General features: G+C 42.5%; 1 protein-coding gene and 2 long non-coding RNA genes across 4 annotated transcripts; 2 read left to right on the top strand and 1 right to left on the bottom strand.

Moving 5' to 3' along the window:
• Window positions 1–46,879: 46,879 nt before the first annotated feature.
• LOC133251410 (uncharacterized) lies at window positions 46,880–47,706 on the top strand. Its single transcript, XR_009737601.1, has 2 exons — window positions 46,880–47,190; window positions 47,321–47,706. It is a non-coding gene; the product is annotated as an uncharacterized LOC133251410 (long non-coding RNA).
• A 24,304-nt stretch (window positions 47,707–72,010) lies between these two features.
• LOC133251409 (uncharacterized) lies at window positions 72,011–77,703 on the top strand. Its single transcript, XR_009737600.1, has 2 exons — window positions 72,011–73,261; window positions 77,287–77,703. It is a non-coding gene; the product is annotated as an uncharacterized LOC133251409 (long non-coding RNA).
• Window positions 77,704–80,459: 2,756 nt separating this feature from the next.
• NDFIP1 (Nedd4 family interacting protein 1) lies at window positions 80,460–131,612 on the bottom strand. Of its 2 annotated transcripts, none has more exons than XM_061423814.1 (8): window positions 130,989–131,612; window positions 103,619–103,706; window positions 97,630–97,760; window positions 93,757–93,844; window positions 92,683–92,807; window positions 90,410–90,476; window positions 87,204–87,309; window positions 80,460–81,506 (listed from the first exon to the last, which is right to left on the bottom strand). In XM_061423814.1, the coding sequence occupies exons 1-7, from the start codon at window positions 131,049–131,051 to the stop codon at window positions 87,206–87,208; spliced, it is 666 nt and encodes a 221-aa protein (XP_061279798.1). In that variant the 5' UTR covers window positions 131,052–131,612; the 3' UTR covers window positions 80,460–81,506; window positions 87,204–87,205. The 2 variants fall into 2 exon arrangements, with proteins under 2 accessions (XP_061279798.1, XP_061279799.1); XM_061423815.1 differs by lacking the exon at window positions 130,989–131,612 and adding an exon at window positions 113,503–113,541.
• Between the last annotated feature and the right edge of the window lie 295 nt (window positions 131,613–131,907).

The following is a 131,907-nucleotide window of genomic DNA, read 5'->3' as shown; positions in this document are numbered from 1 at the left end:
TTAAATGAGTACACAAGGGTAGGGCCCTACTCTGACAGAATTAGTGTCCTTATTAGAAGACAAAGGGATATCAGAGCTTGCTCTCTCTCTCTGCATGTACAGAGAAGAGACCATATGAGCATATAGTATCTAGGAATAAATCTAGAAAAGATACATAAATCTTTTGCAGAAAATGATCAAACTTTAAATGTTATTTTAAAAGACCTACAGAGATGGAGAGAAATACGATGTTTTTAGATAAGAAAACTTTAAATCATAGTCCTATTAATTCTAGCCAAACTCATCTTTAGCTTTAATGTAATGCCTACAAAAAAAGTCCCACAGGTATTTTCCAAGGACTTGAAAGCTGTTTCAAAAATGTATATGGTAGAACAACTATTTAAGCTGTCCAAGAAAGTTAAGACTTCTGAACGAGTTCGGCAGGGGCACTCAACCAAATACCGTAACTTACTGTTAAAGCTGAATTAATAAAGACAGTGTTTATTGGAACAAGGACAGAAGATGGACCAATGGAACATAATAGAGAACCTCGAACCATATTCATGTATATGTGGAAGTCTGACTTATGACCAAGTGGACATTTCAGATAGTGATTAAAGCCTGAACTATTAAAGAAATGGTGTTGAGACAATCGGTAAATTAAACAGAAATAGGTGAAAATGCATACGTGTCTCACATCTTACATCGAAAAACTAAAAGGCCCATTTGTTAAATATGAAATATACAAGTATAAAATCTTTATAAGGTCACTAAAAATATTTTTATATCCTCAAGGATATAATCAAGAAGAAAAAGCCTAAATGATAAAGGAAACAACTGACAAATTCAATGACATTTTTAAAAGAAAGTACAAAAAGACTACTTTGTGAAAAAAGATTGGGACATATTTCACTAACAAAGGATTAATACAGAGACTATATAAAGTACTTTTATAAAAAATAAAATGGTAAAATAAATTACAAACATAAGCAAAAGTCTTAAGAAAGCATTTCACAGAAGAAGAAACACAAATGGCCCATCATATGAAAAGATGCTCAATCTCATTAGTTCTCAGAGAAATGCACACTGAAACTGTGATGAGCTACCCTTTCACATCTAGGCTTCCGTACCTATTCCTTCTCACCTTCCAGATGCATCATAACTAGAAAATCAGCCAAGGGGCTTCTCTGGTGGTTTAGTGGCTAAGACTCTGCACTCTCAATAAGGAGACCCAGGTTTGATCCTGAGTCAGGGAACCAGATTCCACATGCCATCACCAAGAGTTTGCATGCCACAGCTGAAAATCCACACGCCGCAATGAAGATCAAAGACACAGCACGTTGCAAAGACTCAGTACAGCCAAACAAATAAATATTTTCTCTTAAAAAAAAAAAAAAACAGAAAGAAAGTCTGCCAACCCAGGACTTGGAGATGTGAAGCAACAGGAAGTGCTACTGGTGGTACCATAAATTGGTACAACCACTTTGAAAAAAGCTTGCCCTTACCTAATAAAGACGAGTATGCTCACTTTCTATCATGCAGCAATTCCACCCCTGTGCTACGCACCCCAGATAAACTCCTACCCAAGAGTTCCAGGCAACATGCACAACAGATGTTCACTGCAAGGTTGTTTAGCAGAGACAAGACCCAAGGGAGGAAAAGAGGCTCCTGGGGTTCAAAACCTAAGATGGCATTCACTCCAAAGGCTGTTGCAGGTCAATGCCTCTGATAACTACACTCTTGGTGTCTGCAGTGGGTTGAATGGTAGCCCCCCAAAAGGGGGACTGAAACCTCTGAATGTGGCCATATTTGGGAAAAAGGGTCTTTGAAGATGTAATTAAGTTAAAGATCTAGAAAGAAGATCATTTTGGATAATCTGAGTGGGCCCTTACTCAGAGACAAATGTCCATTTATATAAATTTCAAAAACAGGCAAAGGAAATAATGTATTGTTTAGGTTTTCATGTGCAGGTAGTAAAGCTATAAAAAATAGCAAGTGACCAACACAAAATGGTGATTACGATTATTTCTGAGAGGGAAGAGAGACTAAGGGCTTGTAAGGTTGTGGGGTTTAAGCTGGATACTAGATACAATGGTATTTCTTATTACATGTCCCTTTTATGGACTTTTTAATATCTTTGATTTTCAGTAAAAATGAACTAACAAAGAAAGTACAGGTTTATGGACATGAACCTTTTCGGTATGCTGAATGTCTCTCCTTAGATGAAAGATGCCACAGGACAGGGACTAATCAGGTCATAAGTCATTCAGTCAGTCACCCAACACAGGCGCCAAGCTCCAAGAGAGGCTGATACTGTGCTAGCCTCTTAGCTGCAAAGTGAAGGCACAGGTTAGCAGGTAGAAGTCTTAGGAGCTGAGAGAAGAGACAACACACACTGACTTATCTGCAAAATTAATTTGCAAACTGAAATTGTTTAAGGGTTGCGACTTACAGTGTTTTCTGTTACCCCAAATTCTGAAAGCTTTCAGTGTTTGATAAAGGAATAAATCTGCTGGTTGGATAAATTCCATCCACTTAAAAATGGAAGACTGAACACATGCACTTAATTAACATCCCAAAGCTCACTAACAAAAGATGAAGGAACTTTTTTTTTTTTTTTTTTAAAGAAAGATATAAACCCAGAAGGACAACATGAATAGAAGAGACAGCAGCAGAAAAAGCAAAACAAAGCAAAAACCCAGCAACAAGAAAAAGAAAGCTGGAAAGCAGATGGATGAGTGGTCTTCCATTTGGCAGGACCACAAAGCCGGCTCCTAAGCCAGAGCAGGGCAGGCTGAGAGGTCACATGATTTGCACACAGATCCCTGCAAGGGATTCAGGGTTGAGAACACCAAGTATCCATAGAAGTGGGAGCAAAGGTGGAGCCTGGACTGTGTAAGTTGAAGCCAGACTCCTGTCCCCATTCCGTGCAGTCCAGGTTTGCCTCTTCCCCAGGCTGGTGGACTGGGGAGGTTTACTCCCTGAAGACTGATTCACGGAGGGTCTCTTTCCTGAGGGCAGCAGCTCAGTCAACAACAGTGGGATGAAACGTGAATGTTTGCCTATGGTGCATGGAGATATGCCTGCCCTCTGCTCCCATGGGTTCCTGCATAGGTAAGGCAGAAGGTTGGCAGCCAGGGGAGCTAAGAGTGGTGATCAGTACCTTAAATAACTCAGTATGTGCCAGTCTTCATCACTGTGCCGTCACTGAGTCTCTCTGTAATGTCACTGTGTCTCTCTCCCCTAGTCCCACAGTGCAGTGGCGGGACTGGAACCCAGCACCCACCCAAGTTTTCTAAATCCACGTTCTTTCACATTTTTCTGCTGGTTCCCCCAACTCAGATAGATACTCCCCTCTGACCCCACAGCCCCACCCCACTGTTCCCAACTCCAATATACTGGTGAAAAAACTTAGCTGGCATCCTGTCAGACACGTCGAGGGCCTGGCTACCCTTCCCTGCCCTTAGTAAGATCAGCCCTCACAGCCCCACACCCATGGTTCTCTGTCCACAGTGGACTCCTCAGGATTTTCTGAGAGTCTGGAGGAGATCTGCAGAGTCCCCAAGGGTCCGGGGCCCTGTAATGAGAGATGACAACAGAGGCAGAATCTGGCCCTCCAGGGGGCCTACTTGAGAGCTTCCTGGTCAGACTCACAGACTGTGGGTGAATGGGTGTCTTTCCCCGCCTACCCCTGCAAGTGAGAGAGGGGCTAAATAAGTGCTTAGAGACCATCACATGCAGGGAAAGAGGAGAAGCAGCAGCTTCTGCGTCTTCCAAACCTGTCTCCGTGCTGATGCCGCCCCATTGCTGCCTAAACTGGCCAAGATAAATGGTAAATCATGTCTGTCTAAGAGCCTTCTGAGACAGGTGGCAACAAAACCGTTTCCACACACAAAACACAGCGGCTCCTAGACTATGTGGAGGCCACAGATCAAGAGTACAGCCTTGAATGGGAAGCCCTAGATGTGAAGCACCCAGGCACAGCTCACCTGTCTCAAAGGGCTGGGACTGTTTGGCTTCATCTCTCTGTTCATAGATCTGCCTGAGTGGTCTGCTCCAGGGAAGAGATCCCATAACAAGTCAGGAGAAAGAGCAGAAACACTCACAAGAAATCCAAGAGGAATTCTGAAAAGATCCTCCACACCCACTCCCTCCCTGCTCCAACCCCAATTGTCATCCGCTCAAGCCACAAAGCCTTCCATCCCTGGGGAGCCCCCAGTGCCATTCTTGCCTGCGGGTACCACACAGTCAGGACAAGAAAGCATTCCTTTTGGTGGGGTGAGGAGGAAGCGGGCCCAGCCCTGCCAGGCAGGAGGGGAAGAAGGATTCCATTCCCATTGTTCTCACTCAGACCGCCCAACAATGGGAGAAGGAGCAGGAGGAAGGAGGTGCCCTGGGAGTCTGTCTGACCTGCCAGAGCAGCAATAACAGGGCATTCCAACCTCACGGCTGTCGTCGGCTCCCTCCTCCCTCCCCTAGGTTCTCCCACACCACCTCTTTTTCCTCCTCTCCCCACCCCACCCCCCAAAGTGCCTACTATCTACAGGACGCTCAGGGCAGGGGCCCGGCCCTGGTGCCTGTCACCTGTTGCCAGCCCCTGCTTGCCTGGTAAGCTCTCTCTGCAACATTCCTTCTCAAAGACCTGCAGCCTCAACCCACAGAGCTAAAATCCAAACCTCTCCCTAGTCTGTAGACCTCACACCATAATCCCAGGGCCACAACCACGTGGGGTAGAGACTGCTGATCAAAATCAGTTCCTTGCATTGTAGTCATCACTTTTTAATGAATACGTGCCAGGTACTGGGGACACACAGTGAAACAAAGATTCCCGTCCTTATTACGCTTATGCCCTTGTCTTCTGCTCTCACCTGTGTGCCAGGTCTATGTGACAAAAAAATACTTCCTTGGCAATCTGGCCAGGATGTGGCAGTGTGGTGCAGTGGTTAAGGGTAGGGTTTTTGAAGCAAACTAGACCTGAGTTCAAGGCCTGTTGCTACCCATGTGCAAACTGTATAACCCTAAGAGAATTTTCCTTAGCCTTCTACGTCTCAATTTCCTCATTTGGAAAGTAGAGTTTTAGTATGAAGATAAGCATTATTGTTGAAAATAACATTTAGTTATCACAGAGGTTGTTGTGAGGCTCAAATGAGAAGACACATATCAAAGGCTTGGCCCAGTGTGGGGCATGTAATAAATAAATGATCAGTTTAACATCAGGTGATCTCATGGGATCCTTGCTCCATGGGGAAGCTGTGCTGGGGAAGGACTCTTTACTCTGGTTTCCTATGTACTTGCTAAAGGTCCACTTGCCCTGACTGCTCCCTTTTCTGCAGCATCTTATTGTGAGCCAGCCCCCCCTCCCCAGATATTCACTGGGCTGTTTATTTTCCATTTGTCCATATGCTCACCGCAAACACCAAGGAGCCTCTGGGTGAGGCTTACACTGAGGAGCTATAATCGCTACTTTGCAGCCAATGCATGGAGCCAGGAGATAGGATCCAAGTGCAAACAAATTCACCATATGGTTCAGATTTCTGAGGTCCTTGAGAAGCACACCCAGGAAGGTTTTTAATTATGTCATTGGGCCACTGGAGAGAAATGAGCACCCTCTGAGAAGATCTTTTCTGAGCTACCAAACCGGAAGATGACTTAGTCTCATCAGCTATCTCCTTCCATGTTGGAACAAAAAGGCAGGTCCCATCCTCCCGAGGACATTCCTTCCCAACTGGGTGAACACAGGGAGGTTTGAAATCATTCACTGAACACAGCAGGGGCAGGACCAGAGTAGGGACCGGTGACCATACTGTCACAAATAAATCTTGCCCACAAATGATATCCACCTCTTCATATTTGTAATTGGGGAGGGAAAACCATTCTCCTGTTTCTTTGCATGCATGCTCAGTCGTGTCTAACTCCAGCAACTCCATGGACTATGGCCCGCCAGTCTCCTCTGTCCACAGAGTTTTCCAGGCAAGAATACTAGAGTGGGTTGCCATTTCCTTCTCCAGGGGATCTTCCTGATCCAGTAATCAAACCTGCATCTCCAGCATTTCCTGTATTGGCAGGTGGGTTCTTTACCACTGAGCCACCTGGGAAGGCCAAACCATTCTCCAGGAAGATATAAAACAAGATCCTGGAACTTCCCTGATGGTCCAGTGATTAAGAATCTGCCTTGCAATGCAGGGTCTGTGGGTTGGATTTGGTCGAGGAACTAAGATCCCACATGCCTCAGGATAACTAAGCCCAGTGCTACAACTACTGAGCCCCTGTGCCACAATCAGAGAGAAGCCTACATGCTGCAATAAAAATCCTACATGCTGCAACTAAGACCTGATGCAGCCAAATAAATAAATATTTAAAAATAAAACAAGGCCCTGAGCTCATAAACCCCAACTTCTTCATTTGGGGGCAATTTACACAGATATTGAAAGATTCGAGGACACATCTGAGGAAAGCGTGATATAACCCTATTGTCTTAGACAAATGTGCTTTCTGAGTCCTTCTCACTATAAACTTGATTTAATGGAGCCTCACACTGCACACAGCCTTCTGCTAAGTGTTACCACATTTGCTTGCCTGTTATCAGTGGGTCTCAGACACCTAAGTAGATTCCACTGAGCTCCTCGGCTTCTAGACACACAGGTACAAGAGGAAGTGTGCACAACCAACAAGTCCTTCTTGATCTGAAGATTTGGGGTGAGCCAAGGGAAATAACACTGGGAGATAATGAAGGACAGTGAAGCCAGATGTCGCAGAGAGTCAGACATAACTGAGCAACTGAACAACAACAAAGGGATCCCAGGATCCACGTGGGATTTCTCAGTGTGTGAGGGGGTGGAGGCGAGCTAGGGGTAAAGGCTTGTCCTTTTGTGTACACTAGTCCATTGGAATAGGGAACTGGTGTCAGCTTAGAAAACCCTAAGGCGACAGGCCTGAAATGAAGACATAAGTGACAGGAGGAACAGGACTCACTGTTTACTAAGTGTGACATCCCTCAGGGCCTGCCTGGCAGAATGGATAACAAATAGAAGACCTTGTATCTGTCAGAGTTCTGGTAGGAAATAAGGGGTCCACTCCAACTGGATGAATGAGAAGTTTCATAAAATTTACAAATTTCATAAAATTTACAAACCTGAAGGAAAGAAACAAGGGACAGTGCAGTGCTCTGAGGTGAGCCACAGTGGGTGAGCCTGAGGGGCCAGAAGAGGGGAGTGTCCACCAAGGCAATCCAGTTCATCCTTTCCCCTCCTTCTAGCCTCTAGCTGGTGCTTCTCCTTGGCTGAACCCACTCAGAAATCACAAACCAGGGGGAAATGAGCCCAAGGTGCAGTCCAGCCCAGTCCACACACACACACGCCCCACCTGGGTCACACAGCAAGTGGAGAAGGGAGACTCTGGCTTTGGAGGGCAAGCAGACATCCAGCCCAGCCCTCAGTATGGATTTGCTGGTTGACCGAGTAACCAGCCTCTGACCAAGGATGAAGCTACAAAGGAAAGAGGCCTCTTGGTGCTCTTTTGTGTATCACTGTGTGGGGATAAAGTCAACGCACTGAGCACTTACCAAGCATGGTATGAAGGGCATTACATAAATGGTCTTACTCAGTCTTTACAACAGCCTCAGGAGGGGGTGTTGCTATGAGCCCCATTTTACAGAGAAGAAAACTGAGTTTCAAAAGGGTTATGTAATTGGCTCGAGACCCACACTTATTAAATGGATTCAAATTACATCTTATTCCTTTATTTTTATTTCTCCACTTTTCATTATGAACATTTTTAAATATAGAGGAAAAAAAGAAAGAATAAAACAGTGAACATCCTTATATCAACTGCCCAGATTCAACAACTGTAAGTACTTTGCCATATTTGCTTTATCTATACATATAAATATGTAGACTTTTACTTAGGAAAAATATAAAATAATTTGCAAATATTTCTTCACACATCTTCAAAAATATTGACATTCTCTTCCTACTCACTCTACTACTGTCACACCAAAGAATATTAACACCAATTTTCTAATAACAAACAAACCAGTTGGGAGTCAAACTTTTCTGGTATTCCCTAAAACATCTTTTAACTTATTTGACTCAGGAGCCAATTAAAGGTCATACACTGCATGCAGTTGTTATGTATTTTTGTTTTCTTTTGTTTTGGTTTAACATATTTTAAGACCCTTTTAATCTAGAACGGTCCTCCCAACTATCAGCTTTGTGATGAGTCCAGGCCTGCTGTCTTATGGAATACTCTGTACTCTTGATTTGTCTGATTGTTTCCCCATGGTGTTATTTAACTTGTTTCTGTATTCCTTTTATTTCTGTAAACTGAAGTGGAGGCTGGATTAGATTCGAGCTAAACATTTTGAGTAAGAATATTTTACAAGTGATGCTGGTCCCTTCTACTGCATCTCCTTAGGGGGCCAAGACTCTCAGAGCCTGCACTTTGACCTGCCAATCAATTTCTCAGCCAGATGGGGGTTGCGGGGGTGGGGAGGTGGGGGGGGGGTGCTGGAGAAAGCTTGCTGACCATTAGAAAAATCCAGCCCAAGGAATTCCTTACTGATGGCTGTCAGTGGGTTGGAAAAATGGAAAAATCCATGAGAAAGAATAGGATAAGAGAGAGAAGGGACAGACGGCCCTGCCTTCAGGGAGCCTTTGGTCTTCTCTAAGCAGCTGTGTAATAGCTCTAGGACTCGAACGAAAAGGACAGATTGCCACACACACAGATGTGTGCCTCATTCACAGGTGAGCTGCCCCCACTCCCAGCATGACCCAATCACAACCAAGGGTGTCTGCCTTTTTGTTCCATATATTTATTTACGTATTGTTTTCTGCTTTTACATCCACAATCAAATCTGAAATATGAGGTAACTCTTCAAGGATTCAGCAAAATTATCATTAACTCCTTAGATCTACATAGATTAAAAATTAAAGAAAAGAGTGATTTGGTAAAACTGTTCAGAATCCTCACTTGGTTGCCACTCTTCATTTTTTTCAAAAGTATTAATTCCTTGTTGTTGTTGTTTTTAATTGAAGTTGATTTACAATGTTGTAAAATATCTATGTTATATATTGTGGTTATGTAATTGTTAATCTCAAACTCCTGATTTATCCCTCCTCCCCTTCCCTTTCTCCTTTGGTAACCATAGGTTTTTCAATGTCTGCGAGGCTGTTTTTGTTTTCTAAACAAGTTCATTTGCGTTATTTTGTAAGATTCCACATATAAGTGATATCATATGATATTTATCTTTCTTTGTCTGACTTACTTCACTGAGTATGATAATCTCTAGGGAAAGAGGAGAGTGAAAAAACTGGCTCACGACTCAACATTAAAAAAACTAAGATCATGGCATTCTGTCCCATCACTTCATAGCAAACAGAAGGGGAAAAGCGGAAGCAGTGACAGATTTTACTTTCTTGGGTTCCAAAATCACTGTGGATGGTGACTTCAGGTATGAAATTCAAAGATGTTTGTTCCTTGGAAGGAAAGTTATGACAAACCTAGACAGCATATTAAAAAGCAGAAGACATTACTTTGCCGACAAAGGTCCATCTAGTCAAAGCTATGGCTTTTCCAGTAGTCACGTAGGGATGTGAGAGTTGGACCATAAAGAAGGCTGAGCACTGAAGAACTGATGTTTTTGAACTATGGTGCTGGAGAAGACTCTTCAGAGTCCCTTGGACGGCAAGGAGATGTAACCAGTCAATCCTAAAGGAAATCAACCCTGAATATTCATTGAAAGGACTGTTGCTGAAGCTGAAGCTCCAATATTTGGTCACCTGATGCCAAAAGCTGACTCACTGAAAAAGACTCTGATGCTGGGAAAGACTGAAGGCCAAAGGAGAAGGGGGCAGAGACGATAAGATGGTTAGATAGCATCACTTAATAGACACGAATTTGAGCAGATTCCAGGAGACAGTGAAAGACAGAGGAGCCTGGCATGCTGTAGTCCATGGGGTTGCAAAAAGATGGACATAAATTAGTGACTGAACAACAACAAAATATTCCATTGTATATACATGTACCACATCTTCTTTATCCATTCCTCTGTTGATGGACACTCAGGTCACTGACATGTCTTGGCTATTGTAAATAGTACTGTTATGAATATTGAGATGCATGTATCTTTTTGAATTAGAATTTTTGTTTTTTCCATATATATGCTCAGAGCAGGATTGTTGGATCATAAAGTAACTGTGTTTTTAGTTTTTGTTTTTTTTTTAGGAGCCTCCATATTGTTCTCCACAGTGGCTGCACCAATTTACATCCCCACCAAGAGCGTAGGAGGATTCCCTTTTCTCCACACTATTTTCAGTATTTACTATTTGCAGACTGAATATTTGTTATTTCTTATGTGGTCCCTTTTGCCAGTCAAGTTATGTGGGGTTTTGTACTGTTTTATTTTGGTTCAGGAGTGTTCGGTTACAAGCAATAAAAATCCACTTCAGGTAATTTACCCTGGAGAGAAAATGGCAACCCACACCAGTATTCTTGCCTGAGAAATCCCATGGACAGAGGATCCTGGCAGGTTATATATAGTTCACGGGGTCGCACAGAGCAGGATACAGTTTAGCAACTAAACAACAACAACAGTTAACTTAAGTAAAAAATGTTATACCACGAGTAAATGGGTATCTTTAAAAACAGACAGACTCACAGGAATCCCAAACCAAGAGCTGTCCTACTCCTCTCAAACTACACCCAGATGAATACTCAGACGTGCTCTGGGGGTTCTGGCCAGCACACAGTCCTGCATGGGTCCTAAAAACTTAGGACTTTCTCCTTTGGCCATTAGATTAAGATCCACCCTGGTCCCAATGGATTTCTGCCTCCCAGGAATTCAGCATTATAACTGAGAGGTAGGTTAGTTTCTGCTGGTTGCTGAAATTGAGGACTTGTCAATTCAGTAAAGCTGAGAAAGCCAGCATGTGGAGAGGGAACAGAGGCTGACAAAGAGAGGCCAGAGTTGTGTCTCAGGGTCCCTGAGAAAGGAGAGAGGCATCCCCCAGGCTTCTCCACCAGACAGCTCAGTTCCTTTTACACTCATGAATCATGAAGTCGCTCAGTCGTGTCCAATTCTTTGCGATCCCATGGACTGTAGCCTATCAGGCTCCTTTTGGCTTAAGCCAATTTGTAATGAGTCTGTGTAACCTGCCAGTAAATCAATATGACCAAGCAGCAGCATACCGGGGGAGGGTAGAGGAGCAGGCTGCCCCATGGGAAGGAATAGTTTTAACATTGGCATTGTTTAGAACTGCTGGTGAATGGTGAGTAGTCCTTTGCTTCCACTTCCTTCTTGACTTTTCATCCTCTTCAGACAATGTGCCCCTTCAGTGCCTGCGCCAGCCGCTGCTCCCAACCACCCTACTCTTCAGACACCACAGAGACTCAGTCAGTGAGAATCAGATTGGAAGGGGTTTGGAAATGTTTCTTAAAGACTATGTTCCCCTTGTTTTCCCAACCCTGATACAAATGTCCTCCTGCAAGGAGTCCCCGTAAGAATTCACAAGGGGCATGAAGTTTTCCCTCTTGCCAGCCTGTAGGGAAGCAGGGGACAAGTTCAGCCTGTGGGAAACTCAGCCCTAGATGTCGGTGGGTCTGAGCCTGAGTCTTCGGCCCATCCCCAGCTCCAGCTAAGCACCTCCCCGGAGGCCACATTAGTACCTAATATGGATTTCCACATGCCAGGAAGATGCCTGGTGTCATCCTCCTCCTCTTTCTGTGGACACTCCCTCTTCTGTTTACCCAGTGAGATCCAGCTCTTAAGAGGAAGTGAGGGTCAAAGATGGGAGCCCAGAAGGCTTCCTGGTAAAGAAGGTAAACTTGTACATAAGACCTCAAGACCCAACCCAACTATTACTACATCCTCCAGAAACATCCCAAGAATGCCTGTCTCCTCCCAGGCCTGTGTGAGCTTCCCCCTGCAAGGCCGAGATCAATGTTATCTCAGGGAAGCCGCACTGCCCAGTGGTTAAGAATGTGGTCTCTGTAACCCAATGAATTCCAGCTTTACTGTTTCATTGTAGACAGGTTAAGTGATCTTACTGAGCCTCATTTTTTTTCTTTAACTTTTAATTTTGTATTGGGGTATAGACACTTAACAAACAATATTGTGATAGTTTCAGGTGAACAGTGAAGGGACTCAGCTATACATATACATGTATCCATTCTCCTCCAAACTCCCCTCCCATCCAGGTTGCCACATAACATGGAGCAGAGCTCCATGTGCTATACAGTAGGTCCTCGTCAGCTATCCACTTTAAATATAGCATGTCCATATCAAACTCCCTAACTATCCCTTCTCCCCATCCTTCCCCCTGGCAACCAGAAGCTCCTTCTCAGTCTGTGAGTCTGTTTCTGTTTTGTAAGTCCATTTGAATACTTTCTTTTTAGACTCCACATGTAAGGGAGGTCATACGATATTTCTCCTTCTCTGACTCACTTCACTCAGTATGACAATCTCTAGGTCCACCCATGTTGCCACAAATGGCATTATTTCATTATTTTTAATGGCCAAGTAATATTCCATTGTGTACATACAGCACATCTTTCTTTATCCATTCCTTTGTCGATGGACATTTAGGTTGCTTTCATCTCTTGGCTACTGTAAACAGTGCTGCAATGAACACTGGGGTGCATGAATCCTCTCAGATCATATTTTTCTCCAGATATATGCCCACGAGTGGAATTGCAGGGTCATACAGTAGCTCTATTTTTAGTTTTTGAAGGAACATCCTTACGGTTCTCCATGGTAGTTATACCAGTTTACATTCTCGCCAACAGTATAGAAGGTTTCCCTTCTCTCCACACCCTCTCCAGCATTTATTGTTTGTGGATTTCTTTTTTTATAATAGCCATTCTGAGCCTGAATTTTTTAAAAACAAGTTTAAGTTCAGTTCAGTTCAGTCACTCAGTTGTGTCCTACTCTTTGCGACCCCATGAACCGCAGCACGCCAGGCCTCCCTGTCCATCACCAACTCCCGGAGTTTACCCAAACTCATATCCATTGAGTCAGTGATGCCATCCAACCATCTCATCCTCTGTCGTCCCCTTCTCCTCCTGCCTTCAATCCCAGCATCAGGGTCTTTTCCAATGAGTCAGCTCTTCGCATCAGGTGGCCAAAGTATTGGAGTTTCAGCTTCAACATCAGTCCTTGATCTCTCCTTTAGGATGGGCTGGTTGGATCTCCTTGCAGTCCAAGGGACTCTCAAGAGTCTTCTCCAACACCATAGTTCAAAAGCATCAATTCTTTGGCACTCAGCTTTCTTTATAGTCCAACTCTCACATCTATACATGACTACTGGAAAAACCATAGCCTTGACTAGATGGACCTTTGTTGAAAAAGTAATGTCTCTGCTTTTGAATATGCTATCTAGGTTGGTCATAACTTTCCTTCCAAGGAGTAAGCGCCTTTTAATTTCATGGCTGCAGTCACCATCTGCAGTGATCTTGGAGCCCAGAAAAATAAAGTCTCTCACTGTTTCCACTGTTTCCCCATCTATTTGCCATGAAGTGATGGGACTGGATGCCATGATCTTCGTTTTCTGAATGTTGAGCTTTAAGCCAACTTTTTCACTCTCCTCTTTCACTTTCATCAAGAGGCTCTTTAGTTCTTCTTCACTTTCTGCCATAAGGGTGGTGTCATCTGCATATCTGAGGTTATTGATATTTCTCCCGCCAATCTTGATTCCAGCTTGTGCTTCATCCAGCCCAGTGTTTCTCATGATATACTTACTCTGCATGTAAGTTAAATAAGCAGGGTGACAATATACACCCTTGATGTACTCCTTTTCCTATTTGGAACCAGTGTGTTGTTCCATGAACTGTTCTAACTGTTGCTTCCTGACCTGCATACAGGTTTCTCAAGAGGCAGATGAGGTGATCTGGTATTCCCATCTCTTTCAGAATTTTCAGGAGTTTATTGTGATCCACATAGTCAAAGGCTTTGGCATAGTCAATAAAGCAGAACAAATTTAGTGAAATATAATTTACACATAAAATTCATCATTTAATGATTGTACAATTTAATAATTTTTAGAAAATTTACTGTTATGCAACCATCACCATAATTGAGTTTTAGGATATTTCTGTGACCTCATAAGGTCCCTTGTGCCCTATTACAGTTAATCCTTATTTCAACCCTCAGCCACAGGCAACCATCAATCTACAAAAAAGATTTGCCTTTTTTTGTACTTTTTATATAAATGAAATCATATGTGTGCCTTGTTGTGTCTGGTTTCTTTCACTGAGAATAATTTTTTGAGGTTTATCTATATTATAACCTGTATCAGTACTTCATTCCTTTTTGTTGCCAAACAATATTCTACTGTATATATATATGTGTGTGTGTGTGTGTGTGTGTTATACATTCATCCGGCTTCCAAGGTGGCACTAATGGTAAAGAACCTGATGGCCAATGCCAATGCAGGAGATGTAAGAGACACAGGTTCAATCCCTGGGTTGGAAAGATCCTCTGGAGAAGGAAATGGCAACCCACTCCAGTATTCTTGCCTGGAAAATCCCATGGACAGAGGAACATGGTGGACCACAGTCCATAGGGTCAAAAAGAGTTGGATACGATTGAAGCAACTTAGCAGGCAAGGATGTATACATTCATCAACTGATAGGTATTTGAGTTTTACTGAGAGATATTTCCAGTTTGTTGCTATTATAAATAGTGCTGCTATGAAATGTTTCCATCTAATTTTTGTGTAGATATCTGGTCTCAATTTTCTTGGGTATATACCTAGGCATGATATTGCTAGGTTGTATGGTATATCGATATCTAACTCTTCAAGAATCTGCCACACAAATTTCCAAAGTGGTTCAGGCTTGATTTTATTATTGGAAACTCAGTATACTGAGTTTCTACCTTGTCTGGGTGCAGTGAGTCAATGAACGAATGAGTCAACGTATGTAAGCACTTAGCCTGGGGCTGGAGAGCAGTAAGTGCTCAGGAAATGCTGGTATAATTAGCTCCTGATTACTTGACTAGTTCTCCCTTTAAGGCAGGGAATGTGTCTGATTTGAGTCTTTATCCTCAGACCTAGCAGAGTGTCTGCTGTCCCCGAGGCATGAAGTGTCATGGGGATCCAGAGGGAGGGTCCCTCTGAGCGTGTGTGACAGGACTTACTGGAGGCAGCAGCCGCTGAGTTGAACCTTGAAGCCTGCCTTCTGCAGGCACAGGCTTGATCCCTAAAGAGAAACTCTTCACATCTCAGGGAAAGCATCTAAAACACCTCACCTTGGACTGAATCCTGGGGCCCTGTTTTCCTTCTGGCTCAGAAGAAGAATGGTGGGGGTACTTTCTTCCTCCTTTCTCCACTGTCCAGCAAAGATGGGAGGACTTCCAAGGGTATGCAGCCTGACAACTCTCTCCAGCATCAAATCTTTTTCTCCATCCTCTGCCCTTGACCACTGAGAGTAGGAGCAGGCTCTGGGGTCCCCTTTCAGAGGGCTGGGCCTCACAGACCTTGGAATTCAATGCTCCCTCCCTCCTTAGAATACCCTTCTGGCAGCTTCCCACCCATCCTTAAAACCCCAGGTCCCAGCCTCTGTACCACTCATTGCCTTCTGGTGAACTCCCCCACACCCACTCTGTTCCCCAGGTTCTCATGCCAGGCCTGTGTGCATGAGAGAGAGCTGGTATATGTGTGTGTGTCGGGGCGGAGTCGGGGAGCAGGGCGGTGGTGGCCAGTAAGCCAGGAGAATCCGGTTTCATTGGGGTGCTTACTCTCTGCCTACAAGAGCCCCTCCTGTGCCCCTCACAAGAGCTAGAGGTACAGCAGATTTGTGAGCGTTAATCTGCACCCCTCAATCCACGCCCTGGGCAGCCTCCAGCCTGATTTACCTGAGGTTTTGGTTCTAATGCATTGCAGAAGTTCTCCACTGCTGGAGCCACAGCAGTCACACCTGCCACTCACCTCCACCTCTCACAACTGCCGGCAGCCCCTAGGCAGCTCTGGCTGGGGAGAGGGGGAAGGGGAGGGAATACTTTCCATCCCAGAGGGCAATTTCAAAATCAATGCACTTCGGACCCAACAACAAGCCAACTGCAGGTTCAGGAAATCAGTGTAATGTATGCAATTAATTAAAGGGTAAGACTCAAGGCAGACTAAATACTGGAAATCAGGAACCGGAGTCCAAGTCCCTTCTTGATCGGAAGGGGGAACTTCCCGATTTGATTGCAGAAAGCAATTTACTTCAATTAGCAGTGACATAAACAGGGTGATTGCTTAATAGGGGTGCCAAATCTCTAAAAAATAAACAGCCTGAATTGCATCCCTTACCATGACATTAGTGGAATGGGATAGCTTTTCCCCAGACAGGTTGGATTAACCCTTTAGGAGCCACCCTACTCTCAAGCAGGGAGCTGCATGGCTCCGGCAAGGTCTTTACATGGTGGTCCTAAACATTTGTTGTGCATTTAATACGTGTGAATCAATTTGTGTGTTGCTTTCATGTCTGTTAATCCCCTCAGTAATCTTTTACTATGCCCATTTTAACAGATGAGGAGAATGAAGCTCAGAAAGTTCAAGGGGGTGAGCTTTTCAAATACAAATCCAGTGAGGTCATTTCTCTGCTTAACTTAAAACCATCCCATGGCCTCCAAATTCCTGATTATGGCCTGAAAGCCCCAGAGGGAAGTGTCACAGTTGGATCTCCTGCCTGCTTCTCCCACTTACTCACTATACCATACATTCTATGGCCACTGTTTATTCCTGAAACATATCAAGATCATTCCCACCTCAAGGTCTTTGCACCTGCCATTCCCTCTATGTGGAATGTTCTTCCATTTCTGGACAGAACTGACTTCTCTCTTCTAGATCTCTGGTCAAATAGCACCTCCTCAGAGAGGCCTACCTCATGGTCCCCACTCCCTTTGGCTTTTGACCTGACACTGAGAACTACCAAAATTGTCTTGTGTGTTCACTGTTAATGTATTTCTTGTTTGCTTCCTCCCCCACTCCCACCCTCCAGCCCCAACCCCAGGCACCATGGGATTGGAGATTCTGTCTGTCTTACTCACTGCACAGGCTTGAACACACAGGAAACAGACAAGTGATCTGCTTAATAAAGGAAGTGTTGGGACTTTTCTGCTGGTCCAGTGGCTAGGACTCTGCACTCCCAATACAGGAGGCCCAGATTTGATCCCCAGTCAGGGACCTAGATCCCACACGCTGCGACTAAGAGTTCTCACGCCACCACTAGAGACTCTGCATGCTGCAACAAAGACTTGGCACAGTCAAATAAAATACGTTTAAAATAAGTAAATAAAGGAAGTGCTATCCTTGTTTTTATAGAGAGAAAGAAACTGAGGTTCAGAGAAGTTAAGCCACTTCATACACTGTCAGAGGAGAAGAAAATGGCAACTTTCTTGTCTGGGAAATCCCATGGACAGAGGAGCCTGGCAGGCTACAGTCCATGGGGTTGCAAAAGAGTCGGACACGACTGAGTGACTAAACCACCATACACTGTCAAACAGCAGGTAAATGGCAGAGATGGGGTTCAGACAGCTTCCTCCCATGTAGCTACACAGCCCTTTTGATTTTTTTTGAGAAGCCTCCCTTCTCCCCCACCCACCTTGCCCCCTACACCTTCTCACCATACCCACTGACCCTCAAGAAGCAGGCATCCATCCAACCAGCTGGGAGAGAATTAAAACCACAGCCCCAGAGCAAAATCTCTTCTTGCTGAACCTCCCTTCATCACGGGTGTAATTGGTCCTGTTAAGCCTTAGCTGGGCGAGGTCATCATTCCAAGAATGCAAATTCTGGAAGTTAAAGACCTTAAGACCTTCTTCCTCTGGCTCTCCACCTGGAAGGATTTAGGTGATGAACTGGGCTCCAGTGTAAAGCTGTTTGAAGGCACTTAAGCTGTCCAGGGATTCCTGCCCCATTCACTGCTCATTCCACTTTTGGGTCCAACCTCCCCACACTGCTGGTTGAGTGGGGGCTGCCTGGCTTATCCTGAGCTGATTAAAGGGGAAAGAGAAGTCTGGGGAAGCCAAGATCAGTGGCAAGAGAAGTGGCCAGGAGAAAATCAGAGAAAGGGTGAAAGTTATGAAAAGTCAGATGTTAAGAGCTCGAGGTGTGGGTTGCAGGGAAGTGGAACTCTGAGCTTCCTCCCGGGCCAGGCAGATGGGGTGGGAGCTGAAAGCAAAGCTCTTCCCCTGCCTCTGACTGGGCCTCACTGTCTTCCTCTGGCAACTCACATCATCACCCTCGGGTCAAGTGTGGTTGTCATCACTGTCCCAGCTTCTCTGTCCATTGCCTGTGTGACCCTGAGCAGAACTTTAAGCTCTCTGACATCACTTCCCAGTTGATAAGGAGATCACAATACTCAGCCAGTCTAAAGACTGGGTTTCACCAACTTTAAATAAGGAAATGAATGGAAAATGTAAAGTATAAAGAACAGCAAGGGGATGTACTCTCTTTGTAGCTTAAGTAGGCAAGAGACTCTAACGTTTACTAAATATCTACTGCCAAAGGTAGTTTTTTAACGCTCCATGGTGAGAGGAAACCGAGGCTCACAGAGCAGCTTTCCTCCAGCTACTGAGCACTGAAGCCTAGGCGCTGATCACTGGTTCTGCTGCAGGCATCCAGCTGGGATGTGACACTGCAGCACAGATCTGATCCAATCAGACAAAATCCTGCGCAGAGGGCAGCAGCCAAGGTGCAGCCTCTGAATGTGGGTGAAAAGCACTGCGGGGTAAGGAGGCACAGGGTACAAGATACAGATGCAGAGGGGGCAGGGTCAGATCATGGGGCTTCCCAGGCCGTGGAAAGGGCTTTCATTATTTGGTTCCAAATTGCAGTAAGAAAGCAATGGAAAAAAAAAAAAAATCAACATCTTTAAATGTGACCCTGGCAGTGTGTGAAGATGGCAGTGTCAGCAGTTGGGGCCAGGATGGGGTGGGAGGAGTGATGGAACTTGAAGGAAAAGGATGGATGGATTTGAACTTAAGAGATATTCTGGAGGTGGAACCCAGAGGGCCTGTTGGATGTGGGCAGGGATGACCAAGAGAGAGCACCAGAGGGTGAACATATTTTACGAAGGAGTAAAGCAAAAATTCAGAGCTGCCTTTTTGTTAGGGACACTTAAAAAGTTTCAGAAGACCCCAAATCTAGTGGATAAACATGGAAAAATTCTTGAAAAACACGTCTAGCGTATGCCCTCAGGAAACAGGGACGTATGGCGCCTCTCACCCCATTGGCTAGAGCCATCTGCTCCTTTCTTTAATTAAGCTCTTCTCTGAGCCCCTTCACTGTTAATTATTCCCAGCTCCTGGGTGGGACAGGACCTTTTCTTATGAGATTCCAGGCCAGCACAGCCTTCAGAAATGCCTTAGCATGGCTTTACTTAGGCTCTGGCGCCAGCTTCGGGCCTCGGAGCCTCAAATTCCCACATGACCTGGAGAAGGAAGACTGAGTCCCATTTAAGGTCATAAAATGCTTTCCAAGGGGCTCAAATGTCACCTCCTCCATGAGGCCTGCCTGACAGTTCTGAAATAAAAATTCCACCTCCTGGGTGGACCTAGAGACTGTCTTACAGAGTGAAATAAGTCAGAAAAACAAATATTGTATATTCATGCATGTATGTGGAATCTAGAAAAATTTTTCAGATGAATCTATTTGCAAAGCAGAAATAGCAACACAGACATAGAGAATCAAAGTATGGATACCAAGGTGGGAAAGAGGGGGAGGGACGAATTGTGAGATTGGACTTGACACATATACAGTATTATGTATAAAATAGATAACTAATGAGAACCTATCCAACCAGTCCATTCTGAAGGAGATCAGCCCTGGGATTTCTTTGGAGGGAATGATGCTAAAGCTGAAACTCCAGTACTTTGGCCACCTCATGCAAAGAGTTGACTCACTGGAGAAGACCGTGATGCTGGGAGGGATTGGGGGCAGGAGGAGAAGGGGACGACAGAGGATGAGATGGCTGGATGGCATCACTGACTCGATGGATGTGAGTTTGAGTGAACTCCCGGAGTTGGTGATGGACAGGGAGGCCTGGTGTGCTGCGATTCATGGGGTCGCAAGGAGTCGGACACGACTGAGCAACTGAACTGAACTGAACAGTATAGCACAGTGAACTCTATTCAGTGCTCTATGGTAAAAAAGAGGGAATACCTGTATACTTAAAGTAGATTCACTTTACCGTATAGCAGAAACTAACACAACAGGGTAAAGCAACTAATCTTCAAAAAAAAAAAAAAAAAAATCAGTATCAAAAAAAGCAAAAGAATTTCATCTCTCTGTTATTCTCTATGTCTGTACATAGGAGCTTTTTAAAAAGTTCATAGTGATTATGATAATTTATCATTATCAATGACTCATTTGTTTACCCTTTGCTATTCTTTCTCCACCAGTCTGTGCCCTCCTACAGGGTCACTCAACCAGGTCTTTGAAAGTCCCCACCACGCCTTCCTTCTTGTGGGCTCTCTCGAGCCCCACAGCTCTGACTGCCACTGCCAACTCCTGTCCCCAGGAGCTGTGTTCCCAGGAGGGAACTGCTGAGAGCACCAAGTCACTGAGGTCAAAGAGGTTACTAATAACAGAAAGAAAAGCCAGCCTTCACTTGTTAAATGATGGTACTCGAAGGATTACTGCAGATATGTGTTTTTCAAACAAGAACCATGAATACTGGCCACAGGCCAGGCACAGTGCTCTGAGCTGGGACACAGTGGAGAAGACCAACCGGTCCCAGCCCCTCTTGGAGCTCACAATCTCATGGGCTCCTCAGGCTTTCCCAAGAACCACTGGTCTCCCAGGACAGATGTCCACGACCAGGGAATCCAGCTTTTCCCCTCCCCTCCCCTTCACCCTGAATGTGGCAGTTTTCAAGTTCCTCAAGGGAGGAATCAGTGCAGGAAACCCCACCTCCACTGACTTCAGGCTAAGAGGACACCAGGAATGAAGCCTTCAAGTGTTCATATCCCAGCTGTGTGGCTCATTAACTACATAACCTTGAGCACATAACTTCTGTAAACCTCATTTCTTCCCCTGCAAATTGAAATCAAGCATCCCCACTCCAAAGAGTGGTTATGAAGATTAAGTGAGATGATGATGATGATAATTGCTAACATTTTTGGAGTTCTTTACTAGTGCCAGACACTGTGCTGAGAGCTTTGTCTGAATTATCACATTTAATCTTCCCAACAACCCCATAAGGAGAGCTGTTATCATCCCTGCTTTTAGAGCTGAGGACAGATTACATCATTGTCCGGTATCACCTAGCCAGCAAGTGGCAGAGCTGGGATGGAGATCAAGCCATTTTAACTACCGTCTACACTACAAGCCACGGCCTTATATGGCCTCCCTGTGCAGTCACACCAGGCAAAGAACAGGCTTGGTGCCTGGTATGAAGTTAAAGAAAGGAAGAAAAGAGGAATGAAGTTAGTGCTCAATAAATGTTACTCTTGTTAAACAACTGGAGGATCCAATATAAGGTTGCCCCAGCTCTGACACTTCTATGGGACTGGTCTGTGATCTCCCAGCAGTCATGCTCTCCCTGACCTGTTCCTGTTCCAAGTCCCCAATCTTCCTCCTTATAAAAGCTTGGTGGCCGGACCTTCCCTGTCATCTCCCTGGCAGCGTAATCACTATGGGACACACCCAGTGCCTCAGCCTTGTCTTCAGATCCAGACCTGAGCCTCCTTGAAGAAGCTGAGCGGCCAGGTTGTGTCAAGGGACTAATTTTTGCTCTCCTTGTCCCCTTAACACTACCTGCAGGTACTGGCCTGAATGAAAACAGCAGGGGCCTGGGAGGTAGCTCTGGGTACCACTGGGACAAGCACGACTCAGGTCCAAAGAAAATGATAGTATGAGATCATTCATTATAATATTTAGCTCCCAGAAGAAACCACTGCAAGCCCCATCCAAACCACAGACAGCTTTGGCAGCCCAGTATCCTCTTACGGTTACATAAGCTTTGCAGGGAAATAAATACCAACTCATCTCCGAGGAATTTTAAGGGCTAATAAACCTTAACCAGTCTGTGCAGACAGGGCTCCCTTTCGAGGGAGGGACTGTGGTTTTAGGGAAGAAGGATTGAGAGGGAGTTGGGATAGGGTTTAGAGGAGACCCCATGGGCCTGGCTGGCTGCAGGGCCACTCCTCAGAGAGCACCTCATTCACAGGGGCAGACATCCCCAAGGTCAGCCACATCCGTGGCCACCACTCCCTGTATACAATCGGAATCCACTCTTCAGTTGCCCTTTACAGGTAGTAAGCTCTCCATCATTTGAATATGTTCAAGCATATTCAAATACACATTCAAACACGAACTGCCTAACTGACTCTAAGGGACCTTTCAGTTTCTGGATTTTATTATTATATTATGGTTTTCAGGTATAAGAAATTGCCCTTGGCATCAACAAAAGGCAAGATAATATGGGAGAAAGAATTTGCATTCAGAAACTGAAGACCTGTAATTTTACACTAACTGGGTGACCTTGGGCAAGTTGCTTCACCTTTTTGAGCCTCAGTAAAATAGAAATAACAATTACTCTCTTCTGCCTGCCCCACCTGGTTGCTGGAAGAGGCAGGTAAAATTGCAGTGTGTGAAAAATGCACAGTGAGATGCTGCAGACACACCAGGCATTAAGCAGAAACAGTGGCTTTCTGCCCAGGGTGATAGGAAAAGCACTAAAAGCCCAGCCTGACCATCACCCCGCACATGTCGAAGGCACGTTCTCTCACTGTCCTGTGTTTTCTGAGAGAAGCAAATCAAGTGTGTCTGTAGCTTCTGGAGCTAGATTCCCTGGTTCTGAGTCCTGGATCTGCCACTCACTAGCTGTGTATCCTCAGTCAACTCAACTCATTTGAACTCTCTGTGCCTCACTTTTCTAATTTTAAATGGGTATAATAATAGTACTTAACCTCAGGCTTTCCTGGTGGTCTAGTGGTAAAAAATCCACCTGCCAAGGCAGGGGACATTGTGTTCGATCCCTGGTCTGAGAACATTGCACATGCCTCAGAGCAACTCAGAGAAGGCAATGGCACCCCACTCCAGTACTCTTGCCCGGAAAATCCCATGGACGGAGGAGCCTGGAAGGCTGCAGTCAATGGGATCGCTGAGGGCTGGACATGACTGAAGGACTTCACTTTCACTTTTCACTTTCCTGCATTGGAGAAGGAAATGGCAACCCACTCCAGTGTTCTTGCCTGGAGAATCCCAGGGACAGAGGAGCCTAGTGGGCTGCCGTCTATGGGGTCGCACAGAGTTGGACACAACTGAAGCGACTTAGCAGCAGCAGCAGCAGAGCAACTAAGCCCATCACCACAACTACTGAGCCTGTGCTCTAGAACCTGAGAGCCACAACTACTAAGCCCATGTGCTGCAACTACTGAAGTCCATGTGCCCTAGAGTCCATGCTGCTCAACAAAAGAAGCCACTTCAATGAGAAGCTTGTGTACTGCAATGAAGAGTAGCCCCTGATTGCAACTAGATAAAGCCCATGCAAAGCAACAAAGACCCAGAGCAGCCAAAAATAAAAATAAGTAAATCTTAAAAAAAAAAAAAAAAAAGAAAACCTGTCCTCAACAGGTCTTAGGAAAATTAAGTATAAAATAGATATTAAGTGCTTAGAACAGTAAAAGTACTTTATAAGGATTTACTGTTGGTGTTATTAATACCTTAACCAGCTAAAGTAAGTTAATTTCTATCAGCCACTGTCAGTGAACAGGAAGAAGAATCCTCACACTGCTGCTGCTAAGTCGCTTCAGTTGTGTCCGACCCCATAGACGGCAGCCCACCAGGCTCCCCGTCCCTGGGATTCTCCAGGCAAGAACACTGGAGTGGGTTGCCATTTCCTTCTCCAATGCAGGAAAATGAAAAGTGAAGTCGCTCAGTCGTGTCCAACTCTTCGCAACCCCATGGACTGCAGCCCACCAGGCTCCTCCGTCCATGGGATTTTCCAGGCAAGAGTACTGGAGTGGGGTGCCATTGCCTTCTCCGATCCTCTTACTAGATGGTTAAATTTAGAAAGGGGTGACAGAGACAACTGTGCTGTGCTTAGTCGCTCAGTCGTGACCGACTCTTTTCAACCCCATGGACTGTAGCCCACTATGCTCCTCTGTCCATGGGGATTCTCCAAGCAAGAATACTAGAGTCAGTTGCCATACCCTCCTCCAGGGGATCTTCCCAACCCAGGGGTCAAACTGGGGTCTCCTGCACTGCAGACGGGTTCTTTACTGTCTGAGCCACCAGGGAAGCCCAAGAATACTGGAGTATGTAGCCTAGCCCTTCTCCAGGGGAACTTACCAAGCCACGTATCAAACCGGGGTCTCCTGCCTTGCATGCAGACTCTTTACCAGCTGAGCTTACCAGGGAAGCCCTGGACAAAGACAACTACCACTCTTTAATCAGCAATTAAAATGTACCAGGCACTTTACAAACATTATCTAATCTCCAAGACAAGTGGTAGCATTATTGTTCCCATTATATAGCAGAGGAGACCAAACCTCAGCAAGGTCATGTGACTTAGCCAAGATGACAGAGCAGATAAGTGATAGTGTCAGGGCTTGAATTCAGGTATTCTGGTGCTGAGGTCAAATCTTTTAGGCTGATTTCAGGCTTGGGTGTCATCCTGGCCTCTGGGCTTGGAGTCTCTGTAGTGAGGGGCTATCGGAAACAGGAAGATCACGTGTCATGGACACAGTGGGTGGCCTGCAGACCACCGGGCAGTCCCAGGCCATTCTCAGGGGTCCTGGTGTCTCTGGTTTCCACAAAGGAGGAAAAGGGCCTCCTTTAAGGGCCAGAAAGGACCGCAAGGTGTTGGGGAACAAACGTCACGTCTGAGGGCAGTGTCAAGTGCAAGAAAAGGCTGAGTCCCACCCCAGCTTCAGTGGCCTTTGTCCCCATGTCTGTGGACGGAAGCTGGGAAACATCTCTCCCCCACCACCCACCCAGAGGAATGGGTCTGGGTAGGCAGACCAAATGCTAGGAGGCAACACTGCCTTCTCAAGTCAGATCAAGTCTGGGGAGAGCTAATAAGTAACTGGGCTCAGTGAGATTCAATCTGCATCACCAGGGCAACCACAAGGTTTAGTAACACAGAGACCCAAGGGCTGGAACAGCCCCCCAGCCCCAGAGCTGGCAGGCCACATTCCCAGAGTGCCAGGACCAAGGTGCGTGGACTCCATCACTCTCTCCCCAGAAGCAAGGGAGGCCCTGCCAGGTCCTCCAGCAGAGATCTGATTCCCCCCACATTAAAAGCAACAACTTATGTCTCTGCCCCAAAGTTCTTACTGGTCAACTGTACCCAAAGGAGAAAAAGAACTTGTTCAAGCCTCACTCCCCAGTCTCTGGGCCTCCCCAAACATCTACAGGCTGAGACTATCCTGGAAAGATGGAGGCTGCCCACTTTGTGCCAAGCCTGTGCTAAGTGCTGCCAGGCTTCCAGAGATCTGAATGCCAAAGGGCAGAACAGGAGACGGGTACAGCCGAGAGGGGACAGGGGAGGATGAAAGCCTTGGGAGGCCTTGGGGGAGGCCCTTTGAGAACCTCAAAGAGACATGGCTGTGTAATCCTGCCCACCTCCTCATCTGCCACCAGGCCCTGGATTGGTAGTTTGGGTCTCCCTCCCCAACCTGGGGAAGTGTTCCATGTAGCTGACCAAGAGGCCGTCTGGCTGGCTGTGTCAGGCCCTATCGGCCCACCCTGCTTCCAGCAAGGCGCTCTTCCCACAGAGCCTCACCCACGTGGCAGGCAGGCAGCTGGCAGCTTGTTTTATGAACATCCAAAATCCAAGGGGAACCACAAAACCACGCTGGGCTGCAGACAACCTTTGGAGAAGGAGGCTGCCGCTGGGCTCTGCCCCATACAGGGCATTGGTGGGATCCACTTCCTGTTCACCAGGCACCTTGGCCGGCCAAGTATCAGCATCCAGCCCTGTGAGCTGGTATACCTGCTTTCTCACCAGGTAGCAATAGCATAGTAATGAAAGTCGCTCAGTCATGTCCGACTCTTTACAATCCCATGGACTATACAGTCCATGTAATTCTCCAGGCCAGAATACTACAGTGGGTAGCCGTTCCTTTCTCCATGGGATCTTTTCAACCCAGGGGTCAAACCCAGGTCTCCTGCTCTGCAGGCAGATTTTTTACCAGCTGAGCCACAAGGGAAGCCTTCTTACTGGGAAGACTTGAGAATCAGAAACAGTGGAGGGCACCAGAGGTGGGTGGCCCATGACATCGCTCAGAGGGTCAATAACCAAAGGAGACCACCTGGAACCTTCTCAACTATCTGGAGCCTTTTCATTGCCTGTTACTGAGGAAAGGAGTCTGGGGACTCCAGTGGCTAAAGGATGGTATGGAGGAGGAACAGGGGCAATGGTACAGAATTTCCTAAAACTGGTATTTTCTACTGAACAATAAATATGTTGAGGATACTTTTCTGTGTCAGGAGATGTAACTGCACTGTATCCATTTTGTACCTTTTAATACAAAACAATACATACTTTCAGGTGGCTTTTTCAAGCTGTTCAATTTAGAGGGTATAGAGATGGATGAACCAAAAAAGTGTTACGGCTTCTCACCCCTCTTGCTCGATTGTAGTCACAACAGTGTCACAGGTCTTAAGACTGTAAGGTCTTGTTGTTGTGTTGTTCAGTCACTAAGTCGTGTCTGACTCTTTGTAACCCCATGGATTGCAGCATGCCAGGCTCCTCTGTTGTGAGGTCTTAGCTAAGGGCGACCTTCTCCTGAGTGCCTCTCCCTAACCACTTCTCACTGGTCCTCTCTCCTCACTGGTCTTTACCTCTGTAAGGTTTTCTTTTTCCTTTCAATTACTTTATCACAATATTAACTAGACATTTTTTTGATTGTGTATGGACTTTGTCCTCCATTAGATTATAAGCTCTATGAGCTCAGGTGTATTCTAAGCACCTTGCATAATTTTAGTTGAGTTCTTAATAATGAGCACTTCCTCATAATGAGCACATATTGAGTATTTAACTCATATTTGTTGAATGAATGAATGAATACTAAGTTGAGAACAAGATGCCAAGAGACATAAGGTGTGCTCCCTACTTTTAGTCTTACTATTGGGGGAGTAAAAAAGATGGCTGTGTGGAAAAAGGTAACCAATTAATGAGAGCATTTAACAAACCAACAGTCTTGGAATAATTCAGGAATACATAACCAAAAGAATGGGCTTCCCTGGTGGCTCAGATGGTAAAGAATTGGCCCGCAATGCAGAAGGATACAGGTTCCATTCCTGGGTCCAAGAATGGCTACCCACTCCAGTACTCTTGCCTGGAGAATTCCAAGGACAGAAGAGCCTGACAGTGTACAGTCTATGGGGTCTCAAAGAGTCGGACACGACTGAGCACTTTTCTTTTTTTTTTTTTTAATTTAATTTTATTTTTAAACTTTACATAATTGTATTAGTTTTGCCAAATATCAAAATGAATCCACCATAGGTATACATGTGTTCCCCATCCTGAACCCTCCTCCCTCCTCCCTCCCCATACCATCCCTCTGGAATATATCTACCTAAAGAAACTAAAGACCTATATATAGAAAACTATAAAACACTGGTGAAAGAAATCAAAGAGGACACTAATAGATGGAGAAATATACCATGTTCATGGGTTGGAAGAATCAATATAGTGAAAATGAGTATACTACCCAAAGCAATTTATAGATTCAATGCAATCCCTATCAAGCTACCAACAGTATTCTTCACAGAGCTAGAACAAATAATTTCACAATTTGTATGGAAATACAAAAAACCTCGAATAGCCAAAGCGATCTTGAGAAAGAAGAATGGAACTGGAGGAATCAACCTACCTGACTTCAGGCTCTACTACAAAGCCACAGTTATCAAGACAGTATGGTACTGGCACAAAGACAGAAATATAGATCAATGGAATAAAATAGAAAGCCCAGAGATAAATCCACACACATATGGACACCTTATCTTTGACAAAGGAGGCAAGAATATACAATGGATTAAAGACAATCTCTTTAACAAGTGGTGCTGGGAAATCTGGTCAACCACTTGTAAAAGAATGAAACTAGACCACTTTCTAACACCATACACAAAAATAAACTCAAAATGGATTAAAGATCTAAACGTAAGACCAGAAACTATAAAACTCCTAGAGGAGAACATAGGCAAAACACTCTCTGACATACATCACAGCAGGATCCTCTATGACCCACCTCCCAGAATATTGGAAATAAAATTAAAAATAAACAAATGGGACCTAATTAACCTTAAAAGCTTCTGTACATCAAAGGAAACTATTAGCAAGGTGAAAAGACAGCCTTCAGAATGGGAGAAAATAATAGCAAATGAAGCAACTGACAAACAACTAATCTCAAAAATATACAAGCAACTCCTACAGCTCAATTCCAGAAAAATAAACGACCCAATCAAAAAATGGGCCAAAGAACTAAATCGACTGAGCACTTTTCAAACAAAAGAATGAAACTCAGCTAAATCTCACACTTTATATAATAATTTTAAATGTATCACTGATCTAAATGCAAAATATACAACTTTTAGAAAGAAACATGGGAGAAATTTTCAAGAGCTAGAGTTAGTAGAGTTCTTAGACCTGATACCAAATCACAATCCATAAAGGCAAACAACTGATAAACTGGACTTCACCAAAACTTAAAATTTTTGATCTGTGAATGACTCTGTTAAGAAGATGAAAAGACGAAAAGAAAATAAAAGAAGATGAACAGACAAGCCACATATTGGGAAAAAAATATCTGCAAATCACATTCCCAACAAAGGACCTATATCGAGAATATAAAAAGAACTCTTTAAATAAACTCAACAGTAAGCAGATAAAGGATCCAATTAGAAAACAGGCAAAAGTTTTTGACACTTTACCAAAGATTATGCGGATGGAAATAAGCACATGAAAATGTGTTCGATTGGAAAATGCAAATTAAAATCACAAAGATAACCACAAAGGTAACCAAACACAGCTAAAATATACATACCAACTCTACCAAGTGCTGGTGAGGATGCGGAACTCTCATACGCCAGTGGTGGAATGTAAAATGGTCCAGTCACTCTGGAAAAAGAGCTCAGCAGTTTCTTATAAGATTAAACACACTTACCCTATAACCCAGCAATTACTCTCCCAGGCATTTATCCTGGAGAAATCAAAAACACTTAAGTTCACACAAGAATCTATATATAAATGTTCAAAGCAGCTCTATTTGTAATTGCCAAGAAGTGGCAACAACCAAGATGTCCTTCAACAGGTGACCAGAAAAACATCCCGTGATACTGCACACAACAGCACAGCAGCCAGCAGGGAAAGGTACAGATTCAACACTGTGAGGCGATCTCCAGCACTCCACGCTGAATTCAAAAAGCTAAGCTCAAGAGGCTACACACTATTCTCAAAATGGCACAACTACAGAGATGGAGAATACATCAGTGGTTGCCAGGGCTAGGGATGGGGAAAGGGTGTGACCATAAAGGAATAGCAAGTGTTGCTTTGTGTTATGGGACAGCTTTGTATCTTGATCATAGTGGTGGTCACACAAATTTCTAAAGGTGACAAAAACTTAATAGAACCACACACATACACAAAGTGTACACACACACATACAAAAGTGCAGGTAAAAAAAACTGGTGAAACTTGAACAAAATCCATAGCCTAGTTAATGGTACTACACCAACATCAATTTCCTGGTTTGTCAATGTACCATAGCTTCGTAAGATGCTACCACTGGGGAAGTTCACTGAATGGTACAGCAATGGACTGGACTGCTCTGTGCTATTTTTGCAACTTCAAGTCTATAATAATTTCAAAATAAAAACTTCAGAAAATAATAAGTAAGGTCAATATTGGTTAAAGCTCCAAATGTGAAGAATGAATGTGAAAAGCTGTTCAGCTCCAGGGGAGGTATGGTGTTAGCAGTGGTTAAGAAAAGGTTCAAGCAATCTGGTATTTAGCAAGCCCCAACCCTGTGATGCATGCCAGGCATCATGCCAGACAGTGGGGTTAATTTAAAGACCCTAGTCCTATATGGTAGAGATCACCATAACAATGTAACCAATTAAACTCCAATAAAAGAAAATATTTTTTAAAAGACCCTGGCCCTATTCTCAAGAGACTCTGAACGAAGAGGATAGGGAGATGGGGTCGGATGGGGAGGAAGTGCCTGTTGGTAATGGTAGGAGCTGGCAGACCCATCATAAGCTGGATCTTGGCCAGGACCCCATTTATTATGTGGACACCTATAGCCTCACCTCAAAGGGAAACTATCAGGACACTTCAGGTGTCAGTGCAGACCCTGTCTCTAACAGTCCTCAGATATCTAGGTATTCCCATTTCCCCAGTGCAGTGACCTCTCTGAAGGAAGGATGGGGGTATTACATGTCACAGTATTACAGGTTCTTTTTTCTGGAGACCAAGTCACCTCTTTAGTCAGGGGCTTTCAGGTCTAAATACTGGCTTAGGTCTGGAAACAGGGCAAAAGATTGTGTCTTTTTATTGGACCCCAGTCTCTAATTCATCTCCCTTTGATCTCTTTGGTTGGTACAAGCTAGATAGCACCCTTATCAACTATTGAGCTATTTGCCCCAGAAACATTGTGATATACCAACCCCCTCCATAACTTTCTGTCAGGCACCCTTTGCTGCCACTTCAGTTTTCCCAGCTGTCATGATCATTGTGGTCCCCTGGCTTCTGGAGTTTAAAGCACTGTCTCTGACCTCTATTATTTGGGAGATTCTATCACTACCATAGTTATTAGAGAGACAAAGTCTCAGAGAGTCGCTTTACCCTTAGTCCTGGCCTGTAAAGGAAAGCCATCACTGAACTCTGAGTGATGCTGGGGTTCCTCTCAACAGCATATCCTTTTCACACCTTGGCAACTGCTGTGTCCTCTGAGCCCTCCTGTGGAAGATGAGGAGGCAGGTGTTCTGGCTGTACTGAGTCAGTCTATGTCAGCATACCTACTCCCTGGAGTCCTTTCACCCCTTCCTCCATCATTTGCCATAGCAATTCTGGCAATGTCAACTTTGCTTAGCAAGGGGTGGTCACTTTCTCTATGCCTCTGGAAGCATTCTAGAAGTGAGTCAGTACCATCTCCTAGGGTCCTGTGTCTCAGGAGAGCACACTAAAGTCAAACTCTTTCCTGCTCAGTGTTACATTCTGTTCCTTTGATTGACACCCTCAGATCCAGGCCCATGCATGCTCCCCTGGCCAGTTCCATCCTGCAACCCTGTGGGATGGGCCCTTTCCTCCCACATCCAGCCATAGTATCCCTCACTGGGTTATGCTGCGACTTAACTGTAATTTCAGGCCTAATGGCCAGGAAGGAAGGGGAGGACAAATCCTAGAGGCACCTGCTGCCTTCAGGAGAGAGATCCTTGCACTGCTGCCCAGTACAATGCTAGCCTTACTAGGGAGGGCTGGGCCACTTCTGCAGGCTCCGAAGGTTCAGCAGAACTGGAGAACTCACAACCTTCTGGGCCCCCACATGGGATGTCTGTATCCCACTTGTCAGGGTTCTAGGGTCTCGACTTCAGCATGATAGAAGTGGTTGGTTGGGCATTTCACTTTCTTTGAAGTTTAGCCACTGAACTAAACTGACTAAGGTTTGGGTCTTTGCCCTCTGTTGGAGATTATAACATCTTTGTATAAAAGAGAGAGGCACTTGAGCTTTCACATCTGCCTTTCAGTGCCTGTTACTGATAACAGTTGTCCATCATCTTTCTGTACAGCATCAGTGGGGCTGAGTAACAGCCATCCAGTCCCTTCATCCGTATAGCCCCATGAAATCCCAACACCTCCATGGCTGCTGGTACATCCTCCACTTTACCTGCAGGTGAGTTAACAGTGGGCACCATCTCATCCCAGGGACAGCCTGGCTCCACCTCCACTCATTGTCAGCCCTGGGATCAGTGAGGCTGCTCCAAACCCCAACTTATCGTGTGTTTTGCTGGACCATCCCCTGGACACACTGTCACAGGTGAGGTTCTTCCGAAGCAGACACAGATGTGGAGTTTGGAGTGCAAGATGTTTCTTAGTGGTCAGCATCTACAAAAGGGAGGAGGCAGAAGCAGAACTAGCAGAGGAGAAGAAGTCAAGCTGCAGTGCAGGCCTGTCCAGTGCAAGGCCAACCTGGCAGAAAGCTCTGGAGCCAATGGTGCACCAGATTCATCCCTGTCAGGCTGGAGGGGTCAGGCCTTTAGATCCTCACTTCCCTGGGCCACCAGATGTAGGCCACCCCGAGGAGGGCATGGCCTGGGGTGGGACAGTTCCCAGCAGCAGAGGTAGATTCTGAGGGAGTGAGGAGCTGGGAGCTGCCTGCTGACAGCCCTGACGCTGGACAGCGAGTAAGTCCTGCCTTGAAGGGAGACCTAAGGAATGAAGGAGAACTCCAATCCATTTTAAATGATGAGATACTTCTTCCCCCAGATTTGAAGCATGGAATTTCAACAGAAAATAAAAGAAGGGAGAGACTTGCCCAAAGGGAGAAAGTCTAGCGCTTTCCCAGAACAAGAGAGGGAGAGACTTGCATGGAGAAGCTCCACGGGGGATGGTGTCCCCTGAGCCTGGGAACGTGGTTGCCTTTAAGGAGTAGGCATGCTTGACACTTGCTATCTATTAGTTTTACTTTTTGGAAAAGTAGCTGAGACTATTGGTCCTGAATAAACCCCTCAGAGATCATATTCAGGAAGAGGCCTTTCAATAGTTCCAGGGGTGAGGGTGGGGACCAGGGTCTGTAACACTAGCAAAGTTCTTGTGAGAGATATCTTTTAAAAATTGTACCAGCCACATGAAAAGATGCTCAACATCACTAATTACTAGAGAAACACAAATCAAAACTACAATGAGGTATCACCTCACACTGGACAGAATGGACATCAAAAAGTCAAAAAATAATACATGCTGGAGAGGATGTGGAGAAACGGAACCCTCCTACACTGTTGGTGGGAACGGAAATTGGTGCAACCACTATGGAAAACAGTATGGAGGTTCCTTAAAAAAGTAAAAATACAGTTACCATATGATCCAGCAATCCCACTCCTGGGCACATGTCCAGAGAAAAGATACATGCACCCCTACGTTCACAGCAGCACTGTTTACAATAGCCAAGACATGGCAACGACCTCAATGCCCACTGCCAGAGGAATGGATCATGACAATGTGGTACATATACACGAAGGATTCTACTCAGCCATAGAAAGAATAAAATAATGACATTTACAGCAACATGGATGGACCCAGAGATTATCATATCAAGTAATACAAAATCAGAACAGACAAATACCATATATGACTTATATGTAGAATCTAAAATATGACTTATGGGACTTTCCTGGAAGTCCAGTAATTGAGATTCTGACTTCCACTGAGTTCAAGCTGGATTTAGAAAAGCCAGAGGAACCAAAGATCAAATTGCCAACATCCGTTGGATCATTGAAAAAGCAAGAGAGTTCCAGAAAAACATCTACTTCTGCTTTATTGACTACACCAAAGCCTTTGACTGTGTGGATCACAACAAACTGCGGAAAATTCTTAAAGAGATGGGAATACCAAAACACCTGACCTGCCTCCTGAGAAACCTATATGCAGGTCAAGAAGCAACAGTTAGAACTGGACGTGGAACAACACACTGGTTCCAAATAGAGAAACAGAGTATGTCAAGGCCGTATATTGTCACTCTGCTTATTTAACTTATATGCGGAGTACATCATGAGAAACGCTGGACTGGATGAAGCCCAGGCTGGAATCAAGATTGCCAGGAGAAATATCAATAACCTCGGATATGCAGATGACACCACCCTTATGGCAAAGAACATTGAAGAACTAAAGAGCCTCCTGATTAAAGTGAAAGAGGAGAGTGAAAAAGTTGGCTTAAAAGTCAACATACAGAAACCTAAGATCATGGCATCTGGTCCCATCACTTCATGGCAAATAGATGGAGAAGAGTGGAAACAGTGTCAGACTTTATTTTTCTGGGCTCCAAAATCACTGCAGATGGTGACTGCAGCTATGAAATTAAAAGACGCTTGCTCCTTGGAAGAAAAGTTGTGACCAACCTAGACAGCATATTCAAAAGCAGAGATATTACTTTGCCAACAAAGGTCCGTTTAGTCAAAGGTATGGTTTTTCCAGTAATATGGATGTGAGAGTTCGACTATAAAGAAAGCTGAGTGCTGAAGAATTGATGCTTTTGAACTGTGGTGTTGGAGAAGACTCTCTTGAGAGTCCCTTGGACTGCAAGGAGATCCAACCAGTCCATCCTAAAGGAAATCAGCCCTGAATATTCATTGAAAGGACTGATGCTGAAGCTGAAACTCCAATACTTTGGCTACCTGATGTGAAGAACTGACTCACTGGAAAACACCCTGATGCTGGGAAAGATTGAACGTGGGAGGAGAAGGGGACCACAGAGGGTGAGATGGCTGGATGGCATCACCACTCAATGGACATGAGTTTGAGTAACCTCTGGGAGTTGGTAATGGACAGGGAGGCCTGGCATGCTGCAGTCCATGGGGTCGCAAAGAGTTGGACACAACTGAGCGACTGAACTGAACTGAAGCACTAGAGCCCTGAGAGAGAAGTAAAGCTCCCTTGATTTGAGAAGTGACTAACACAGAAAGGGATTTTTTTCTTTTCAATGTTTGCTTTCAGTTCCACTTGAATCCAGGTAACTCAAAGCCCCCTTAGAACCCCTTTCCCTGCTTACCATACCCTTCCCGAGATAACCATGGTCAGTGCTGATCTTTCCAAATCTCCCTCTATGCTTATACCTATCTATATGTGTACAGATGGAAATAATTTTTGTGGAAGTATTTTTTAAAACATATGTCCCCCTGCAATTTGCATTTTTCACACATCAACTGTCTTGGAAATCTTTGCCCAGCAGCAGCGTGGTGGCTTTATAATGCAGAGATTTCACAAGGTTGAAGGCAAGCTCTGGGATCTCCCTTCCCAGTGTGTTTCAGGTTAGGCTGGGACAGGGAAGTTTCATTCAGATTTGGAGGGCAGATGTCACATAGTGACCATATTCTTTTTAACTCTCAAAAGGTGAGAGCAGGGTTTTGGATCAGGCATATTGCCATTGATCTGTTGACCTACAGCTGCTCTGCCCTCTCCGTGTCTGGCTCTGGGATGAAGGGCATCAGCTTCTCCTGAAAGAGAAGCTGGAGGTAGGGAGACTGATTTCAGTGAAATCCCGCTGGTCCTTGCCATCCCCCGACTCCCCACCCCCACCAGCCTCCGCACTTTATTTACATTGCTCCTGGACTCTACCTGCCTGCCTGGTGGGCTTCAAGCTCCTGCATCAGATGAAGAGACTGCAGCCTTACAAAGACTGTTCAACCATCTCTCCCAATAGTATAAAGTCAAATCTCATCTCCCATCTCCCTCTCTCTCTCTCATATGCACGCGCGCGCGCGCACCCACACACAGGGTACTTCCTGGTGGTTCCACTTCTCTAACAAAACTGCTGAGAACACACGACTACTTCATTCTTCTTAACTATTATGGAAATGCCAGCATTATTCAACTCTTTCCCTGCTGAAGGACCTTTAGGAGGTTCTACTTCGTCACTCTTATCAATCACGCTATAAGAAGCACCCTTTTGGAGACTTTCCAGGCAGTCCACTGGTTAAGACTCCATACTTCCACTGCAGGGGGCATGGGTTCAATCCCTGGTTGGGGAACTAAGGTCCCACATGCTTCAAAGTGAAGCCCTCCCCCCCCACAAAAAATCACCCTTTCTCATGCCCCCTTTTTAAAATTACACCTGTGCTTATTTTTTAGGACAGAGACATGAAACTGATGACTCCAAAAGTTGACACATTTTACACTGCGGAGAGGCATCCTTTGCCTGGAACCAGAATAGGCAAGGAACATTCACAAGGTAATGTTAGTCTCCTCCCCAATAAGGATATAAAAGCATTTAGCAGCCACTGATCAGTCAAGGTGAAGCACTTTCCTGGGGTTCAGCAGTGTGGGTGGCACTAACACACACTGACATGGGGACCTGCAAGCCATGCAGTAAGCCTGGCAGAGCGTTAAGGTACATAGCAAGTGTGGGAGATGGGGCTGCTGCTGCTGTTTGTTGTTTAGTTGCTAAGTCGTGTCAGACTCTTTGTGACCCCATGGGCTGTAGCACACCAGGCTCCCCTGTCCACGGGGTTTCCCAGGCAAGAATACCAGAATGGGTTGCCATTTCCTTCTCCAGGGGATCTTCCCAACCCAGGGATCGAACTCGTGTCTTCTTTACCATTGAGCCACCAGGGAAGCCCCAGGAGGAGGGGCTACTGGTCTCCATTCTTTACTGTCCTACAGCTGCACTCCTTCTGAGGAGGTCTAGGAGGGGTGGGAGGGCAGAGTGTGTTTTTCCACCCTTGACTGTGGGCCCTGTGACTTACATTAGCCAATTAAACAGTCCAGATGTGAAGTGAGAAGAAATCTGAAATATGGTTGTGCATGACTTGCTTTACATCCATGAAAACAATGTGCCTCAGGGACCTGCCAATCCAAGGAGGAAGGCAGACACATGGTGCAGACCTGGACTCAACCCACAGCCTGGAGCGAGACCCAGAGAGCCTGGCTTAGATCAGATGAACCCAGTGGCAAAGAGACAGCTCAGCATCACACTTTGCATCAGACTTTGTGAGCCTCCTTCAATTTGGAACAGGTCCTCGGCCTTTACAACCTAGATGCTTTTGAAGATTACCGGTCAGTTATTAGGGGGAATGTCTTTCAGTGTGGTTCTTACGATTAGATTCTGGTTACATGTCTTTAGCAAGAATACAGAGAAGTAAAGCTGACTGATATCCTATCAGTGGCACATGATTTCAGTCTATCCCATTGCCGATAATGCTTTGATCATTTGATTAATGTGATGTCTGCCAGACTTCACTGTAAAATTACTCTGTTCCCTTTTGAAATTGAAAATGTCTTATGGGGAGAATACTTAAAACTATGTAAGTATTCATTTATAATTTATATTAGCATGGAGTCAGGGTCTCCTAATTCAGTCTGGGTTATAACTGATCACTGTCACTATTTATGTTGCTGTTTAAATGGTCCTAGATTTGGCCAACAGAAGCCCCTTCAAACTGGCTTCTTTGTCCATGTAACATTTCCCCATGATTTTTTGAGCATCTACTTGTTTTCTGGCACAAAAAGATGTTCTAGGCTGTTCTTGTACTTTCTGTGCCCTAATCCAGGAATCAGCCATTTCTCCAAGGAGTCCTAGTTTCTGCTGGTGGGAAATGATGTGAGCCAAAATGTGAGTGCTAGGTGTGGTCATTGCTATTGAAGTGTCACTGTCCCCAGGCCCTCAGTGGTCAGAGACAGTGGACATTTACATCTATCTGTCTGTCTATCTATCTACCCTACCTACCTATCTATGTACTGAAAGTCATAAGTTCTGACAGATATCTCCAATTCTAGTCTAATACCACAGGGTTCACTTAAGTTTTATCCCTTCCATAACTGTTACTCTTTTCTCTGACACTGTGAAGCCTGACTCTCATTAGTCCTAATAAACCTGCTTATTTGATCACTCTGATGTTACCAATCTGTTATCACCATCCTTTCCCCCAGAGGCCCTTCTTACCCTCTGACTCTCATGCTGGGACAACCCACGGGGGCAAGTTCCTCACTCTATTTGGACTCTGATACCCCATAACAGGGCGTATACCTATTATGTATGTCTAGACCTCCCCCTAGGCACCCTCCTCTCCCACCCAGGTCTGTCTTCTGATCTTCCTATATGAAGTTGCTCCCTGTACCACTTGGACACCTTATTCATTTTGCCTCTTCCTTGGATACCTTATCATCCTTTTGGGTTCGGACTCAAGTCAGGCAGTCTTTATGAATAGACACCCTCCTTTCAGGCCCTGACTTCATTCTGGACCACAGGAACTCTCTGCAGACACACAATCATCAACCTTCCTCTGTCCTATCTAATGGCTTTGTGGGGAAAAAACAACTTATTCATGAAAGGATGAATTCATGAATTCATGAAAGGATGAATGGAAGGACCCTCTGCCCCTCTGGCTGCTTGGTGAAGAACAAACTGTAGGGAGGCATGAGTGAAAGGAAGGAGATGGTAGAGAGGTTGTTGTAACAATGCAAATGAGATAACAGAGACTTAGTAGCAATGGGGATGGGGCTGCTGCTGCTGAGTCACTCAGTCATGTCCGACTCTGTGCAAGCCTATGGAGTGTAGCCTGCCAGGCTCCTCTGTCCATGGGATTCTCCAGGCAAGAATACTGGAGTGGATTGCCATGCCCTCCTCCAGGGGATCTTCTCAACCCAGGGATCGAACCCACATCTCTATGTCTCCTGCACTGGCAGGCAGGTTCTTTACCACTACTGCCACCCGGGGATGGGGAGAAATGGTCATATTCCAGATGTATTCTAAAAGTGAAGTCAGTAAGATGTACTGATGAAATAACCTGGGCATTCAACCAAGGATCAATTATTTTTCATATTGCTTACTAAAGGCCCTCTGGTTTCAAGAAGTAGAAACCCATTCAAACTAGCTGAAGCAAAGAAGATGAATTTAAGGATTCACGTATATCTCTCAGAACCAAAGGCAGGAGGAGAATCCAGGTCTCATGAGGGGCAGGAACCAGAACCTGGAGAATGAGTGGGACTCAGGACAGGCACCTTCCTCTCTCTCTGATTCTGTGGCCTCTTGTCTGTGCTGCTCTCTGCACATCTGCTCCATTCTCCTCTCTTGGCAGACCTCCTCCCTCTGTTCTCCATGCACAGAAGATGGCAATGATGATTCACAGCTCCTGTTTTACATGCCCCTTTCAAGACTATAGGAAACCAACTACTGTCTGATTCCCAGCCCCCAAATACCCATGAGAGATAAGCTGAGGAGTCAAGCATCAATCAGCAACTTACCTCTTACAGCCAGGGGAATAGAGTCCCCTAGAATAAACTTGGCGCCCAGACCTACCTCTGATGAGGGAGGGGGCACTTCTCAGGGACTAGGGGTCAATGGGCAGGTCAGACACACTTTCAAAGTGTCACCTATTCATCTATTAAATGCAGAGGAGCCAGTAGCTCTTGTGCAGCACACAGAAACAGACAAGACAAAAGCCACATCTTTAAGCCAAGAATCTCGGAAGAAAACAGACATGAAACAGTAAGAAAATGATTCCAGACAGCCAGGGTCATATGGCAGGTGTTCCGAGAAGCACTGGTGGCCTTCAGAAATGGAAAAACCCCACACATCACCAGGTTCTGTCAACAGTATCTAAGTTTCCAAAACAGAGGATGGTGGGGGAAGCTGGGGGGAGGGGAATCTTTGGTTACTTTGCAGTAGACATGAGCGGCCCAGCAGAAGTCCCATTAGTTGGGCCGTCCTTGATTCAGCAGGCACTGGGCCTCTTCAGGGCTCCGGACCCCCTCAGCACTGATTTATGGCTTGTGCAGTCAGCAAATTTATACCCTCTGTGGCTTTGTTTTTATAGCATTGCTTCTCCAAGAGCTGGTTTCATACCTCAGACATATAAATCTGTTAGGGGGTGGTATATAGCACAAGAGGTCTTTCCCAGGTGGGCAAGATTTTGTTCTCATCTATAGAGTCTTTCAGAGCCCTTCTAACCTGACCCTTCCACCCCTCATCCCAAGCATTTTGGTTGTTCACTGGAAAAGCCAACCCAATCTACAGTTCCAGAGTAGCTGGAAGATGGGGCCTAGCTCCTTCTTGAAGCACTTAAAAGCTCACTGAGCCATTCAATTGTTGTTAGCTCACAACCTGGGAGAGTTAACTCAAATTCCTGCTGGAGTTAATCCTACCATCTCTAAGACCTTGGCTAAAGGGGCTACATGACAACGAAACAGAGGTGGAATCTTGTTCCAACTAATTCCAGTTGTCATTCAAATCTCACACGGCTAGGATCATATTTGCAGTCTAAAGCAATATGGTACTAGGGCAAAGAAAGAAGTGTCAGGCAAATTCTTGAAATTCCTGTTCATTTCCCCTCACCTCTTCCTTCTAGAGTATTGTTTTGGTGGGAGGAGAGCTAAAGTGTTTGATGTAGGGGTAGATGAGGGGATGGTTGAAGGATATTTACTTCTTGCAACTGAACAGACCCTCTCTCTCCTCCAAGCCAAGTAGCATAACACCAACACCTTCTTCAGGAGAGAGATGCTTCTGTCAGAGGCATAGGGAAGCTGGTGCTCGTTTGTTTGTGGAAGAGAACTTGTTGGGCCAGAACAATAAAGCACTGTGACCTTCGGTCTACAATGATGATGAAAATTATTCTGTCCTGCAGGCTCCCTTTCCGACTCAGGGACCACGGATTTTGCTCACAAGGAAATACTAAGATAATATGAGTTCCTTGTTTTCCTCTACGTATTTCATTCTAGGTCAGCACTTTCCAGAGAGGGTTCCATGCAACAGGAGTTTCATATAATGCTCATCAAAAAATAAGTTTGGCAAAAAGACAACCTACTGAGTGGGAAAAAAATATCTGCAAATGATATGACCAATAAGGGATTGATATCCAACATATATAAGCAGCTCATACAACTCAACAGCAAGAAAACAAATAACCCAATTAAAAAGCGAGTGGAAGAACTGAATAGACATTTTTCCAAACAGGAAATGCAGATGGCCGACAGGCATCTGAAAAGATGATCAACATGGCTAACCATAAGGGAAATGCAAATCAAAACCACAGTGAGATGTCACCTCACATGTGTCAGAACAGCTGTCATCAGAAAGAACACAAATAAAAAATGTTGGCAAGCATGTGAAGAAAAGGGAACCACTGTGCACTGTTTGTGAGAACATAAAGTGGTACAGTCATTGTGGAAAACAGTATGGAGACTTCTTAAAAAATTTAAGAGAGAACTACCACAGTACCCAGCAATTCCACTCCTGGGTATATATGTGAAAAAAACAAAAACACTAATTCAAAAATATACATGTACCCCAATATTCGCAAGAGTAATATTTATAATTGCCAAGATATGGGAGCAACCTGAGTATCCATCAACAGATGAATGGATAAAGAAGATTTGGTTTATATATAGAATAGAATACTACTCAGCCATAAAAAAAAGAACAAAATATGCCATTTTCAGCAACATGGATGGACTTGGAGGGTATTATGCTAAGTGAAATAAGTCAGATGAGAAAGACAAACACCGTATGATATCACTAATATGAGGAATCTAAAAAATACAAAAAACTAGTGAATATAACAAAAAGAAGCAGACTCACAGATACAGAGAACAAATGGTGGTAGTGGTTTCCAGTGAGGAGAGGGGAGGGGGAAGGGGCGTTACAGGGATAGGGGAAAAGATTTACAAACTATTATGTATAAAATAACTATAAGGATATAGAGTACAATACAAGGAATAAAGTCAATATTTTATAATAACTCTAAATGGAGGATAACCTTTAAAAACTGTGAATGACTGTATCATGCATCTGTAACATAGAATACTACACAGCAACTATACTTCAATTTTAAAAAATCCATTTGACTAATACTACTATTTATGATGGTCCCTCCTGGAATTAATACAATAGTGCGTGCAGTGCAAGAGCTGAGAGGTCCAGGGGTTAAGAAGCCTGGTTCCCTCTGCTGAGCCATTTCCCCAACCTCTCTGACCTGGAATACACACGTCCTGCCACTGCCCCTTCTTTCTTAACAATCAGCATAAGGACACATTTCAGGAAGTGGCACTCCCTGCTGACTCGTCCAGCTGGGATTGAATTTGGAAGTCAAAAGGCATCATAAAATACTGACCTACTTGGTTCCATCTATGAACCAGGAACATTTTGGTTCTGAAAATACACCCTCTTCTATGAAGGTGGCCTCTGCATCTCAAAAAAGATGAACGTGGAAATATTTAAAAAATTAAATGATTAAAAAAAGTTTTAATCAACATAAGCCTATCTATCTAATGTGGAAGTTGAACTTGACAAGCCAAGCAACATCAACATCAAATGAACATGTGGTAGATCCACAGAAGAACAAAAAATCCAAAATTGGAAACATCTCAAATTCAACATCTACCATGACCTTCTTTATTAGCTCAATTCACTTTGATTTATTCAAGAACTTAAGTTCTTTAAGCTTCATTTCACCTGTCCACCCTCCAGGGTGGTCAAGAGGCTCATAATGGAGTGTATGGCTACACTCTTATTATACTGCAAGGCTCTGGACACCATGCGTCAAACGTGACTTGACGTCTTGGATTTCCCTGAGGTTCTGTGGCCAAGAACAAAATCACTGATGCATAGGAGGGAACTAACTCATCAAAACGAGACTGAAAAGGAGGTGGTCAAAAATGATTTCACAATCCTTGACAAACATCTACTTGAAGGACATAAAGGAAAAGACTGAAGAAGTTAGAAATGATCATTTCTCTGGAGAAAACGACTGGTGTGAAGAGGCATCTCTCGCTGCCATTGGCCATTAAGATGTAGCCATGAAGCTGGAGTTGGGAAAATGAATAGAATGGAGAGGAAGGAAAAGAGGGGCCCATCCTTTCTTGCCCAAAGGATTGTGGGGAGAAGACGTCAAGCAGAAGCATCAAGAGGTGCTTGATGTAGGCATGTAAGTCTCAGTTTTCTCTCGGAGAGGAGGTGGGAGCTAGACTGGGTGGGGAAAGCACATTGAGCAGGGGAGGTTCTTGCCCTACTTCTGATGCAGCTTCTAGAAGTTTCCAATACAGATAAGTGAGCCAAACAGCATGGCCAGAGGAGAGGGTCTGGCAGGCCGTCAGAGCTTCCTCAGCTCCTACAAGAGGACAAAGTCAGTAAAGAGCCAGGGGCTGAGGGTGGAACTCTTCCCCAGGGCCAGATGGAAAACCTGGTGGAGAATCTACCGAAGGTGACACAGGCAAGCAGGGATGTCCTACCAGCCGCTATCTGAGCTGAGCAGGAATGAACTCAACACACAGCAGACACCAAGGTGACCCAGCGAGAGGACTCTCAATCAGTCCTGTGTGACACCAGCCAGTTCACACCCACGGGCAGGCACAGGACAGAAGGAACCCTGAGTCTACACCGTGAATTCCCCTAAGACCCTCCCTGCACATCTTCCTGGACCAGGGAAAAGAGACTGAGTGAAACCTCAAGAGACTGTTTAAAAGTTCAGACTCCATCATAAGCTGCACTGGCTTTTTTTTTTCTGCCACCCAGCAGGCAGGTGTAGGGCAGGGGCTTCTACCAGTTATAGCCTTAAATATAGAAGTTGTACTTCCTCCCATTATTTTGCAGTAACCCTAAACAGGGTGTAGTCTATAAAAATACTGACTCATGCTACACACCTGCAACTAATATGTTGTCAATCAACTATACTTTGACTAAAAATTTTTTTAAATAAAGTATATTTTACTATCAAAAAGAAGCTACACTTTCTCTGCACAACTGAAAGTGGTGTGAACAAAATTTGTCTCTACTACAAACTAAGGGAGGTGTTTCTTCAAGGTTCTTCTAGAAATAGTTCATCGTTCACTTTAAAAAAATACTTCTATTTCACAACAAACTGCCCAAGGATGGGTGACACTGCCAGGTGGGCAGTGCTTCTCCACAGGGCCTAAGGGAGAAGGAAGCAGAGGGACAGGTGTGAAACACTGCCTGCACTGAGCTCCATGCCCTGCAGTTCCCATCTCTCTCTGAGGCCACCTACTCTCCTGTAACATCAGCTCAACCTCAGAGGGCTCTTCTGAGGGATCAGTGAGATAAAGATTAGAAGCACTTGGGACACAGCCTGACCTCTATGCTCTGCAGTTATTTCTGCTCATGGGTAAGCAAGGATTTTTACTATTATTATTTCCATGTCTCTCTGCTGCTGCATTTTAAGGCACAGTGCTAACAAGTGACTTAAAAAAAAAAAAAAAAACAGAGGAACTTTTATGTCTAAAATGAATGTAGTTCATTCACAGTCATCTCCACAGGACTGAGACCCACACAATTAATTATGTCACAGCCAAGCCTGTGCCCCAGGATGGCATGAGGCTCTGCCAGGAAGGTGGCTGTGCATCCTCCAACACTTCATCCCCAGGGCCCCCACAGGGCCTGTGACATCGTGGGGGCAACACGGAAGCTCCCCAGTAGAGTCCTGCCCTGTGTGCCACGTTCGTTGGTTCAGGTTCTGACCAGCAGCTCTGGAGCAGCTGTTGTTGGTGCTATGCAGTCTCTAAGTCATGTTCGACTCTGCCAGATTATAGCAAGCCAGGCTCCTCTGTCCTCCACTATCTCCCAGAGTTTGCTCAAACTCATGTCCACTGAGTCAGCGATGCCATCCAACTATCTCCTGGTGCAGTTTTGGTAGTGATGAATCTTCACCTTTGAGGATGAGCTTTAGTTTTGGAAACTGTGGGGTGTCTGGAGCCCAGTGGCAAATAACGAGTGGGGCAGGGGTTGTCAAAGAATGCTGAGCAAAACCATTTTTTGATCAAGCGAGCTAGGAAGCTGTTTGCAACATGGTGCCTGGTGAATGGGGAGCACTGGGAAGAGAACGTGCAGATATGTGTACACCGCTGGAGGCAGTGTGACTGGAGCTGAGGCCAGATTAGTTCTGTGGCCTTAGCTCAGGGAGGATGAGGGGGGGGGTTTGGGAGGCATTGTTGAAGCTGCTACTGTGGAAAATTCTAGTTGCTTTATTAATATTTTAAACAAAAGAATATGTCATCATTCAGTAATGGGTATATGGGACATTTTTATATGACTGGACTCTCTCAGAAAGGATACCTCTGGGCTGGTGAGCGGGCCACTGGACTAGAGGGTCCAGGCATAGACTCTTCCCATAGGGTACTTGGTGCCTCTTAGAGCTTATCCTGTTTGCATGTTATTGCCTAATAGACAGCTAGCAACGACAAAGCAGAAGGAGGAGGGAGCAGCGTTCCTTTCCTCTACAATAAATATTTAACCTGAATTTTCTCTACAAAACAAAACCAAAAAAGTAAACCATAAAGGGATTAATAGGAAGGTAATAACCCCGTCGGGAACCGTTAACACATCCCAGGGTTGTTCACCCCGCTGGGCCAAGAAGGACATTTCACTTCTCCAAACTGTTTAAGTTTGTGGTTGGAGAAAATATATACCCCTGACTTAAACCCACACAGTTTGCAATAAAGATAACCGATTTTATGATACTCATCCTGTAAGTGGATTTTGAAAGGAGGCCCTCTACCAGCTCCTGCCCTCCCTCTCATCTGGGCCTTTCGGCCACTCGGCCACCTCCTTTAGGGCAGGAGGGCTGGAGGAGGAGAAGCATCAGGCCGCATTCTCACCCACCCCATGAAGGCAAAAAACTGACCATAACCAGGAATGAAAGCCAGGCTTTGGGATTATTTGTAATTATTCCTAGGCTACCTGCAATTTTCTGTTTGCCACTGCTGGTCCTGGGATGAAGTGAATTGGCTTTACCTGAGCTGTTGGATCCCCAAGTTTCCCCCATGGTGGATTCTCTATCCTAAAGGAATGACCATGTGATAACGTACCACAAAGGAACCAGGGAGAGGACTTGTGTCCCTGACATCGCCAGGTCCTTTCCTCTGTCTTCACGAAACAGCTGTCAGCACTGGTTTGGGCTCTACTCCTTCTCTAGGTTCAAGGTGAGGTTCCAAACGATGGGGCCTGTGGTGGAACACACTGCCCAGCCTCTGCCAACCACTGTGCCAGGCTCTCTGGGCCAAAGGGCAGGCATCTGGGATGGGAAAATGGCCCTGAGGAGCCAGAGCCAATGTGCCACAGGGGCCCTGCCAGGGACCCACAGACTGAAACAGGCACTCTGAACTGAGAACCCCGAGGATGAGGGTCCAGGCAACCACCCCACACCTCACAGGAGTCAAAGGCGAGCAGAGGAGATCCAAGAGACAGAGTCCTGGGCTCAGTCCTGATTCCAGTCCATTCCCATCTCTACCCCTAGACATCACAGTATGTGATCCATACTAAGTTATTTTATTCCCCTGCTAAGCCAGAGTGTGTGCCGGAGTTTTCTACCTCTTTGGTCATGTCGGGACCAAGACCATCCCAACATGCTAGTGTACAAAGTCCAGGAGACAAAGCTTGGATTCAAAGCTGGAAAAGCAGTGGGAGTGATCCTGACCAGAGAGTATCTCTGAATTAAACCCTAGACTAACCCATCAAAGGTATCATCGCCAACATCTTCTTATCTTCTTTTTGCGGTGAAGTGGGAATACTAGATGGAAAAAGCCTGAAAAGCCTCTTAACAAGAGGGCATTAAATAGAGGTTTTACTCCCCTGATCTGGCTGCCTGTATCCCACTCCCTCCTCATTACTGAATGGGCTTTTCAGCCCAGCTGGTGGGCTCAGAGTTCAGGGCTAGTCTCACAATTCCAGTGAAGTGTAAAATATTCTCTTACTAGGAACTGCAGAGCCTTCTGAAAACTCATCTAAGTCAGTAATGAGCCTGAAGACAGTGCAGGATTAACAAAATTTTCTCACTGACACCATGAAACCCTCTCCCTCAAAGGCAGGTCACGGGCAGCAGAGCTATTTGATAAGACCCAGAATCAGAGTCCTTATATGCCATATCTGACCCTCAGCCCCTCAAACCATCTCCCTGTTTCCTTGATGGTGCCAGAGGGATAGGACACTTGTGGGCACATCCCCAAATTGAACTCTCAAGTAGAAAGAAGAATGAAAGTCTAGAAAGATGCTCAATACCATTAATAGTAAAAACAAGATACAATTTTTCACCCACCAGATGGACAAAGAAGAAAACAACTGATGATATTCAATGCTAAGTAAGTTCGGAGAAATGAACATTCTTGTTCCTTGCTGAGGAGAGTGCATGAGGTTACAGCTTTGTTGAAGGCAATTTTGCTCTAGTTATCCAGATCAGAAATGTGCGAGCGCTTTGAGCGAACAATCCCCTTCTACAAATTAACCTACATAAATGTGTAACCAATCCCAAAAGGGGACCCCAAGAATTCCCCGCCCTCTGCACAGGCACAGATGCCATTCCCACATCAAGAGCTAGAGCTTGTTTCCTGCCCCCTTGCATCTGGGCTTGCCCTGTGACTGGAGGTGACCAACAGAATGTGGCAGAAGTGACATTCTGGAACCCAGTCCCATGCTGTGAGAAACCCAAGCCACATGTAGAGACCACTTAGAGGAGAGCCAAGGTGCTCCTGACGCCAGCCTAGCTCAGTTCCCAGCCATCAGCCTACACCAGCAGCCAGCCATGTGAGTGACACCACTTCAGACCCCCCACCTTGACAATACCACCTAAGGTAAAAAACCACTCAATCCATAGAAACTTGAGGAAATAAGAAGCTATTTTAAGCCACTAAGTTTTAAGGGCTCTGTTTCTCAGCAATAGATTAAAAAACCCCCCAAATCCCAATATTCATTGCCATACAGAAATACTGAAGACAACTTACAGGTCATCAGTAGAAGAACAGTTACATAAGTGACGGTCCAGCACAACAGGAATGCTCCGTGGCCACTGAGAAGACTGAAGCCAACCTGAAAGCAGGGACGGGGGAGTCCCCCGGAGATAGGCTACTGAGAAGTACAAAGTTCTGAACAATTATCTATGCCTAGTATAATTTTATGTAAAGTATGTATTATTTGGGTGAGTGCCTACACACCACTATTAATAGTCGTGCCTTCAGAGGAAGAAAGATGGGTTTGGGGTCAGAGAAGGATATAGAAATTTCTACCTTTTATTTCTGAGTTGTTTGTTTCTTACAATGAGCATGTACTCATGTATTAGTGTTACAATCTAATAAAAGACGATAAACGGATTCCTAGGTCTTTTCAACACAGTATACTGGCTTCCTGAAAGGTTAGGAAATGCCCAGTTTCATGCTAGCCGTCATTTCACTGAGCACCTACGTTAAACCAGGAAACCCATGTATTATTTACAATTCTCACAACAACCCATGTGGGTAGGCACTATTTTTCCTATTTCAGATAATGTGGACCCTCGGGTTCAGAATGGACACACAGCTTTCCAAGTGTCACTCCACTGAGTGGTAGAACCACTATTTGAACTCAGGTGGGTCCCACTCCAAAGCCTGGGTGCCCTTTCAGGGAAAACCGGGGCCCTGCCTGACGGAGCTGAAGGTCTGACTGGGGAAGAGGACCCACCCAGCTGAGAGGTGCTGCTGCTGACAGTGCCTGCGCCCACTGCCCTGGGTTCCCATTCCAGCTTCACTGCTGACGAGCTGGGAGGCTATGGACAAGTGACAGCCTCCTGTATCTTATTCAACCATCAAGTGAGCCCTTACTGAGTACCTCCTGGGTGCTGGACACTGTCATGCCAGCTCTCCAGCACCTCAGAAGGGGAAAACCCTGCCCTCACAGAGCTTATGATATAAAATGGGAGCCAGATATGAAACAAGAAACCAAATAAGCACATGGTGGATCACAGAGGGTGATAAAAAAACTACGAAAGGAGAATACAAAAAATGCCTCAGTTTTCATGTCTGTAAAATGGGATACCAATGGTGCTAACTTCATGGGACTCTGGTGCTGAGTCTGTAAAATATTTCACGTGAGATGCTTAGTACTAAGTTGAGGACAGAGTGAATTCTGGTAAATGGGAATTATGATAAGGGATGATGATGATAAACCGTGTGCCTGAAAGCTCTATGCGCAGCTAAACTGTGTACCTGAAGGCTGTGATACAGAATTTTTTTTAAAGGGTGCACAACAAATATCAGTTAACTGAATGTAACAAAGAGGTAACCTACCTAGGCTAGAGCAGTCAAGGGGTCCTGCCCAGAAGAGGAATCACACAAGCCAGTGTTCAAAGCTGGAACAAGCTTTGTTTACAGGACAAGGGACTCCACCCTGCCCAGCGGCTGTGAAGTAGCCAAAGAGCAGACAGAGGCCAGGCAGCCTGCCCACTTGGGGCTAACATGGTTAGTCAGGGCCTTATCACAGGGCCTGCCGAGAAACCAGACTGGAACAGGCCTGTTGCTGCCACCACGGGGAGGGCAGTGCGGGTGGGGGCAGGAAGGCCTGGGGGAGCACCGGGCTATTTGTTATGGGGTGAAGAGGAAGCTATAAGTGGTCCTCTGTCCTCCATTAACAGCAGGATGGAGTCAGGCTGGAGCCGCCGGCTGCGGAATCAGCCTTGTTTTTTAAACACACATGGCTGGTCGAGGCCTTTTAACCCCCAAACACCCCAGGGTTCCTGCAGGAAGAAAACAGTAGCCTTTGGTCTAAAAACTCCACAGCTGGGGTGTAGCTTAGGGCATTTCTGTTCAGCTTAGAAATAAACAGAAGATAAGACTATTGTGATTTAAAAAAAAAAAAAAAAAACTGTACTTTATAATGGATTATTCAAAGTCAGGGAGTCTGGGCTGGTTATAATTCTTTATACTGTAGACTCCTCACTGTATATCCTGAAGCTGAGAGTGAATAATAAAAGTAGATTACTCCTGTCTGTGAAGAAATACAAACTATTTACTTCTGTCTCATCTGCCCTTTCAAGGGGAGGGGACAGGTATCCCACCCGCCATCCAGAGTCACCGGGAAGCTCGAGGTCTAGAAGCATTTAGGCGCTGCTCCTCTGGGTCTCATGTTCCTCTGAGACTTCTCCACCACACTCTTTGCTGAAGGGAGGGAGTGATTAGATCAGTGATGCTTCATGTTCTAGAGAAGTCCACACACCTTAGCACACTCAAGGAGGCCAGAGACCCCTCCCCAGAAAATCCCCACCACACAGAACTGTGCAGCATCAGGAATTCAAGGCTCCGCCTCAGACCCCAAGCACTTTGGCTCCAAGGACCCCAGATTCTGTCCTTCCCAGATCAGACTGACTGGTAAGCTTCCTCCCAGCTCTCATTTTACAACTGCTTTGGTTCCATTCTCTACATGGGATAATCTTTAGCAATCAGAGGCTAATTACACAAAGAATTTCAGGGTTCAGAAACACCCAGTTGAGTGGGGAAGCTCAAGTTGTCAGTATGAGAACTGTTACAAGCGGGGAGAAGAGGGCATTCAAGCAAGACCCTGGACACCAACACTGAACCCCAACTCTTACCCATGATGTTGGGAGGGGTCCTTAGGACACTCAAGGCCCAACATGACTGCCATTTGTCTCATGAGACCAACTGCTTGGCTGAGGAGGTACTGATGAGAAAGCCGGGGATCCCCAGTCCCCAGCACCACCATCCCCTCCTAGGGCCTCAACCTCACACTCCACAACGGGGTTCACAAGGTCACACTGCTGAGAAGGGAAGCCCTGCCTGAGAGTCCAGTCCAGAAAGGTAGGGGCTCCCAGACCTCAGGGAAAGGGCAGAAAGTGAACACTTCATATTCGCCATAACTTGCATGCAGCCTTGACAAAAAACAAAGATCTGGCTGCATTGCACCCTGACCCAACAGAGCACCGATAGGCGCTGTCTTTCCCAGAGCCTTCCATTTTCATCCACTAAATTGGGGTTCTAAGCAATGCCCCCAACCTGTACATAAGAAACCTCCCAGACCTTCCAGAAAGCAATCTGCAAAGCAAAACCACCACCCTAAAGGCAGTCCCCTCAGAAACCAGGGTGATCAGGACAAAGGAACTCCTGTGAGGCAGGAAGATTAGCATCCACAAGCCTTTGGTTGGACTCAGTGGGAGCAAGCCAGTCCCAAGATGCGGGAATGATTACTAACAGACCATGTCCCAACCTTACACGTGTTCCACATCCACAAACTGGAAAAAATTAAATATGAATTAAATATTAAATTAAATTAAATATGAAATTAATTATGAATTAAATATGAAACAGGAAACGAAGATAAAAAGCTATGCAGACAAATACACACACACACAGTCTTCTAGTTAGCAGGGGAGGAAAGCCAGTGGTGGCGATTTTTAATTAGAAAGGAGGACTAATAGCTGCCTCCCAAGGCCAAGGCCTTCATCTGGGAAGCATAGGCCAACATTAACCCTTGTAGCCCCAGTGTGGGTGCTGTGTTATCAGTGGTCCCACTCTAGAGAAAGCTCCTCAGGGTTTTCTAAGCCTGGCTTGTTAGCTATAGAATCTTTAAGAAAGAGGAGGGAAGGCATGATGGGAGAAGCAAAGGGTCAGGAGAGAAGTGAGTCAATCCCTCCACCAGGATGGTGTGAGGGTGAAATCACCCGAGCCTAACAGAAATGGGCTCAACTTCCAGCTCTTCTGTTTACAGCGTGTGACCAGGGACTGCTTGCTTACTCCATCTTCTGGTCTTAATTTTCCTTGTTTGTGAGACGGAGATGACAGTATGAATTTGACAAAGTTGTGAAGATTAAATGAGATAATGTGTGAAAAGCACTTGTTTGTCTGGAATATTAAAAGGACTCAAACATGAGTCCTTTATAGTAGTGACAGCTACTATTAAATTAGCTGAATTACTACCCTTTAGTCTCCTCCATTGGAGAAGGAAATGGCAACCCACTCCAGTATTCTTGCCTAGAGAATCCCCTGGACAGAGGAGCCTGGTGGGCTGCTGTCCATAGGGTTGCACAGAGTCGGACGTGACTGAAGCGACTTAGCATGCACTGGAGGAGGAAATGGCAACCCACTCCAGTATTCTTGCCTGGAGAATCCCAGGGATGGAGGAGCCTGGTGTGCTGCTGTCTATGGGGTCTCATAGAGTCAGACACGACTGAAGCGACTTAGCAGCAGCAGCAGCAATCTCCTCCATGTGTCCGAGGCAGCCATATGCTACCATGAAACACAAGAGGATGAACTCCCTCCTGAAAGACTGAGTTCACAGTGTGTGGGAGGTGAGGGGAGAGTGAGTAGGCACTCCTTCCATTAAAGAGGGGATCGCCTCCTCCCCTCAACCCTCACCGAAGGTATAAATTGACAGCCTGGAGGAGGCTGTCCTTTAGGGAATCCCTCCACCCGGAAAGCAAGAAACAGGAGCTAAAGCTCCTCTTCCTCCAGCCCCTTCCCCCCATCACTTGACTGAGTGGCATTTGACTCAATCACAAGCAACAATGTAGGTCCATTGGTTTTCCCCCTTTCTCTTCCCAAGACTATGTGAGCAAAACCAGGCAGAGGGTAATGGGCTTGGTTCTTTCTAAAGCAAAAGTGACCATTTACAAGTAATCACTATGGTCCTGAAAGAACTATTCAGATCTAAAAGAACATTTAAACAGCTAGTGCATAGAACAGTGCTAGGTACACAGCAGGTGCTCAATAAATATCTGCTGAACAACCAAATGGATAAAAGTGATCTGTCCCCACAGTGGCTACTCTTGAGGCACCCACACTCCAGTGAAAGGCACACGTGGAAAGAAATTCCCCCTTCACTGAGTTTCCAGGTATGCGAGCGTGCTCAGTCGCTCGGTCAGGTCCGACTCTTCGCAACCCCAAGGACTGTAGCCCATCAGGCTCCTCTGTCCATGGGATTTCCTAAGCAAGAATACTGGAGTGGGTTGCCATTTCCTCCTCCTGGGACAGGATCTTCCTGATCCAGGGACTGAAGCTATATCTCCTTTGTCTCTCCACTGGCAGGCAGATTCTTTATAACTGAGCCACCTGGGAAGTGCAAGGTCACAAAAAAGCAGTTAAACTCCAGCCTCCAAACTCATTTCTAATTCTATAAAATCAGCTTGGGAAAGAAGTGAGTTCTCATCTCTCCTTTCTCTTTAATCCCTTCACCTGTTACCCACACACTTTTACTAAGATATTGAACCCAAAAACCTGACACCACATAGTAGGTTCGCATTAAACACTTGTGGAATAAAAAGTAATTTAAAAATGCATTTACTGACATCAGGAGCCATATGCTGGCCCTATGCAATTGTCAGAGTAAGATGGCAGCAGAGCCTGGAGCAAGCCAGCCATGTGAGATTTCTTTCATCAGCATCTCCTACCAGATATTAATAGGATATGTATGCCTAAATGAAAGCACAAATCCAGACCTGCTTCAGGAGGGCAGCATGCTCGCTCACTCCACTGACTCAAGCCACATGTTTTAGAAAAGAACACCCTACATTATTTATTAGCAGTAGAACAGTGCCAATAATTCATATTTTGTGAGCATTTATATGCCCGGCCTCAAGCTGGTTGATTTACATCCAATGTATCCTTTCATTCTCACAAGAATGAAAGTAGGTTATGTTATTCCCATTACAGAGATAAACTGAGGCCGAGAGAAGTGAAATAATGTGCAGGAGGCCACACAGCCAGTCTGTGAGACCCCAGAGGGCCTTCCTACCCTACTTCTCAGCACATCTCTCCAACCCCCGCCAGCTTTCAAGCCCACCCAACTGCGCCCATTCCTCAAACATCTTGGACCTGTGTTCAAGCACTTTCCTTGGCCTGGAAAGCCCTTCCTGACACAAGACTATACTCAAATCCTGCTCCTTTCTGGAGCCTCCCTGGCCACACTCCCTTCGGCCCTGCCCCCCACAGCCCAGGAAGAGCACCCCCGCCCTGCTCTATGTCCTGAGCATCATGCCACAAGCCCAAAACAATCCAAGCACCGGTCCGGAGCCAGTGCCACTGCACCTCCAGCACCTAGCACGGTCACCTGCCTGCCCCCAAGCACGAGCACAGCACAAGTCCTGCAATGAAGTGAAATCACACACGTCCTTCCCCAAATATCAAAAGAGAGAAACAATCCCTAACCCTGACCCAGGGACATGCCCTTCTGGTCCCTTCTCGGCTCTCTGGGAAGGGACTGACCAACGGGGTATGGGTGGAGCCAAAAGAAAAAAAGAATTGTGCAGACTGCTCCCCAGACAGGGCCGGGCAGGGGTCCAGGCCCAGGGAGCGCCGGTGGCACCCCTCTCCCTCCCGCAGCAGGTGCCGGGGGGCAGGTGCCACTCAGGCTGAGGTGGCTCGAGGCCATTTGGGCTCTGGACGGTGGCAATCCCTCAGCCAGAGCCGCAGCAGCAGCCCTCCTGCTCCTGCAGGACACTCCCTGGCCTCCCCTCTGGGGCTCTCCATGACCTCATTGCTTTTATCCCAAGGAAGTCAGCAGAGCAATCTACTTCCTGGGCTTGTCTTCAAGGCCAAGGGCTTTCTCCCTGTCAGAACAAGAGGCCATTCCTCAGAAGTCCCAGCTTTTCCTCTCTCTCTTATCAAAAAACTCTGAGCAGAAAGGAGCTGGTTGGGGGTGGTGGGGGTGGGGGGCGCATCTTCCCACTGAGACACCTGTAAAGGGCTGGACCCAGGACCTGGGAGGGAGGCACAGGGCTCCTCTTCCATGGAAGAGCCAGGGGGCTTGCTCGCTGTCTTCCAGCAACACAACAGACTAAAAGAACTATAGGAAATTCCTTCCAACCCCCACATTTTATGTTCTTTCTGGAGGCTAGTCAGAGACATCTACAGTTTCAGTTCAGTTCAGTTGCTCAGTCGTATCCGACTCTTTGCGACCCCATGAATTGCAGCACACCAGGCCTCCCTGTCCATCACCAACTCCCGGAGTTCACTCAAACTCATGTCTATCGAGTCGGTGATGCCATCCAGCCATCTCATCCTCTGTCCCCTTCTCCTCCTGTCCACAATCCCTCCCAGCATCAGAGTCTTTTCCAATGAGTCAACTCTTCGCATGAGGTGGCCAAAGTACTGGAGTTTCAGCTTTAGCATCATTCCTTTCAAAGAACACCCAGGACTGATCTTTAGAATGGACTGGTTGGATCTCCTTGCAGTCCAAGGGACTCTCAAGAGTCTTCTCCAACACCACACTTCAAAAGCATCAATTCTTCGGTGATCAGCCTTCTTCACAGTCCAACTCTCACATCCATACATGACCACAGGAAAAACCATAGCCTTGACTAGATGGACCTTTGTTGCCAAAGTAATATCTCTGCTTTTGAATATGCTATCTAGGTTGGTCACAACTTTCCTTCCAAGGAGTAAGCATCTTTAATTTCATGGCTGCAATCAGCATCTGCAGTGATTTTGGAGCCCATAAAAATAAAGTCTGACACTGTTTCCACTGTTTCCCCATCTATTTCCCATGAAGTGATGGGACCAGATGCCATGATCTTCGTTTTCTGAATGTTGAGTTTTAAGCCAACTTTTTCACTCTCCACTTTCACTTTCATCAAGAGGCTTTTTAATTCTTCTTCACTTTCTGCCATAAGGGTGGTGTCATCTGCATATCTGAGGTTATTGATATTTCTCCCAGCCGTCTTGATTCCAGCTTGTGCTTCTTCCAGTCCAGCGTTTCTCATGATGTACTCTGCATATAAGTTAAATAAGCAGGGTGACAATATACAGCCTTGACGTACTCCTTTTCCTATTTGGAACCAGTCTGTTGTTCCATGTCCAGTTCTAACTGTTGCTTCCTGACCTGCGTACAAATTTCTCAAGAGGCAGGTCAGGTGGTCTGGTATTCCCATCTCTTTCAGAATTTTTCACAGTTTGTTGTGATCCACACAGTCAAAGGCTTTGGCATAGTCAATAAAGCAGAAATAGATGTTTTTCTGGAACTCTCTTGCTTTTTCCATGATCCAGTGGATGTTGGCAACTTGATCTCTGGTTCCTCTGCCTTTTCTAAAACCAGCTTGAACATCTGGAAGTTCACGGTTCACGTATTGCTGAAGCCTGGCTTGGAGAATTTTGAGCACTACTTTACTAGCGTGTGAGATGAGTGCAATTGTGCGGTAGTTTGAGCATTCTTTGGCATTGCCTTTCTTTGGGATTGGAATGAAAACTGACCTTTTCCAGTCCTGTGGCCACTGCTGAGTTTTCCAAATTTGCTGGCATATTGAGTGCAGCACTTGCACAGCATCATCTTTCAGGATTTGAAATAGCTCACCTGGAATTCCATCATCTCCACTAGCTTTGTTCGTAGTGATGCTTTCTAAGGCCCACTTGACTTCAGTTTAGGTGGCTACAATTTATTGTCCAAACCAAGACACTTTTTTAAATAAAAGGCATCAAACAGGCATAAACTGGGCCTACCCCCTGGCAAACTGGGATGTCTGGTCCTTTTATCGATATGGCTGAGGGCAGGCAACACTTCCCCAGAATTCAGGTTTGCCTAACTCCAGACCTGGAAACACTGTTCAAACTTTTCCAAAAGAAATAGCCACTTCTCATAAAGATTTTGGCCAATCGCTTCTCTGAATACCATAATAAGATACATAATAAATTATGACGTAATCTGGCCTTTGCCTAAAGTCCTCTGGTTTCTTCTGTAGATGCTCTACACAGAGGTGCATGTCAAGAGCATTCTCTGAGCAGGACTGCTGCTGCTGCTTCTAAGTCATTTCAATCATGTCCGACTCTGTGTGACCCCATGGACAACAGCCCACCAAGCTCCTCTGTCCACGGAATTTTCTAGACAGGAGTACTGGAGTGGGCTGCCATTTCCTTCTCCGCTGAGCAGGGCAGAACACCCACAAAGGCGAAGACTGATGACACTAAGTGGCCTGTGCCACCGAAGTCACTGTCAGTACTGTCCCTTTGAGGGATATGGGGTCAGGAGAGGGGAGAGACAGGGCCTTTAACCAACTTTCCCACGTGGAGAAGGGGAGGGAGACTAGCCACTGATGACCAGGTAGAGTCCTTTTGGGTATCGCCCTTTGGGGTGCACCAACATGCTCCAGGGAAGTGGGAGTTGGAATAAGGGGGTGGTACTTAACTGTCCTCCCCCCGAGCAGAATATGGGCCTAGCTCCTGGCTCCCCTTTTCTCCGTCCCCCTGGCTCTACTGTGGGAGCTCACTGCAGCCCAGGGTTCAGTATCAGGACCCAGGGGACTCAGGGCAGCCCGCCTTGATGAGCCCAAGCAGACAGGGCACCCCTTCTGGCTCCCCTATTAGGTGAGGGAAACTCTGGGGTGCAATTCAGCAACCTTTGCCTTGTATTCCTGTATCCCCTCTGTCATGTGGGGACATCAGGAACAATGATCACCAAGAATCCTTGACCTCCCAGGATAGTCACCTCAGATAGAAGTGTGTGTGAAACTGAAAATCAAAGAATCAGATGCTGTGGTAGAGTCCCTGCAGGGGAGCCTGTTTCCCCACATTCAGTCAGTTTTGCCACACCCCTGTAGCACCTGTACTCTTATATTCTACGCAGTCCACCAAAGCAAGTCCATTTTTAAACTGAAATACACAGTTTAGTCTTATACCAAACATAAACATCTATGAAATAATATTTTATAAGTATGTTTTTACATGGATACGATACAAGCATTTAATGTGTATATGTATATATTTTAACACATGACTACTAAATTTAAAAAAATCTTTATCTATGTATCTCTTGAAGTCATCTCACAATTTGGGAAACACAGATGAAAGGGCTCAGGGGTCTGAGCTCAGGTCACCAGCAGGAGAGGAGAGTGGAGCGGGGATGAGGGATTTATTCTCCAGGCTTCCTGCCTGTAGAGTCCTCTTGAGCTGGCCGGGCCCTCCCTCAAAGCCACAGCTCCTGGCAGGGATCCCCTGCACATCCTATCCTTATCGGGGCCTGGTACCTGTTCCCTCTTTGCTCCTTGAGGTGCCAGAGTGCTTGGGAAGGCTGACACTCTCTGTTTGTTCCTCAAAGTGTTGAAAACTCACACTGTTGAAAACTCAGTTCAGTTCAGTCACCCTGTTGTGTCTGACTCTTTGCGACCCCGTGGACTGCAGCCCACCAGGCCTCCCTGACCATCACCAACTTGAGCTGACTCAAACTCATGTCCATTGAGTCAGTGATGCCATCCAACCATCTCATCCTCTGTCATCCCCTTCTCTTCCCGCCTTTAGTCTTTCCCAGCATCAGGGTCTTTTTCAATGAGTCAGTTCTTCACATCAGGTGGCAAAAGTATTGAAGCTTCAGCTTCAGCATCAGTCCTTCCAATGACTATTCAGGACTGATTTTCTTTAGGATGGACCGGTTGGATCTCTTTGCAGTCCAAGAGACTCTCAAGAGTCTTCTCCAACACCACAGTTCAAAAGTATCAATTCTTTGGCACTCAGCTTTCTTTATAGTCCAACTCTCACATCCATATGTGACTACTGGTAAAAACATAGCTTTGACTAGATGGACCTTACTTGGCAAAACAATGTCTCTGCTTTTTAATATTCTGTCTAGGTTGGTCATAACTTTTCTTCCAAGGAGCAAGCATCTTTTAATTTCATGGCTGCAGTCAGCATCTGCAGTGATTTTCAGTTCAGTTCAGTTCAGTCACTCAGTCGTGTCTGACTCTTTGCAACCCCATGAATCGCAGCACGCCAGGCCTCCCTGTCCATCACCAACTCCCGGAGTTCACCCAGACTCACGTCCATCGAGTCACTGATGCCATCCAGCCATCTCATCCTCTGTCGTCCCCTTCTCCTCCTGCCCCCAATCCCTCCCAGCATCAGAGTCTTTTCCAATGAGTCAACTCTTCGCATGAGGTGGCCAAAGTACTGGAGTTTCAGCTTTAGCATCATTCCTTCCAAAGAAATCCCAGGGCTGATCTCCTTCAGAATGGACTGGTTGGATCTCCTTGCAGTCCAAGGGACTCTCAAGAGTCTTCTCCAACACCACACTTCAAAAGCATCAATTCTTCGGTGATCAGCCTTCTTCACAGTCCAACTCTCACATCCATACATGACCACAGGAAAAACCATGGCCTTGACTAGATGGACCTTTGTTGGCAAAGTAATGTCTCTGCTTTTCAATATGCTATCTAGGTTGGTCATAACTTTCCTTCCAAGGAGTAAGCGTCTTTTAATTTCATGGCTGCAGTCACCATCTGCAGTGATTTTGGAGCCCAAAAAAATAAAGTCTAACACTGTTTCCACTGTTTCCCCATCTATTTCTCATGAAGTGATGCAGTGATTTTGGAGCCCCCCAAATAAAGTCTCTCATTGTTTCCACTGTTTCCTCATCTATTTGCCATGAAGCGATGGGACCAGATGCCATGATCTTAGATTTCTGAATGTTGAGTTTTAAGCCAACTTTTTCACTCTCCTCATTCACTTTCATTAAGAGGCTCTTTAGTTCTTTGCTTTCTGCCATAAGGGTGGTGTCATCTGCATATCTGAGGTTATTGATATTTCTCCTGGAAATCTTGATTCCAGCTTGTACTTCATCCAGCCTGGCATTTCTCATGATGTACTCTGCATATAACTTAAATAAGCAAGGTGACAATATACAGCCTTGATGTACTCCTTTCCTAATTTGGAAACAGTCTGTTGTTCCAAGTCCAGTTCTAACTGTTGCTTCTTGATCTGCATACAGATTTCTCAGAAGGCAGGTCAGGTGGTCTGGTATTCCCATCTCTTTAAGAAAACTGACCCTTTGTTACACCCTTTGCAAACTATCCGGCTGAATGCACCATCTACATCCTGTCCGAACCTGACTCATTTGTGTAAACATCCTCATATAAAACCTCTCATACAAAATATAAAACTATGACAAAGGCCCCAAAAATGATGAAAAAAGCTTAGAAACAGACAGCTTATAAAAAAAAATACAAAATACTGAATAAATGGTGGGCAAGTATCCAAAGTATTTAATGTATTTATATACATTAAAAAGTCTAAGGACCTTGATACACCTTTCAAATCAGCAGATAGTAAACCAAAAGAGCCTCCCTAAGGCTGATCAGGCTGTGGAAAAAACAGCACCCCATCCTTTGCTGATAGCAAAGAATGGTGTATAAGAGCGATTCAACAAAATGCTTAGATCCGTGAACCAGGTAACCAACTCCTAGGAATTCATTGAGGAAATACATCATAAAAATGATAAAAGGAAAACTGCACAGAGATCCTCCTTTGGACTTTATCAGATAACAAAAATTAAAAAGTGTGTAGATTCCCAAAAGAGTAGATTGGCTAAGTAAATTATGCTCCATCTCTTCCATGAAATATTATGCAGTCTTTAAAATCATAAAGACTTCTGCTGCTGCTAAGTCACTTCAGTCATGTCCGACTTTGTGCGACCCCACAGACAGCAGTCCACCAGGCTCCCCCGTCCCGGGGATTCTCTAGGCAAGAACACTGGAGTGGGTTGCCATTTCCTTCTCCAATGCATGAAAGTGAAAAGTGAAAGTGAAGTCGCTCAGCCGTGTCCGACCTTCAGTGACCCCATGGGCTGCAGCCCTCCAGGCTCCTCCGTCCATGGGATTTTCCAGGCAAGAGTACTGGAGTGGGGTGCCACTGCCTTCTCCGAAAGACTTCATAGAAATGTTTATAATGCATATAAAGCCAAGCAAAAAAAAAAAAAAAGAAATAATACAGATACTGTGATTAACATCATGTATGAATACCCAAGAACAAAGACTGGAAGCACTTATTAGATTCAAGTGGTGAGATTATGAACATATTTTTTTCCTACAAATATTTTCTTTACTATTATAGTATATTTAATACACTGCTAGCACAATATTATTTTGACAATCACATGTAAAAAGGAACAATTTTAATTTCCAAAGTAGCAAATACCTTATGGTTAATAACTGTAGTTAGTCTCCTACCTTCTCTAAATTCCTGGTTCTTTTAACTGCTGGAAACAGAACACCATGATGTGGTGAGTGGAGCATGGACTTTCAGGTAGAACTGAGCTCCTGGATTTAAGAGCTGTGAAGCCCTCAGTAAATTATGTAACTTCTCTGAGCTCCGGTTCCTCATTAAAATACAGGATGATAATGTCTACCTACCCTCCAGGGATTTTAAAGGCAAATGCCTAGTGCAGGAGAAGTGTTCAACAAATAATTGCTACCAAGCCAGACAATCCACTGGTGCTTATTTCTACAAGTCCATTTCGGCTGACACTGTTTGCTACTCCACTTCCAATGTATACATGTCTTTCCCCCCAAACTGGATGGTGAATTCCTTAACGGGCACCTCCTCTGGAGTTAGCCCTAGGATGAAGCCCACAGGACATACTCCATAAATATTAGGTGAATGATGGATAGATATCCATTGAGCCCACTGTTAATAGTTTGAAAGGGGCAAAAATAAAGGCTGGAAACATCTGAACATTCAGGAAGAGGTTGATGAAATCTATGATCTCCCACAAGAAGAGATTCAGGATGAGAAATAATGACACTACGCTCCCTCCAAAGGCTCTCCAGCTCATTCCAAGAATGGAACAAACACAGGACCGGGAATGAAGCCTCCCCTCCCCGGACCCCACCCAAGGACCTCGCCTGGAAGGAGAAAAGTCTGAGTCATGGGTCCACTGCTGAGGTGGGTCCACTGCTGAGGAAGGGCTGTCAGCCCCATGTGGTGCTTCTAGCCCATTTCTGAAAACTTGAGGGATTACAGGTGAACATGGAGAAAATGAAGGGAGAGAAAATGCTAACCTTTCATCACACTCCATCTTCAGCTCCAGAGATGTCCTCAACTCCTTACTTTGAAAACTGGTCATGAAAAGGAAAGAATCTAGCATTTACCCCATCTTTTCAGAAGGCATTGTATTTCAGGGTAATCAGATAGTCCCACGCAACGAGGGAGAGCTTTTCTTTACAGAGTCTAGGTAATAAATGTAGAAGGAACAAAAAAAAAAATCAGGAAATCACCTTTTGCAACACCAATGACATAGTTGGTTCAGGTAGGGATGGTCAATGGACGCACAGGTTTGGGGGGAACTAGACAGCATTCAACATGGGACCCAAGTCTCAACTCACAAACTGTTTGCTGGCAGCAAACTCCCACTGTGCCCTGGTCTTTACTCCTAGTTAGACCTCCCATCTTTCAAAAAGCCAACAGGAGGGCAAAGCAATTTTTTTAATATATATATCCTCCTCTTTTCATTAAAAGCAAACCTCCAGGATGAATCCCTTTCTGGGCCTCCACAGAATCCAGCTCAGAGTAGAAGGGAGAAGGGTGGTTCTAGACAGACCCAGTGCCTGATGAAAGAAGAGAAAGAGACTCAGAGCTGGAGGCCAGAGAAGCCCTGCCTGGAGTGTCCACCACTGCTGGGCACCGATTTTGTGAGGTCAGCATCGTTCTCCACTCACAGAGAGGGAAACAGTCTCAGAGACTGTTAACTAACTTGCCCAGAGCCACTCAGCTGATGTGCAATAGACTTTAAACAGGCATTTCAGAAAGCAGAGCCTGAGTTCACCAGCTGTGGAAGCTAATCTGCCTCTGCCCTAAAAAGACTGCAGGGCTGTCATCTCTACGTACATCAGCCCCACCCCCACCCCTGCCACAGGGCTCAAGGCGGGTTGGTCAGTTTAGAAGCACTGACCCCACACTTACCAGGAACTCTAAACTGGGTTAGGCTCTTGCAAGGCTCAGAGGCAGGAACCCGGCCTCTGTCCTAAAGGCACTTAAATCCCTTTGTGGAGACAACACTGAGAAACGTGAAGGAGTAACCAACCTCACTCAAGGTTCCTTCCCCAACACCAGCTTTTGCACTTGCTTCCTCTTGCTACTGTGCATGTGATGAAGTATTTAGAGGATCTTTATCTCAGCAGTTGATGGCTATGGGCTCCTTAAGCTCAGGATCTTGTCTTATCTCTATACACTTAACACCTGCAATGCTGGGAGGTGCGGGCAATACTGAATGTGATGGGAAAGAGTGTGACAGATATGCAGAGATGGTCCCCATTCCCCACCTTATCTGTCCTGTTTGGGTCTTACTCCCCCCATCCCAATCATTCCAGAATCCCTCCAAGGAGCCAGGTTCCCTGGATTTTCTCCCCAGATGGAGGGGGTGCTGTCACTTCTGCCAGAGCCACACACAGATGCTAAGGACCTCGCAGAAATCTTTTCTGACTGAAGGTCAACCCCAGGCGCCAAGCTTTGCGGACTGTTCTGTCCTTAAGTAGGTGGGTACCTTTTCAGTGCTGGTCCTCATTTTCCCCAGCCCCTGGCTGCTAGGCCATCCAATTCTCCTTGAGGGATGGGAACTCACCAGGCAGATGGGATCAGCTACCTCCCATCCAGCCCTGAGACCCAGGAAAGGGGGCAGAGAGAGCAACACTCCCACCCCAATTGGGAGAAAGCCTTGTCTGTGTGCAGAGCAACGCTGTTAAGACCATTTCCTGGGTCAGGCCTGCCCACCTCAGCATGTTCTCTGGGATCTGGTGGGAGAAGAGTGACACACAGCTTCTCGGTGCTCAGGCTCCAAGGACATGGGCGCCCCAAGTGCCCCTAAGCAGGCAAATAACCAGCCCAAACCTGGAGCCATTGGCTCTCTGTTGGAGGCGGTGGGTAGGCAAATGAAAATCTCAGCAACAACAGCTTCTCCTAAGAAAACCTCCCTCCCTCAACGTCCGCACCTCTGTAGGCTGGCATTTCATTCAGTGCCACATTTTCCTCCCTCCTTCCCAGTATGGCACTGCAAACACACAGTCTCCAGGCTCCCACGTGGCTGTAATGATTCCAGTTTTCCTCACCATAGGCTATTCACTGACACAGTTTCTAGATCCTACAATACGCACATACTGCCAAGTACATTCTTGCCTTCCAAAGCCTTTTTTCATTTTGATCCATCACGTCAAAATTATTAGTGTTATTGGCCAAATTTCAAGGCAAAAGAAAATCTGGAAAAGCACAAACCTGGAATTCTGTCCTTGTTGGTATTTAAAGTCATACTCCAACTTTTTGAAACACATACTCAAATTTGAGATGGAACAACTCTGACGTTATGTATTTATACTCAAAGATATTCGAACTAAGAGATTCAGTTCAAAATAGTAAACACTTGACGCTGCATCCTAGCCCAAGATGCCAACACTCAGTGAAGCCTCATTAGTCCTGCTTCCTGTTGTGACAAATTCATATAAAACCCTTCTGACAGGGCTGCTTCCAGGACCTGCCCCCACCCTGCCCTGCTCCCAACACCAGTTTTTTTGCAAAGCTAGTTGTTTAAATACCACTGAACAAGGGCACTTTTCACAACTTCATTTTGCCCTGTTAACTATAATTGTTCTGTCTCTAAACCCTCCTAGCCAGAAAGCTTTTGTGAATGCTTCCTAATGTGCTGCATGACGGTTTGGGGCAAGTTCTGGCTTCTGACCAGAGCTGGAACTTCAGCTATGGCTTTGGGCAAGCAACTCAACATTTCTCGGCCTGAGGTTCCTCTCCTGGAAACTAGAGATGCTAACAGGCCTCAGGCTCCATACGTGGTTCACTACCAGTTTTGTTCTGCTCTTGTCCTGACTTGGCCGTTTTCCCTGTTTGCAATCCCATGCTGCCGAGGTCACAGATGGGGAATACGTGTGGGCGACAAGTAGGCAGGTGGTCTGCATGACCTTGAGGGCCAAGTTCCCCGGTGACCCAAGGGATGCTATTTTAGCATCACGACCCCCAGTCTGGAACAGACCCTAGGAAGGGACCGTAGGAAGGGAAGGAAGACTCCTCCTGTTCTTTCAAGCTCTTAAAGGTCTCCATTTCACTGCCCTTAGCAAACCCCCACCCTACAAGCCACATCATCCTGGATTACCCTTGGTTTCCACAGTTAACACCTGCCTGCACTGGGGAGGGCCTGCTTTGCCCTTGACCTCCTCCTGCAGGGTCACCCTGTGTTTTCTTCAAGGTGCCTTGAGCACAGTCCACCCGGTGAGGGTCCAGCTCTCTCTGAGAAACCAAAGTCTCTTTCCCTTCAAAGCAGAGGTAGAAGATGCTGAGCTCAGCTGGGCAGATTCAAGCCAGCCAACCGCTTGCCCTTTCAGCCCAAATCCCAATATTTGGGATGTTTCCACAACATTGCCTGAGTGGGGGAGAAGAGGGATGGGAATTGGGCCACAATATAAATATTCAATAACAGGAGATGATTAAAGTAAATTATGAAACAATCAGGTGATGGAATATGACCCACATTTAAAATGATACGATGCCAGGCAATGAAAAGAGATGCTCAGGATAGGCTAAAACTAAAAGCAAGCTAAAAAGAGTTCAACCTGCAGAGTCAAGCAGGTTGAAAGTTGTTCAAAAACCTTTCCCATGCCTGTGTGTTTATGCATCCCACATCTAGATACATATGAAAGAACCAAAAATACACTGGAAAAAGATGCACCAAAATGTACTCAGGGCAGTCACTGTGTGGTGGAATTGGGGGAAATAATTTTCTTCCTCTTTTTGCTTATCAACAGTATTTTCAATAACGGTCATGCATTACTTTTGGTAAGAGGAGGAAATTAACTTCAAAAGAACGTTTAGAATTGCCTCACCTCTAGTCTCTGGGGCTGAGTCACATCTTACAGAGAGAAGAGACGAAGCCTGGGCGGAGCTCCCCAAACATGCCTTCCTCTCCAGCGTGTGTCACTGGCGTTCCTTCCCAGGGACAGAGAATGAGTTTCTCGACAGCAGAGCTGGCCCATCTCAGGGCCAGGATGGTGCTGGCAGGAGTCACTTTCTAACACGTCCCGACATGTGTTTCCAGTAACGCTGTTTGTGGCCGCTTTCTTCTCTTATCGCTCCTCCCGTGACCTTTACTGGTTACAGACTTACTGGCTGGAGCCAGGTGGATTTGTTTGATTTTTGTTGATGGTTATTAGGAAGAGGAAGTGCCAGAAGGGATTACCTCAAGTTTAAACCTATTTCCAGCAGAGTCCCGGGCCTTTAATTACACATCTCAGGTCTGTTTGGTAAAGAGGTGGTCAAAGATGTGCTTTTTATCTCCCTCGGAATCTCCTGTGGCTGGCAGCGCTCCATGTGCGCCTGGTGTTCTTGTAAACTTCAGCCACGGGCTCCTGCGGAGAGGAGGGCGGCGGTGGATGATGGAGGCCAGTGAGAGACATTTTTAAAATCTCTGTACCTGGGACTCCTTGGTCAGGCCGTGCCATTTTGGGGCACAGTCAGCAGAGGAACTGTACCCCTGGAGAGCTAGAATTTTGTTGGCGGAATTGGAGCTATGGCAGCTTCCGGAGAAGAACCCCGAGTCAGCTACTGCTGAACTACAAGGATGAGGACAGTCAGAATGCAAAATGCCCAGGCCCAGTCCAAAAGCAGACTTCTTTTTTCTTCGTTTTCTTGCAGGTTCGTTTTCACATCTTGACACTGAAATATTAACAGCCTGTCTGACCCTGGGCAGGCTGTAACCGTCTGGAAGGTACCACATCAGCTGTGGCGCAAAGACCAACGTCACTTCCGGTACAGGTGCGTCTAGTCTGAAAGACCGGAACCAACTGGTCCCCAAAAAGAACCTTTCCCACTATGACTTCTCCAGGCCGGTGAAAGAAGATAAGACTCCCAGAATCTACCACCGTCCACCCACTGCAGGCCCTCTTTTGTTTTACTTGCCCGTTGAAGGGATTGCCAGATGACAAAATTGCTAAAAATCCAAGACCGGGAAGTTTAACACATAAACTGCAACTTTATTGGGGGGGAGGGGGAGGGCGGCTGGAAATGGGGATGCTCCATTACTGAGGGTCTTAGCACACTTTTGGCACAACAGTGAAGTCAGGAAATGAAGAATTACTCTTTAGCTTCTTGTATTAAAGACACAACACTGTAGGTCAAATGCACACAGAATTTCAGAAATAGGACTGCAAAATTCCCTTTAATTTACGGCCCAGAGGGTTGGAATTTGGGGAAGGACATTTGGTTAGAATGGAAATGGGAACAAATGGGGTTTGGTTAGAGGCCTCTTTCATTCGAGGCTGGGACCCCTTACCACCCAAATTCTGCCCCTGGCAAGGCTATTTCTTCCATAATCCCCAGGATCCCAACAGTTTCCTTTCAGCAGGAGCACACAGCATTGAGTACAGATTCTTGCCTCAGTCTCTGGAATCCTGCAACCCCCTCAAGGCAAGCTACATATAATATGCTTTTTCTTGGCACCGCAGCCTCATTAGAGCAGTGAAAACAGGCCCTGAAAGACAGAAGAGCGTCTTCCCTGGCGTCAACCCAGCCACTTCTGAGGCTCCCAGCACCATGCTCCATGAGGTGGGCCTGGCCAGGAAAGGCTGCCTGGGGTGGGAGTGGAAAGGCTATTTTAGTTCAGTGGAAAGTTTAGTTTAGTGGGAAGGCTAGTTTAGTTTAGCAATTCTGCAGCAACAGAGACACAGCTTTGACATCTTACATCAGGATTGTTTCAAGTGTAGGACCCATACCCTGCTGCTGCTGCTAAGTCACTTCAGTCGTATCCGACTCTGTGCGACCCCATAGACGGCAGCCCCCTAGGCTCCTCTGTCCCTGGGATTCTCCAGGCAAGAATACTGGAGTGGGTTGCCATTTCCTTCTCCAATGCATGAAAGTGAAAAGTGAAAGTGAAGTCTCTCAGTCGCCCCCGACTCTTAGCGACACCAAGGACTTCAGCCTACCAGGCTCCTCTGTCCATGGGATTTTCCAGGCAAGAGTACTGGAGTGGGGTGCCATTGCCTTCTCCGGACCCATACCCTAAGGGTACCTCAAATGATGTTAAGTGGGGCATAACATGTTTCATTTTAATGGTTATGTATTTATTTTAGTGTGAATTTGAGAAAAATGAAATTAGTACATCAACGGTTATTTCATGAATGTTGCTTAGGATGAGGCTAAGTGATAATAAAGTGAGTAATAATAAAAAAATTAAACTAAATACTAATTTAACAATATAGGTGATATAGAAATAGGACAAAAATCCCATGAAGCTGATGTTTAAATGACCAAAGTTTGGGACCATTCCGTGCCAGCTGACAAATTAACCAAAGTATATGAAAAGCTCAGACTAGAAACAGCTTTCCGTGATGCTAAGAGCTATGGAATCAGAAAGCCAAGGTTCAGATGCTAGCTCTATCGTTACGTTAGCTCTGTGACCTTGGACGAATTCCAACTCTTTAAGCAACAGTTTCTTCATCTGTAAAACAGAAATGAACATTCCTTTCTCATTAGATTGTTCTGAGCATTAAATGAGGTGAAATTAGTAAAGTCTTTAGCACAGCGCCTGGCATATAGCAAGAACTTCAAAAGTAGGAGTAAGTATTATAAATGTAAAGTACTCATTGCTAAAGCAGGCTACTCATCAATTTGTCCTGAAGAGTTCCTTCCAGGAAGATGCAACACAAATAGTACAGGAACGTTTAGCCCTTTGGGTCATGGATCTGCTCCCAGAGAAATATGCATGCAGACAGACATGCAAATGCCCAAACTGTATAAATTCTAAGGTATTCACGCTGACACCTCCTTTAGCCGTTTCCTGAGCTGACTGCAGACCTGGTCAGCTGAGATGGAGAGCTGGATTACAAGAGCTACCTCCACTACTTCTGTCCCAGGGAGGCCTGGCATCATCCTATTTTGGTTCTCTCTGACTGCCTCTTAACACAAAGGCTACCACAGGTTTACTCTCTGCATGGGCAGAATGCAAATAAGATCTCAAGGACCTACACACCCCTCTACACTCAGTAACTGGCTTGTTCTCCGCACCCTATCTCAGTGCAGTACAGCCTGGCCTTGCAATTTTTAACTTGGTGCTAATGGAGCTGGGTAAACTCAAGAGACCAGCAAATGTACATGGAAAACCAGGGGCCCTGATAAGCTGCTGATATGGTGTGCCTGTGCTTCCGCCAGTTCTATTTAAACACTGATAGACCCCTGCACAAACAAGAAACCCTTTGTGCTCTGAGCATCTGCAACTGCCATCCAGAGTCCGTTCTGGACATGGCCAAGGCTCAGAGTAGGCAGAGTGGGGGTGGGAGAGAGGCAAAGCTTTCCTGCTGTTTATCAGACAAGTGCACACGGGGAGGACCCAGCTGATCTTCAATCCTAGGGCTCCAAATCTTTCTCTCTGCCGCCTGCCCCTCTCACAGCCATCTCTGAACAACTGAGATTGAGAAAATGTTTTCTAGAAAATTCACTGCAGATCCTTCAAGCAGGACATATGATGAGCTAGTTCAAGCCATGACCTATCCACATCACGCCAGTGGGTAAGAGATGACTGACTTATCTCACAAAGAAGCAAGGAGTGGGAAGCTGGTGAGTTTCCCCAAGTGCCCTAATATCAATCAAAAAAGGAGTCAAGGTTAAGCCCAGAGAAACTCCAAGAAAGTCAGATGCTATGGAGCTAAAGGACAGCAGCTGTTTCTCATAGCTGTTTGAATTTTGGTTTATTTAGCAAAAAAAAGTTTGTAAATTCACATTTGGAGTTTGAATTTCTTTCTTGAATATTAAGACAATAAGAGCCTCACTCCTCAAAGTAGGGTTCTTCTGGATGGGTAGTTTGGGCATCATCTGGGAGCTTGTTATAAATGCAGAAGCTTGAGCCTCAGACCCAAACTTCTAAGTCAGAATCTGCACTTTAACAAGATCCCCAGGCAATGCATATGCCAGTTACAGTTTGATAAGCATTGGTTAGAGTATTTATAAAGCTCTTGGAAAAGTCTATTAAAGGAAAATAAAATATTATGGATTGTTTCTTTTCAAGTTTGCAACAGATTTTAACCTAAATATCAGTATAAAAAATAAAGTTCAATGTAAAAGAATGAGACTAATAACAGAAGACCTGTTGATATAATTTGTTTTCAGTAATCAGTTCTCAAATCTAAATGAAGACATTTGCTGTTGTTCAGTCATTAAGTTGTATCTGACTGTTCGCGACTCCATGAACTACATACAATTTCTCACAAAGAGCTCAATATATATATCAATTGGGCAGCTTCAAACACCCTTCTCTGACATGAAAACAGGATTATTCTTAGCAGTCCAAAGATTATATGCTCTTCCCATGAAGGTTCACACCTGTACACATTTGGATTAGTGGCATTTTAAGAAGCTAAAAATGTACTTCAGATTTAGTATTAATGACAGAAGGCAAATTTTACAAAATCAGATTGGAAATGTTTCCATAATCAACATGGATTACTTTCAGAAAAAACGAAGCAGAGGAGGTTGAAGATGTATTGATTAGTGGCCAAGAGTGGCTGGGTTTGATGTGGAATCTAAATTTTAAAAAATGATACAAGTGAACTTATTTAAAAAACAGAAATAGACTCAAGACATAATAAACGAATTTATGGTTACCAAAGGGGAAAGAGGGGAAGAAGGGATAAATTAGGAATTTGGGATTAACATATACACACTGCTATATATAAAATAGATAAACAACGAGGACCTACGTATATAGCACATGGAACTACACTCAATATTTTGTAGTAACCTATAAGGGAAAAGAATTTGAAAAAGAATATATACGTAATATATATTATATGTTATACGTATATAGAATATATACACAAAACTGAATCACTTTGCTGTACACCTGAAACTAATACAACATTGTAAACCAACTATACTTCAACAAACAAGAACAAAAAACTTGTAAGCCAAAAAAAAAGAGTGCCTAGGTTTGGATCCTTGCTTTGTGTGCTGTGTGACATTACCTAAGTTATTCAACTTCTCTGAGCCACCTCCCTCAGCGTAAAATGGGGATAATAGAACTTTTACTACTGAATTATTGTAGGATTAAAAGATTATTATGCATGAAAAGTACTATAACAGCACTTAGATACACAAAGTGCTGAATAAATGTAAGCCATTAAGAAGAAATTAGTATTGAAATACGGTCTTAAGACGTCCTTCTGTGTGATCTGAGAGACAAAGTGAAGGGCTTGTCCTGTCTCTGCCTGGTATTAGCTCTAAGAGCCTACAGGAATCACTTCACTTGAGTAGTAACTAGAAAGACCCACGTCATTGGTTAGGTCTGCCTCACTGGCTTAGACGGGGGATTACAGACTCCTGTGAAATGAGGTGGGGAGCCTGAGGCCAAGGTCAGCCACTGTTACTGTACCTTCAGGCCAGAATCCACTCCCACTCCAGCAAAGGGGAGTTGGCTGGAGTGCCTGGGGGCAATGGAACAGTAAGTGTAGGTCATGAAAGGGCAAGAGAATAAAAAGAGGGAATGGGGCAGGTGCGCTCCCAGGACAGGTGCTGCATCTTTGTCAGCAGTTCACACTCTTAACACCACCAACCCAATCAACCTTGGCCTCACCGCTCTGGAGCTCTAGTCTGTTAACCTCCCTGGTTAAAAAGGGCCTCTGTTTTTTAAAGTATAAAGTGAGGATAATAGTACTACCCACCTCAAAGATCTGGGATGATTAAATGAGGTAATGTGTATAAAGAATGAAGCAGGGTACTTAAATGGTAAATGCTCCATAAATAGTACCCATGACTGTGTATCTACAATAGGCATCTGTAACATAGCAATCTTACAGTAGGTTCTATCCTTGGGGCCAAGGAGTTGGATGTGAATATTGGGTGAACAAAGAACTGGAAATGTTTTGGTCACACTATGAGTGAAAGACTAAGATTATGGGAAGTCTTTGTTATAATTGTTGCAAAATCCTAGTCAGTCTCCTTAGGAATGAAGCAGTGGAAAGAACAGGCATTAGAAGTTGGCTTTAAAGACACTACGTTTTAGGATTTATCAGAACTAGCTGAAAAGCAGGAAAAGGCAAGATAATCTCCACTGCAGCAAGACTGTAAAAAAAAAAATTTTTTTTAATTGCTAACAAGCAGAATGGCTTAATAAGAGACCTCATCTCACCAGACTATCCTGGTGGCTAGTACTACACTATGTGAAAATGACAAAGCCACAAAAACAAGGCTGAAAAACAAAAACCAAAACCAAACAGTTGCTTTTAGCGGGGAGTGGGATTAGAGTTGAATTTTCGATTTGTTGATTATTTTTGCAAAATCAGGGTATCTTCTGAAGCCCTGTAAGATCAAGGCGGGGAAATGTATGATGGGCTGATAGTTTCAGGCACAGTGAGAGATGATGTGCTGCAGGGGGGCGGGGGGGTACTGAGGTGTGCAGTTGTTTTCAAGCCCTTTTTTTTTAAGCTATGCAACATTTTTGTAAACAAAATCTTATTGAGATCCCATCTATAAAGCAGATAGAATACTGCTTTTATTGAATAAATTCATTTATAGGTTCAGTTTCTTCTTATTCCACTTAGGTGTAAATGAGAGCACAAATGTGTATTGGTTGCATACACATTTCAACAGACATTTTATTTGATTTTTTAATGGTTAAAGATATTTTTAGAAGATAAAATTCCAAATAAAAACACAGAATCCTAGTATTTGTTGGAAGATGGTTCAGGAACATCGAGAGGATTGTGAAGATAAGGGCTAGGCAACTGCCAGGAGCTTTTCCATCAGGACCACGTCTTCCAGAGATGCATGCCTAAGTCATTTGTGTCCATGCAGAGAGGGGAGGAACAGTGAGCAGACGACACCCCAATGTCTTCTGTTTAATGACCAAACTAACACAGAGGGGCATGGAGAGGAGATGAGCCTATAAAGGCCTCATCTGTGCAAAGTTCCCCAGGTCCTACATGAAAGGAGTAAACAGTCAGGCATGTGGGGTGGGAGTGGATTGGCTGGAAGCATCTACCTGGGGACATTCAGGGATGCTAACTGGTGGGATTCAGGAAAGAAAATAAAGTATGTGATCTTGTTGGGTGGGGGCTCAGCAGGAAGGTGAAGAAGGCAGAGAGTAACTAGACACCATGGCCCAGGAAAGATGAGGAGGAAGGCAAGGAGATGGCTCTCACTACAGTGGGAGAGAAGAGACTTGTAGGTTTTGGGACAGGCAAAGGTAAAGCCAGGGAGAGTGATCCACAAAGACTGGGAACCTTGTTAGGGGGAGGTGCAGAGCGGCAGGTAAAGATCTGGTGAAGGGCGGGGAAAGTAGCAAAGAATTTAAGGCAAGTGCAGAAAGAAGTAAGGCGAAGGATAAGGAGTTCAAAGGATGCTTTGAAGACTTAAATCCACACAAAGATAGTGTATGGCAAATCTTGTCACATAATACAAATGGCCCGAGAAAAAAGGAGGCCAGAATTTCAGCCCACAGAACTCAGGAAAGGAAATGAGAATCAGAGTTTATTGGATTTATAGAGTGTTTTGATGTGACTGAGTGTTGAAAAATCGTTTGCCAAGGGGAGGGAGACTTTGGTGGCTTGGCAGTAAGGAACACGCAATGATCCCTTTTATAGTAATCTGTGAGGATCAAATGAACATGGATATAAATATAAGGGCCTACAGAAACACATGATGGTATTACCAGAGAAGCAAGGGTAAGTCATACTCTCATCTGGGCAGCAGGAGTCTAGGCAGAAAAGAGCAATCTGATTTATCAGGGATGGTCTAATGACAGCCTTGACAAAGTGAAGGAATGAGGAAAGGTAGAATTTATGAAAGCTATGTGGTCCTCAAAAGGAAATGAATGCCCAGGTTTGAACAACAGGTTTGGGCTTTTAATGTCCTGCCCTTGGATCCAGTGCTGTACCTAGCTGGGGAGCTGTAAAGAGCTGTCTTCTGATGACTGGCTCTTTAACTACATTATCTTGTTTAGAACTAAAGTGGCCTTGTGAGAAAAGATTCTGGAACACAGATTAGGAAACCAAACTTTGAATAGGGCAAGCGAATGACCTAAGACCACACAGCTGGCAAGTGGGGAGCAAGTGGACTCATGAGCACTTCTCCCCTGGCAGTGGTTTTCCAGGTCCCGCTTCACAAGAGCCCGGAGATGCTTTCCCGCCCATCCTTCTTGGCTCCTCAGGTGGTAAGAGCCTCTCTCTGCTTGGAGGGTATTTGGCTTGAAGAAGATCTTTAGTGCTCATCTGGTGAAAACTATAGGGCTTCCCTGGTGGCTCAGAGGTTAAAGCGTCTGCCTGTAATGTGGGAGACCTGGATTCGATCCCTGGGTCAGGAAGGTCCCCTGGAGAAGGAAATGGCAACCCACTCCAGTATTCTTGCCTGGAGAATCCCATGGACGGAGGAGCTTGGTGGGCTGCAGCCCATGGGGTCGCAAAGAGTCAGACACAACTGAGCTACTTCACTCACTTAGTGCTCCTCTGGTGAAAACTAAGTTAGAAGCAGGTCATCATAGCTTGAAAAGTATAGTAAACTTCTTATACCTCTATGCAAATAAGGCAGAGAAGATGCTGGTGTATCATGGTTTCTTGCACAGGAAAGCACTTTGTCTTATGTGCTGCCTTCTCCCTCACCAGAACCTCCTTGTGCCCAGGGGCTCCCTTGCACAAATTATGGGTACACCATAGCCAACACAAGATCATACACATCATAGCCAACTAAGAGAAATGAGTATTTATCAAATGATGGCCTGAAACATCTGTATTCAAGAAGCCAGAGCATTTCCATTATACATCAGTCCCAGCAATCTACCGTACAGCATAGTGCCCATAGTTAGCAACACTACTGTGTACTTTAAAATCTGCTAAGAGGGTAGATCTTATGTTAAGTGTTATCATCCAAAAAAAAAAAAAAAAGATAATAAAGAGGCAGGAAGAAACTTCTGGAGGTGATGGATATGTTCATGGCACAGATTGTGGTGGTAACAGTTTCATAGATGTAAACCATTCTCCAAACTCATCAAGTTGTATACATTTAATATGTACTGCTTTTTGTATGTCAATCATATCTCGATAAAGTTGTTTATAAGAAATACAAATTTAAAATCCGGATCAAAAATACATATAATATATAGAAACCATATTTCTCAGAAGGTGGACTTTATCACTTCTAACACACAGGTGATTATCTAAATTTCATCTGTGAGTCTTTCCAAGGGGAATAAAATACGCAGATGGAGGTGAAGCCAAAGCCACTTGGTATGTGAGGACACAGGAAAGTGTCTTGGCTTCCCTTCGGGTATCTGATGTCACCAAAGTGGCGCTCTAGAAGGCCAGCCTGGGTAAACTCATGACCTCTGCTTTGCCCTTGTGTTCCTAAAAGTTTTATGGGAAGTTCACTAATAAACTAAGAGTGTAAATGCTTCATCATCAAATTAAAAAATAATGAACTGCTACTGAAGCTGACTTGCACTACATATTTTCTGCACAACACAAATACACCCAGCAATAAATAAAAGGCAGTAAAAGTATCCATGACTTGCTAATAAAACTTGATATGTTTTTAATGACAATTTTTAGTATACTGTTTTTGGATGGATCTGGCACTATTTGAAAATAAGCACCCAACAAGGACACAATTGAGATTGGCACCAAAGTAAAAACACAATAATTTGTCCTAGGTACAGTGTGTATACTCAGAGAATTTAAATGTCTCCCCCTAAAAGATCAAATTGCACTTTAAAATGGTCAACATACTTCAACCAGTGAGCAACTTGTATAAAAATGCCACCATAAAACACATTAGTCTTTTTTTTTTTTCCTTAAACTACAGCCTAATGAATTTAGTTCATCACACGCTTACATAAATCCTACAGTGGAGGGGGGGAAAGAGTCTTTGAAATTTCAAACATTTTCTTCTCCCTTTCTTTCTCTTTTAAAGAAAACCTCTCAAGAAGGTATCCAACCACTTCTTGGAGACATAATCATATGTAAAAAAAAAAAAAAAAACTCGAATAAAAGAGAAATTTTTTAAAAAAATTTTAGTCACTCTTTAAATTTATTCTTCAATTTAGACCAATCCTCTTTTATAGGGGGCTCCCAGCAATTAGTTGGCAATCTTATCCTGTGAGTTTGAAGGATTAAAGCAGAAGCAAAGAACAAAAGGAATGGATTTGCTACACTCTTCCGCAGGTCTCCTCTCTTAACAAATCAGACTTCATTTCCTCCAGGGCCCTCCCTACCCACCTAATCTTTTCTTTCTTCCTCCCATGGTCCTTTAGGAAAAGGAGTCTTAAAGGTAACATCATGGAATGCCATCTTAACTAAAATCCTTCAGAATATGCAAAGGTTGAAAATGAATTTGGAAACTAGAGTGTGCTTTTTTGAGTCCTCATTTTGGGATTCTGACAAAGTACAATTTTTTGATTACTGGATCTTAAACTGTAGCAGCAGGTAAAAAGCCACCCAACTTAGGTTTCCCAGAAATTTGAACACACTCCCTTCCTTCTTGCAGGCTATTTAGGACAGTGTTCACAGAAGGTCACGACATTAAAGACAGCATAGCCTGGGAACAGCAGACGTGACATCTGTCGAACTTACTCTTCCATCTGTCACGGACATGGGCCACAAAAAAACCTCTAGAGCTCTCAGGGACTTTCAGGGGCCTGCTAATCCATTCCTTTTCCTTTACCCTTAAGCCATTCCAGAGAAGGATTGACCCTATTTTTTAAGACCTCCAAGGAAGAGTCTATGATCACTCTTAGACAGCCAAATATTCAGAAATTATTTTCCCTATGGCTTTTCCCCATGGAGCTGCCAACACATTCCTTCCCATAGTGCTGCCATAAAAAGAAGAAAATATGGTAGCCATGGGCTTTGAGAAGACCTACATGAAGACAAAATAACTCTTAATTTTACTGAACAGTCAGTGCCATGAAAATACCCTAATGAAAAATTAACTCATAATTTTAAGTGTAGGTATACATGCTCTGGGCTTCCCTGGTGGCTCAGAAGTAAAGAATCTCCTGGAGAAGGAATAGCAACCCACTCCGGTATTCTTGCCTGAAGAATCCCATGCACAGAGGAGCCCGGGGGCTACAGTTCGTAGGGTCATGAAAGAGTCAGACATGACTGAACGACTAAACAACAACAATGCATGCTTTTCAGGTTTCTTCCATGAAAAGTAGAGGTTTGAGATGAGTACTTACCCATTATCCTTATTCGGAAGCTCTGTGGAACTGCAGCAAGAACCAAGCCTGACCATTGTAAATTCCACAGATGAGGATTAGAAAAACAAGTTAAGTTTTAATACCTAAATCTAGAGAACTGCTAAATCACAGAAGCATTTAAGGACAAAAATAATTGGGAGACCTACATACAGATTAAAATGCATCTCACAAATATAGCCACAGGGAAAACAAATACAACTATCCCAAAAAGGGCTTTTCTCATACACATGACCACGGTTACAGGGACCCAGGGTTAGACACTCACTGAGCCAAACCCACACCCCCAAAAAAGAGACAGCTACTTTTGCTTCTGTAGCCCACCAGTAATCACTTTTTAAAAGAACTACACACACAGTACCAAATGATGCTAGTAATAAAAGGATTGGTGAAAATATTCATCTATCCAGTGGCTCACTTAGTAATTTATTGGCAATCCTAGTTAAAAAGTAAACTGGAAAAAAAAAAAAACCCATGAGTATAAAACCCCTCAATGTCAATCGATAATCAGAGAAAAAAACCAACATACTAAAATGACCAGAATGACATCTAAACCCAGTGACTGCCACATACAGCCTAAGAAATGTTCTGTCAAAATAAAATGTGGAATCAGGAAGCAGATGGCAAAATTCTTTCTAAAATCTCACTTAAGGGGACATTTTAGGTATTTCGGACTCTTGTGCAAATGAAAAGAAGAATGTTTCATCAAGTGTAACTCTAGGCGAGTTATGATAATAGGTTGCTCCAATCCTCTTTCCTTGGCTCAGGAAGTAACTGGCTTAAATGGAGGAAGCAGCTCTCAGTAGGGGATGTGAATGCAAACCCTAACTAGCAAGGTGAAAAATCAGTGCAGCGCGGGATGAATTTCAGAAGAGAGGCTGGGTTTGAGTCAGAAGGCAGCACTCCCTTAGTTCTATAGTTTAGTTGATAATACTTTATGGCAAGAAATCAACTTCCCTATATCTGAGTTTTTTGTTTTGTTTTTTTAGGTTTTTGACCCACTGGTGAACCTTCCAGATAACTAATGAACAACAATGAATACGGACCTCTCAGCAGTTCCGCACTAATCTTTGTGTAAGATTTAGGGAAACCGCTTTTCTCCGTTTTGTTGTCTATAAACCTGCAATCACATAAGGATGGGAAAAAGTCTGTGAAATATTTCATTTCTCACATAACTGGTCAAAACGAATCACTTGTAGAGCAGAATAAACACATACAACGCAGGGTTGGGAGATGTCTGTTTCACAAAACTACATCCCAGTTTCTGACCTGGATGAAATCCTGCATAAACATAAGATGATTCTCATTATTTAACATATTCTATATTCAGGTTTAATAGGTTTGCCTTTAAGTTTACATCTTACAAATCTGCCAACTGAATTAAAACTCTCAAAATCAGAATGCAATGATTTTTGGTAAATAAAACATACTTTTAAGCAAAAAGAGGCATCAAAACAAAACTGAAGTAATGTATCTATACTACAAGTGACAAAATCTGAGACTAACTGGAGAGCTGAGGGGACCAAAATGCCACGAAGCAGATGGGGTGATTTCAAATTTCTAGACAGAGAAACTGTCCTCAGGAGGACAGCTCTCCACTCAGGTTGTCCAAAGAGCAGGTTTTCTATAGGTTATAAAGCTGTACTTAAGAAAGGAACTGGGTTATCAAAGAACCCCTTTTTAGAATACAAAATCAGTTTCTGTAACTCCTTTCCTCCTGAAAGTCTTTTATTCTCGACCTGAACTTACCCTTCCCTTAAAGAATTTCGGTGTCTTTCTTTGAGATGTCCTGCATTTCAGCAGCAGAACATACAGAGAGTCAATACTTGGAAGTTCCCTGTCAAACAGCACTTTTTGTGGGTGCTCTAAATGGGGACAACCACACAGTATAGAAAAGTTACACCTCCAGTACTTACCTTTAGTACTGGTGGTGCACCAAATGCTCTCACTTATCTCACCTTATCATCCTTAGAGACTGTAACTGCTATTTAGGCTTAATAATGTGCAAAGCAAGAATTTTTTTAAACACACAAACCATCTACAGAAACATATTTGCATTTTGCTACACCTCTCACCATCCCTCAAATTATCTTCAGAAAGCCTGAAAAGGTGAAAATCTAACTAGTTAAAAAACATCAGCCTAACTTGAAAATTATTAAGCTACATCTTATATTCATACATGGTTTTCCTGTATTCATAATTAAGGTTTCACAAAAAAACAGATTCAGGTAGGCAGTAGGACCCATATTACTTTTTCATAAATTATTCTCTCGTATTTTACATAAACGTACAGTTCTGTGTCTATCCTTGGCATGTTTTAAGTTAAAATTTTATTATCAGTGTTTACTAGTATTAGGAACAGGTGATTTTTCAGTATGGACTATCCAACCCCTCAATAAGGTCAGACATCCGTAAGAGGTGGTAGAGTTGGACTCAAAGCTGAGGCCAGCACTCCATTTGTTGGGTGTATTTTTCCTGATTCTTACCTAGAACCCTGACACCTCAGGCAACCGCTTACTATCATTTGGCCCTGAAATTCCCTTTCAGGAGTTCTTTCTACCTTTAAATATAGTGTAAGAATATAATGAAGGCCAAAAGAAATTTCATTTGGGTTACTAATAACCCACAGCGGGACACAGCTCAAGTCAGATAACTTTGTTTGCATCATTCCAATTGGCAACAGTAAGTCAGAGACAAGAGGGACCTCTGAAGTCATAGATGAGCCCCAGCTGTCCCTCAGCCCAAGGTCAGAGCCAATTTATTCCATAACCTTGTGCAAATAACAGTGGTTCCTCAGTATTCTCTCTCAAATAATTTAAACACTTCTCCTTTATCTGAAAGGGTTATTCTTAATAATGAACCCACCAAAGGGAGAGAGAAAAATAAAAAGTAATACTGCAGAACAAACATTTCCACCCTAACAGTGAGGACCCCAGGTAACTTATATATCTGCAAAGACTTGAATTTTTAGAACATTTAAGAGAGAAATCGCCATCCTAATTAATTTTAAAGCATACCAACCTTAGGTTTACATATAACAAAGTCTTAAGGACTTTGCAGAAATATGCAGAAATAAGAATTCCAAATATTTCAGCCCTCAAATACACCAAGTCAAATAAGGCATAAGACCTAAAGAGTAAACACAAAGCAAAACTACAATGTTTTAGTTAATGTGATCTAGGGCCCATCTATTTTGTCCTGTAAGATAATTTAAATAGCTCTCTCTGTTGCAATGTCCAAATTTATTCAGACTGTTAGAACATGATAGGCTATAAACGCCTCCAAAGTCTATGGTTGGTACAATCTAATTCAAAATATTAAAAAAATCTTCAGAGACTTTCAAGACTGTATCCATTGTAAAATATAACTTGTAAACAAGAACATGATGTTATATTACTTACTGTAATCAATAAATGAATTAGAATAAGTAGTCTTTGAAACACTGTTCCAGGAGGCACTCAGTTTTCCTGTTTGGCTTTCAAATAATGCACACTTCTATGCATTACCTACTGATACCCCTGAACATTCACTTCCTAAGCTGATCCTGGATGTTCACATGCAGCAAATAAATGAACATTTGCAGCTATCATACCATGCTAGTGCTGGTTTGTGTAGTTATTTAACCATCTTGCTACATTTTTTCTTTATATATTAAGTGGAGGGGGAAAAAACCAAACAGCTGATATTATAAAAACTACTGGTCTCTAAATTTAACACAACTGAGACAAGAAGAGAAAATCAGGAGGAAGGAGAAAGCTTTAGCTTCACCTGGGCACTTGCTCACAGGACTTAAACCAGCTGATTGTGTTCAACTGAGAAAAAGGGCAAATGCAGAGAACATGCAGAAAACATTAGAAATAAATTATCTAAGATTATGTCTAAAAATGAAGCAGAATTGGAATTTCAGAATGACTTGCAATCTCTACAACTCCTCCCTTATTTTAGCCCATCGTCTTTTGAAGAACTAATACATTTTTAGAAATATACTGAATATGATATGAAAGTAACATCCTGTGCTAAAAAAGAAAAAAACTGGTCCAAGAGCAGTTTTTGTGTTTATTGAATGATTGTGTATGTATCTATATGAATGAAGATTAGAAAAAACTGCCTTGGCAATTAATAAATGCAAACCAAGAAATTAAATAGTAATCCACAGCAAAAGTTGCTACACAAGAGACGTTTATTAATGTTCTGTTGTATTTACAGCTTTAACATAGCAAACCAGGGTGAATTACCACTTGGCAGAAAGCACGTCACTCTACATTTATAACACATTGGTCTCTGCTAACACATTGTAAAAGCAAGTAGTACAGTATGTTAGGGATCATCTCAAAAGTTCCACGCTAATTCTTTCTTTGCTCCTAGTACCTAATCCCCTCTCTACTCCTAGCCCCTGGCCTAATCATCAGGAGACAAAAGAAAAAGAAAAAAGGGGGCAGGGATTCCAATCATATAGAAAGTGTCGAGAATTGCAATTTATTAGTCATTATGCTGCATTTGTCCTTGTCCTTTCTATTTTACACAATGACAACACCTTTACAATCCCTTAGGTACACAACACAGAATAAGGTACTGCAAAATTAGAATACAGACTATAAGAAATTAATACTTATTTTTTACCAATTAAGAACATATTCTTGACCACACTTTAAATGTATTTTGCACTATGATTTTGCTTCCAGGTGTTCACAGTACAATTAAATAAATTTCTAGATTAATTTTAACAGCAAAATGGATTATGTGCAGAAATGCAGTCATAACAAAAGTTTTTACTTTTGAGAAAACCCCCTTTTTAAATGGCCAGCATTATACATATCTTACACTAAAATATTTAATTCCAAATTCATTTTGAGATGGAGGATGAATAAAAGCAAGATTGCCCCCTACTGACTACAGGGACAAGGCTCATGCTATTTAAAATGACTACAAACAATAGATAAGGCATTATTAATACATCACAGACTTGACTGCGAGAGCTTTTTCAAACATTAACCACTAATGATTCAATGATTACAGAATTTTGCATTAACTATTAAAATTTTACACCTAGGAACAAATAGAGAGAAATGATCTTTGTCAACAGTACTTTATTTTTTTAAAGCAGGTGATGATTCCTCTGTGTTCCGCATCTTGATTCACTTCCTGCAGGTGTTCTCTTGCTTCTTGGGAGAGAATTCATAAATGCAGGAAGGCCTTCGCCAGAAAACATCTGCCAGAGAAGGATATTGAATATTGGAACTCTGGTTAGGTTGTTATTTTGGCTAAAAGAAGGATGTAGTCACAAAAGACGGCAGGATGTTTGGAGACATGAGTACATTTTAACATAGCTTTAAGATTACTATACACTGACATCATAATATTCAAAAAACATTACATTTTTGGTTCTTAAAGTTATCAAGGTCTCCAGAACTAGGAAAGACTTCAATGCTTTCTCTAAATCCCATGAGGTCAGGGATCTCTCTCTCTCTCTAAACCTAACACACGAACAGAATTCAAGGAGCACTTCATCCCACACTTAACACCAATGGCAATGACTGAAACTTGGGGACAAAGAGACAGCAGAATCCAAATGCGTAGGTAATTTTCCAAACACACTTGAAGCTGTTTACCCTGCCAGATCTCACATGAAAGATTTCCAATAAGGATGCCAGTGATGTCATGCTATCCTTGGAGCACCGCAAAGTTAGAAAACAGCTGTAAACTCATAGGAACCACAGGTACTTCTTCCCAATAATTAGGGGAAAAAAAGTTACTGTATTTTGGGAGAGGTATCTCTGGTAGACAAAAAAAGTGTGTGCAGCCCCTATTCTATAAAGCAATTTATATGACTGACATAAATACTCTCAAAACAATGTCCATCTATTTATTATAAATGCAATTTGCATATAACACTTTGATGAATTTTTGTATTGGCATATAAACTGGTTTGGTTCTCATGGAAAAAATACAAATAACTCTCTGTATTAGTGTCAAAAAAAATACTCTAAAGAGATACATTATTGATGTATGGCAAAACCAATACAATATTGTAAAGTAAAAAAATAATAATAATAAAATTAAAAAAAAAAAAGAGATACATTAACACTTAACAAAAACTTATTGAGAAACTATGTCGGGGTACCCTACACCAAGTGAAAGTTGGATGGGCTCATACCTAGGCCCTTCCATCTTTCAAAATTACTGCAAAAGCCACAAGCAGCCCTTTTATAGACCGATTAGACTACTGCATACATCTTTAAAAAGTTGACAAGATGCAGAGAAGCTACAACTCTGGAAGAAATCAACATATTCTTTTTGAACATTAATATTTTCCCAAACTCCAAATTCACTTGGTGTTTTGATCTGAAGCAAACCAATGATAGTGATATAAGAGCAACTCTTCTTTAGGGAGATTTCAGAATGTGCAAGGACAAAGACACAAGAATATAAGGATTCCTGAAGCCAAGTAGAACCAAAAATAAAATCTGTCTGGTAGGCATATGACAAATAGAGATTTCTGCAATGAGGCTAGTTAGACTCATTACAAGCCTAAGTAAATTCACTTTTATCAGTTACCATTAATAAATAAAAATTGATATAATAATTACTATTAGGTCAAAACACTAGAGTTTTGCAAGAATATGAGATACAGTCCAGATAACTACCAGGCCACTTAGTTCACGCTATGTGCATGGAGATAAGTTAGTTTTAGCAGATCCCTCAAAGTCAGAGCCACCCAAAAGACACTAAAAAATCCATCAAGAGGTCCTACCGACTGTATAGCAAAAGGAACACTATTCAACATTCTGTAATATCCTATATGGGAAAATAATCTGAAAAATAATAGATATATGTGTATGTATAACTGAAAACAACACAACATTGTGTATCAACTATTCTCCAGTATTAAAAAAAAATCCATTAAAAGGTCCTAGATAGGTCTACTGATGGGTGATCTCATTCATAAACAAACTCCAAATGAAAAAGATTGCTATAGAGGCATTCACTGCTCTCTACAACTCAGGCCTGTTGAGATCAATTTGATTCACAGGTTGCTAAAAAAACAATGATGGAATGTAAACTGGAAAAGAGACAGGTTTTAGGGACTTTGAATATCACCACTAAGCTTTAGATTGGATCACTTAAGAAACAAGGGAATCCAACAGCCTACACAATTTCTTCTTGGACCCTGTGTGATTTTTTTTTAAAGCAAAAATTCCACTGGCAATATTTTCTACTGTCTTGCTACTTTACACAGCCCAAATAAGTCAAACTAACCTGAGGTGAATTGGAAATAAAGATGTATTAAGGAGGAGGGGGAATATTATAGAAAAAAAGAAAATGAAAACATATATCATCATATGCAAAAAAGGTAAGATATCTGATGCCTAGAATGTATAACTCACCAGATCACAGCAATCGCTATCTAATTATGAAGGGCCCCATCTCATTAATGCTATCAGGGCTTATACACTTTCTTCCCCTCCTATTTCAGAAGTAGTGAAGGTAACATATTTAAGATCCATTATACTTTGTATATATAAGTACTTTTGGAGTAGTGTTAGATATCAGGCTAACTGTGTTACCACCTTATAGTTACTATGTATAGCTAACTCCTCAATTATCTGGCGGCATCAGAGGAAGTGAAACTTGATGAAAATTTACTTTCCAGTTAACTGGTAAATAAGATAAAGTATGGACACTTTATATTTTTGACCATTTCAGATAAAGATGTTTCTAAAAGGGATATGTTTCTTTTCATACAACATAGAAGGAACATATTGTTTTTCCTGCTTCCTCATAGTCACACACCTCTTGATGCCACTGTGCCTCGCTCTAGCAGTGTCTTTTGGCTTTTCTTGCTGTGAGGCAGGAAACCAGATTTCCTGTATATGCTTAAATGAGCTCCAGAAGGGAACCCAAGAGCCACCCTATGACAGTAGTATATGAGCTTTAGTGTTCAGCTCTTATAATACCTACTATGGCTGGTAAGAAAGAAGATCTTTTGAGGGTATTTCCAGGTTTGTGTGTGTGTATCCCATATTTTGGGCAGCCTTGTGTGTGTGTGTGTGTGTGTGTGTGTGTGTGTACACTGTATTTTGGGCCGTCTAAATAGAAAAGTCACTATTCTTATACATTTTTCTAGTACAATGCCAGACCTTAGCATGGGAATTGAATTATTTTTATCTACAGCAAAGTTATTTTAGCAATTTCCTATCTGTGGCTTTCTGGCAAAAGTAAGCCCACAGCTAGCTTTTAACTAGTGATACCTCCAGTAAAGAAAGTAAGAGGTCTCAGTGAAAGAAAATCTTCATATCTTACACAATGGTTTTCTACCACATCTTCAAACTAAACTAAATTTCCTCTGAACTAAGAGAAAGAAAACATTCTATTTTTGGTTCTGGATGAACAGTTCCTACCTGTGTCAATGAATAAAGGAAATTCAGTCCCATGGGATATTATAGCTTTGTGGATTCCTTCTGGGGATACTGAAAATTAGTAAGGAAGTCATTAAAATTCTAAATGCTGCTCTAAGTCTCTAAACCCCTAATTTAGAGCTCTGAGTCCTCTAGGCATGTCAGGGATGATTTCAAATCAACTAGGATATCAAAGTCAGACAGGAAAGCAACGAAACCCCATTATGCCCTCGACTGAAACACCTCTAAGTCTCCGACAACTCCTAAAGCACTGTAATGGTTCTGACTCCCAAACACACAGAGCACCAGGTCTATAATACCCCTTCACAGCTCCAACGCCATTACTGCTTAACTAAGGGCTGCCTGCTTCAAATCATAACTCTAAAGGCGCGTTGTTTTACATTTAGAATATACCCATAAAACATTTCAGAAATTTTAGGAAGTCAAAACAATAACAACAAATTTTACAACAGGAAAACTGAGAAGTTCAGGCTTTCTCTCAACTTCCATTGTCACATCAACCAGTCCTGTATTAGACGCAAGATAAAGAAGGTATGCATCCCCTAAGGAAGCCAGAAGTTGCCTTCAACCAGATGAATGAAGTGACCAGACAGAGGTGTGGCCTCAGTCATTTAGAAATTCAAAGCCACCAATACACCAGACCTACAGAATCTGTGAAGGAAGGAAGGCAGAGAGGGAGGGAGGGATCTGTCCTCTCAGGGTATTGTGGGCACCAGTGGATGAGGGGAACTGTGGAGGTGGGTTCAGAAGCTCATCATCAGGAGAACTGTGACTACACCAAAGACTTAACTTTGAACCTATGGTAGGTAAGAGTTAAAGCTAAGGATCAGAAGTAACTATAAATTATAATCAGACACACAGAAGGAGAAAGAAGATGACAATGGTAACTACATAAACTACTAAAACCACACAAAACATCTGACAAGCCTCTTAAAGTTAGGATGTAACAGAAACATCACAGGGGTTAGGGCCCAGGTGAGCGTGTCAATGTCCATCTGCACCCAGCCTGTGTAACCCAATTCAAATTCAGGACACACCACCTCTCAGGACATTTTAAACATGTAATAAAACATTCCTTTTCTTGGGGAAAAAAAACCCAAAACAGTCATAAATGTAAGTGGTAATCTTAAAGACTAAACTGTCTTGCAAATAAAAGTACACACTCTTTTGAAGAAACTGACTTTAACCAAAAGAACATAGGTTCTTTACATGCTTTAACTTTATAAAAATGCCTTATGAATATAAATATGATAGATATTTTCTTTTCTAGAAGCATATAGTCTGAGACAACCATGAAATCTTCAAAACTGAGAATGCCACTCTGCATCCTAAGACCACAACAAATCTTCAAAATTGAAAACTCCACTCTTAGCATATGATTACTTACAAAAACTATGAAATAACCCAACAGCAAATACAGGCTCACATGGAATCAGCCTTGTGTTGAGCCAATATGTGACTGGGTTTAAAGGGCTGCTCTGTGAGTTCCACTGCAAATGAGCTTAGTGCTCAAGATATTTGAGAATGCTCTCAGCTTGACTTTTCAGCCTTAATCCTCAACACTCCTTTATGTTACAAACTGCTTCTTTTGAGCCAGCTGCATACTTCCCTACCTCTCTTCCTCTTCAACACTGCCTCAGGTGACTCTAAAAGGCTTCCCCACCCAACGTTTTGGCTCTCTAGCCTGGCTCTACCTGTCCTCAACAGTCTTAAGGAACAAAGAATCAGTTCCAAGGAGGCCCATCAGACCTTGTTACTAGAGACCTCTCTCTGGTGTACTCTTTCTCAAGATTCCCTGTCTCCTCCTTTTTGCAGCTGGTGATGCAAGATGGAGCCAGCCTCTGGGGAAACCCATGGGGGAACCAAACAGCCTTGGCAAGGCTTAGTCCTCCTGTTCTAGGCAGGGAAAAGGCCCTTTTCTCCCCTTCCTTTCTTTCCTTGGGTTTGACCCTCCCACCAGAATGGTAACATCAGGATGTGAACCTGAAGAAAATGCCCAGGAAAGTCCCTCATTGATTTTAGGAGATGGAAGCCTTGGTAGGCTTGTCAGTAGCCAAAAGGAGTTCCTCAAGTACTGTGGACTCTCCCAGCTCTGGATTTAGGGGCCCCACCAAACAGAGCTTAGTGATTAGGCCTGAAAAGTTCCTTCTCACTACTTACCTCTGGAACTAGTACAACCCAAACAGTGGCTTCAGGATTCATGATTCAAAGATTAAGGACCCTGAGTCCTAGTCAAGTCTCTTCTGCATTGTCCAAACATGAGATAATGTTGTCTCCTCTGGTAGTTTTTATAACTTGCCTTTTAAGATAGTTTTTTCATAGAAACACTCCTTACTAAACTAGAAACTAAAAGGCAAAGACTATGGCTTCCTTAATGTCTCTATATCCCCTACCACAGGTTGTAATATTCTACTCTAAATGTGAACAGTAATCTACCCATGCATCACATGATTACACTGGGACTGGAATAAAGTTTTTTTCTTTAATACCTTTAATAAATAAAGAGAACTCTGGTCCTGGGGAGATTTGAGAAATTTTCTGGCATCTTCCGAACTTTTGCATAATTGATAAATCCTCTGAGAAACAGGAGAAAGCCTAATTTAAAAAAGAAAAGTCAAGAATGAGTTTATAATTCGCATATTAAGCCCAGTCCCCAGAAATATCCCTCCTGATACCAAATACTTCATTTTTCTGTTATCAGAAAAGCTATCAAAACATAATTTCCTCTAAAAATTTCAAAGGATTTGATTTTACACCAAGTTTTCTATTTCTCAATGAGAACATACAATCTCAAGAGCCAAAAAAAAGTCTCTTTTGCGCATTCAGAATCTAATTTGTGTAAAAGAAAACGAAAAATAAGATGGGGCCAAACATTTACATCATTTACTTTTGGAAGCCTCACTGAGAAGTATCATCAAAACCTACTCTCCCTACCGACCCCAGGATCTTAGTTCCTCAACCAGGGACCAAGCCTAAGCAGTGAAAGTGCAGAGTTCTAACCAATGGACAGCCAGGGGTGCCAAAACCTTCTGAGCTCCCAAAAAGTATTCCAAGATAATTAACACGAAAAACAGAGAGGTTATAAACAGTGTTTTTCTCAAATAAAAAAATGTCATCCTTTCTTGTTACGGCTTCTTTTTTTTTCTGTCAACAGTACACAATGCTGTCCACTAGATGTCAGGCTGTCCTTACCTTTACAAGAATTCTGTCTCAACTCTAAATTCTATTTCTCTATTCTTAATTTAGGAGTCAGCAGGGAAGATGATGAGCTCCCTCCAGTGGTAGCTCACACACTGCTGGCCCTCCTCCTCCAGAGATGGCCCCTGGTCTTAAGACACATTTTTTTCAAATGGCTTTATAGAGCTATAATTTACATATCACAAAGCTTACCCATTTAATGTGTACAATTCACTGGCTTTTAGTAGTTAAAACTATAATCCAATTTCAGAATTCTTTATCGTCCCTAAAACTATCTGTACCCATTAGGTAGCCACTCCCCATTTCCTACCCTCCTCCCATCTCACCGGCTCTGAGCAATAACTTTCTTTTGGATATATTTTAAAATATACTCAAGCAGTGGAAGATGCTTTGCACTCAGTCAGAAATGATTTCTGGCAGCAACCAAGAGTCATCAGAACTGAGCACAGTGAAAACTACCCTGTTTGGCATCAACCTAACTCCAGTCAAAGGATGGGTGCCATGTGGGAATATAGGTCAGTTTTGCTAGATATTTCAATTTTAAAAAGGTAAAAAAATTCAGATATTTTATGTGAAAGTTCTTGGTTTTTATATGATGTGTGTGTTAAGTGTGTGTGTTAAATCACTCCAGTCATGCCTAACTCTGCAACCCTATGCACTGCAGCCCATCAGGCTCCTCTGTGCATGGGATTTTCTAGGCAAGAATACTAGAGTGGGTTGCCATGCCCTCCTCCAGGAGATTTTCCTGACCCAGGGATCGAACCCACATCTCATGTCTTCTGCATTGACAGGCAGGTTTTTTTTACCACTTGTGCCACCAGGGAAGCCCATTTATAATGACAACTAAAAAAATAACTTCTGAAAGTAACTATGGAACATACAAGTCACAACTACAGGCTAGATGTAGCTTATGAGCTGCCAGCTCATAGACCTGGTCTTTGCAGGAAACCATCCCCCCTTAAAAAAAAAAACCAAAAACAGTAACAACAACAACAAAAGATTCTCTCTGCAAGGAGTTCCAAAAATGACTCAAACACTGGATCCAAATGTATGAAGTACATCTGAAGTCTCACCATTTTCTGCTTACCACTAAGCAGTAAGACAGCAAGAATGATCAATTACAAAGTACTATAAATTCATCTCCCATGAAACTTTAATATAGGAAGGAAATCAGCCTATTAGATTTTTTAAAATTATCTATGTTGTCAACAATCAACCTAAAATTATGCTTAATGGCTCTTCTTTGGCTTATTCAGGATTTGCTTGGACTTTAGGCTTGGGAGAAGATGAGGAGTCAGACTTTCTCTTAAAGATACAGTCTGGAGAATAAGCAAGTCAAGGAACTACTTCTCTAAAGTGACTCCCCTGTAGGTTGTTTTTTTAAATTATTAAGTTTCTCAGTAATCAAGAGAAGAAGTAAAAATCACTATGTCTCTTTCCTTGGAATGCTGTGACTAAGAATAGAATAAAATGATGCTACTGGGGAGGTAGGGGATGGCATCATGAATGACTTGTATTCTCTAAGTAAAATTTAGAGTCATCAGTGCATGACTCTGTTACCCAAGGCAAAGCAGGTAGGCCCTGAATATATGAAGCAGCTTTTGGTCATGGGCTCTACACTGTGCTAGCCAGACCCATTAGCAACCCTGGGAACCAAAGATCCAAACTGAGGAGATAACAAAAAGACCTGAGACAGAAGAAATGTTAGGATAGGAGAAAATGACGCCACAGAAGCAGTGAGAGACAATTATACCACCCTTAACAGCCACAAGATGCCCCTTCTATTTTCTTGTAGAATGATAGCAATGATGATGGTCTGCTATTTTATCATACAAATTTTCTCTACAAAGAATGAGGAAGCCAACAGTATTCACCACACTGCTCATTTCTTTAAGATGTCTTGGGAAAAAGTTACACTAATAAGTACAATCTTAAGACCAACTACCTGAAATGGCCGGTATGTTTAAAAAAAAAAAAAAAATCTTATTCTCATCAAGAGCAAACTAAAGAATTCTGGACAGCCAATGGTGGTTCTTCCAGAAGTTATGCAAGACAATATATTTTCTGTTTTCTACTGATATATTCAACTGAAGATAGGCCACATACACTCATGAGTAGTTCAGTAGGTAACAGTATACCTATAAGCAGTTTGGGGTTGAGCTTGTGAACCCTTTGAGGCAATAACTCACAAGGTGGGAAAAAAATCTAAGGACTATAAAAAGTCATCTTATTGGTACAACCCTCTGGCTACATGGAAAATGTGAGAAGTGTGTATGGATGGGTTAGGAAAAATTTACCACCACTAAGAGACATACTATGAATATGTATGTTACTCTGATGGTGATAACAGCCTAACCTTTGACATATTTTTAAAATTATACTTATTATCACTAATATATTACTGTATAGTAGTGAGATGAAGGTTTACTAAAAGTAATTTTACTTCTAAAATTTAACATAATCTTTTCTCTCCTTTGTCTTTTTTAAAAGCACTTACCTAGAACCAGGAACACCCACCAGAGCCAGTACTGACCATCAAAATATCCAGGGAAGTAAGTGGAAAACTGAAAAATAAAGCAAAATACTTTAGAGAACCTCTGCAGATATTTATTTCACATTTTAGCTTAAGAGTTTACAAAACACAAGATTTTACCTTGTACACAAATGCTGTTGCTCATTTAGTCCTACAAAAACTTCTAAAAATTTAGTCAAAGTATTTTATATAGTACAGATTTGAAATGATTACAATATTTGCTAATAAACTTCCTTTCGTGGAAAAGCAATCTTGAAATATGGTAGCTTTCAGCTTTACATACACCTTGTTTTGAAAGTGCTCAAACCTGTTTGTTTTTTTAAAAATATTTTTCCTCTTTTAGAAATATGTCTTTTTTTAAAAGAAATTTTATTTATTTTTGGCCTTGTGGGGTCTTCGCTGCTGTGCAGGCTTTCCTCTAGTTGTGAGAGCTGGGGCTGCTCTCCAGTTTCAGCGCACGGGCTTCTCACTGTTGCGGCTTCTCTTGTTGCAAAGCACAGGTTCGAGAGCACGCAGGCTTCAGTAGTTGGTGGCCTGTGGGCTCAGTAGTTGAGTCTCCCTGGCTCTAGAGCACACGCTTATTAGCTGTGGCACATGGGCTTAGTTGCTCTGTGGCATGTGGGATCTTCCTGGATCAGGGATCAAACCTGTGTCTTCTGCATTGGCACACAGATTCTTTACCACTGAGCCACCAGGAAAGCCCCAGAAATATGTCTTGATGATACTTTCATTTTGCTTACACAGTGCCAAACTCAACTATATTTGGCCTCCTTTCTAATGATCCCTGATTTTGTTCCTGCCCTTTCAGCCATGCCTTGACCTTGGAAGCTTTACCATGTACATGATGATAATCCCATTCCTTTGCCAGGGACTATATAGGACATGATACTATTGTGGCCAGTGGGAACTAAGAGCTGCGAGGAAAGCTTCTTAGCTCTTAAAAAGAAAGGGAGAGGAAATAGTTTCCTTTCTTCTGCTGAGCACTGTTGTGTTTCTGACGTGATGCCTGAAACTGCCATGGCCAGCTATACCAATAGGTTGAGCCACCTGTCGGCTGTCCTTGATATCAGTGAAACATTTAACTGACCTCCATGTCAGGACTTATTTTCACTGGAAATAAAATTTCCCCAATGTTTTCTAAGCCATTTTTGAGCTACATGTTCTGTTACTCCAAAGACCATCCTAATTGATAAAAGCTGATTAATTCTTTTAAAAATTCAGTAAAAAAAAAAGATTGGTAACTACTTCGATCTTGCTTTCTGTTGAAGACTAGAGCTTAGCACAGTTTGAGCATTCAAATAGTTTTACTTCTTGATTAATAAGATTTAGAGAAGGAATGAAAAACTTCTTTATGGCTTGAGTTCATAACCTAAAGACCATGTTTTAGGAGAGTATATGTTAGTTGTCTAGGAGAAAAGCCCATAATTTTTATCAGATTCTCAAAGGAACTTGGAATTCTAAAAATGTTAAAGGCCATAGAATAAATAACTTTGAAAAACTCTATGGCTCAGTCAACACCCATTAGTTTAATAATGCCAGTTTATGATAAACACCTTGCTTTTATATTATAAAGCTAACAATGGCAGTAAACTTACCTCAAATCAGAGGACACTTTAAGAAACTAGATCTTTTACAACTTTAAATTACTTCATGCAATTCTAACTAACTGGTAACTCCTACATCACTTACGATCTCTCTCTTATTTACTTTAGAGATAAGGGCCCCTAATGGAGTAGGGCTTGTTGAACAGTTCTGGCTCTCCAAATATCCTGGCATAACCAATGATGCTACTTACAACCAATCTTGGAAGAGAGGAAGGTTGAGAGGGAGGAAGGAGGGAGAAAAGAATAGAGGGGAAGAGAGAAGAAGGACTCAAACTTCAGCAGCATGAATGAGAGAAATGTCTGCTTTTGATGAGATACCAGAAAGTTAATAGACCCTTATTATAAAAACAACTAATTTCAGAACAAATACATGTAGTATCACATTATAAACATTAAAAACAGAGAAAGCAGCTGAACAAGGATAGATATCCTAGGGCCACCGATATTTTGCAGATTTGACTACAAAACTTGTGTGCATGAACCAACTACAACTGATCTAGGTTCAATTTTCTGAAACCAAAGACAAACAAAAAATCATTTTAAATGTTGAGATAATTCCGAAGTCAAATATTCAAAATTATTCCACTCATTCTTCTCCAGAGACTATCACTGCTGGTGTACAACTTAACTTACCCTCACAATCAGGATCCACTTAATTAGAGAGAGACCAAATCCTGAAATGGCCCCATACCTTCCTGCAGCTGAAGTGGTCAGGCAAAAAGACAGGAAGAACCCAATCCAGTTAAAGAGGAATGCCACTGTAAAAGCCAAGAGAAGAAAAGAGGCAGGTCAGACACATCCTGTTATCCAAGAAGCAAGAGTTCTAAGGGTGCACTCTGGATTTACTTCTGCTTAAATGGCTTTCTCAAGGATAAATGAGCTGAGCCCACCCTCCACAATTCTTACCTCACCTCCCCAAAATGGCCATCCTCTGTCTTCCTCCCAAAAGCAAACAAGAAAGCACAGTCTCTAAATATCAAGTGTTTTATTATTACATCTACTGCTATACACTTTAAGAAATAACTTAATATCACCAAACTTCATACTTATGACTTGCACCCTTTACTGTATGTGTTATACCTGAGTAATTAAACATTATTTGAACATTAAATTAATGCCCCTAAATACTCTGATTCAAGTCATTCATCCTCTTGCTTCTGTAAACTTTGACAGCTTACATATTGCGTTACCTTTAAAAGCACTGCATTTCCTTCATATCTTTTTAATACAGCAAATAGAATTTCTGAAATGGTTGCTCACTCCCAAGTCAGGCATATGGAAAGTTAAATGCAAAATAACATCAAGGGGGAAAAATCAGGCTGACTTTGATGTGTTGGAAAATAGAAGCGTGCAAAACAGAATTCATCAGACAAAGGCATTTACTTCCTATTTTACTGGTCAAGAATGAGTAGGAGGAATGCTTAAGGGGTTCTGAAGATCAGAAAAATGAAGCTCAGCTCAAGAAAAATGTAGCATCCCCCATAACTGCTTTAAGTATATTTTCCATAGATATTCACAGAAATTGAAGACAGAGACAGGAAATTAAGATGAAAGTGTACTGTGCTTTGAATGTGTCAGTAAAAGGCATCAAATACATATAATTATTAAAATATTATCTCAATTAGTTCTTTTAATTCAGTCATATTCACTCAGAATCTAAAGCACTCTGGTTTGCGGGAAGGGGCTCTGCTGTGTGTATATACTTACTGAAGAAAGTTAACATGAAAATCCCATCGTTTCCTATCCTCATCTGGTCAGGATCATCAAACTCCTCCCGACCTGCAAACTCCTCATCCTAAATGAAAAGAAAAGGTAAGTTCACAATAAATTATTTCAAGGCAAAGGAAAGACATCAAAAAAAATTGAGAAAGGGACAAAAGTGACTTCCAAGGGGAAAACGTACTGCTTTGGCTCAATTTAAAACTAAGAGCATTAAGCTTTAGTATATGTTAAATTTTTCATTGGTCTTCTAAGATAAAATTTTTTTCTGAAATGAAAGGAATTTTTCACTTTCTAACCCAAGTTCTTTAACAATATATTTCAAAAATTATAAAGTTCACAAAGAACTATTCACTCTTCCTTATTCATATACACACACATACATATAAAAACATAAAGAAATATACGTATAAAGAAAAAGAAAATTCTCTTACACATTTGGCTTTAATGCTAGAATATCAGTAATCCAGGGCCTGTTTAGCCCAGAATATTAGTAATCCTGGACCTACTGAGAAAATACCATTGATTAGCTCAAGAGTTTTATGAAACTGACTTGGTGGGGGCAGATGGAAGAAGATACTGTGATCATATATGAAGAGTCTAACAGTGCTGCCCATGCTCAACTCCAGAACTATTTATACCGGTATACAGGTCTGAAACAACCTCACTTCCAATCTTACTGGCAGAGAGAATCCTTTCCATCCTAACCAGAAAACATAGTGCTGCAAGTCTAGAAGGAACATGATCTTGACCAACACTGACACCAACATATGTAGCCTACCTTTTTCTTTTCTTTTTAATTTTTAAAACTTATTTATTTATGGCTGTGCTTGGCCTTCGATGTTACACACGAGCTTTTCTCTAGTCGTGGGGAGCAAGGGCTACTGTTCATTGAGATGCATGTGTTTCTCACTGCGGTGGCTTCTCTTGTTTCTTCTCTTGAGCACGAACTTCAGTGTGCGTGGGCTTCAACAACTGTCTTAGTTTGCCTGCACGATATGGGATCTTCCCAGACCAGGGGTTGAACCTGTGTACTCTGCACTGGGACGTGGATTTTTAGCCACTGGACCACTAGGAAAGTCCCCTACCTTTTCAACTAATTGTAGGTATGTGCTGAAATATTGAAAAAAAAAAATGAATACACACTTAAAGTGGTAGACTTGTACACAGTCCAATGAGGGTTCCTCAAATGAAAAATAAACAAACAAATAAAGAAAACTTTAGGGAGAACCAAAACTTGCCCTACACAGAAAAGGGACTGGGACATTCCTAATAAGCTGTTAACTCATTCCCCTGAAGAGGGGAACCAAAGAAGAAGTGGAAGTAGCAGCTTCATCTAATTTACTATCTTTCCTCTAATGTTTGAAATTTATACAAGAATGGGTTCTTTCATATTTTTAAAAATAAGAAATACTTAGTATTCTGAATTCATAATAGCAGGAAGAACAGGCTTTGCCAAAATAGAAAGTAACTGTTTTGTGGGCGTGCCTGGTGGTTCAGTGGTAAAGAATCTGCCTGCCAATCCAGGGGACATGGGTTCTGGTCCTGATCTGGGAAGATCCCACATGCTGCAGAGCAACTAAGCCCATGAGCCCAAACTATTGAGTCTATGCTCCAGAGCCCAGGTGCTGCAACTACTGAGCTCATGAGCCACAACTACCGAAGCCCATGTGTTCTGGAGCCCATGCTCTGCAACAAGAGAAGCCACTGCAATGAGAAGCCTGTGCACTGCTATAGAGAGCAGCCCCCGCTCACAACTAGAGACAAGCCGGCACAGCAACGAGGACCAAGCACAGCCAAAAATAAAGATAAATAAAATACAAAAAGAGAAACTGTTTTGTGCATAACTATTCAAAATAAACTACCAAAATACATGGAAGTAATGCCTAATAATACTATAAATGTCTTCTAACCATTCTTTCTATCTTGGTATCTCTAGTCCCAAAATTCCTCCTAAAATTGTCACCAGGTTAATGTTTCTAAAACACCATACTTGTCTTATCATACCCACACTTAAAAACTTTGCAGGATTCAGTGTGACCTACATGTAAGTCTAAATGTCTCAGCCTAGCATTCAGAAGATTCTATGACCTACAGTTCTGGCCAAACTCTTTGCTGAAGCAACACCAATCACTACAACCACAGAAACTGCCCTGTACTTGGCTGAATCACATCTGCTTTCCGAGCTTTCCCCTCTGGAATGTTCTTCTCCATCAAAACTCAGGGCCCACTTCAAATCCCATCTTCCCCATGATCACAAGGTTAAAGTCACAATTCTTAATGCTCACTGCTCTTGTGCTGCCCCTTAGATACAGGTCTTTGTGGGCCTGTTCCCCAGCTGGACTTTAAGCTCTTGTATGGCAGGAGCACTGCCTTATACAAAGCCTTCTATCTATCCACTGCAAAATACATAGCAAATTATATATAAAAGTGTTCCATACATATTTGTTGAATAACAAAACCCCTTAAGAAGTTCTTAAATGTGTATATTTGTCAAATAAAACAGAGTTCTGTGATTAAGCCGCACTAATCTCCTGGTCTATTTCTATGGGACAGTTACCATAATTCAAGAGATCTAGAGAGTAGATACAAGGACTTTGGAGTCTAAAATGTCTGGGCTTGACTCACCTATGCTACTTATTAGCTATATGACTTTGGGCAATTTTTAATCTCTCTGGGTCTCGATTTTTGCATCTGTAAAATGGAGATAATATAATCTCTAGCTTCCAAGGTTACTGTGAGGACTGAAAATAATATATACTATATTATTATATAGTATATATAAGCACAAAACACAGTGTCAACCATGTTGTTTGCTTCCAATACACGTTAACTATATAAACACTGTTTTCTCTTTAGACAATGAGCTCCATGAGGGTTCTTCTTCCTTGCGCCTGTAAGAAGTGAATGCATGTCACCATGCAGAATCAGCATAGACTATGCTCATCAACTGTAACTTCTGCCAAGCAGTGGTTTTAGGAGTGTTACCCCTCATGGAAGATGTGACCTGCAAACAGTCTACCATCCTAAGGCCTGAACTTCTGGGCCTTGTGTCATTGCACTGCCCAGACTGAACTTATATTCTTATTCTTATATTTTACTCTACCTTCCTGCCAGGCCTAGGGTCTGGAGCCCTGACTGCCCCATTTCCAGGGACTGGATCCTGCTCTCCTTTCTCTCAGTATCAGGCCCAAGGTCCCACTTGTACCAGCTTCAACCTGAATGAATACGTGTGATACCACAATTATATCACTTATAGGTCTGACATTATGAATCATGAGTGCCCAAAATTCTCCACTGGTTTTCATGACATCCCACCTCCACTCCCAAGAAGTAACATCAGGCCAGACAGAATCTGAATTCATTATGCCTCCACAGATGGCATCATCTGGACTGCTGGTGGCACAGGGTTCAACCAGATGATTGTTAAGAGCCCCTCTGAGTTTAATGTTATGAAGCTGCACTTATTTATTCTCTCCACAAATTCCTAAGCAGCTATCTACTTAACACCAAAATATTAAGTGTGCAGAATCAAGGCAAAATTGGTATATTCCTATATCAGCTCTGCTCCAAGATGTTTCAGCCATGAAAGGAGACTTGAGAAAGTGAAGGTAGTAGTAGAGATACAGGGGAAATGAGCTGTTTTGACTAGTGATTTTTCTGCTCTTTTATACTGTTTACCTCCATCATCTTCAGGAAAAGATAAGAGTCTATTATCCCAAAAGAAAAACGTATCTGATTTTAAAGATTAGTTGTACCTTTACTAATCAATTTAATCTAAGTAATATCACAAAGTTGATAATGCAAAGAACTTAATTCCCATTAACTAGTACCAAATAACAAGGTCTAAATTGGACTTACTCTTCCAGGAACCAAAGGGATAGTGGCTTCAGCTTTGGTTCTCTCAGCTTCATCATAACTGGGCAGTGTGGTAGCCACATTGTAAGATGGGGGCTTTGGAAACCCAGACTCGTCTTTGTAGTCAAAATATGCTGCAAAATAAAAAGGAAGTCGCAATTACCCAGTGATTAGCTGAAATGAGGAAAAAGGATTTCTGCTAACTCTGGCAAACAAAAACCGACCATTCCTCTAAAATTTTGCTGTTCTTTTAGTCGCTAAGTCCAACTCTGCGATCCCATAGACTATAGCCCACTAGGCTCCTCTGTCCATGGGATTTCCCAGGCAAGAATACTGGAGTGGGTTGCCATTTCCTTCTCCAGGGGATCTTCCTGACCCAGGGATCAAACCCATATCTTCAGAATTGGTAGGTGGGTTTTTTACCACTGAGCCACCAGAGAAGCCCTCCTCAAACATTATATATAGAATAACTGAATCAAAAGATGCTTAAAGATGAACATGGGATTGGGAATAATTTTTAAACTTATTGGCTTTTCAATTATTTAAATTCCAGATTCACTTTACTTTCCCTGCCAAGTGCTTTTGAACACTTTTTCTGGCTCATTATGTGGTGGCTTCTCAGGTGGCATTAGTGGTAAAAGAACTTGCCTGCTAATACAGGAGACATAAGAGACATGGGTTTGATCCCTGGGTGGGGAAGATCCCCTGTAGGAGGGCACAGAAACCCACTCCAGTATTCTTGCCTAGAGAATCCCATGGACAGAGGAGCCTATTGGGCCACAGTCCATGGGGTCCCAAAGAGTTGGATATGACTGAAGCAACTCAGCACGTATGTGGTGTGTTCACAAAAACATACAATATTAATAATAGCATAAGGTAAAGTTTAAGCTAAAAATAATTCACCTGTGTGTTTGGAAATCTGTACCATGGTTTCCTCCCACTTATAAACATCAAAATAAACTTGAAAACAAGGTTAAAATTAATATTTCATAGATTTTTGCACTTTGATTCTTTCACACTATTTTTACCATGGATTGTTTGCTATGACATGCCTAAGGTAATCACAGGTTCAGTTAGAGAATCGTTATTGAGTGAAATCTTGCCTCACCTCTTTTTAAATTTACATCTTCATTCTCACTGACTTCTATTATAATAGATTCAATATGTATTATTAGAACAGATCTATTTACAAATGGATTAAATTTCCTACACAATTTTTTTAAAACTTAAGAATTTTGAAAAAATTTCTATGCTTCAAGATTAACATTTTTTCTCCAACTTGCTTAACTATAATTAACTTCCAATTTTACTGTAGTATATTACTGAAATTATCAATCAATAGAATTCACCTCATTAACCAAAAATAAGGAGAAAAATTTATTGTCTTCACAAGGGCAGAAGAAAGGATTGATAAAATACCTAAAACTGATTCCTTAATCTTTTCACAAATCTCTAAGAAAAATCTAGAGTAAGTATCATAATTAATGGTAAGTTATTAAAAGCTTTCTCCCCTAAGATTAGAAAATCAGACAAAAATGGCCCACTATTACCACTTCAATTCAAACATTATCTTAGAAGTACTATCAGGTTGGTGCAAAAGTAATTGCAGTTTTCCATGGTTGGACTTTGCTGTTTGATACTGGAAAGTGAAAGTCGTTCAGCCGTGTCCAATTCTTTGCAAACCCATGGACTATATATAGTCCATGGAATTCTCCAGGCCAGAATACTAGAGTGGGTAGCCCTTCCCTTCTCCAGGAGACATTCCCAACCCAGGGACTGAACCCAGCTCTCCCGCAATGCAGGCGGATTCTTTACCAGCTGAGTCACAAGGAAAGCCCTTGATACTGGAATACATTCTTAAATAAATGTAGTCATGTTATACATCATTTTAATGTGCATTTCTCGCTTTGTTTTTTTGCTAATGATTTATTACTTGCTGTGTATTTTATATTCATTTTAGACTATGGAAATGATTTTAGACAAAAAGCAAATTCGAGCAATTTTCTTACTCAAGTCGTACAGCAGCAGAGACAACTCATGATATCAACAGTGCATTCAGCCCAGGAACTGCTAATGAACATACAATATGGTGGTGGTTCAAGAAGTTTTGCAAAGGAGATGAGAGTCTAGAAGATGAGAGCAGTGGATGGCCGTCGGAAGTTGGCAATGACCAACTGAGAGGATCATCAAAGCTGATCCTCTTAAAACTACACGAGAAGTTGCACAAGAACTCAACATCCACCATTCTACAGTTGTTCAGCATTTGAAGCAAATTAGAAAGGTGAGAAAACTCGGTGAGTGAGTGCCTCATGAGTGGACCGCAAATCAAAAAATTGTCATTTTGAAGTGTCGTCTTCTCTTACTGTACACAACAACAAATCATTTCTCAATAAGATTGTGATGTGCCATGAAAAGTAGATTTTATATGACAACCAGCAATGACCACCTCAGTGGCTGGACCAAGAATAAGCTCCAAAGCACTTCCAAAAGCCAAAACTGCACCAAAAAAAGCTCATGGTTACCGTTTGGTGTCTGCTGCCTGTCCGAACCAATACAGCTTTCTGAATTTCGGCAAAACCAATACATCTGAGAAGTATGCTCAGCAAATGGATGAGATGCACCGAAAACTGCAAGGCCTGCAGCCAGCACTGGCCAACAGAAAGGGCTCAATCCTTCACAGGAATGCCCAACCGCACATCACAAAACCAACACTTCAAAAGCTGCATGAGCTGGGCTACGAAGTTTTGCCTCATCCGCCATATTCACCTGACCTCTTGCCGAACGACTATGACTTCTTCAAGCATCTTGACAATTTTTTGCAGGGAAAATGCTTCCACAATCAGTAGGAGGCAGAAAATGGTTTTCAAGATTTCACCGAATACCAAGGCAAGGATTTTTATGCTACAAGAATAAACAAACTTCTCTTGGCAAAAATGTGTTGATTGTAATGGTTCCTATTTTGATTAATAAAGATGTGCTTGAGCCTAGTTATAATGATTTAAAATTCACGGTCTGAAATTGCAACTACGTTTGCACCAACCGAAGAATTGATGCTTTTGAACTGTGGTGTTGGAGAAGACTCTTGAGAGTCCCTTGGACTGCAAGGAGATCCACAGTCCATTCTAAAGGAGATCAGCCCTGGATGTTGTTTGGAAGGAATGACGCTAAAGCTGAAACTCCAGTACTCTGGCCACCTCATGTGAAGAGTTGACTCATTGGAAAAAGACTCTAATGCTGGGAGGGATTGGGGACAGGAGGAAAAGGGGACGACAGAGGATGAGATGGCTGGATGGTATCACCGACTCGATGGACGTGCGTTTGAGTGAACTCCGGGAGTTGGTGATGGACAGGGAGGCCTGGCGTGCTGTGATTCATGGGGTCACAAAGAGTCGGACACAACTGAGTGACTGAATTGAACTGAACTGAACTGAATACTAGTTGATGCAGTATGGCAAGAAAAGAGAATACAAGACAAAAGGATTGGAAAAGAATAAGTCTTAAGTCTATCCTTAATCATGGAAGACATAATTACATATGTAGAAAATCCAAGAGTATCTACAAACAAATGATTAGAATTAATATATGAATTTAGGAAAGTCTCTGAACACACAGTTAATATAAACCATCAATTATATTTTCATATATCAGTAACAAACAGAAAATAAAATTATACATGGACCGTTTACAACAGCACCAAAACAAACCAAATACCTATGAATAAATCTAATTAAAAAGATGCAAGGAAAAAATATGTAAGAAACAAGATGCAAGGTCTCTATATTGAAACTCACAAAATATTATTCAGAGAAATTAAAGAAAATCTTAATAAATGGGAGGGATTTAACACAGACTGGAAGACATAATATGATAAAGATGCTGCTGCTGCTGCTAAGTCGCTTCAGTCGTGTCCGACTCTGTGCGACCCCATAGACGGCAGCCCGCCAGGTTCCACCGTCCCTGGGATTCTCCAGGCAAGAACACTGGAGTGGGTTGCCATTTCCTTCTCCAATGCATGAAGTGAAAAGTGAAAGTGAAGTCGCTCAGTCGTGTCCGACTCTTAGCGACCCCATGGACTGCAGCCTACCAGGCTCCTCCGTCCGTGGGATTTTCCAGGCAAGAGTACTGGAGTGGGGTGCCATTGCCTTCTCCGGATAAAGATGCTAATTATCTTCAAATTAATAAACAGATTCAGTGCAATCCCAACTAAACTTCCAGCAGAGTTTTTGTTTATTTCTTCCCATTTTATGGAAACTGGCAAGCTGATTCTAAACTGTAAATGAAAATACAAAAGCCAAGAAGTACCAAAGCAATCTTGAACAACAAAAAGATTAAAGGACCTAATTACCAGATATCAAGATTATAAAGCTCTGGAATTAAGACTGGAGTATAGGCACAAACAGACCAAAGAAAGTATTGAGTCCAGAAAACAGATACTCATACACATATATGGTCACCTGATTCATGATAAAGGTACCACTGCAGTACAGTAGAGGAAAAATGGTCTTTTCAATAAGTGGTGTGGGACCAAATGGATATCTGTAAGGGAAAACAATCTTGACCACTACCTCATACTATACAGAAAGAAACAACTCCAGATGGCATGCAGACCTACCTAAATGAGAAAAATAAAATATCAAAGCTTTTAGAATAAAATAAGGAAAATGTATTATTGAAACTAAAGCTGCCACCTAATCCAATTCAAGAAACTTATTTTTCTCTATGTCACAATAACTACTTTAACAGATGCACACATATACATGCATATATAATTTCCTTAAAATTTTTTTTACTTTTAATTAAATCACACTAAAAATCATATTACAAGTTGATGGGTACAGTCTGAATTGCCCATAGCCACAGTAATTCTGAATATATGAACAAAACTGATACCTACCACTTTAAGGAAAGCTTGTTTTGGCCACACCACACAGTTTGCAGGACCTCAGTTCTTCAATCAGGGACTGAACCCAGGCCATGGCAGTGAAAGCCTGGAATCCTAACCAATAGGCCACCAGGGAACTCTCCTTACTACCTTAAGTTGAGGGAAATCAAGAATATTTATATTTCCCTATTTCAAAGGATTTTTTAAAAATGGGATCCATCGATATAGACACCTCACATAAAATTTTAAGTTTCCATGAAAAGTTTAATGACAATATTTTCTAATTTAGTACATTCAAAACAAAAATCCAGTATTTGTTTACCACAATTTATATACCACAAATTAAAACAGGTAAACTGAATATACAGAACAGTGATTTTTGACTTTTTCCCCCTACCAACATGTGTGCACCACTCTATTTCTAACCATCAGTCACGTACTTGCCACTCTGTCACAGTTCTGTTTCAGAGAATATGGAAGAGGTCCCATCAAAACTGCTCAGTTTTCAGCAATTAAAGCAGAACTGGTATCACAAAGATCTAATTACCAAAAGTCCTAAACTATCACAATTTTCTTTCTTCTCCCCCATCTCTTCTAAACATGTGTGTGAAAATTATAAAGATAATCTGGCATAGGATGGAAAGAAAAAAATTAATTAAGGAGGGTCTGAACTATGAGGAAGAAAATGGGAGACTTCTAGCTTTTTTTAATTAAGGATTTATCAGCCTTTTATTTATTATAAAAGAAATCGAACATATTATATTCCAGGTCATAGGTACTAGAATCAAAGAGCAGAACAACTAACAAGAAAACTATAAAAAGAACAAGAGAAAAAAAACGTGATCACTTGGTTTCTGAATTCTATCCTTATATTAAGAGTGTTGAAATGAAATTAAGTTCCATAAAAAAGCCACATTGGAATGGGGCCTTTATCTGTTTTTCAGAACAGTAACATGAGTTTTTTTCACCTCAGGCTACACACTACAAATAATGTTAAAGACTTCTTACAGAAAGCTGAAGCAAATACCAACACCAACAAATACTTAGTAGCCAAAAGTCTCTGGCTAACGCATTTCAAGAGCTCAGCAGTCATCTCACCCTGTTACCTACCTGCACTCTCCGCAGAGATGCTGCTGTAAGGTGGAGGAGCATCCCCTGCAGCCTGTTCAGGTTCTCCAGGCTCTTCTTCATTCTGCAACTAAATAAAAATTTCACATTTTAATGCAAGCATAAGGGCAATTAGAGAAAAACCTGAAAACTGGAATAGCTTTTCTGGAAAGCTATTTGGCAGTGGGTTTCAAAAGTGTTAAAATGTGCAGATCCTTTACGAAGTAGTCTACTCCCAGGATTTATCCTAAGGAAATAATCAGAAAGACGCAAATAAGGTAGCAAATAAATGCTATTCAGGAACAACCTAAATACCAATCGCAGGGGACTTATTAAATAAATTACAGTTCACCTCACAAAGGATTACTAAGTAACCACAAAAATGAAAATGAAGAAAATTCGATGACTTGAACAGAAAGATTTGTGTTGTACTGTTACATAAAAAAGTTAAATTTATCAAATCATGCTGCTGCTGCTGCTATGTCACTCAGTCGTATCCGACTCTGTGTGACCCCATAGACGGCAGCCCACCAGGCTCCCCGTCCCTGGGATTCTCCAGGCAAGAGTGCTGGAGTGGGTTGCCATTGCCTTCTCCTATCAAACCATATGAATCACATAAGTTGGTTTTGAAAGACAGTTACGTGATGGAAAGCAGGTCTATGAATAGACATCTACAGTTTACATTGTTTATCTCAGGAGATGCATCAGAGGAGATTTTTTTTTCCTTGTGTATACGTATGTTCTAATGTTTTGTAATGAACATCTATCACTTGTATAATTTTTCCAGTTAGAATAATAAAAATCTGTTAAGACAAAGACAAATCACAGTAAAACCAAGGTTTACTCAGTTTGCACAGATTGTATCTTAAATAATTGAGATTTTTCAAAAACATAAAATTCTACATACAATCTCTGTCAATACATCTTCCTCTTCTGTATCAGTAACTTTCTCACTGGCCAAATCTATAGCTCCAGTTACTTTACATAGCTGACACTGAAAGTGTCTTTCTGCCACTACCAATCTACCCAACTCATCTTCATAAACAAAGACGAGTGATTTAATTTTCCACTGTGACAACAGAATACAGCTCATTTAAAAGATGAACTGGCTAAGAGTCAGTCTACTGGTGGGCAGATGAGAATATGCTTCAGAGGTGATGGAAGTACTGTTTCCTGATCTGGGTGTTGGTTTTGTGCATGTCAACTCCATTCATGTTTAGTAAATGCTACATAAATATATGCGATTTATTCAGTTTTCTGTGTCTATATTTTATAAAAGAATTTTAAAGAAAAAATTAAAAACATAAAAAAAAAAGATTAACTGGTAGAGAACGGGAGTCAATCTATAAAGTACTAACATAGTATTTATCAGTGTAACTGACCTGGGGGTCTGGGTACCAGATGTATACCATCAAGCTATATAAAGCTGGACTTGCCTGGTGGTACAGTGGATAGGAATCCGCCTGCCAATTCAGGGAACACGAGTTCAATCCCTAGACTGGGAAGATTCCACATGCAGCAGACAACTGAGACCGTGTGCCACAACGACTGAAGCCTGCACTCCTAGAGCCTGTGTTCTGTAGCAGGAGAAACCACAAGAAGAAGCCCCCACAAGCTGCAAATAAAGCCAGCATGCAGCAACAAAGACCAAGTGCAGCCAAAAAGAAAATAATAAATAAAATTATTTTTAAAACGGCCCATATCTTTTAAATTAAAAAAAAAGACATATAGAGCCAACTGAGCCAATGATAAAATACAAATCCTTCTAAACCAACTGCTGCAAAGAACTCTATCTTGAATTGAAACCTAAGAAGAGAAAGGCTGACCTGTCCTCACATGAAGCAGATATTAAATCTGAAAGATCTCAGTCTCCAATTCCCACGCTGTTCAAAATTAGAAGCAAACAAAACCTTTCTGATTAATACTGCAAAGCATGTGTGCGTTTTAAGTTGCTTCAGTCATGTCTGACTCTTTGTGACCCCACGGACTGTCGCCCACCATGTTCCTTAGTCCACACGATTTCTCAAGCAAGAATACTGGAGTGGGTTGTCATTTTCTCCTCCAGGGGATTTTCCTGACTCAGGGATCAAACCTGAGTCTCCTCTGTTGGCAGACAGGTTCTTTACCACTAGCGTTACCTGGGAGGGTAATATTGCAAAGCATTCAATTTCAAGTGAATTCTGCCAAATTTTCATCAACATCTACCATTTGGGCACATTTTTTTTTTTTAACACTAGCTATCTAACATTAAACTTAAGGCATTCCCAAAATAATTGCATTGTAATGTAAGATGAATTTTCTTTTCAGAAGTGGTGCATGCATGTATGCTCAATCTATGTGACTTTCTGTGACCCTATGGACTGTAGATTGCCAGGCTCCTCTGTCCATGGGATTCTATAGGCAAGAATACTGGAGTGTGTTGCCATTTCCTTCTCCAGGGGATCTTCCCAATCCAGGGATCAAACCCGCATCTCCTGCATTGACAGGGAGATTCTTTACCACTGAGCCACCTGGGAAGCCCTTCAGAAGAAGGGCTTCTGGGCAAAATAGCTACAGTAAATCCAAATGTTTCTGGGAGACCAAATCAGTAAATTATTCAAATAGAGTTCCTGGGGCCAGGTTCACTTGGAACAGTTTTAACGCCTGCATACCTCCAGACGAAGCATTCTCAGTTTACTCCCAACCTACCACTCTTGTGCACTGCAGAAAGTGCAAAAAACCCCAGCAAAAACAAAGCTGCAAAAAGCAGCAAAAGTCAGCAGCAAAAGCAAAGGCAAATAAGAGTTTTACGAATGTCGCCTTAACTTACTATAGCCAGTCATGTTCTTTATTTAAACCTAGCTTCTCATTTTTTATTTGATTTTTTTTCTATTTCTTGAGGTTGGTCAAATAATCCCGTTACCTCTGCATAATTAAGATTTTAGAAAGAAAGCATGACAATTCTAAGAAATATAGAATTCTAAGAAATAAGGAGTTTTAACACCTATATCTGCAAGCTACTTGCTTGTCTCCTAGCAACCTGGAAATGTGAAATTTGATCACCCCACACCAGGGTAACAGATAACAGAGCAAAGAAATTCCAATGAGTCAGAAACCCCCATTTTCTCTTTAATGAGGAAAAAAGAAAACATTTCCAGGTAAAATTTTTTACTCCATTAAAATTCAACACTTTTGAATCATTAATTAATAAATAGTAAGTAATTATTAGTAACCAATCATACTAATATTATTTCTAGCTGAAAAAACAACCAACAAAAAGACACCTACTATGATTAAGGAGGCTTGCCGTATTAGGAAGATCTCAGGACCTCACTGTAGGGTTTGCAACTCTGACTTCCTTTCTATAATGCTGGTGATAAATTTAGGCTCCATCAAGAAAGGTGTTTAAAATAAAACACTACAATGTTGGAGAGAAAGAGGCAATCACCTTCAAGAAGTATTCAGTGACCACCAGAGTGTGAATAATAACATGCTATACAACAGAATCCCTAGGTGTACATCTTTTTACACTTTGGGGGTATCTACTGCCATTAATTTGGTTCTGCCAGCCAAACAAGCCAGACACTCACTAACAGGGATTGTGGGGGGACTGGAAAATACTGCACTAGAGCCCAGGGATGGGGGAGCCTGGTGGGCTGCCGTCTATGGGGTCGCACAGAGTCGGACACGACTGAAGCGACTTAGCAGCAGCAGTAGCAGCAGCAGCAGAGCTCATAAGGCTGTGAGACTGGTTACATGGTTTCATAACGTATTCTTAAGGTTCTCCTTTTCCATCCTTGGAAACCTTTCCTATGCAGTCCTCCCTAACATATCCCTGGGGCTCGGGGATCCTCAGGCTCTCCCAGGGCTCTCTAAGAGAATAAGTGTCATTGTCAGTTTGAGGCTGCCGCTGGAAAGATGCCCAGTCTCTTCTAGCAACTGGGTCAGTGGAAGCCTGATTACAACCTACCTGTTACAGATTTCCTTTGTAGGGATTATGGACAGACAAGTTTGAAAAGTGGTGGGACTTCTGCCCTCTCCCTGCACTATGCTCCTGCAGGCTGCTGCCGCTAAGTCGTCTCAGTCATGTCCGACTTTGTGCGACCCCATAGACAGCAGCCCACCAGGCTCCCCCGTCCCTGGGATTCTCCAGGCAAGAACACTGGAGGGGGTTGCCATTTCCTTCCCCAATGCATGAAAGTGAAGAGTGAAAGTGAAGTTGCTCAGTCGTGCCCGACTCTTAGCGACCCCATGGACTGCAGCCTACCAGGCTCCTCCGTCCATGAGATTTTCCAGGCAAGAATACTGGAGTGGGGTGCCATCGATGGCCTTCTCCATGCTCCCGCAGGGGAGGGTGGTTAATTGTATAATTGTGACAGTTAATAAACACCTTTGGGGCTCTGGATTCTTTTCTGTCACATAATTTTTTTTAAACAATTCTCATCAATTTTACTTATCTCCAAATAAGATTTAAACTGTGGTTTTCCCTTGGTTACACGATTACCTATACATGCCATATAAAGTACTGAGTACAAAACTGCATCTTCACTGCTGATCAAGGAATAACTGAATCATGTGAAACTTCAGATGGTCTTTCTCTTCACCACACTCCTGACAGTGCCCTCACTCCTATTTCCTGATTACTTGCATTCCTCCTTATACCATGAGCAGAATCTGTTATGGCTCCCCAGAAGATCCCTAAAACTCTTCCACATCCCCACTTTATATGGTACAATCTTCTAGGTACTTCTTAGCCTTGATTGTTGTTCACTCATTAAGTCGTGTGCGACTCTTCAAGACCCCGTGGGCTGTAGCACGCCAGGCTTCTCTGTTCTCCAGTACCTTTCAGAGTTTGCTCAAATTTATGTCCATTGAGTCGGTGATGCTATCTAACCATCCTCTGCAACCCCCTTCTCCTTTTACCTTCAATCTCTCAGTTTAAAAAAAAACAAAAACAAAAACACACCTACCAACAGGTGCTGAAATGTTTTGTCCTGTATATTAAGCCTATGAAATACAGCACAACTAAAACAAAGGATGTTTTTCCTTGTTACTACCTTCCTCTGTATCCTAGCCACACTGTTCCTATCAGAAATAAATACATGGTGTTTTAAACAACAGAATCTCCCATAAAGAAATCATACATAACTCAAGTTCTAACAGAAGCATACTTCAATTAACAAGTTTAAAGACACAAACCCTACAAGTTTAAATTATTTGAGCTCCCGCCATAGTAAAAAGGTTTCTCGCTACCCTCCCAAAAGCAGTTCTGAAGCAAGTGTTGGCAGCTCACTCATGTCCGCCTCTTTACAACCCCATGGTCTGTCCATGGAATTCTCCAGGCAAGAATATTGGAGTTGGTTGCCATTTCCTTCTCTAGGGGACCTTCTCAACCCAGAGATCAAAACCAGGTCTCTTGCATTGCAAGCAGATTCTTTATCAACTGAGTCATCGGGAAATCCCAGTAGTTTTAAAGATGAGCTTCAATTTAGAAATGAGCTGTTTTTAAGCAACAGAAGAGCAAGGACTCAGATTAGGCCAAACTAAGGTCAACATTTACAACTGTACAGGATGGCAGTACCTAAAGGCACATAAAGTCATTCTTGGATTCTCTCTACTAAGAATGGAAGAACAATTTAAAAAAAAATTCTACTAAACATCAAAGAGAAGATCAACCCCCAAACTCATAAATCCATGAGAAGAGCTATCAAAAGTATACCTCATAATTCACACAAACATAACAAGTATGTGGAAAATAATGCTGAACTTATCCTATAAATCCATAAAGTTACAGTATTTTCATGACTCATTTTTTTCTTGGGTGAATCCTATTTAAACAGCAAGAAAATTCTGATAAGTTTAAATACCTCCTTTAAGTAGTAACAGTCTCAGAAAATCCTAAACTTTAGCTTTAAATGCTATTTACACTTCTAATTTTAGCGTTAATTTCTAAAACATTTACCTTAAAATGCAATATTTTAAACCTCTAATGATCAACCCACTATTTTTGCATACTCTTTAAATCCCAACAAATGAGACAGTATATTTACCAGAAAGTAAAAGCACATTTCTCTAGGTAAACCACTGGGGGTGCTATTTTACTCTGTTGTTCAGAAACAGTCAAAGTTTGTGAGAACTAAAAATTTTCTATTGTATATAGACTAGTTTTTTTTTTTTAATTGAAGTATAATTGACATTCAACATCATATATTAGTTTCAGGTACACTTTATAGTAATTCAATATTCATATACATTTCAAAATGATCACTGATATCTAGTTACCATCTGTCACCATTCAAAGTTGTTATACTACTACTGACTGTATTCCCTATGCTATGTATCATTATATCCCCATGACTTGAACTCTGTACCCCTTAATCGTCTTCATCTAATCACCTGCCCCCCAATCCACCTCCCCTCTGGCAACCACCAGTTTGCAAATCTTATATTTGTATATAACATACTGACTATAAATTATTCCACCACCACCAAATTCTATCCATTCAAGAATAGTTTTCTACTAACTTACTATTAACTAGGGGATGATATTTATATAAGGTAATTTTGACAACAAAATTCAATAATTAAAAGACCATCTAATTTTAAAAGACATTTCTCCGAAGAAGATATATAGCCAGTATACGTGAGATGTTCAACATTATTAGTCATCAAGAAATGCAAATGAAAGCCACAAGATATCACACTGCACCCAAGCATATGGCCATAAACAAAAGGGAAAAAAAATCAAAATCAAGTGGTGCTGAATATGCACAGAAATTAAACACTCATACACAAGATGGAAAATAGTTTGGTTGTTTCTCAAAGTTAAACACAAAATTAAAAAAGGATCCAGCAAATTCCACTCCAAAACATATATTCAAGAGAACTGAAAATATATCTTCACAGAAAAACTTGTATATAAATGTTCATAGCAGCATTATTTATAATAGTCAAATTGTTCATCAAATGATGAATGGATAAATAAAATCTGGTATATCCATTCAAAACGAAGGGCTTACCTGGTAGCTCAGATGGTAAAGAATCTGCCTGTAATGCAAGACACCCAGCTTCAATCCCTGGGTTGGGAAGATCCTTGTAGAAGGAAATGGCAAACCATTCCAAAATTCTTGCCTGGAAAATGCCATGGACAGAGTAGACTGGCAGGGGGTGGGGGCTACAGACTATGGGGTTGCAAAGAGTCGGACACGACTGAGAGACTAACCACACACTTTCAAAAGGATGGACAGAAATAAATAATCCTAACCAAAAAAAAAAAAACCAAGAAACAAAAATGATGAAGCACTGATACATTCTAAACCTGAGTGAACTTTGAAAACATTATGCTAAGAAAAAGGAGCCAATCACAAAACACCACATAGTGTATGACTTCATTTATATAATTTCTCCAGAAAAGGCAAATATAATAGAGACAGAAAGGCTGGCAGATGCCAAGTGCTAGGGAATGGACAAGTGTGGAGTTACTGACTGCTAGTACTATGTTTTTTTTGGGGGTGATTCAAATGTTCTGGAATTAGACAGCAGTAACAGTGGCAAAACCTGTGAATACGGTAAAAACCACTGACCTGTACACTGTAAAAAGATGAACTATATGGCATGTGGATTACAACTCAAAAAAAGGAAGAGTATTTTCTAATATTAAAACTGCAAACCTGTATAATGTATAATTTATTTAAAAGGACACTGAAAATCAACTATTCCAAATGAGTACTTCCTTGCTAAATCAATGTCTATGTCCCTTAATGGGAGGGGGTGGGTCCTGATCCCATCAGTATCTTCAGAGTTTAACACAGTACACCTATAAGTGAATGGATAAAAATAATAAAGGAAAATAACACATTGAGTTGCAAACTAATCACACTTTTAAAAAATCCCCTAATGTTTTCTTTCCCTGAAAAGAAAAATATTAGGATTAGGTAATTAAAAGAGAGTTTGACCAACAATGTCTTTTAAGAGCAAAGAATAAACATTATTTTTTTCTATTGTTTACCTGAAGATAATTTAAAAAACAAATCACCACCAGATCTAGACTATCCGTAACATATTTAATGGCAGAGCGAAAAGACAAAATGCAAATCCTCTTACTAGGAAGATAAAAACACAATTAAAAAATCAAAATTCACCAAAGCAAAGGAAAAGCAAAGTAATTAGGATAATGCTTTAAATAAGACAATGGCAATAACAAATGAAAAGAATACCACAGTAAATTTCCTTAGAACGGCCACCAGTTTGTAAAGCTTTCTATTTAAAGATTTTTGTGGTTATCACCATTAACATGTATAAAAACAACTGATGTCTCGTACACAGGGTTATTGTTACCATCTTTCTAAATTCCATATATATGCATTAGTATACTGTATTGGTGTTTTTCTTTCTGGCTTACTTCACTCTGTATAATAGGTTCCAGCTGGGGCTGGTGCACTGGGACGACCCAGAGGGAGGGTATGGGGAGGGAGGAGGGAGGAGGGTTCAGGATGGGGAACACAGGTATACCTGTGGCGGATTCATTTCGATATTTGGCAAAACTAATACAATATTGTAAAGTTTAAAAATAAAATAAAATTTAAAAAAATCCACAACTAATGTAAGTATATGATGCTATCATATACTTATATACATTAGCGTGAAATTATACATATATATATGTGTATGTGTAAACTATAAAATAACATTAAAGAAAAAACATAAAATAAAGCAAACAATGATTTGTATTTCAAAAAAAAAAAAAAACAACTGATGAATACAATTTGGTTTGGAAAGAGAGAAAATATTCCAAGTCAATATTTACGTTAGTCCTTAGAAATGAGAGCAAATGCTACGAACTATGGTCATCAATTCGATGGCTTTTCTTCTATTTTTCACCTGAGGTCCAAGTAACACGTGAAGGCATACCATGGAGAGAGAAAAGAGGAAGGCAAGATGGTAGCCACTCATCTCCAACTTCAACTTTTTAACAATTCTTTTCTTTAATTAATTTAGCTGCAGCACACAGGATCTTCGCTGCAGAACAGACTCTCTCTAGTTGTGGCGCATAGGTTTCAGAGCCTGCCTGCTCAGCAGTTGTTGGGCACGGGTCTAGGTGCTCTGCATAATGTGGGATCTTAGTTCACTGACCAGGGATCAAACCAAGTCCCCTGCATCACAAGGTAGATTCCCAAACACAGGACCACCCGGAAGTCCCTTCAACTTTCTTAAGAAGCCAAGGGGCACTAGGAGAAATAACTCCTCATTCATTTAGGCACTAACTAGCCAACTATGGCTAGGATAGTGGCACTGTGAGATTTCTGGGTGGCACCAGAAAACTGCCATCAACCTGTCCACCTCTGGGATCCATATCTTCTCTGTGCGCTGTCATGTTCCAACTCTTTGCAACCCCATGCACTGCAGCCCACCAGGTTCCTCTGCGGGATTCTCCAAGCAAATATACTAATATGGGTTGCCGTTTCCTACTCCAGGGGATCTTCCTCACCCTGGGATGAAACACATCTTATGTCTCCTGCACTGGCAGGCAGGTTCTTTACCACCAGCACCACCTGGGAAATACATTGTGAGATTTTTGGGTGGCACCAGAAAACTGCCATCAACCTGCCAACCCCTGGGATCCACATCTTACATCCAACTGAAATATTTTCACCACTGATGGCTTCATCAAGACCCTGTCAAGTAAATGGTGTCCAATGTTTCCAGTCACCTAGCTTAGGCAAAGTCTACAGCTAAGAAGGAGCCTTCCGGGTTAGCGATAAGTGCCCCCCACTCCTTATCACTCTTCATGATTTTATAAAGATTGGGGAAATACGGAACAATCACACAGCTTTCAATTAGTTAAGCCCCTCTACCTCTGAACATAACATCCTTTAAGAAGTGGCATTCAATTATGTCTTGAGTCTTACCTCTCCTCCACTTTTTAGTTCCATGTGAAAACTCGGTTCTTAGTTCAGAGCTCCAGAACCTATCTGGAGAAGGAATTAAAAGTCCCAGCAAAGATAAGTTGAATTGGAGACTAAGCTCCTGGCCTGTTGTCCTTGCCTTTGACAGGACGGTTCATCTTTTGGTTACAGAATAAACAATATGAAAATAGGAATTAGACAAGAGTCATTTTAAGATGGGCTTCCCTGGTGGCTCAGACAGTGAAGAATCCACCTGCAATGCGGGAGAGCTGAGTTGGATCCCCAGATTGGGAAGATCCCCTGGAGGAGGGCATGGCAACCCACTCCAGTATTCCTGCCTGGAGAATCTCCATGGACAGAGGAGCCTGGTGGGCTATAGCCCATGGGGTCGCAAACAGTAGGAGACGACTGAGCAACCAAGCACACATTTTAAAATAATTTATATAAAATCTAGTCCGTGAATGGTAAATATTCTTTTGTGTTTTTAAAATCCTCATGTTGTCTTCTCTCTAAAATACCATCATGAAATAAAAAATGAACTCTTAATCATTCATCATTTAATGTATTAAGCAATGCTTTATGAAAAAAACTTTGTCCCAACAGAATATGGATTATAACTGGCATCTATTTAGATTTCAAGAACAATTTTAAAAAATTATTTGTTCCTATTTATAAACTCACAACAGAAATGAAAGGATTCTGGACTTGGCATACAGAACATTTCTGGTCTCCATTAAGATTTTATACACACACATATATATAACCAGAACTCTCAAACTTGGAACGTAAAGTTGTAGAACCACTTTAGAAAACTGTTTAGCAATATCTACTAAAGATGAATTTATATATACTCTACGACCTAGCAATTCTACTCTAGTTATATACCCCAACAGAAACACATACATTCACCAAAAGATGTTACCAGGGTATTCAAAGAAACACTATTCATAATACTGGAGACTACTCAAATGCCCATTAACATCAGAATGGGTTACTAAATCATGTTAACTTCACACCATGGAATATCACACAGTCACATGAATAACAAACTATAACAACATATAATATCACAGGTGAATATCATAAACATAATTATGTTGAGCAAGAGAAACCAGACACAGAGCTTTTATTGTGTGACTACACTTTATATAATAAAGATCAAAACCAGGCAAATCTAATCTGCCAGTTGAGTCGTTACCCTGGGTAGGGGCCCAACTGGAAGGGCACTTGAAATGAGCTTTTGGAGTGCTGGTAATGCTGCTGCTTGAACTGGGTACTAGCTAATGCGAGTGTTTAGCTTGTGAAAGTTCACTGAGCTACAATACACACTTATGATTTGTGCATGTTTCTGCAGATAAATCACACTAACAATTCCAGAAAGGTTGAGAAAAGGAGACTAGCAGAGGATTTATGAAACTGAGTCCCCCTAAAACTGAGTGCCTCTGCTCAGTTTATGATTAATCTCTCTCCTAAACTTTATCTATTCCTCTCAGAATTGAGGGCTATCAAAAAAAGGGGGGGAATGGAACAAAGCGGGACCCTGTGGGGCCTTTCTAGATATAAAAGCCCCTCTCTACATCCTGTTTCTTATTTGTAGAAAGGTTTCAGTCTCCCAGATCTTCCCGAAGTTCCAAAGACCAGACTCAAGCATTTAATGATTAGGAGAATAGTCAAAGGACTCCTAGTTCCTCCTGAAGGAATATAGATAACAATCTGATGCATACCTTTGAGCTGTTCTGCAGAAACTAGTAGAGTTTAGTGACTATGACATTAGAGTTTGTGGTAGTAGACCCCAAACCAGTTGGAACAAGAAGGTTGAGATTCCCAAAATATCACTGCTACCTCACGACCAACCAATCAGAAGGAGATCCAGGATCTCATCACATACATATCCAACCACCCTCCTACCCAACACCTATCTTTAAAAAGCCTTGCCTGAAAGCCATCAGGGAGTTTGGATCTTTTGAGCATGAGCTACCCAGTTCTCCTCGCTTAAAACCTGTAAATAAACCTTTATTTTTCTGTAAACACCTGCTGTCAGAACCTCACTTTCTGCACCACAGGAACATGCACCCTTGCTTGATTAACAGTTAATAGAGCAGACTGTCAGCCCTCTGCAGACTGGGACCTTTGCATGGTTCACTACTGTATTCACCCCAGCACTTAACAGGGAGTGGCAACAGCATGGATACTTTATTAGCACATGCTGACTAAATCAGGCATGGAGGTGTAGCTTTAACAGAAACCTACCTAAAGAAATGACAGCTAATCTTAATGCCATTTTAACTTACTAGTTTGTTTAGAAGTATTCATGCTGCTGCTGCTGCTAAGTCGCTTCAGTCGTGTCCGACTCTGTGCAACCCCATACACGGCAGCCCACCAGGCTCCCCGTCCCTGGGATTCTCCAGGCAAGAACACTGGAGTGGGTTGCCATTTCCTTCTCCAATGCATGAAAGTGAAAAGTGAAAGGGAAGTCGCTCAGTCGTGTCCGACTCTTAGCGACCCCATGGACTGCAGCCTACTAGGCTCCTCCGTCCATGGGATTTTCCCGGCAAGAGTACTGGAGTGGGGTGCCATCGCCTTCTCCGAAAAGTATTCATATTACTTTACAAATCACCAAATAAATACAAAGCCAGGTATTAAGCCATATGGGGCTTCCCAGGTGGCTCAGCAGTAAAAAATCCACCTGCAATGCAGGAGACACAGGTTTGATCCCTGGGTCAGGAAGATCCCCTGGAGGAGGGCATGGCAACCCACTCCAGTGTTCTTGCCTGGAGAATTCCATGGACAGAGGAGCCTGGCAGGTTATGGTCCACAGGGTCGCAAAGAGTCATACATGACTGAAGCAACTTACCATGCATGCAACAAAAATAGAAACAAAGGAGAAATAACCTCTCCAATCTTTGGAAATAAAATATTTACCATAGTGTATTGGGTACAACTAGGTATTCAATAAACATTTGTGGTACATATGAAGGAAAATTGGTAATTAATCACACTGTAATTCCTGGAAAGTCTTCTGTTCTAAAAACCACCAATTGGTATATCAAAAAATGGAATTAAATTAAAATGGAGTCTAAATTAAAGAGTATAGTCAAATATACAAACCCTGAAAGTGACAGACATGTCCAGAATCCAGAGACTCATGCTAACTGCAGCCTTCCTGGCTCTGCTGGCCTCATGAGCTACCAGAGTTCTCTCAGTTATGCTTGCTTACTATCAGATGACACTTAGAGTAGAGCACAATGGGGCAGAGATTATGGATGGGAAAAGAGTTTGCTGTAATTTAGGCCTCGTCTGGAGTTTCCCTTCTCTTGGAGGAACAATGAGAACCAAGAGGGAAATGCATTAAGCATTTCATATCTTTCCTTTTACCTCATCACAGAATGTTCTACTATGCAAGTGTATAACTGCTTGCATTTTATAATCAACATCATTCAAAGACTTTATCAGGCCATGACTGATGCTTTTGACCTCATTAAACCAAAAACTTATCAAAGAAATGATAATCAAAAGAAGTAATTACAATCATAAGGTTCCAGTAAAAAATTGAACACATAGGTCTGTCTCTTATCCCTTCAAAAAAAGTGCAAGTGTTAGTCGCTCAGTCATGTCTAACTCTGCGACCCCATGGATTGTAGCTCGCCAGGCTCTTCTGTCCATTGGATTCTCCAGGCAAGAATACTTAAGTGGGTTGCCATTTCTTTCTCCAGGGGATCCTCCCGACCCAGGGATCAAACCTGCATCTCCTGCACTGCAGGCAGGTTCTTTACCATCTGAGCCACCAGAGAAGCCCCTTTATCCCTTCCAAAACCCTCTCAAATGCAAATGTTAGTCATTTTTTAATTTCTTTTTTGCCTCAAATTTAACAAAACTTTACTAACAGGAGAGGAAGCAGCAATAAAATCATGCAAGTTAGAAGCAGGATAGGTGAGAACTTACACAGCAGACCCAAGAAACCTGAATCCTAAACCAGGAAGCAGGAAAGCAACCTCTCTTGCACTGTACCCTCTCAAGGCTTAAGAACTGGTGGCAGCAGGTACCAGAGAAAGTAAGAGTGAAAATGAGATTTAAAAGCAGAAAGAGAAGTTGGAGACCCAGTTAAACACACCCAGCTCCCAGAATCCCCATTAAGAGACTGGAGGTTTACTCTCTGGAGAGTGTGAGGCAGTAGAAGTCTGGACCAGAGACACCAGAGATTTGGATAAAGAATGGACTGTCAGAAAGGAGTGATTAAGTGAGAGACTTAGTTACTAAACCTTGGAATCTCCTAGTCTACCTCTGCCAATCAGCTCTTAGAATAGTAGCAGCCAGGCCTAAGCTCTGGGGAGAGACAGAAGAGAGACAGAAAAACACTGTCACTGAAAGAAACAATCTAGTTAGATTAAAAGGTAATAAGGCCTGTCAAGAAGCTCCATCACTCATAGTGAGCTTCCAAATTGCTCTACCAACTGTGTACTTTTAACCAAGCAGGCAAAGATCACCTACTTCTAACTCAAAGATCATAAAATACCAAAGCAAGGAGAATAAACGCAACACAGACGAAAGAATTATGCAGGAAAGCATAAACTTTAAAAAGAAAAACATTTCAATAATTTCAGAGAAACAAGAGAAAAAAATTAAAACCATAAAACATGGACAGTGTGCTACTAAAGGAAAGATTCTAACATTTACTGAGCATCTACTATATGTTGAACTCCATTCTCTGTCCTCAGACAGTCGTGTCCGACTCTTTGTGATCCCATGGGCTGTGGCCCGGCAGGCTTCTCTGTCCATGGGATTCTCCAGGCAAGAATACTGGAGTGAGCTGCCATTTCCTGCTACTAAAAAAAAAAAGGGGAGGGGGCAATTAAAGAGTTTTGAAAATTTTTTAAAAATATTAAAATTTTATCTAAGAGTTATAAAATTGAGACTATCCCATAGAAAGCTGAGAAAAAAGTGAAAAATATGAGATTAAAAAAATTTTAAGAATCAGTATAAAAGAGTCAAGATCCAAAGAGAGAAAGGGGGGGCGGGGGGGGAGCAGAGCAAAAAAAGTCAACCAAATACTTTTTAAAATTTCCCAGAACTGAAGGACATCAGCTTTTAGACCAAAAGGGCTCACTGAGTGCCTGGCAAGACGGACGTAAACAGATCTATACCAAGGTACACAGTGAGATTTAACAACACTGGGAACAAAAGGAGTTCCTAAAGGCTTCCAGAAAAACAGAAAGTAGGTCACATTTAAAGAATCAGATGTCACAACTGGCTTCAGTCTTCCTAATAATGGAACCCAGAAGGCAATGGAACAAATGGCTTCAAAATTCTAAAGGAAACTATTTTCAACCTAAAAGCCTAGAAATCAAGTAAGGGTACAGACTAAAAAAAAAAAGTCTTAGATGTTCAAAGTCTCAACAACAACAAAAAAGTTTAACTCACGCATTCTTTCTCAGAAAAGTACTAGAGGGTGTCTTCTATAGAAATGAGACAATAAATCAAGAAAAAAAAAAAAGTGTGAATCAAGGCAGGGGACTTCAATTCTAAAAATTGGAAAAGGAAGTCTTAGGATGACAACTAAACAGCAGACCTTGAAAGCAGTCTTATAGTACAGGTCAAAAAAACAGGAAAGAGGGACTTCCCTTGCAATCCAGTAGTTAAGACTCCATGCTTCCACCGCACAGGCCTGGATCTGATCCCTAGTTGGGGAACTAATACCCACATGCAGCCAAAAACAACCCAAAAAAGAGCCACACATCCCCCACCCAACAATGAAATCAATAAAATACCTGATGTTTGAACATATCAAAAAATTAAGATTAAGTGAGAGTCTGAGGATGATTCATGCCGTAAGCAATTTATGATATACACCCAGAAAATTAGGCAAACAAAAAAAATTGTGGTTAACTTTAGGGAAAATAAGGTACTGTTAAGCAAGTAAAACTAATCACAGCATACAATATATCTCAGCTGTAAACATTATTATTTTAAATTACTGTAAATACTGAATATTGATCTAACTACAATATGGATATAACTATACTAGAAAGATGGACCTTTGTTGGCAAAGTAAAGTCTCTGCTTTTGAATATGCTATCTAGGTTGGTCATAACTTTCCTTCCAAGGAGTAAGCGTCTTTTAATTTCATGGCTGCAGTCACCATCTGCAGTTTGGAAGGAATGATGTTAAAGCTGAAACTCCAGTACTTTGGCCACCTCATGCGTAGAGCTGACTCACTGGAAAAGACTCTGATGCTGGGCGGGATTGGGGGCAGGAGGAGAAGGGGACGACAGAGGATGAGATGGCTGGATGGCATCACTGACTCGATGGACGTGAGTCTGAGTGAACTCCGGGAGTTGGTGATGGACAGGGAGGCCTGGTGTGCTTCGATTCATGGGGTCGGCAAAGAGTCAGACATGACTGAGTGACTGAACTGAACTGAACTGATACTAGAAAGGTACAGAGACAGGAAATGGAAGCATACGCAGTTGTGGTAAACCAGAGCTAAACCCTTAAATCTCCTAGTGGTCAATTTTTAAAATGCTGAAAACTGAAATCAAGAAGTAATATCTTATGGTTTTTACCTTCACAAATAATAACAAAACAGCAAAAGAAAGAGCTAAGAAACAGGCAAAAGTAAGCAGGAGACTGCTGTTTTTGGTAACAAGCCTGTAATATCTGATTCTAACCTATATGTAAGAATAACTGTATGTAAGATACGAAAACAAAATATTTAGGTTGGTGCAAATGTAACTGCAGGGCTATATTCTTGCCTGGAAAAACCTATGGACAAGGGAGTCTGGTGTGCTACAGTCCACAGGGTCACAAAGAACTAGACACAACTGAGCACATACACACAAACGTAATTGCAGGTTGGGACTGTAGGAATTTTAAATTATTGTAACCAAGTTCTATATAGTTATATGTCATTATAACTATGACAAACCTAGACAGCATATTAAAAAGCAGAGACATTACTTTGCCAACAAAGATCCATCTAATCAAAGCTATGGTTTTTCCAGTAGTCATGTATGGATGTGAGAGTTGGACTATAAAGAAAGCTGAGCGCTGCAGAATTGATGCTTTTGAACTGTGGTGTTGGAGAAGACTCTTGAGAGTCCCTTGGACTGCAAGGAGATCAAACCAGTCAATCCTAAAGGAAATCAGTCCTGAATATTCATTGGAAGGACTAATGCTGAAGCCAAAACTCCAATACTTTGGCCACCTGATGTGAAGAACTGACTCACTGGAAAAGACCCTGATGCTGAGAAAGACTGAAGGCAGGAGAAGAAGGGGATGACAGAGGATGAGATGGTTGGATGGTATCACCAACTCAATGGACATGAGTTTGAGCAAGCCGGGAGTTGGTGATGGACAGGGAAGCCTGGCATTCGGCAGTCCACGGGGTCATAAAGAGTTGGACATGACTGAGCGACTGAACTGAACTGATAACTAAGTTCAAACACACCTTTATTAATCAAAATAGGAACCATTATAATCAGCACATTTTTGTCAACGAAAAATAAGTTTGTTTATTCATGTAGCATAAAAATCTGTGCTTTGGGATTTGACAAACTCTCGGAATGCATTTTCTACCTCCTGCTGTTTGTAGAAGCATTTTTCTCTGCAAAAAAGTTGTCAAGATGCTTGAAGAAGTGGTAGTCAGCTGACAAGAGGTCAGGTGAATATGGCAGATGAGGCAAAATTTCGTAGCCCAATTCATTCATTAGGAGCATTGGCTGTGTGACATGCAGTCAGGCGTTGTCATGCGGTAAAACTGGGCCCTTACTGGGCCCAGCATCTGTTGACCAATGCTGGTTGCAGGCATTGTACTTTTTGGGGCATTTCATCGATTTGCTAAGCATACTTCTCAGATGTAATCATTTTGCTGGGATTCAGAAAGCTGTAATGGATCACACCAGCAGCAGACCACCAAATAGTGACCATGACCTTCTTGGGGTACAAGTTTGGCTTTGGGAAATGCTTTGAAACTTCTTCTAGGTCCAACCACTGAGCTGTTTATCACTGGTTGCATAAAATCCCTTTTTGTCACAAGTCACAATCTGATAGCGAAATGGTTTGCTGTTGTTGTGTACAATAAGAGAAGACAATACTTCAAAAGGACGATTTTTTTATTTGCAATCAGCTCATGAGGCACCCACTTATCAAGCTTTTTCACCTTCCCAATTGGCTTCAAACGTTGAAGAACCATAGAATGGTCAACACTGAGCTCTTCGGCAACTTCTCGTGTAGTTGAAAGAGGATCAGTTTCACTGCTTGCTCTCAGTTGGTCGTTGTCAACTTCCGATGGCTGGAAACTATGCTCCTCATCTTCAAGGCTCTCATCTCCTTTGCAAAACTTCTTGAACTACCACTGCACTGCACATTCATCATCAGTTTCTGGGTCAAACATGTTGCTGATGTTGTGAGTCGTCTCCAATACTTTATGACTCATTTTGAACTCAAATAAGAAAATAGCTCGAATTTGCATTTTGTCTAACATCATTTTCCTAGTCTAAAATAAATACAAAATAAACAGCAAGCAGTATCATTAGCAAAAAAATATAAAGTGCAAAATGTACATTAAAATGATTTATAACAATCACATTTAAGAATGTATTCCAATAACAAACAGCAAAGTCCAACAATGCAAAATTACAATTACTTTTGTATCAACCTAATAAACAGAAAAAAGGTTTAAAATGTGGTTACAAAATGTGTCATGAAAGGGGAATCTAGTATTCATGGGAAACTAACCAGAGAGAGGGGAGGAACTCAAACTCCCCTTAGGACAGACTACATAAACTGAGAGGGGCACTGGGAAGAAGGCAGCATTCCAGGTAGAGGAAGAGGAGGGTTCCTGGCCAGAAAAGGTGATAGGTGATTTTTCTAGCAAGTGAAACAAGTTCCCCAGGGAAACAACAAATCATGAGAGTCCATCTCTACCCGCTTCTCCCAAGTCCTGGTCTCCCCACCTACCTCTTACCCGTCCTTCAAGGCCAAGCTCAAGCTCCATCTTCTCAGAAGCTTCCTGCAAGTCTCTGGAAGAGATGATCTCTTCCATCTCAAAATGATGCCATTTATCCACTATCTTATTCTCTTAATTAATGTAATTAATATTACATACCATAATACATTCTCAGGGATTGAAGTCATTCAACAGGTATTTAATGAATAGTTACTATATACAAAAAACTGTGCTGGTCACTAAGAGTAAGGGAAGGATGAAAAGGAAGGAAAGAAAACAAAAAAAGCAGGAGTCTTCAGGTGCAATGAACACAGACTGTGGTTTCTAACATCATTCTCCAATAAAAGGAACCAGGGTTCTTTGAAGAAACAGCTGATCCCAGGATGGTTCAGGAACTATACATGGTAAGTCTGGTGCCAAAAAGTTAAGAAGTGCTTTAAAAACCACAAAGATGGAGCTCTGTCAAAGGGATACAAGTACCAACTGAAGGAGATCCTAATGGCAAAAGCTAGAACAACCTAACAAAATAGTGCTGGCTTATAATTCAAATAACATTAATGAGCCCATACCAGTATTAATGAATAAATAAAGTAATGAAGAAGAGACAAATGTCCCATGCAGAAAAATTCCAAAGAACTTAATGTAGACACATTACCCTCAATGAGGTGGTGGAACTTAACTCCCCAATCCTTAAGTATAAGCTGTACATAGTGAACACAGTGATTCCTTCCAAAAAGCACAGTACAAAAGGGGAGGGGGAAGGTGGAGTCATTTTATGTAGAGAGATTTGACAAACACTACTTTAACCAGGTGATCAAGGTCAACATCAACCATGATAAGTTGTTGATATTATGTTGACAGTATGCATTCTTGATATGATGTGATGAAAACAGCAGTTTACCTCTGTGTGGCTTCCTCCCCAAATCTAATCATGAGAAAAGCATCTAACAAATCCCAAAGGACGGACATCCTACAAATAACTGACTAATACTTCTTAAAAATGTCAAGGTCATCAAAAACAAGGAAAACTTGAGAAACTGTCACAACCAAGAGAAGTATATGGAGATATGACGACCTAATATAATGTGGAATCTGTACAGACTCCTGAAACAGAAAAAAAGACATAGATAAAAATTGAAAATCTTAATAAAGTATGGACTTTAGTTAATAATTGGAGAAGGAAATGGCAGCCCATTCCAGTATTCTTGCCTGGAAAATCCCATGGACCGTGGGACCGTGGAGACTGGTAGGTTACCATCCATGGGGTCGCAAAGAGTCGGACATGACTGAGCAACTTCACTTTCACTTACACTTAGTTAATAATAACATATCAATATTGGTTCATTGCTGCTGCTGCTGCTGCTAAGTCGCTTCAGTCGTGTCCGACTCTGTGCGACCCCATAGACAGCAGCCCACCAGGCTCCCCTGTTCCTGGGATTCTCCAGGCAAGAACACTGAAGTGGGTTGCCATTTCCTTCTCCAATGCATGAAAGTGAAAAGTGAAAGTGAAGTCACTCAGTCGTGTCCGACTCTTAGCGACCCCATGGACTTCAGCATACTAGGCTCCTCCGTCCATGGGATTTTCCAGGCAAGAGTGCTGGAGTGGGGTGCCATTGCCTTCTCCAATTGGTTCATTAATTGTCAACAAATGTACCATACTAAAATGTTAGTGGGAAAACTGGGTCTGGTGTATACAGAAACTATACTACCTTCAATGTTCCTGAAAATCTAAAAATGTTACAAAAAGTAAAGTTTTTTTTTTTTTAATATTTTTTTTTAAGGAAAGGAAAAAAGCCTAAAGAACACACCCCAAAGGTGCAAAGCAGTCAGGCCTCTGGGGAAAAGAATGGGAGGGAAGTCAAGCTTTCCTTTACAAGTTACTATTTGACTCTAGAATATGAAGAATGTATCTGTGTGCTATTCTGTAACAAGAAATGTTCAACGTTATTGCCACATTTAAGTACTGAATGACAAATAAAATGAAATTGTTATTAAACAGAAACCACTCCTTAAACCTTTGTACTTTATTTATTTGGCTGCATCAGGTCTTAGTTGCAGGAAGAAGTATCCTCGCTGCATTATGGGAGATCTTTCGTTGTAGCTAAGGGCTCTAGTTGTAGCCTGCAGGCTCAGGAATTTCGGTGTGCAGGCTAATCCTACAGCATGTAGGATCTTAGTTCCCCAACCAAGGATCCAACACGCGCCCCCGGAATTGAAAGGCAGATTCTCAACCACTGGACCACCAGGGAAGTCCCATCAACCTTTATGTTTCTATTCATAAACTATCCAATCTCCAGAAAGACCTCCAAATCACATTTAAGCCACTGATTAACTACCAACTGATAATACTGCAATACACAAATTTAAAAGAAAAACTGTCAAAGATTATACTAAACTGCTAGGGGAAAATATATAATACAGTAAGAAAATATTTCACTAGAAATGTTCTTAAATTTGATCAATACTGAGAGCTAGTATCTAAAACTTTAAATTGTGGTACTCAAAAAAAAAATGAGTCAGTCTAATTGTAACAGCAGGACGTGCAAAGTGAAGTCTGTTAACAGTTGGTGAAGGCAACAACATACACTATACATCTATCTACACAGCCATGAGAAGCAATTAATTACAATTGGACTGTGTAAAATTCAACAGATTCAATACATGATATTCACCAACTGCCTGGTATATTGGCAAAAGTAACCTGAGAATAAAGATGAGATCACCAAGTTGATTCTTTGCATCAATCTCTAATTAAAGTGTTAAAAGTTGTTTTATCTAAATAAGCATTATCCATTACTACAAGAATATGGTTCCACTAAACAGTTATACTGTTCAAAGATAATATAAGAATAAATTATTAAGAAACTGAAGTAATCATTTTAAAGCCCTAAGAACAAGTAAATCAGAGAATGGCACTTGAATTTCTCTAAGTCTTTCCTCTTTTAATTAGCAAAATACAATATTACTCTCATGGTAGGGTTATTTTATAATCTAATTTAATGTAGAGTAATGTTATATTGGTGATGTTCAGGATAATGTAATTTGAAGTTATATGCAGGGAAACCAATGGGTGGCATCAGTTTAGACAATGCCAGATTTTCCTAGAGTACTTCACCGAGAGTTAGATACAATGGAGAGTTGAAGATCTGCAGCTCCTGTCACTCACAAATCCTGGTTCTGCATTCATGACAAATTATACAAAAGTGCTTTCATGATGTACTTCCTCATGTGATAATACATGCTTAAAATATCATACCATTGCCTTTTAGAGTTACACACAGAAATATTTATGGATGAAATGATGTGATTTCTAGAATTTGCTACAAAATAATAGTATAAATGAAAAAGTTAATTATTTGTTGATTGTTGAAGCTGAGTGATGGGTGCATAAGTTTTATTACACTAAATTTTTGTATATGCTTGAAATTTTACAAAGTAAAAAGTTGACAATATAAATAAATACTAACAAATTACTCTTAGAAGCAACCCAAGTGCTCATCAACTATTGGGTTAAGAAGACGTGAGATACAAAAACACACACACACACCCCCCACACCTTCTTAATATATACACACAACGGAATATTATTCCACCACAAAAAAGAATGCAATACTGCCATCTGCAGCAAGTAGGTGAACCTAGAGAATAATATGCTTAGTGAAGTCAGTCAGATAAAGACAAATACTGTATACCACTTACATGTGGAATCTGAAAAATAATAAAAAAGAATGTATATGCAAAACGAACAGACTCACAGATTTAGAAAACAAACTTGTAGTTACCAAAGGGGAAAGGGAAGCAACCACAAACTAGGGGTGTGAGATTAATAGATACAAACTACTATATGTAAAATAAATAAGCAACAAGAATATACATATACAGGGAATTATACTCATTATCTTGTAATAACCTATAATGGACTATAATCTGAGAAAATACCAAACCACTATGCTATACACCTTAAACTAACACAGTATTGTAAACCAATTACAATTTTAATAAAGAAAGAAATTACGCCTACAACTCAGTAACAAAAAGCAAACAATTAAAAAATTTGAATGTTTGAATTTGCCCAATTCAAAAATTGGCACAGGATCTGAATACACATCTCTCCAATATGTACAAATGGCCAAGAAGCACATAAAAGATGTTCAGTTGCACTGATCATTAGGGACATGCAAACCAAAATCATTATGAGATGCCACTTCACACCCAGGCTTTATCAAAAACAAAAACAAAACACAAACGGAAAGCATACGTGTTGATGAGGATGTGACAAAACTGGAATTCTTATGCATTGCTGGTGGGAATATAAAACAGTGCATTGCTATGGAAAACAGTATGGCAGTTTCTCAAATAATTAAAAATAGCAATAGCATAGTGAAAGTGAAAGTCACTCAGTCGAGTCCGGCTCTTTGTGACCCCATGGACTGTACAGTCCATGGAATTCTCCAGGCCAGAATACTGGAGAGGGTAGCCTTTCCCTTCTCCAGCAGATCTTCCCAACCCAGGGATCGAACCCAGGTCTCCCGCGTTGCAGACAGATTCTTTACCATCTGAGCCACCAAGGAAGTCCAAGTAAAGTGGAGTGGTAACCTATCCCTTCTCCAGGGGACCTTCTTGAAGCAGGGAACAAACTGGGGTATCCTGCATTGCAGGTGGATTCTTTACCAGCCAAGCTACCAAGGAAGCAATACCATGTAATACCAACAATTCCACTTCTGCATATATATCTAAAAGAACTCAAAGCTTGGACTCTTTTGAAACTTATTTACCCATTATTCACAGCAGCATTATTCACAATGGCTAAAATGTATTGACAGATGAAATAAAATATAGTATACACATACAATGGATATTATTTAGCTTTAAAATGAAATGAAATTCTGACACATGACACAATGTGGATGGACCTTGAGGACATTATGCTAAGTGATATAAGCCCGTCACAAAAGGATAAATACTGTATTACTCCACCTATATGAGGTACTCAGAGTAATCAAATTCACTGATAGAAAGCAGAATAGTGGCTGTCAGGGGGTTGGGGAGGGGGAAATAAGACAGTTACTGTTTAAGGGGGTAAGGATTTTCTGGAAATGGATGCTGGTGAAATTAAGGCTGCACAACTAAGTGAGTATACGAAACAAAATAAAAATTAAAAAAAGAGCCACAGAGGCGCCATTCACTCCTTCCTCCAGAATCATGACGTCATTTTACACTTGAACATGCAAAATGTTTGGCCTGCCCGAGATGAAATTCTTTCCCTCATTTCTCAAAACCTTCCTTCACAATCCTGAAAGAACGTACCCAAAGCCGATCTACAACGCCAGCAGACTACAATACAGACTTATTAGTGATGCCATAAGCAACTCACTTATTTAGCAGGCAGAGAGTCATCTAAAACAAACATTCTGCAGCCTGTTTTTAAGCAGATCCAGCAGTGTCATCATTGCCTACTTTCACTGGTTTTAAATCCAAATATCTCTAAACATATCAGGAAGAAAGTATTTGGGAAGATGCACGATATAGCCCACGATTTACTACAGTGAGGCAAACGCAGCTTGGAATGGATGAACAGGGTAAATGGCCTCAGAGAGGGCAGCACACAACAAGGTTTTCAACACTAGGCCTCCCTAGAGCTTTCTGAAAGCGCGTCAGAAGGTATGGCCACACAAGCTCATGTTTCAAATCGCAAAAAGAGAAAAAAATAAAGCCACAGGAAATTTATGAGCCCCAGCTATCTGTGTAGTCTGGGGTGATGCTAAATTCCAATTAGGGACACACTGCTCTACCAATCAAAAGACCATAAAGGCAAAACAATTGGTTGCAATTATGAATGAATCATAGTTTTCTCCTACATTTACTTCATTAGAAGACCAGCTCAATTTGACTAACCATATCAAATAGAAGTCAGAGGTCCCTTTGTGACACCCAAAAAGTACCATGCTATCAGGCTGCCTAGACAATTTAATAACATTCCATAATTCGAAAGCCTTTTAAATATGTATATTCTCTGACCAAGCATTTCCACCCACTACAAATTTATACTAAGGAAATAGTTGAAGACGTATGTAAAACAAACTTTAGTGATTGAAAAAAATTATAAACACCCTTAGAGACCAACAATAGGCAACTGATTAAATTACGGTCTAGCCATACAATTGCATGCTATGCAGATGTTAAAATATGAACCCATCTCATTATACAGCTATAGTGTCTGCCTTTCTACACACAGGTGCTCAATACACACACATGCAAACTTGAGAAGGCAAATGTGTTTCAGAACATGTGGGTATGTAAACACACATGTACACATATGCACAAAGTGTGTGAAAGTATCATCAGAGGCCCATAAAACTGCCATGTATGTACAAAGATGTGCCTGTGTACGTATGTATGGGTGTATAAGACAATACAAATGTATATGTATATATCTGCTAACGTACATGCTTATATTTGGGCCATAAGCCTGTGTTTAAGTAGTTGAGTGTGTATTTACCCTTGTAATCACTGCTTAGAAGCGGTGACCTTGAGCAAGTTACCGAGCCTCCAGAGAGTCTTGACTTCGTCATTTAACGTCATCTATACAACATCAAACACTGTCTCAAAGGGGTTCTGTGAGGATTAAGTGAAATAATGGATGTAAAGTACTTAGTACCATGACTGGCACAGAGTAAATGCTCAATCAATATTAACTTTCCTTATCTGGACACATACACTGATCTACCCTTGTGTATATTTACACAGCTGTAAGTACACAAAGATACACAAAATATTAACTTTGGTTATCTATAGGTGATAGGTTTTTGGTGTGGGGTTTTGGTTTTGGGGTGTTTTTTTTTTGGCTTTCGTATTTTGCGTATTTTCTAGGAATGTCAGTTCTTTTTTTCATTCTATTTTTGAAGATTTCTTCAAAACAATGATTTTTTTTTTAAAGTAAAAAAGATGGCCTGTCCTTAAGATACCTCAATTTTGCATATTTAAAGCTATTAACCACTACACCAAGAAATACGTAATTTTAATACTTCACCATTTTTTGCTTCTAGCAGTATGTCAACATTACCTAATAGCTCAAGAAGATGGCAGTAAAAAGAAAAGCCTCAGCTTTTTGCTTGTTTGCTTTATCCTAGGCAGGATGAAAGAATGAACTAGATCACAATATGCGATACATGTGACCTGTGAACACCTCGGTGACAGTTAAGTGATACCTGTCATTTGTATTTTACTAAAGCAGAGAGGAACCCAGGGCCTTGCCCAAGGTCATATAAAAAAGCACGTAGCCCAGGCTGTGAGAGAATTAAGGACTAGATTGCACTGCCACAATTTGAGCGTGCTTATGAAACCAAAAAGCTAAATTCTTAAAATCAGTCATATGAGGAGTCAGGCTGTAGGAGGGAGGAAATTACAACACTGAGCTGATGATAGCAAAAAAACCCAGCAACTGGCCCCACCAGGATTAATCTACATGTTTTAATCATATTGGTTTTCCTCACTTATAAAACGTAAAACTGTAGATCATCTATGATAGGACATTTAATTTCATAAAAGCACAATTCCATTTATATGCAAATTAAACTGAAAGCATCTGAAAAAACTGCACGCAGATACCTGCGATTCCAGTCAACATCAGTTAGCCACCTGGATCAATTCCCACAATTACGATGCGTTAAATACCTCTAAAAACCCTGCAAAATGTCTCCCTCGAATTTCCGAGGGAAATCAGGCTACAGACAGGCGAGTAAAACAAGCAGCTTTTTTCCCTAGGGCTTCAATTAAGAAATTATACCCGAGATAATAATCCACCCATCCCCTATACATTTTCTCCCCAGCTATGCTATTCAATTTCTTTAAACGTCATTTCCAAGCTTGGAAAACACACAGCCGGGCACACGCCCTGCAGCCTGCAATGTTACGTAGTTCGACATTTTAGGGGCATCACTAGTTAAACATCGCGTTTTCCAAATCTATTGCGAACTGGGACTTGTCCCTCGTATCATTTTGTCTTTAAATGCAAGCGAGGGGAATGGGTTTTGACGAGCAGACTAGGCTCTGAAACCCTGAGTAATCGCATCTCACTGCGGAGAGCTGTCGGCAGCAGCAGCAGCGATTTTAATCTTCTCTCCACGTAATTTCCTTTACATTTCACGTTTTTGGCTTGGTGTTTTTTTTTTTTTCCCCCTTTTCCAGTGACATCAAATTCAACGTGGAAAAAGGCAAACTGAATGCCCTCAGGTCAAAGCCTCCGGAGGGTGTCGGGTTCTGACTCTGCGACCCGCCCGCCGTGGGAAATGCGGAAAACACTGCAGGGCGGAGGTTTTTCCACCGTCCGACTCCCGCCCCGCGTCGCGGAGGGACGGTCCCGGCCCGCGGCCGCCTCGAATCCGAGCCCGGGGCCCGCCCGGCCGGCCCAGGCCCAGCGCGGCCTGGCAAGCCGCGGAGTCGAGTTGGCTACAGGCGGGGCCGGAGAGGAGGGCTTAAGCGGCCAGCGGGCAGGGCCGGGCCGGGGTCGGGGGTGGGGGTGGGGGGGCACTTGGGCGCTGCTCACCTGCTGGTACCGGTTGCCGCAGGCTGGCTCCACCGCCGCCAGAGCCGCCAACGCCAACGCCATGGCGCAGCCGGCTGCAGGGAAGGAGGGCGAGCGAGCGAGCTGAAGGGGCGCGGGCGCTGCGGCCTGGGGGCGTCGGGAGGCCGACTGGGACGCGCCTCGGGTGGGTCTCGGTGGCCGCCGCCGCTACCAGGCCAGCCGCTCTCCTCGGGTAGTGAGCGCCGCCGCCGCCGCTGAGGCTCAGACGCGGCCCCTGGGGAGGAGGCGGGGACAACGACGACGACGCTGCGCCGCCGCCCCGCCCCCGACTCGCGCAGCCCGGCCCGTCAGGCCCGGCCTCGCCCGGCGGTGCAGCTGCCAGCCGTGGGCTCCGCCCGTCGTTCCGCTCCCCGAGGCTGAGGCGTCGGAGTCGGTTCCTTCCAAAACAGGTTGCAGGTCACCGCAGAGAGGGCGACGCTGATGATGGGTGCCTGGTTCTAAGCACCAAGCTTTCTCTGCGTGCTACTTTGAACCCTCCTCACACACCCCAGACAGAGGCCACAGCCCCATTTTAGAGGTCGTTGGTGCCCAGGGAGATTGACAGTCTCCCACAGCAGCCATCTGACCCCTAGTATCTATCTGGCTGCAGTATCTCAGTTCTTATCCACTTCCTTCTTGTCTGCCATCCTCCGTAGACTAGTGGTCAGTTCACTACAGGGCAGAGGCTAAATCCGGTTCAATGACTGTGGAAAGCATGTGTATTTCACCTTTCTGTGTCCATAAATTGTTTTATTTGGAACACAGCCGCTCCAGTTTGTTTACTATGGCCTGCAAATCCTAAATTACTTATTATCTGGCCCTTTATCGAAAAAGTTTGCTGACCCTAAATCCTGGAAAACTTCTTGACCCCTGGGTGATCATAATAGCATCCCCTATTTTT

Source organism: Bos javanicus, chromosome 7, assembly GCF_032452875.1.
Source record: "Bos javanicus breed banteng chromosome 7, ARS-OSU_banteng_1.0, whole genome shotgun sequence".
Taxonomy (NCBI): domain Eukaryota; kingdom Metazoa; phylum Chordata; class Mammalia; order Artiodactyla; family Bovidae; genus Bos; species Bos javanicus.
The sequence above is the reverse complement of the archived record's forward strand: the minus strand, read 5'-3'. Positions and strand labels throughout refer to the sequence as shown.

Bases quoted from the DNA above. Each gene is read 5' to 3' on its own strand.
- NDFIP1 (XM_061423814.1), bottom strand. From the start codon at position 131,051: ATGGCGTTGGCGTTGGCGGCTCTGGCGGCGGTGGAGCCAGCCTGCGGC. The intron at 97,761-103,618 runs GTAGGTAACAGG...TTTATTTTGCAG, and splicing joins CATCTCTGCGGAGAGTGCAG to CATATTTTGACTACAAAGAC. The intron at 87,310-90,409 runs GTAAGTGCTTTT...TTTTTAAATTAG, and splicing joins GTGGGTGTTCCTGGTTCTAG to GCTTTCTCCTGTTTCTCAGA.